Source organism: Xenopus laevis, chromosome 6L, assembly GCF_017654675.1.
Source record: "Xenopus laevis strain J_2021 chromosome 6L, Xenopus_laevis_v10.1, whole genome shotgun sequence".
NCBI classification, from domain to species: Eukaryota; Metazoa; Chordata; class Amphibia; order Anura; family Pipidae; genus Xenopus; species Xenopus laevis.
The window spans coordinates 23,893,325-24,037,503 of record NC_054381.1 but is presented as its reverse complement, the minus strand read 5'-3'; the positions used below and the strand labels follow the sequence as shown (position 1 = coordinate 24,037,503).

Sequence of the window (144,179 nt, the reverse complement as noted above, 5' to 3'; positions counted from 1 at the left end):
AATTGGGCATTGGATACAGCATGATGTTCCCAGTCAAGCTACGGATAATGGATGGCGGCAAAGTGCAATTATTTGAGCACCCCACAACCGTGTCCCACTGGCTAGACGCGCGTCCGCAGCAATATAACCGGAGCCCTCCACGCAGACGGGCCTCCCCGGACCGCTCCAATTAACTTTCCTACATTGTGACCCTAAACCGTGAGTAACATGCCCGTTTGTGAGCCATGGGTCAGAGTCACTGATCTGGGTTTGGATCATTCCGGGACAGAACACGCTGTTGCGTTTGTTGCACTGGACATGTGGGGGGATGGCTCACTCTAGTCCATGGGTCAGTTACCTAACCGGGGTAGTGCCTTGCACCTGAGGGGAAATTTAGCAAGCCAAAGCCGGGCTGGCTATACTATAATGATTGCCTTTCCTTTCCTCCCCCCCCCCCCCTTTTTTTTTTTTCCTCTGATTGGGGCATACTACTGGTCCACGGAGCTCGCAGCTACAACAAAACCTAACAGCTGTGAGATAGACTGTATGCTAAAAACTTTTGGACTCAGCATATCAGACTGATACCGAGTTATAGTTTAAGTTCTATAGATTGGTTAATGGGTTGAGGCTCCACCTCCAGGAAAACCCTGTTTTGGGATTAATGTATCTCCAAATGTATGTGGGGGGATACCGGGTGGGGGGACTGTTGGGGAAATGTATATATCTCTGTCCTTTTCTTCTCCTTTCTCTTCTATTCTCTTTCTCTTTCCTTACTACCAGGTGCTATACCTCTGCATGGGCACGCATGAACTGTTGTATAATGTTCCTAAACTGTGTACTGATTTCTTGGTGGGGATGCACTGAGGGCACTAGACCACCCAATATGGAGATGCAATGGGTACTGACACAATTAGAGTAGTCTCCTGGAATGTCAGGGGAATTAATGATAAGGTGAAACGCTCCTTAGTATTAGATCATTTTCGGAAGCTCAAAGCGGATATACTTCTACTCCAGGAGACCCATCTAGTTGGGCAAAGAACGAAAGCTCTTAAGAGGCGCTGGTTAGGGCCCACTTACCATGCAGAATACTCTACGTATTCCAGAGGGGTAGCTATTCTTTTTCAGAAGTCCACTAAAGCCCAAATAGAAACTATTGTATCAGACAGAGGAGGTAGATACTTAATCCTTAAAGTGTTACTAGCTTCTCACACTTTCGTCCTAGTTAATGTGTATTCCCCGCCCCCTGGTGATGTTGAATTATTGAAGGTAATCCTGGGAAAGATTGCAGGGATTGGAGACTATCCCACTATTTGGATGGGGGATTTTAATGCCACTCCTAACCCCGGGATAGATAGGCTCAAACAGGCCGGTAGAGACTCTTCTGCCCTGGGAGACTGGCTTAAGGCCTCAAATCTGACTGATGTGTGGAGGTGGTCACACCCCTCCACGCACCAGTACTCATGCTATTCCTCTGCCACTTCGGCCCTCTCTAGAATAGACCTTGCCCTTGCCTCCCCTCTGGCTCTACCATACATGGGTTCAATAGAATACACAACCCGAATATGTTCTGACCATGCCCCCCTTCAACTAGATCTGAAATTAGGAATGCAAACGGGGATCCGTCAATGGAGACTTCCTCCAAAGTGGATCCATCATGCCCAGGTAAAGGATGCTTTCACTGCCCAATATAAACTGTACTGGGAGACTAACGCCGGCACGGCCCAGGAGCAGATAGTCTGGGATGCTAGCAAAGCATACGCTAGGGGTGCCTATATCTCTCTAATTAAAGCAGCAAGGATTACCTTGGATCATAACTTGGCCAACTCCCGTCATGTGCTGGAGAGAGCCGAATTGGAATATGTGGAACTCCCACAGGAGCGGCAGGCAGAGACCTTGGCGACAGCTCAGAGAGAGCTTAATCTTGCTTATGTAGAAAAATACACCCAATGGGAGTTGCACAGGGTCTCTTCCTGGTATGACAAGGGGGACAAATGTGGCAGGCTTTTGGCAATATTGGCTAGGGAACCATCCCAACTAACTCACATACCCTTAATTCTTGCGAGGGACGGCCACGAAGTCAGGGAACCACACTGCATAGTATCAGAATTTGTTGAGTTTTACACTGACCTATACAGGTCAAAGCTCACGGCTTCGGCGGATGTGATAGCCCGCTATTTGGATGGAGTCCCTATACCTAGGCTCCCCCCTGAAGCAGCTGAGAAGCTTAATGTGCAAATTACCCCAGAGGAAGTCACTGCGGCTATAAACTCGTTTCCCAACAGTAAGGCGCCTGGACCTGATGGTCTTCCAGTTGATTGGTATAAAGCCCACATAAGCACGGTAGGGCCTAAGCTTTGCTCCCTCTTTAATTCTGTCTTGCAGGGAACTCAGTTGCCTGACAGTTGTGGTCTGGCCACCATTACTTTAATACCCAAGGAGGGGAAAGCCCCTGAAAGATGCGAGTCGTATAGACCCATCTCTCTCCTTAATACCGACATTAAAGTGCTGGCTAAAGTGTTGGCGAACAGATTAAAGCTGGTAATAGACAACGTCATCCATCCAGATCAGACTGGTTTTATGCCCCATAGAGCCACTGATATTAATGTCAGGTGCCTATTTACGAACATTGGGGCCGCGCACCAAAATGGGGGAGAGAGGGTTGTGGTGTCCCTTGACACAGAAAAGGCCTTCGATACAGTGGAGTGGCCTTATCTGTGGGCAACACTAGAGAGATTTGGGCTGGGCGATAACTTCATTAGATGGGTTAAAGCAATGTACTCTGCTCCTAGAGCCAGGCTTCTGGTGAATAAAATGTTGTCGGGGGAATTCCCGCTACAGAGGGGAACCAGGCAGGGGTGCCCACTATCCCCCTACCTCTTTGCCCTGGCCATTGAACCAGTAGCCATCCGAGTGCGAGCCAATGTGACCATTGTGGGCCTTAAGATGCAGAAGTTGGAGGAAAAGGTCTCAATGTACGCGGATGATATGTTGGTTTATTTAGCAGACCCAAAAGAGTCCATTTCAGCTCTTTTAGAGGAGGTCTCCACCTTTGGGAATCTGTCGGGCCTCAAAGTAAACTGGGGGAAGTCCCTGGTCTTTCCCATTGATCCTGATGCACATAGAGACCCCCAGCATGGCCCTCAGCTACAGTGGGTTACTACTTTCAAATACCTGGGAATAGTGATACATAGGGATGCCCCCAGATATCTGGACTTGAATTTGACACCTGTCATACGTAACATGAAAACCAAGTTCCAACATTGGTCCGGTCTCCCACTGTCCTTGCCAGGCAGGATTAACCTCCTCAAAATGGTGCTGCTCCCAAAGCTGCTCTATGTGTTTCATAATTCACCTATTTTACCCACTAAGGCATGGTTTCGTGAGCTAGACGCCTTGGTGAGGGGCTTTGTTTGGGCTGGAGAGAGGCCGAGGATTAAAACCCAGATGTTGCAAGCCCCACTGAGAAAAGGGGGACTAGCCCTCCCTAACTTTCTTCTATATTTCTATGCCAGTCAGCTGGTGTACGCCTGGTGGTGGCTTAACCCGGACCCTAATAACCAGGCCACGGTCGTTGAGGCAGCGGTGGTCGCTTCATTTGAGGCTTTGGCCAACCAGTTGCACAGAGGGCTCCCCTCTGCCTCTAGATTGACGCATCCCATGAGAACAGTGACTCAGGTATTCCACAGAACTGTAATACTTCCCTACAAGGCCTTGGCCAGTTGGTCCAAATGGACCCCAATTTGGGGTAATCCCAAACTCCCACAATTTAGCACTCTACCAGATGCTGGGGTATGGGCTGGAGCGGGGGTGAAACTACTGGGGAACGTGGTGCAGGGGGATGTCCTGAAACAATTTGCCCAGCTCAAAGATGATTTTGCTCTTCAGAATCATATGTTGTTCCGATTTTTACAATTTAGACATGCCTTCCAGCCCAATTTCCCACTGGCACTTTGACACTTGCAGCATCCACCCTGGAGAAATATCTCCATAGGGCAGAACTCACCAAAGCGTTAAGTTGGTTCTATGCCATTTTACTTCAGGACAGTTTTGATCCCGTAAAAGTCGTTGCCTTGAAATGGTCCCTAGACCTTCCCCAAATAGAGGAGGATGCTTGGAAAGACATATTGGATCAAATACCAGACACTTCCATTTTAGTACGGGACAGGTATATTTGCACCAAATTTTTCAACAGGGTCTATCTGACTCCGCATAGGCTGTCACAGATTTACCCCGGGTGCCCGGATATTTGTGTAAAATGTAATCAAGATGTGGGCACTTACATGCATGTTTTTTGGGATTGCCCCAAAATACAGTGCTTTTGGTCCGAGGTGTTAGGGGTTGTGGGTTCTGCTGCAGGACTGCCGACAATACGGTCTCCTGCCTTTTGCCTTTTGGGACACGCTGAGGGACTAATGTTAAAGTCAAATGAAAGGCTGTGCTTGCTACAGCTCTTGCACTATGCAAGGAAAGCCATATTAATGACCTGGAAAGCTGTGGAAGCCCCTACGCAAGTATTTTGGAAGGCATTGGTAAATGGGAGTCTCCCTGGACAAAAACTCACCTATATTGCACGGGGAAGAATCTGATAAAAAAAAAAATGGGGTGGGTGTGTAGTAACGGTCCCTGCCAGAAGCACAGTAGGAGGAGGATAGCCAATCTGATCCCACAGTGCAGTATACTGAGTGCCTCCCTCTCACCTGCACAGCCTGGGAAAGGAGGCAGCAGGAAGTGCAACAGATGGGCAGGAATAGTAGGAGCAGAAATTTTCAATAAAATAACCAGAAACACTACTCTTTAAGCACTTTACTTCTATATTTAGAAGAGTGTTTTTAACACAATAAAAATAAGTGTTTGTGCCTACCTACGCCATGCTACAAAGGGGGCCACAATGCTGGTTGCACCTGCTGAGGGTAAAACCTCTTAACATTATCTGGTTGGTATAGGAGACATGTCATTTTGCAAAACTATGATAGATACGCTAAATGTATATATTGCATTCGTCTGAACACTAATAACAATAATCTGTTTTTAAGATGCTCAGCATTGCGTCTCACTCTAGGTCACCAATAACCTTCCCATTAATTGGTCTTCCTATTTCCCTTACTATGAGTGCTCTTGTCGCCTAATATAATCCTTTTACTTGTTACATGGAATGTGTTTCTAAAATGTGCTCAGTTACATATGATTAATATATATTAAAATGGTGGGTTCACCTTTAAGTTAACTTTTAGTATGTTATAGTTGGTTTATTCTAAGCAACTCTTCAGTTGGCCTTCATTTATTCTTTTTTTATATGCCTTCTTCTTTTGACTCTTTTCAGCTTCATCCATGCTCTATAAGTCTACACATTTATTGTTATTGCTACTTTTTATTACTCCTCTTTATATTCATACCTCTCCTATTCATATTCCAGTCTCTAATTTAATTCAGTGCATGGTTGCTAGATTAATTTGGACCCTAGCAACCAGACTGCTGAAACTGTAAACTGAAGAGCTGCTGAATAAAAAGCTAAACAATAAAAAATGAAAACCAATTGCAAATTGTCTCAGAATATCACTCGGTACATCATAATAAAGTTAATTTAAAGATGAACAGCCCATTCAATAGCCTGAGTAAGAAATGAAAGCTAAAGGGTGGAGGTTTCTCCAGCCATAGGATCACCAGTAGATGCTCTTCTGCAGAATGGCTGCTTTATTAATTACATTTACATCACATTAAAAAGCAGAGCAAAGGAGGCATCTAGAAACCCTAGATTTATCGTTACATTTCTAAGGTGCAGGGTTTTTTATGAACATACATTGGAGTCAGACAAGGAGGTGTGCTAACAATGTTCCAAGCAGCTAAAATTAAACATTTTCCAGACATTGCTCCAAAGAAATGTAGGACTGATAATGCAGTGATTTTACCTTCCTTTGCCAAAGAGTTTAGGAGGCATTGTAACCCAAAACCAAAATGGAAACTTCAATGCGTCACAGCATTTTAGGGATACAAAGAGCGGGCTCGGAATTAGCAGAAATAGTAGCAGGCGAAAGGTTTTTTTATTGCTTAAATCTGTTGGTTGTTCAAATTAAAACATTAATATGGCACAGTTGGGAGGCAATTTATTGTACTCAGTGTTATAATCATGTGAGCCTGATATATGGGGAACAGATTTGTTCAAGCTATTAATTTCCAAATAGACTTTTGGCGACTTCATATAAATGGTTCTTAGCAGCGAGGACTCATTACCCTCCTGTTCACAGAATGGTTTTCGCAGCACTGAAAATATCTTCTGAGAAAAATGATTGTAAATCCTGGGAAAGCATATCTTGAAATCCAATTATAACTAAAGGCAAAGTGCATCCTCCCTGAGTATGACTGCACCCCTGCATATTAACAAATGAGTTTAGCTGCTGGTTTCGTATTCAATACACATAAGGTTTACATTCATTTGTTGGAATGTGGATACCAGTGAGCCATCCCCAAAGTTTCACCCAGTCATTAATATATGTCCCTAGTTTAGCTGCTAACCATATTGGTATACAGTGTAGAAAAGTGTTGTGCTTTATTGAGAGTCAAGATGGTCATCAAAGATGGTCAGTTCTTCAACCCACGTGAATCTTTGCTTGGACTTCAACTATTCAATGAATATATTCTTCTATACAGATGCTGACAATGGTGACAGTGATCTATCTATTATCTATCGATCTATCAATATCTATCTGTCTATCATCTATCTATCTATCTATCATCTATCTATCTATCTATCTATCTATCTATCTATCTGTCTATCTATCTATTATCAATCAATTATCTATCTATCTATCTATCTATCTATCTATCTATCTATCTATCTAATAAACTATTGCTACAAAAATAGGGGTTTTTAGTTACAAAGTTATGATCATACAGTAAAATTGACAAGCCAAGTAAGTCAAGGTAAACGCCATATGGTGGTCCATAACTGGTAATTTTTTATAGGCTGGAGGTAAACAGGTAGGGACCACCATATGGGGTTTACCTTGATTTACTCTGGAGGCTTTCATGATCATAACCTTGTAACTAAACCCCCCCCCCCCCTGTTTTTGTAAATACATGAACTTGCATAGATACTAAATGATTAGTGAAACATTGGACCAGGGGAATTGGCAATGATTTAACTTGACCAGATCAGTCACACGTCCATTGTCCATGTAATTAGCTTTGAGTGCTCCCACAACCCCACTTTTTGTCTGTTCTGTTTATATTGGAGCAATTTAATAAGCGTTGGGCAGGGTGCAAGGTGCAGAAGACATGCCATACAGTGCCCAGTTTATACACTTTGCACCATATTCTGCCCCAAGGTCCATGATTTGCAGAGGATCTTAGCCTGTGGCCTCCTTTTTTTATTCTTTGAGCACCTTGATGACTATTATGTGTAACATACCATAGGGCTGCATTTTCCCATACATTACATATACCACGTTGAATAGTTTGCAGTCCATCTGGAACCTCTCTCCTTAATCTCCCGCCATTCTATGATTGAAGCAGATTTTACCTGTACATTTAGCTTCTAATTCCCTAAGAAGAGAAGAAGCCGTGCAGCCTCTGGAGGCTCTTTAAGCTGCTTTGTCAGGTCTGTCTGCTATGGAACATGTTGCACGAAACCTACATTACATTTTCACTTAACACTTCTCAACACCATTATGGCACCGTCTGCCTTATTTCACTGCTGTTTGCATCTTGAGGCTAAAGTAAATCAAGCATTAACCCCGTGACCTCGAAGCATATTATTATTGCTAAACTACTTATAGAAGTTGCCTGATTAAACAAACAGCACACATGTCATTCATCATTCATTTCTGGCAGATGTTGACTGAATTGCTGCTTTGGCTCCATTTATTTCTTCATGTCCGAACTTACATCATGCTTCTGTTCCGTGCTCACCTCCGTCGTGCCGAGTGCAATAAAGGAGAAAAATCAAGCGATTTCCATATGTGTAAACACTGGATAAGGTAAAATAAACATTGTTTCTGTAACATTCCCGTTCATAACTATAACACACGGCAATTATTTCAGTATGGCTTTGACAAAAGGCTTTTAAAATTAACTGGCTGTGCTAGCTTCAAGTAGTCAGCAAAAAAAAAAATGTCTTCCATGAATGACTTCGATGTGTTTCTTGGAGAGGCAGATATAAACTGGGGGAAGCTAGCCAGAAAATTGGTCAGCTCCAACAAATAACCCCAAGGTCTACTAGAAGTAATTACTGATATTCAGCAGTCTGCTCCATACAAGTGCTAATTAGTTTGGGGTATGATGTAAGAGCAAATTCTGTAACAGCTGGAGCATGACAAGGCCACCAACGTTTGGGCTAAATAATACAGTTCTACAGCAACGCTGTCCATGAACTAATAAAAAATCGTTGAGTACCAAGCACATTAAATAGGAGGCTCACCTTTACATTAAAGGAAAACTATACCCCCCGAACAATGTAGGTCTCTATTAAAAGATACTGAGTAAAACAGCTCATATGTAAAACCCTGCTTCATGTAAATGAACCATTAAAATAATAATATACTTTTTTAGTAGTATGTGCCATTGGGTAATCATAAATAGAAAATTGCCATTTTAAAAAATAAGGGCCGCCCCCTGAGATCGTAAGATTCACTGTACACACATACAAACCACATGTAAGGTCACATGAGCCAATTAACAGACAGAGTTCTGCCTTTTGCTTCCTCACTTCTTCCTGTTACAGTTAGTGTTGTAGTATTTCTGGTCAGGTGATCTCTGAGGCAGCACAGATAGAGTCACGAAATGGTGGTTCAAGGCAAGAGATGTAAAATGGCAATATTTATGTAAATATATATTCCAGTTTGGTACGATTCTTTAATATGTCATTCAATTTGATACAAACTATCTGTTGCTTAAGTATTCATTTTGGGGGTATAGTTTTCCTTTAACTTTTTAACTGAGTTCAACTGGATTTGATTTTTTACCCTTCATATTCTGCCTCTTTTCCAGCCTACAACTGAAATTGCTTTCTGTGGGATGGGGTCACCGAAACCATCACCCATAATCAACTGGACTCATCAGTTTATTTTTTGTTATGTTAATAATAATAACATTGTTATATCGCTTTTTTCCCATGGAACTCAAAGTGCTCAATACTATAAGGATTGAGAGGATGTTTCTTATTGTATTCAAAAAGTCTTGAGTCTGCTTTTAAAAACGTCAATAGAATTTGCCTCATGGACTGTTATTAGCAAAGGGTTCCATGCTGTGTGTCAGAAAACTCGAGATCCAAAAGATTTTAGTGTTACTCTAAGCACTGAGTACTCTTGAGTCTAAAGAACAAATGGGGAGGGCAGGTACATGAGGAATCAGAAGCTCTTCCAGATAAAAAGAGCCTTGGTTATTTAAAGACTTAGGGCAGAGACAGACGAGAAGATTCAAGGAGATTTAGTTGCATGGTGACAAATCGTCTCTTCTTCAGGCGACCAATCTCCCCTCGAGAATCTAAATTCTCGAAGCGCTTCTTTTTCCGAAGTCACCCTCGGGCGACTTCGGAAATGAATTGCTCCAAGTGCCATCCCACCAGCAATTTAGATTCTAGCCTGCGGGGAGGAAGTTCAGGGCGATTTGTTGCCGGGCGATTAATCTCCCTGAATCTTCTCATCTGTCTCTGCCCTTAAAGGCAAGAAGACAACTTTTGAAAACAATTCTCTGTTTAATTGGAAACCACTATAGGGGCTTAGAACTGGTTTTATGTAACTGTATAAGGTGCAGTTCTTTTTCTGGAAGACCATAACACAAGGCACAGTAATCCAGTGTTCAGTATACAAAAGCATGGGTTAATTTAAGCATGTCTTCTGTTTATCTTTCTCTTTGGGCTCTTTGTTATTCACTCTCCATTGTGAATTTAAATAGGGCTTTAGAGTATTGACTTTAGAGCAAGCTTGTTGGTTTCAGGGAATATGAGATTAATATTAAAATCACACTGGTTGCATTCATATGGTGTTATCTGAAGCATGTTAGTCTGAACTCTAATGAGTGGCACATAAGATAATGTCAACCATAATGTTTGTTTCTGATTCTGGGGAAGTGTAGCTTCTCAGATGCAACTGCCAGTTGCCTCTAATCATCAACCTGCTTAGACAGCCTGCTTGCCAGATAAAGCACACAGGTGATTGGCCAGCAGCCCACAGAAAAGAGATATCACATAGAGCATACTGGGACATCTCTACTGATTTTTCTTCTGGTCTCCCCCTTTCATTCCTCCAGTGATAAATCCCAATTTAACCAAGGTAACCAACAGTTATATTAAGGCTACATTGGGTCATAAGGGAAACTCAAGGCATGGTCCTCTTTGCCTCCTGGACACATTAAGCATTCTGCCCCATTAAAGTCCACCCTACGTTGAAAGAGGCCAAACTTTCTCAATGTTGGAAACAAAGCAGGGTTGGGTCTGGTTAGTACCTGGATGGGAGACTGCCTGGGAATACCAGGTGTCATAGGCTATGAGGGTCATTTGGAGTGGTTGACCTTTTGTCTTTTTTCAACCTAAATTACCTATAAAATGTGTCAGGATGTTCATCCAGTGGTGCAAAATATATTGGCGCTCTATAAATACATAATATATTGAATAAAGTACCCCCTCTTGTAAAATATAAGGATATTATAAGTTACCGAGGAGTTTCATGACCATAAAAAAACACGAAGCTGAAGGACGTTTTTTTTTTATACCGGTCATGGAACTCCGAGGTAACTTCTAATATCCTCATATTTTGCAATTGGGGGTACTTTATTTATTATAATACACAAGTTTCAGTGAGTCATGTGACAGAAATGACATCAGAACTCACCGTTTATAACTGATGACATCAGAACTCACCGTTTATAAGGATATAATTTACAGGATATTCATGGCTTTTGTGTATTAAAATAATAATAATCTTTGAAACTGTAGAGTTCACTACTCTCCTTATTTAAAAAAACAACTTAAATGTGAAAAAACAGCTTCTGCGAGTTCAAGTCCCCCAACCAGCGGAAAAAAAAACTTGAATCATTTAACTTTTCAGGCAAAACCCTCTGAAAAAACTTGAACATCAAACAGGCTGTTAACCTCTTCAAATGGTTCAAGGAATCTCTGTCATTGACTTCTACATGACCTCTACATGACTGGTGTATTTTCAGATTCTAGCTATTTCCAGGGTCGGGGTATGACAAAATCTCGAATATTCTAGTTTTTTTTAACAAAAAAAAACTCAAACAATACACGTTTTGTTTTTTAAATAAAATTTGAGTTTTACCTAAAAAATACAACTCGAGAACTCGTATTTTAGTGGAAAAAACAGCTCAAACCTTAATAAATCTGCCCCTAAATGTGTAGCCTTACAAAGCATTTGTTTTTAGATGGGGCTAGTAACCCCCATCTGAAAGCTGGAAAGAATCCAAAGAAAAAGGGAAATAATTTTAAAAAAAAACTATAAAAGAAATAAATAATAAAAACTGAACAAAAAGTTTAATTAAATGTGAACCACCCCTTGAAGGCCATTTATCAAACCCTAAATGACCAGGTACATGGCCGTAGATGATATAGTCCTTTTGGAGATCAAGACCATAGAATGCCAACCTTTATAATGACATTATTATCTCTCATTGAGTAAATCGCACCTGTTGCTCCCCAGTAAAGAGAGGGGGGTTGTATCAATTCACCAAATAAAATTGATGATTGTGACATCCCACCTGATTTTTGTGCTCCCAGACCTAAAAGATTCTTAATGCCAAAACCCCCAAATATAGATAATTTCTTTATATTTCACGTTCTATGATCCAGTAGACTTGGTTATTAGATAAGTGATTGTACATTGCTCCTATAAAACCGATTCCTGACAGTTTAAATACAATGCTCCTTTCCATACTTCTACTCATCTTGATTATTCATCTGTTTGTTATTTCGTCGGTATTCCCATTTCCCGACTTTTGTTGTTATGTAACCAAAAGTTCACTGCTGGGTATTGCCTTACAGACGATCCTATTTCCACATGTTTGCATTTATTTTCCAGTTGTTAAACTATATACAGCTAAAGCCCCGTATCTCAGACTAGCGCACGCTCCAAGGAAATAGATACCAGAAATATTTCATTTCACAAATTGTGCGGAATTCCCACTCCAGTTGCAAAAAAGGAAAATGTGGAGAGACAGTGATCACATCAGTTATTTATATTTTAATCGTTCTGACGTTGTCATTTCTTTTGTCTGTAAGTTGATGAAACCATTTCTAGAGAAATACACGAACGATGGAAAGGACATTTTTGGTGAGGTATAATACAATATAATCAAAAACATCCTTGTAATGTATTCTTATACTCTGAGAATTAGTACTGGGCACATGACAAATTCTGTTTTCTATTCATTTCAGTTATTCTTGTAAACAGTAGAATATGACCCCATTTAAGGTAGGGTGGAGGGTTTCCCAGGCCCCCCAACATCACAGGTATCTCTTATAGTGAAAAAAAGCAAAATACATATATTATAATTCTTTTTATATTATTTCAGTAGAGGTATGGGATCCAGAAACCTGTTATCCAGAAAGCTCCAAGTTACAGAAAGGCCTTCTGATCTGGATTATCCAAATAATCAAGATTTTTAAAAATAATTTCCTTTTTTTCTGTAATAATAAAACAATCCTTTGTACTTGAACCCAACTAAGATATAATTAAAGGGGGTAGTTCACATTTAAGTTAACTTTTAGTATGTTATAAAATGGCCAATTCTAGGCAACTTTTCAAATGTGTCTTCATTGTTTATTTTTTATAGTTTTTAAATTATTTGCCTTTTTCTTCTGACTCAAATTGGGGTCACTGACCCCATCTAAAAACAAATGCTCTGTAAGGCTACAATTGCATTTTTATTGCTACTCTTTATTCTATTCTATTCAGGCCTCTCCTATTCATATTCCAATTTCTTATTCAAATCAATGCATAGTTGCTAGGATAATTTGGACCCTAGCAACCAGATGGCTGAAATTGCAAACTGGAGAGCTGCTGAATAAAAAGATAAATAACTAAAAAAAACTCAAATAATAAAAAATGAAAACCAATTGCAAATTGTCTCAGAATGTCACTCTCTACATCATACTAACAGTTAATTTAAAGATGAACAACACCTATTGGGTTTATTTAATGTTTACATGATTTTCGATTAGACTTGAGATTTGAAGATCCAAATTAAGGAAAGATAAGTTATCCTGAAAACTCTGGGTCCCAAGCATTCTGGATAACAGGTCTCATACCCGTATATACTTTGAAACCTTGTTACATCCTCTGACTTTAAATGTCCACCTCATTTTACACAGTTTATTTGTGCTCCCACCAATATATAATGCATGATGCCTTTTCCTGATGTTACATTTTTCTGGATTTTTTCTGGTTCCTTGAAAAACTTAAAATAGGGGTTCTACCGTACATCCTTGATACAGGTGCTGAGATTTCCTAGTTACACAACAGATGGCTTATACAAAGCACCTAATATTGGATGGAGTGGTGGAAAGGTCAATGCCAATGGATTTTGGAGCAGTAGAGATATGCCCTTTGCCAGAAAATCCTGGGGTTGGCAGGTGCCAGGAGAACACAAGCTCTCTGGAGGTATAATTTCAACCTTAAAGTTTGATGGAGGAGAAATAATGGTGTCAGGGTCAGACTGGACTGGCAGGATACCGGGAAAAAGCCTGGTGAACCCTGGCTCTCGTGGGCACTGTCGACCCTGACCTGTTCCGCATGGCCATATTAAATTAGTGCCCTCCCTGCCCTTCTTATTGTGAAGATCAGAGAAAAGTGGTATGTGCTGGAGTGGGTAGGGGGGCCCAGGGGTTATGTGGGACCTGATGGTGCAGGCCCGGGGGACCCCCCAGTCTGACACTGAATGGGGCTGTTTTGCATGGTTTGTGCTAGGGCTTTGGTTCCAATGGAAGCAAAAAGGCTACAGGGTAGAATGACATTCTTCACAATTCTATACTTTCTACACGGTGGGAACAGTTTGGAGAAGGCTTGTTTTTTTTTGTAGCACCTTAAAGCCCCCACATATGGAGACTAAACAGTGTATAGTGCAGAAGATCTCCTATGCTATCAGCCTGGAATGCAGATCCAGATTTACTCAATATTTCTTGAAGTCTATATAATGAGCCAAGGATTCTTGAGTTTATTGAATACTTTTCTGTGTATCAGAACTTACCCATTTCCAGCAAGATTGGTATCTCCCAGGAGACAGTACCTACAAAACCTATAGTCTGATTTCAGTCCACACTGATACCTTATTGCCCTCCTTTTAAAGGAAAATTATACCCCCAAAATGAATACTTAAGCAAATGAGTTTATATCATATTAAGTGGCATATTAAAGAATCTTTCCAAACTGGAATATATATTTAAGTAAATATTGCCCTTTTACATCTCTTGCCTTGAGCCACCATTACATGATGGTCTGTGTGTTGCCTCAGAGATCACCTGACCAGAAATACTTCAACTCTAAGGGGCAGATTCATTAAGGGTCGAATTTCGAAGTTAAAAATACTTTGAAATTCGACCCTCGAATTGAAATCCTTCAACTTCGAATATCGAAGTCGAAGGATTTAGCGCTAAACGTTCGTTCGTTCGATCGAAGGATTAAATCCTTCGAATCGAATGATTCGAAGGATTTTAATCCAACGATCGAAGGAAAATCCTTCGATCAAAAAAAGGTTAGCAAACCTATGGGGACCTTCCCCATAGGCTAACATTGACTTCGGTAGATTTTATTTGCCGAAGTAGGGGGTCGAAGTTTTTTTTAAAGGGAAAGTACTTCGACTATCGAATGGTCGAATAGTCGAACGATTTTTCGTTCGAAACGTTCGAATCGAAGTCGAAGGTCGTAGTCGAAGGTCGAAGTAGCCCATTCGATGGTCGAAGTACCCAAAAAATACTTCGAAATTCGAAGTATTTTTCATTCGAATCCTTCACTCGAGCTTAGTGAATGGGCCCCCAACTGTAACAGGAAGAAGTGTGGATGCAAAAGACACAACTCTGTCTGTTAATTGGCTCATGTGACCTAACAAGTATGGTTTGTTTGGTTTGTTTGTGTGCACCGTGAATCGTATGATCCCAGGAGGCGGCCCTTATTTTTTAAAATGGCAATTTTCTTCTTATGATTACCCAATGGCACATACTACTAGAAAAGTATTTTATTATGAAAATGGTGTATTTACATGAAGCTGGGTTTTACATATGAGCTGTTTTATGCAATATCTTTTTATAGAGACCTACATTGTTTGGGGGGTATAGTTTTCCTTTAAGCCTCTTTTTATAGTTGGCCTTTGTCCATTTCAAACGGCCAAAACAGTTATTGCTATTTACATAAGCGAGTGTATTACAGCTCAAAGCACAACACGACTAGCACAGTTGCTTAGTGGTTTCTGGCGTTATGTGTAATCGCTTGCCTTGATTTCTGCTCGGAGCTGACATTTTACATCGTTAAAACACATGGTTTTATGTTTCACCATATGTACAAGTGCGGAGTAATATGATAAAGATTTATGCATGGCATGTCCTTTAGGATATAAATCTACTAAGGGCTTGAATCATAACACTGTTTATTCTATAGCTAAACAATGAAACAGATACTGTCCTTTGCTTAAATATGTTTATTTGGGCTGAGAACAATAGAAAAATATTATAGACTTGGTTCTGTAAAATATATAAACATTTTGTCCCCCCCCCTCTCCTGTGTTGACATGGGATTTTAATAATACCCCGTGTATTGCCTTTTACTCACGTTGCTCCTTCTGCTCCCTTCCCGGAGAAATCAGCAGTCCTGGATTTCTGTGCAGCTGGGATTCTAGTCGTATACGAAAAGACTAGAGAAATTAGTTATCACTTGTAAATGTAGCTGTAGGTGCCAAAGTTATGGCAAGTGCCATTGCATCCATCCTGGTTCTTCTGCTCAATCACAAGCAAGTGAATTTACTGATGATGGGGAACCATAGGGCTAGTGCCACCCAGAAAGTAGCGGTAATTCCAGGCTTCCAGGAGATTGGATGAGTGGGTTGAGTCAATAGGTGCAGCAAACTTGGAGTAAAAGAATCATATACAAGTACCAGAAGGGACTTGCATGAAACATCTTCCATATAGTCCATTCTAAGCGAATAATTACATTTAAAATATATATATACATTTTTTTTTTTTGCTGTAATAATTTTTAAAAGTTATTTCCTTTTTCTCTGTTATAATAAAACAGTATCTTGTACCTGATCCAAACTAAGGTATAATTAATCCTAATTGGAGGCAAAACAATCCTATTGGGCTTATTTCATGTTTAAATTATCATTTTTTCAGGTATGATGATCCAAGTATGGAAAGACCCCTTATCCGGAAAACACAATGTCCCAAGTATCCCAGGTATGGGATCCATTACCTGAAAACCCATTATCCAGAAAGTTCCAAATTGCGGGAAGGCTTTATTCCATAGACTCCATTTTAATCAAATAATTCAATATCTTTACTCTGTAATAGTAAAACAGTAGCTTGTACTTGATCCAAACTAAGATATAATTAATCCTTATTGGGGGCACAACATTTCTATTGGGTTTAATTGATGTTTAAATAATTTTTTAGTAGGCTTAAGATGTAGAGATCCAAATTATGGGAAGATCCGTTATCAGGAAAACCTCAGGTCCCAAGCATTCTGGATATAATAGATCTTGTACCTGTATAACATAGGGACAAATATATGCTTTGCTGCAAGAAACACACAGCAGGCTGTATATAGAATATTTGCTATATAAAAAAATAACATTTTAGGGCTATGTGGATAAGGGATTGCAGTAGTGTTGTGCCATCAATATTACATGTATTCTTATACAAAAAAAAGTAACAGTCGCCAGTGGTTTTTGAACTTTGATGCGTTTTCGGCACACTGGATATGATGTAAGTGAGATTGAGGAAGATCTAGCTGCTTTTTAGAACTTCTTCTGGTCTGAGGTGGCGAAGGCAATTATGGTGAAAGAGGTAACGTTAAGTAAAATCCGCATTTTAGTGAATTTGCGGAATATAGTCCTTTCGCCAGAGCGAAAAGTCGCCTGGCGATAGAGTGCGAATGACCGTTAGCGATGGTCCTGTTCGCTAGCAAATTGGCTCCTGCGCCTGTTAGTAAATTGGCCCTGCGGGTGGCAAAACTGGGGAAAAAATAGCATTAGCCACTTTGCTCTTTAGTAAATCTACCCCCAAGACTGCCTTGTCCAGCAGTTAATGCCTGACCCACAATCAAATGTAGTTTTCCTGGTTTTCTGTCAAAATGGGCGGTTTTGGCTTTACAAGATGGCAGCCCCATGGCGTTACCTCCAGCATGCGACAGATTCATTTCAGCTCACTTTATAGCACATAATAGTCTTCAGAATGACAAATAATAGTAAGGATGTCATATTAACTATGTATGACTACTAAAAAACTGTGGCGCTGCTATGTTGGTAATTGAATTTACGTGCTGTAAGCGTGCCATTAGTAAACCCAGCCCCGAATTCCATCACAGCAAAACAATATTTCAGCAAGAATGTAACCTAATGAGCATAATAGGAAACAATGGCATCTGTATGGAGGGAATATAAGCAGTGACACACCATAAAACAGATTTATTCTGCCTCTCAGACAATGTGGCTGTGCAAAAACCAGAGAAAATGTGAGACGAGGGTAAGGGGGATGGCTGAGCACATCCAGTGAATGATCTGATAATAGTGAGATATTGGCCGGCTTTCTCTTTTGTGGCTACAGCGTAAACAAACAAGATCCAGAATGTAAATCTCCTTCAGCGAGCCATGTTGTGATTTATTTCTACGCCTCCAACATCCCATGTAATGGAAACCCTGTGATGGAGGGACGTCTAACCTGGGTTCCTACTGTTGTTGCTGATAGCACAAAGGCTCTCAAGGGATGTAAAACATTTTAGCTGCTGGGAGCTGTAGTTACACAACAAGTACAGGGCTGCAGTTTGGACCAGTGACATAGTTCCATTGGTTTAAAAGGGACTATGCAGCATATTTATTAGTAGTATTTACATTCACTTTAGTTTTCAGTAGATGCTCATAACATATAAGTATAACTAATTCTGACCTCAAAACCTGATTTATCGTTATATTTCTGTTTGTCATTTGATAAGTCGGATATGAATGCAATTTCTAACAATATTTTTTCTGTCTAGTGTAAATTAAAAGAGATTAAGGTATTTGCCTCTTGATACCGATTAAAGTATATTAATAAGGTTTTGCTAGTCCACTTTCCAGTTTCCGCCATGCATAAGGTGCCATTGTATGTCAGGCAGACTGTACAAGTGCTTATCTTATCATCTCCCTCAGCTCTCCCTCAGCATTGCCTAGCTGTTGAGTGGACATGCCATGATTGTATTGTGTGTGGATGTATTTGCAACAATTCAGTAAAAACAAAAGATAGAAGAAGGTGCTCCTCATTTATAATGGGTTATTTTCATTATTCAAATTTGCTTTACCATGTAATGCTGGGTGACTGTGCCATTTAATGCTGGAAGTAGATGTGCCATTTAATGCTAAGAGTGACTGTGCCATTTAATGCTGGGAGTGACTGTGTCATTGAATGCTGGTGGTGACTACTGTATACCTTTTAATACTCGGAGTGACTGTGCCATTTAATGCTGGGAGTGACTGTAGCTTTTAATACTGGGAGTAATTGTGCCATTTAATATTGGGAGTGACTGTACCTTTTAATAATGCCAGTCACTGTGACATTTAGGGGCACATTTACTTAGCTCGATTAGAATGAAAAATACTTCGAATTTCGAAGTATTTTTTTGGCTACTTCAACTAAAAATCATTCAACTATTCGACCATTCGATAGTCGAAATACTGTCTCTTTAAAAAAAACTTCGACTAGCTACTTCGCTAAAACCTACCGAGCACCAAAGTTAGCCTATAGGGACCTTCCCCATAGGCTTTCTAAGTAATTTCTGATCGAAGGATCGATCGATGGATTAAAATCCTTCGAATTGTTTGATTCGAAGGATTTAATCGTTCGATCGAAGATTTTTCCTTCGATCGAACGAAATGCGGTAAATCCTTCGACATTCGAAGTCGTAGGATTTTACTTTGATGGTCGAATATCAAGGGTTAATTAACCCTCGATATTCGACCAATAGTAAATGTGCCCCTTAATGATGGGACTTGCTTCCATTTAATGCAATGTCTTACTGTGGCATATAATGTCGTGGCTTATGGTATAATAAATACCCTCAAGACATAAGACAGTCTGGGGCTCATTTATAAACACAGGACAAGTTTACTCCTGGACAGAAACCCATAGCAACTATTTATAACTATTTATATAACTATTTAGTAACTATTTATATATAATGTACTCCCCTAGCCCTGCTGACATTCGTTGCCCCGTCCCCTCCCCTTCATTCACGCACATGTGCAAATTTTCATCATTGGGTCCTGAGCTGTGGGTCCTGTGTTGGTGCACAGAAAATCTTATCTCCAGTGCATCCCTAGTGTTTCTGAACCAAGTGCATGTGGTTGGGCAGCATGCTGCCCCCTAAAATCCTGCCGCCTTAGGCCCAGGCCTTTGTGGCCTTTCCACAAATCTGGGCCTGACAGTAGAAGTGGAGACATTACTTTGAGCAAGCAGTATGCTCTATTTAATATATAGTTTATCAAAACCAAAATTAATAACTTTTTTTGTGAATCATTAGCACAGGCTAAACGTGATAGGCTAAAATATGTATATTTCTTCAAACTCATCACACCGAAAAAAAAGGGTGCTGTCTAACAGCTGCATTGCTTGGGAAAACATATGCACAATGGGACAAATAGCGCCTTCAATTGCAGCCAAATAAGCCACATTTCTATTCCCGGCATTCTTACATACACTGAACACTTTTAATACCTATAATCCTTACATTATTCTTAGTTTGCAGAAAACTGTGTGTATTTATTCAAAACAGATGCAACAAAGTGATGATCTGTGATATTCCCAAGTCGGCCTTTTATGAGAACCACACACACAGCTGCGACTGATTCAAGAGTTGATAAATATGTACAGAATTTCTCTGATTCAAAGGAAAAGCTGTTTCTTCTGCCTAATTATATATGAATCAGCAACATTAGGAACTGAAAGCACGAGCCGCCATTTCTACCGGGAGCATAAATCTGTCAGGTGCTCGCTAAACAATACAAATGTCTGCCATGTGCCCATTTCTACCATTGCTTTGAATCTTGAGATAAAAGGGACATTATCCTAAAAATAAAATCTCTATTCATTTCATGAATTTTTTTTTCCATAAGTGATTACCACTGGCAAAAAAAGATGAGCCCCCCTTTGCAGATTCACAAATTATTTCTGGCATTATTCTGGAATATTGCGTTAAAAATGCATACAATGCTTTCTTTTGGCGACTTTATGAATTGGGGTGCTGATGGAATTCTGCACCTGCTTTCTGATATAGGAAACAATTCTGCTGCTTTAACCTGATGATAAAGTCAGTGGGAATCATTTAACTTAAAGATTGCTCTGTGCACTTTGCACAGGGTTCTTTTCTCTTTGCAAATTCCCTAATTCATATAAATAGGTGCCGACCCTTCCTGATGGCAGGCACTTAGGACAGGGCTAGTCTGCACCCCTTGAAGGGGTTGTTCATCTTTGAGTTAACTGTTAGTATGATGTAGAGAGTGATATTCTGAGACAATTTGCAATTGGTTTTCATTTTATTATGATTTGTGGTTATTTAGCTTTTTATTTAGCAGCTCTCCAGTTTGCAATTTCAGCAATCTGGTTACTAGGATTAAAGTTACCCTAGCAACCATGCATTGGTATGAATAAGAGACTGGCATTTGAATAGGAGAGGCTTGTATTGAAAGACGAGTAATAAAAAGTAGCAACAACAATACATTTGTAGCCTTACAGAGCATTTGTTTTTAGACGGGGTCAGTGACCCCCATTTAAACCCTGGAAAGAGTTTGAAGAAGACAAATAATTAAAAAACTATAAAAAAGATGAGTAGAATTGGTCATTCTATAACATACTAAACGTTAACTTAAAGGTGAAACAACCCTTTAACTCTGCACCCCTTAATGAGTGCAGCATTCCCAGGGGTGCAAGTGTTTGTTAAGTGAGCATAAAGGGGTGGACTCTAAGGGGTAAATTTATCAAAGAGTGAAGTTCCGCCACTAGAGTGAAATTCTATGGGATTTTGAAAGGCGTATTTATCAATGGGTGAAAGTGAAAGTTCACCCTTTGATAAATACGCCTATAAAAATCCAATAGAAATGAATGGAGAGTGGCGGAATTTCACTCTAGTGGCGGAACTTCACTATTAACTTCACTCTTTGATAAATATACCCCAAAATGGTAAATGACCACTAGTGTTAGAAGATAGCATAGGAAATGTTATGCAGAGTTAGAAAATCATTACAATTATGATAAAAAGTACAAGCCATTTGCTATAGAAGGGCTCTACTAAATTACTAAAAGTAAAGGTGGAAGAGGTTTGAATTTTTTTTATTGTCATGTAGTTGTTCTACCTCCATCTCTAGTCCTATGACAGCAATGCGCTCCAGGTTGTACATTTCTCATTCACCGGTTTTCCTGTGTATTATTTCCCTTGGTCAAACTTAAAATATTTTTAGGAAAGTTAATCCAAGCAAGAAATTGTAGTGATGGTATTGGGAATTGTGAAAGGTTTCTCAGCACAGAGTACAATGCTACCTATGACATCAGGGAAGCAGCCATTGCAGGCTGCAGAAGACTCAACAAGCAGCAAATGTGCAATGACATCACAGAAGGCTGAATGATGTCATTCTCACTCCAATCACCACGAGCCCAGGTGCCATGTGCAGCCTTCGAATCCCTCCCCACCACATGTGTACTGTATATGAGTATGGATATCTTAACGACTAAAGTATAAGCTTTAGGCAATTTTAGGGCTGATGAAATTGTGACATCACATGGCATGAAATTAACATATTTAGTGAAAATCTTGTATTAAGCAACCCATTTGATGTTGTTGATGAATTGCGCTGCTTTGTCAAATATAAATGAATGCCATATGCCATAGGAATTCATTGGCAGAAGAACTTCAAAGGGTCTTATACTCATTGTCTGTAAACAGCTGTTTCAAGCAAAATATAATCCTGTAATCCAGGGATGGCAGACTAGTATCTCTGCATCTGATTTTGAGCGGAGCCTCCTCCCAGTCTCAGACAGCATTAGTCGGTGCATGATCCAGTTAGGTGGAATACTATACTAAGAGAATTCAAGTTTGGGACAATTGCCACTGACATGCCCATGACTCTCATACTCTGCAATGCTTTTGACTTAGCCTATATAATTCTTTTATATATATATATATATAATTGCCCCATGGGGAGTTTTATTGTGTCCAATCCATAGGACAGCAGCGTGTTAACATACACAGCACTGCCTTGTAACATACTGTACACGAATTATTACACACATAAATGACCAACAGAAGTGCTGAGGTTATGGGATTCTTTTTACAGGCACCATTATTAGGGTTGTGTCTAAAGAGCTAGAAGAAGGAATGTGCACAAAAAAACAGAAAATATATTGTACTGGGATATATAAAAGTCTTCAATCATTGGCCAACTGTGCGTCATCAACATATTAATATCTAAATCAAATCTATTTTAATTAGAATTGATCCTAAGTGAACATGTGTGCGTGTTTATCAAACAGGGAGCCTCTATGACAACTAAAGGTTCCTGAACAGTACTTAAAGTGGTCATTCACTTACTGACCAGGTTTTAAAAATCCCATTGGGGGATGCACTGTATCAGGTCATTGACACAGACCCCTTTCAAGAGCACTGCATTGGCCCCTATTCGGCATCTGGGGTTTCCAGTTTCCATAATTTGAATCTTCATACCTTAAGTCTACTAGAAAATCATGTAAACATTAAATAAACCCAATAGACTGGTTTTGCTTCCAATAAGGATTAATTATATCTTAGTTTGGATCAAGTACAAGCTACTGTTTTATTATTACAGAGAAAAAGGAAATAACTTTTAAAAATTAGGATTATTTGGATAAAACCGAGTCTATGGGAGTCGGCCTTCCCGTGATTCAGAGCTTCCTGGTAATGGATTGGTGGATAATGGATTGGTCCCTATTACAAGTATGGGACCTGTTATACAGAATGCTCGGGATCTGGGTTTTTCCAGTTTCTATAATTTGGATCTTCATACCTTAAGTCTACTAGAAAATCATTTAAACATGAAATAAACCCAACAAGTTGGTTTTGCCTCCAATAAGGGTTAATTATATTTTAGTTGGGATCAAGTATTACAGAGAAAGAGTAAATCATTTTTAAATTTTTTTAACTATTTGATTAAAATGCAGTCTGTGGGAGATGGCCTTCCCATGATTCATAGCTTCCTGGTAATGGATTGGTGGATAATAGATCCTATACCTGTATGATTCATTTACTGATCCGGTTGAGGTTTCTTAAACAGTTCCCTCTGGTGTAGGCCTGTAAGTGAAATACACAATCCCCTTATCTAAATCTGCTGGAGACTTACTTGCATTTACAAGGCCATTACATTTAGCATTTAATACGGCCATTTTGTTCCTTAATCGAGCAAAAGTTGAGTAACATTTGAAAGATTTAGCAGCCCTTTGCACATTTGCTGCCAAAGAACACTTAATTCATTTGACGTTACCGTTAATTTAATGGCCGAACATTTTTATTTCTTTAAGAGAAATTGTAGAAAAACATGGCCACATAAATCTCGCTAATTACATCATTCATTTTCTGAAATCCCGCTCAGTAGAGGCTCAAAAAACACACACGCATACCAAATAAGTATATTTATTGCTCACCGGTTGGAAATCAAATAGAAGTAAAACAACTGCCATCAGAGCAGGTTTAAGTTCATTCCTACAAATGCATTTACCAGATTAACATGTATTAGATGCAGCCACAATGCTCTCTGCCAGCTCATCCAGATGAATTGAGGATATCATTTCACCGCTAGCGGTTAACGAAAATTGTGTAAATCTATCTCCATAGGCAGCGAAATGTTAGCACAATATAAAGTGTATTCAACAGGTCGTAAACTTAGGTGGTTTCTAGATGGTCGGTTGAAGTGCCTTTGAGGACTGACATGAGCGTAAACCAAATCCCAATACAGTTACCCTCAACATGTTGATATTTATGCTAAACCCATAGATCCTAGCGTATTCCAAGTTATTTGAAGAAAATTTTTATTCTGGCAAATTTACAGATTTCATGTTCTTCTTCTGTTAAACTTTCATTTCACTCTATCTGTTAAAAGAAAATGAAAACGGAATGACATTTGTGGGAGGAGAGAAAAGACAGAACCACGCTTCCTGGTTTATGCGCTGGCGTGATGAAGTCATCGCGCAATGGCGAGAAATTCAAACTATTTAAAGGGACTTTGTAATTAAACACATTGCCCGTTGTTAGGTTCAATTACTGGCCTGCCTGTTTATTCTGACCTCTCCAAGCTGATCTGACTATTCTACACCCTCCAATCCTGATTCCAGCCTGTCTGACTCTTCTAACTCTGCTTGTGCTGGCCCCAGCCTGCCTGTTCCACACTGTGTTGTCTGGTCTGCCTTCCAAGTTGTGTTTTAGTCCATCCAGTATCCTTAGTGAGACGATAGTGCCCCTTTGCTAGTCCAGAACCTGTAGCTTTGCTCCTCTCTTAGTAAGACCGGGTTGCATCCAATTAGCCGAGGGCTCCTCCTGAGGTGAAAGGCCGAGACCAGAGAGCACTGGTTCTGGATATAAGGTGCCGAATGTGACACTATCCTTTAAACTTTGGAGCCTCCAATGAACTCAAGACTTGTACCTTTACACTTTGGAACAACCACGTGTTCCATCTTCCATGCTTACATGGAGGGACACATGCTTGTTCCAAAATGTTGTTTAATAAAGGTCTTAAGTTTCTTCAAGCCTCTGAAGTTTGGAGATTACAACTAATACTGGGATGGTGGTGTCACCCATGACAGGTGCAGCGTCGAGTCTGTACCTCTCCCCTCTGAATAAAACCCCATAAGTCATGCCCAATGAACACATACACCACTAGTTTGGAAAGAGATGGCTGCAGTTGTTTATTTAACAAATAATACCATAATTAACGTGTATAACATATTTAACTTAACAAGCAGTTTGTATAACAAACCATTTTACCCAACCTTTATATTATTCCCCCTTTTGGGAAAAGGGGAGGGGGTGCTGAGCCTCACTGGTAAGATTGGTTCCTCCTCCATTTTTCCGTGCCCTAAACCAGGCTACATGCCATGAGGACCCAGGCCTATCAGGCTACATCCATTCACTGTGAAATACCCCCATTTTAACTCCCCCTGGGGGTCCTTGTAAAGGTTCCCTCCGCCAACTGCGAATGCAAACACACCCTGCTACAGGGAGCGGGGGCGGATTCTGCGTCCTGCTGCTTCCACGTCCCGGCGCTGACTGGCAAGTATCCTGTGGCTCTGCCTCTTCTGCCGAACACGGGGGGAACCGATCAGCCAATCCCTGCGCACTATACAGAAAGGGGGCGGGGAGTGGCCCTCTCCTAAGCCCCGTCATGCCCTGCTTCCCTATTTGGATCATTGGGCCCCATTCTAGTGAGCACCAGTTGTTGAGAAGCAAAAGTTCAGGTAATACTGTGGACAATTTAGGATCCATTCATGAGCAATACTGCGAGATTGTATTGTGGGAAGGGTTTAAAAGATCGATTGGTGAGTAGGAAAGAAAAATTGCTTTTCAAAATGAATTATTGAATAACTAAATGGGAAGCAAAAAAACATTAATAGCATTTAGAGAGTTTCCTGATTTGAATCTGCTTTTTGTTCCTTTGATTTTTATTTTGTTTGGTAACACAATACAAAGGGGCCGATTCACTAACTTCGAGTGAAGGATTCGAAGGTAAAAAACTTCGAATTTTGGGCTACTTCGACCATCGAATGGGCTACTTCGACCTTTGACTACGACTACGACTTCGAATCGAAGGATTCGAACTAAAAATCGTTTGACTATTCGACCATTCGATAGTCGAAGTACTGTCTCTTTAAAAAAAACTTTGACCCCCTAGTTCGCCATCTAAAAGCTACCGAAGTCAATGTTAGCCTATGGGGAAGGCCCCCATAGGCTTGGCTAACTTTTTTTGATCGAAGGATATTCCTTCGATCGTTGAATTAAAATCCTTCGAATCGTTCGATTCGAAGGATTTTATCGTTTGATCAAAGGAATTATCTGCGCTAAATCCTTCGACTTCGATATTCAAAGTCAAAGGATTTTAATTCCTAGTCGAATATCGAGGGTTAATTAACCCTCGATATTCGACCCTTAGTGAATCGGCCCCTTACTGTCAATAATACTAAACAGATGACTTGCCGCAGCCGTGGATCTATGAATGCAGAATTTACTAGGTGCTCAATGTCAGCCCCTCCACAGGAGAACTGCTGCTATAAAGAAAGTGTCAGAGCCCCTATATATAGGTATGGGACCTGTTATTAGGACCTTTGGTTTCCTTGACAAGGGGTTTTTCTGTAATTTTGATCTCCATACATAAAGGGGCCGATTCATCAAGCTCGATTGAAGGATTCGAAGTAAAAAAACTTTGAATTTCGAAGTATTTTTTGGGCTACTTCGACCATCGAATGGGCTACTTCGACCTTCGACTACGACTTCGAATGATTCGAACTAAAAATCATTCGACCATTCGATAGTCGAAGTACTGTCTCTTTAAAAAAAACTTCGACCCCCTAGTTCGGCAGCTAAAAGCTACCGAAGTCAATGTTAGCCTATGGGGAAGGTCCCCATAGGCTTGGCTACGTTTTTTTGATCGAAGGATATTCCTTCGATCGTTGGATTAAAATCCTTCGAATCGTTCGATTCGAAGGATTTAATCGTTCGATCGAAGGAATAATCCTTCGATCGTACGATCGAATTTTCTGCGCTAAATCCTTCGACTTCGATATTCGAAGTCGAAGGATTTCAATTCCTAGTCGAATATCGAGGGTTAATCAACCCTCGATATTCGACCCTTGATGAATCGGCCACTAAATCTACTAGAAAATCATGTAAATATTAAATAAACCCAATAGGCTGGTTTTGCTTCCAATGAGGATTACTTATATCTGAATATAGAAATAAAAATAGATGGAAAATAGTTTTAGTCCTTTAGTCCAGTTTACTCCTGCCGATCCTGCTTCAGTCTCTCAACTGTAGAATGCTTCACATATATATAAAAAATGGATCAGAGCCTCTGGCAGCAGAGATAAACAAACACCAGAAACAAAAAGAAAAAAATATATAGTGTAGTATTTTCAAAAAAGAAGAAAAAAGTCATTTAAACACCACGTGTTGGCATGGGGAATTGGTGATGTGCTGTATTGCTTCTCCTTTAAATTCGTTCTTTTACATATATCAGAAAATCATATGTGGTTCCCCTCTAAAGTGACCATTAAATTCTTTCAGCATGCATGTGTGATTCATGCAGGTACTTCCACCGAAAACTAGCTAAAATGGCTACTTACAAGACGGTAGTTTTTAACTTGCGTGTAATATTATCTGCGCTGCTCTCCTTCTCCGTCACTCCATGTGGTCCCACATATAAAACAAAGGCTTATATCGTGTAATTTGCTTTAATAAAACTTTTTAAAAATACTTAAATCTTTCACTCACATTTTTGTCATTCATTACAAAGTTTCATGATTTGCAGGTTGCCCAGTTGGATCCGGGATAGGAGTAATGCCGGCTTCCCCTTCTCCCTTGTGGCTTCTTCCCTGCACATTGCCGTTCTGTCCCCACTGCCTGATGCGTTTCACTGGTCCAATCAGCTTCCTCAGAGGCATGGGGGTGTGCGTCACATATTTTCCTTAAAAGCCGGTTTTGGCTGGTTGCTATGGTTACCATTCCGTTCTACGTCACCGTGCGTTCCATCTTGTGGTCCAGCCCTCTATTTCAGCGATCTTCCATGTTTCATTGCTATTGCCGGATTCTTGGGCAACTGAGCACCTTTTTTATTTGAGATACAAAGCCTCTGTTCACAAAATATCCTCCTCTATTTCAAAAATGAGTCCAGAGGGGATGTATTTTCTTTACACAGTTCTGAACATTTTACATAATTTTACATTTCCTTCTTATTTAGAATCGAGCTCTGGAGGAGTTTTTCTTTTATGCAAATAGATCCCATAATTTACCTATACACCAGAACTCTATATATCCTATTTCTCTCATATGTTCTGTTACATATGTCTATGATTTATATATATATTAATTTGATGCAATATATTGTAAATATTTTAAATATTTTAAAGTGCACTGTGCTACTTCAATAAATGAATTCTTTCTGTAGTGACTTTTTTATTTTATTTTTTGTGTTCTTTATGTTGTTTGTGGTAACTTAATTTTAATTCATAGTGGATGATTCTTTCTTTTTTGCCTTCTTTATTTTCTTTCACTTATCCTTTACTTATTGCATTACTATATACATTGATTCTGTGATATTACATATAAAATATTTTTTATATCATAACAATATTTATATTCCTTCCCTCTACTCCCTTTGTTCTATAAAGTGCTCAGTGCAATGAATTCAAGTGCTCAGTGCAATAAATTAATTCATTTAATTAGGTTAAAAATTGGAATTAAGAATTAATAGGATACAGTGTCGGACTGGGCTGGCGGTACACCGGGAAAAAACCCGGGGGGGCCCCAGGCTCATGTGGGCCCCGCCGGCCCAGGTCCATACCCATAACTAACTCATAATGCCGCGACCCCCTTTATCGGAGGTTGCGGCAAAAAAATTCTGTGCGCACTCATGACCAAGGCGCCGGTCGCATGCGTAGAAATGCGGTGCAGCGTGCATGCGCAGAAGCACAGCGCACACTCCAGCGCAGAGCTGTGCGTACATGCCGGCGCGTGAGGGGGGGCCCTGGGGCATTAGCTCCGGTGGGCCCCGGGCCCTCCAGTCCGACCTTGATAGGATAAAAAGAATTATAGAAATGATTATCTTATAAGAATGCCTGTAAATTCATATCAATATTTAATCCTTTGGGTGTTAGGGTTTGCATATCATAAATCCATTTACTCTCTTCTTGTAACATTCTTTTAACTCTGTCCCCCCCTCTCCAGTTTGCTGTAACTTCTGTTATGCCCCAAAATTTGAATCCCTTTGCATTCTTATTGTGGTGCACTTTGAAATGATTTGATACACTGTGATTCTCTACTTTACTTATATCTTATTTGGGATCAAGTACAAGTTACTGTTTTATTATTACAGAGAAAAAGGAAATCAGTGTTAAAAATTAGAATTATTTGAATAAATGGAGTCTATGGGAAATGGCCTTAGCATAATTCAGAGCTTTCTGGATATATGATCTCATACCAGTATATATATAAATATATAATTATTTTAAGCAGCCTTTGCATAAAACCATGTAAAAAAATTGCAGAATTACAAATGACATCAATACATGTAACACCATATTTCGTCAATGTATTTTTAAAGTTTTGTACTAATATTTGTGATGGTGTAGCTGCAAGCTGAAACTTAGGGGAAATTACCATACAAACCCCAAAGATGCAAAAGATTCCCTTTCATTTCAATGGACTTCGCAAACACCAAAGTGAAGCCAAATCATGGCATGAAAATCACACATTGTTCTAGAATTATTTTTTTTAAAGAGAGCGTTAACATTGGATATGAGAATTTATGAGACATTTATGAGATATGAGACTTTTTGCCAAATGGACTACCACCAATAAGTGAACCAGGGGGATCACACAATATTTAGCTTGTGGCCTTGTGGATGTTATAACCGGAACCTTTGATAAAAAAAAATACTATGTCATAATAATGGGGATTTTTATTAAGCACTTCTTATTATGGTTAATAAACAATGCAAGCAGCACTTATTATTATGACATCAAAACATGTGGAAGTGTTATAAGGTGGGAGATATTGTGAGGACAGAGGTAGAGTGGTCAAAAGATGTGAGTTAAAGGGGTGGTTCACCTTTCAGTTAACTTTTTATAGAATGGCTAATCGCAAGCGACTTTTCAATTGGCCTTCATTTTGTCTTTTTTATAGTTGTCTTAACGTTTTGCCTTCTTCTTCTGACTCGTTCCAGGTTTTTAAATGGGGGGGGGGGTCACTGACCCCATCTAAAAAACAAATGCTCTTAAAGGCTACAAATTTATTGTTATTGCTACTTTTTATTCCTCATCTTCCTATTCATATTTCAGTCTCTTCAGTGCATGTTGCTAGGTTCATTTGGACTCTAAGCTAAATAACCCAGAACCCACAAATAATGAAAAATGAAATCCAATTGCAAATTCGAATTCGGTATTCGGTTCGGCCGGGCAGAAGGATTTGTCCGAATCCTACTGAAAAAGGCCGAATCCTGAACCGAATCCTGGATTTGGTGCATGCCTAAAACCTAGCAATGGCGGCTGGCAGAATTTAGAAGCACTTTATGGTCCAGCTCCTGCTGTGACAAAGCTAACTTTGATTAATCAAACCCACAATATTTTCATTTGCATTCCATTCCTGCCGTGCACGGGACACACACCAATTCCAAGGTTTTTCTAGGCCAAAGCTCCCAGAACAGTGTGTTACACAACAGGAATCTATACAAGCTGAGAAGAAATGAGAATATCAGCTTGCATTCACACTTACTAATACAAGCTAGAATTTGTGAATTTTCCCCAACCAACAAAATCTGTATGTTATGCCTGTGTTAGATGGGAACACAATGAAAACAAATTCACTGCATCCATGGGATTTCTTAATCTAACCAGTTGTATCCCAATGCAGGATAACACAATTAGGACCCCAGAACATCTAAGAGCAATTGGTTTAATCAGTGGATTACCTATTATAATTTCAAATGTAAAATAGACGTAGGATGCATTACCTATGAAAAACTCTGAAATAAAGGAAATAATAAAGGTATAATGAAAACATAAAGGATACAAAAATGCCCTTTCTTCATTCTTTACTGTGCTGTGCTGTGCTTTTCCCCTCCCTCCTCCAATTCCTATGCAATGGGATTTGAGGAACTCATTCCCTTCATTCCCTTCGGGTATTTGAATGGTGGGTATATGTTGTTGTTGTTGTTGTGCTTGAGATGGATGCAATGTCCCTGGCTTGCAGAAGGGTTCCAAAGAGAATTATATGTCTGAGAATATTTAGATTTTGAAACAGTCCCACGGTGTTGTGTCTGGACTGCATTTTGCATCTGGAGTTAATATTGGCCTGATTTATTCAGGGAATCAATAATTCTAGATAATTACATTTTGGATGGTTTTAGCAGGGACTTGTCTCTGTCTCTTTGTTTCCGATACATTTGTTTAGTTGTTTGCAATAACTGGCTCGAGGGAGAAGATTCAGAACCGAAATGATTAAATGCTCAACGTTAAATGGCAAATACTAAATTTCCGTTGGTCATTGGGTTTCTATCACTTGTCCAGCTTGCTTCTCCTCCCACTTGTATTGGCTCTTTGTTAATAATCGGGATCATAGAGAATATACTACAGTTTACCAAACTAGGTGGCTTATGAATTGCAGTGGACTGTGATAGAGTCCTGCGCGGGTCCTTTTTTTGAAACCCGTACCCGGCGCGTACCCACAACCAGGTCCGGACTGAGAATGAAAATAGGCCCTGGCATTTCAGGTACACAGAGGCCCACTCAGCCCACACAGAGGCCCAAACAGCCCCCACCAGCCCACTAAATACTGACTTTCTATGGGACCTTATAGCAGCCCCTCTGGCATTTGCCAGAACCCACAGATTGCCAGTCCGGGCCTGCCCACAACCTGCAATCTGCAACCCGGACCCGCAACCCGCATTCTTACCTGCTTGGACCCGCTACCCGACCCAACCCGCAAGTACCTTCTCTGCAACCCGGACCCGCGACCCGCTGACCATCATGGATCAGGAAATGCTGTCATTGTAAACCGGAAGTGACATCATCAGAAGTAGACATGATCAGATAAAAGGAGTAAAAATCTCTATTGAGAAGACCCGTGGCCCGACCCGCAACCCGCAGAACCACTGACCCACATCTATACCCGCAAACCGCAAGGTACCACAGGTTTTTGCGGGCAACCTGAACATTCTGGATGATGGGTCCCATACCTGGCCTGCTGAGCATTTGCCCACATTAAATCCAGAATCATGTTCTAATCATTATTATTATTTTTAAGGTTAGACACCATTCTTGCTGCGAAACCTTAATATATATAAATGAAGTAACTGTTATCCTCTGCAGCCATTTGATAAAACCTGCCAGCAGCTAAAACTGTTACAGAAAGCCTGTTGGAAAATAAAGAGGAGAGCAGCTTTTCTTTTTAGACAAATGAAATGTGCTCAAAACTGGATTTATTTCTCTCCATCAGGACCAATCTTCCCTCTAAGGTGTGAGCTTTTGCGGTGCACAAAAATTTTGAGGAAAGGGCATACAACAAATTGTGATGCGCACAAATTTTTTTGTGTAAAAACACATTTTGTATTAATTCTGACTTGAGCATACAGTTTTTAAAAACTGCGCCCAAAAGTTTAAAATGTGCGCACAAAAGAATTTTTTTTGGGCACATAGTTGTAAAGGAATTATAGGGAAAGTTGAACAGGACAATAAGAGATAATACATCTGTGATGTTAGGGTCTCTAAAGAGTATAAAGGTTACTCACCACACAGGGGAGGTGGCCCAGATGCACCGCCCTGAGCCCTCAGCACGGGGGGCGGACAAAACCGACAAAACCAATATGGAGCAGGCACTCAATAAGGCAAACTTCCACCAGGCAGATAGTTCAGAGTGAGGAAAGTTTATTGTGTCCACAGCCTGATGCGTTTCATGTTACAAACACTTAATCATAGGCTAAGAGATGCTGGGACAGTTGGAAACACGACACCCTAAATTTACTTTGCAAGAGCACATTGCATAAAGGGCATGTAAAGTCTAAAATAGAATAAGGCTAGAAATGCTGTATTTTGTATACTAAATATAAACATGAACTTACTGCACCACAAGCCTAATCAAACAAATAATTTATGCTTTCAAAGTTGGCTACAGGGGGTCACCATCTTGTAACTTTGTTAAACATCTTTGCAAGACTAAGACTGTGCACATGCTCAGTGTGGTCTGGGCTGCTTAGGGATTGTCATAAACAAAGCTGCTTGAGTTCTGCATGGCTGGGAAGTAAGGCGGGGGCTCCCCCTGCTGTTCATAAGTATGATTGTTTCCCTGCTCAGCAGTTAGGGACCATCTGACAATTCCTATCCACAGCAGTAAATGAAGGGAGAATTTCACTGCATACAGTCAGGTTTCTTATAAAAACGGTACACATTTTTTAAATGTATTGATAGGTTTCTTTTTCATTTGCCTTTACATGCACTTTAAAGACTGTGTAATTGTTCAAATGTATTCTTTATACTTCAACATAAGGAGAAATAAATCACTGTATAGCAAAAAAACAAAACAAAAACAAAGCACAGACTTGTGAAGGTGAAGTGTAATCGGATTATCAAATCTATTACTCTTGGATTGTATTCTCTTTTAATAAATGACATTTACTGTTGCTAGCTAGAAGGCGAGACAAGGACAAACCCTGTGTTTTGTGTCTGGCGCTCGTCTCTGCTGCTCTCTTCATTGTACTGGCTACTTGCCTTTAGCGAATAGGAGTATATAAAACCAATTTACCTTGATTTTTTCTTTTTACAGATCCAGGAATGACCCGATTTATAAAAAAGATGGTAATGTATAATTATATTGATTGTCCGTTCAAGGATGATAGATTTATATAGTTTGCTTGTGCCTACAGTTATAAAGTCGACTATAAATCAAGAGTGGGGAATGCTAACTAGATTGGACAGTAAGGAGCGAGTCTAAACACAGTTTTGAAATGTGCTACAGCTTTGCATACCTACTTGGAACGCTTGCCGCCTCTGGGATTTACCAGGAATAGTTTCCACAACCACAGTATAAAACCTTTTGTGATATCATACCCGTATCCATTCCAGCTTTCTGCATTAAAATATAAATGGCTCCAAATCAATCCTTATAATTTCAGAGCACAGAAACCATTCCGCTGGACTCGTTGGTATGCTTTCAAAACATAATTTATTTTCACAAAATATTTTATGCTACAATAACTTATCATAGTACAAACAATGGTGAAGTATTCTCGTTTAGATTCAGACTCACATTTTGGTGACAAAAGCCATAGTGTTATTATTTTTTTAAAGTGCCGGGAAGTGTCGACCCAGTTGCTGTCTCAAGGGACCAGAGGAGGGACTTGGAACCTTAACCCCAGTCCTCAAAATCCTTCCTAGCAAGAACAGTAAACGCTCAAGATGTGTCAATCAAATGGCAATATCATCAGATTCCACATTATGTTCATGAGAGGCTTAGTAAATAAATGCTCTCTTAGAAGCTGAAGGACTTAAAGTTCTAGAGACATGGGATGAGCACATTTTTCCGCCGTGTTTCGACACGGAAATGACGGCCATAGACTTCAATGGGAGAGAAAAAAAAAAATGTTGCCTGTATACATTAATTTTCACTGGCAGCAAAATTTTTGGAGATGCAAAACGGATTAAATTCACCCATCCCGACTAGAGACTAGACCATGGGGGTTATTTACTAAACTCCGAATGCAAAATTCCCCAAAAATTTTAGATTTTTTTTTATAAAATCTGACTTAAAAAATCACGTATTTTTCCGGAATTTATTAAACCCCGAGGATGGAAAAGTCTGAATCAGAAAATCTGGCATCTCAGACCTGTCGAGGTTGCATATAAGTCAATGGGAGAAGTCCCAATGATTTTTTTTGCAATACCCCGAAGTTTTCAGAGTTTTCAGGCAGAAAAGCAAAAGAAATCTGAGTTTTTTGGGTAAAAAATCCGAAAAAATCACGAAAATTAGATTTTTTTCCCGCAAAGCTAATTTTCGGTAAAATGTAATAATAAATAAGCGTAAAAAACTTGAGCGGGTTTGATCTGAGTTTGTAGCAGAAAGTGTTGAGATAAAATCGGACTTTGTTAAATAACCCCCCAAGAGTCCAGTGTCAGAATTATAGCCGTAGAGCAATCGTGATCACCACCTCTATGGATAACACTTAGGGGCAGATTTATCAAGGGTCGAATTTCGAGGGTCAAAAAACCCTCTAATTCGACTCTCAAAGTAAAATCCTTCGAATTCGAATATCGAATTCGAAGGGCTTTAGCCGATCGATTTTAAGCGATCAATCGAACGATTTTTATTCGACCAAAAAAAAAACTTAGAAAAGTGCTGGGGAAGGTCCCCATAGGCTAACATTGCACCTCGGTAGGTTTAAAGTGGCGAAGTATGAAGTCAAACTATTTTTTAAAGAGACAGTACTTAGATTAGCAAATGGTCGAATAGTCGAACGATTTTTACTTCGAATCGTTCGAATCTGACCATTCGAATTATTCACTCGAGCTTAGTAAATCTGCCCCTTATTGTAGCTCATGATAACTGGGACCACACGTTTCTAGACATTTTCTTGGAATGTACAGATGGATACGGACAGGAATCAATAATATCGGATACTTCATCAGTTTATACAGTCAACCCCCTTCCTTGTAAAGTCACTGAAATAGGAATGTAGGAAGAAAGAAAATATGAAAAAAAATATATATATGTACAGTATATATATTTATATATACACAGTTTAGAATATTTCCATATGAATTTATTTAACCGTTTTTTGTAACAGAATTGTGACCATGAAAGAAAAGCCCACCAGTCATGGAGATCCCAAACACAAATGTAAAAAATAAAATGCGTGCGGTCATTAAGGCACTGGAGATAATGCACTGCCGGCAGATAAACAAGGCAATCACTACTGATGTGCTGGTATTAGGGCAGAGACACACTTCTTCTTCGGGCGACTAATCTCCTCGAAAAGCCGCCCTGCTGGCTAGAATCTAAGTCGCTGGTGGGATGGCACTTGGAGCGATTCGTTTTCTAATTCCCACGAAGTTTCCTCATCAGTCAACTTCAGGCGACTTCAGAAAACGAAGTGCTCTGAGTGCCATTCTGCCGGCGATTTATATTCTCCCCGACTCTTCCCATGTGTCTCTGCCCTTAGGGTATTAGGGTGATTGGACAATATATCAGTTTCAGACTTGTTTTTATTAGGTTTTAATTCTACAAGAAGCTTTGATCAAGATGCTAAAGGTGGCAATACATTTGCACTGGGTTCATTTTTTTTTTATCTTTTAAGAACATATTAGAATGGGGCAGTTGTCAGACATAGCTTCTGAACTAAACCCTAAGAATGAATAGGGCTAAAATGCCATATTTTATATACTGAACTTATTGCACCAGCCTAAAGTTTCCGCTTGTCAATAGCAGTAATGATCCAGGACTTCAAACTTGTCACAGGGGGTCACCATCTTGGAAAGTGTCTGTGACACTCACATGCTCAGTGGGCTCTGAGCAGCTGTTGAGAAGCTAAGCTTAGGGCTCGTCACTAATTATCCAGCAGAAAATGAGGTTGGTCTGTAATATAAGCTGATGCTACAGGGCTGATTATTAAATTCTGATGCTAATTGCACTGGTTTCTGTGCTGCCATGTAGTAATTATCTGTATTAATTACTAATCAGCCTTATATTGTGACATTTCTATTCTATGTGTACTGTATATTGTGAGTGGGTCCCTAAGCTCAGTAAGTGACAGTAGCACAGAGCATGTGCAGTGAATCAGCAGAAAAGAAGATGGGGAGCTACTGGGGCATCTTTGGAGACACAGATCTTTACAGCTAAAGGGCTGTGGTTGTCTTGGGCTGGTACAGAAGCCCAAAATATAATGTACAAAATTTCTCGCTAACTTCTTTAGTTAAGCTTTAGTTCTCTTTTTAGGTTTTAATGGATTGTACAGATATGGGATCTGTTATCCAGAAACCCGTTACCCAGAAAATGCCAAATTAAGAAAAGGCTGTCACCGATATACCACATTTCATACAAATAATCAAAATTTTGATTATTTCTCTGTAATTTCTTTTTATCTGTAAGCATATTCCGTACAAATATTTTTCATTAAGATATTGTCTCCATACTGACAGTTATTAAGCTCTTTTAATATTAACATTGAACCTTTTCAAACTCTTCTCTTGTGCTAATTATGATTTCAGCCTATGGCATTACATGTATAAATGGCAAAATAAAATATATAAATGTCATGTGGAGGCATTATTGCACTTGCCAAGCCTTTATTGTGGCCTTAACTAAAGCACAGAATTGCCATTAAAGGATGTTTAAGGCTAATGCAAAATATGACTTTGTCTTTCAATAGACCTTTATTAATTCACTCTACTCAACTTGATCTTCACTTTTATTTAATTCACTTCCTTTTCATTCTAAAACTAAACTTTTCACTCAAACTAAAGCTGTCTTTGAACTTTTAGAAGTATGGGCTTAAAACAGAGCCCAAAGGGGAGATATTTCTATGCGTGTGCACTTAACATTAGGTACTAGAAGACATCCTGCTTTGCTTTAGTTATATATATATATATATATATATATATATATATATATATATATATATATATATATACTAGGGATGCAACAAATCCACTATTTTGGATTTGGCCGAACCCCCGAATCCTTCGCGAAAGATTCGTCTGAATACCAAAATCCTAATTTGCATATGCAAATTTAGGGGTGGGAAGGGAGAAACATTTTTTACTTCCTTTTTACTTCCTTGTTTTGTGACAAAAAGTCACGCGATTTCCCTCCCCACCTTAATTTGCATATGAAAATTAGGATTCCGATTTGTTCACCCGGGCAGAAGGATTCGGCCGAATCCGATTCCTGCTGATAAAGGCCAAATCCTGAACCTAATAATAGAGCCATTCATTTCCTGTAAAATATCCTTATAAATAGTGCTTAGTGGTATATAAGTACCCCCTGTTTTAAAATCTGAGCATATTAGAAGACTCCTCAGAATTCCATGATCTTTTATATAGTCATGGAACTCCTCTGTGACCTATAATATCCTTATATTTTACATATATTTTATATATAGTGAATAAAGTAGCCCCTCTTGTAAACGATAAGGATATTATAAGTTACCGAGGAGTTTCATGACCATATGAAAGGAGTGTTTTTATACAGGTCATGGAACTCCGATGTGACTTCTAATATCCTCGTATTTTGCAACAGGGGGTACTTTATTTATTATAATACACAAGTTTCAGTGAGTCTTGTGACATAAATGACATCACTACTCACCGTTTATAACTGATGACATCACTACTCACTGTTTATAAGGATATAATCTACAAGATATATATATATATATATATATATAAGGACCTCCCATTAATTCCATTCCAAGAGATTTCTGCCAATTATAGAATGTACTGTACAACCAGCACAAAGCTGCATCAGAAACTCTATACAACCAGCCACCTCTTTTTATTGCTTCGGAATGCTGAAACATTTTTCAACTAGCTTGACCCTTATTTAACAGGAGTCATTCCACTTACCTTACATACTATTTCCACGGCAATTATATTCGCCACATCAGCATCTGACTATGAGTCTTAGAATGATCCGTTACCATTATTGCCCGTGGCGTTCCATTAGTTCTGTGCTGTCAAATGGAAAGCGTTCCCACTAATTGTCCATTGTACAGTGAACGCCATGATGGACCTTTTTCAGTCAGCTTTTGACTTGTTATACTTCAGTGCTGTCTCATATTAAAACATTTATGGGCCTATGTATCAAAATTCGAGTTTCTGCATTGTTTTGTCTACTTTTCTCTTAAAAAAAATTAAACGCTTGCTTATGCATTAAAGAATCATAATATAAATAAATCGATGAAAAAAAAAATCAAATTGCTAGAATTTTTCAATGGGTCAAAAAATTTGATAAAACTGGAGTTGTAAAATGCCTTAAAATTGCCATAGATGGCCCCCATTGAGTTCGACATGAACTCGGCAGCTTTTAGATACAGAAGTGCTTAAGTAGAGCTTCATGAATCGCCCCCTTAAAGGAGTGGTCCATCTTTAAGTTAATTTTCAGTATGTAATAGAATGGCTTATTTTAAGCAATTTTCAATCGGCTTCATTTTTTTCATTTTTATAGTTTTTGAATTAATTGCACTTTTTCTTCTGACCCTTTCCAGCTTTCAAATGGGGGTCAGTGACCCCATCTAAAAACAAATGATGTGTAAGCTTTTTGTCACTATGTATAACTCATTCATCTATTCAGGCCTCTCCTATTCATATCCCAGTCTGAATAGGATAGAGTTGATAGGGTAATTTGGATCCTAGCAACCAGATTGCTGAAATTGCAAATTGGAAAGCTGCTGAATAAAAGGCTAAATAACTCAAAAACCACAAATAATCAAAAACGAAAACCAATTGCAAATTGTCTCAGAATATCACTCTCTGCTAGTGATGGGCGAATTTATTCGCCAGGTGCGAATTGGCGGCAGAAAAATGGACGCCGGCGTCAAAAAGGAGACCCCATCGCCATTTCGTGAATTTTTCGCCGTTTTGCGAATTTCACTGGAAATTCGCAAATTTTCCCGCGAAGCGAAACGCCCCAAATTCGCCCATCACTACTCTCTGCATCTTACTAAAAGTTAACTCAAAGGTGAATAACCCCCCTTAAATGAGTTTAAGAATTGTCATCAGGATTTGCCATTTTCATATCTGCGCATGAGCGTTGCATTATGTGCAAAGGTGCAAAGTGCAAGCACCATGTTCACAAGAAGTTCACATGTTCAATTCCCTGAAATGAATACCTGCCTTAAAAAGACCTTACTTCCAGGGTTCCTCTGTTAATCCGTATTGCGTCTCTATACACCACCGAGTTACAACTAAAATCATCTGGTATTTTTGGCGACACACCTGTTGACAAAAACAGGCCATTTCTGCCAGTTTAGACAATATGGATTTTCTGCTTTGAACATTAGGATTTACAATATGTGCTAGAAACCCCAAACCTGCGATATTTGTCAGGGTATATCAATAATACTATCCATAAGACTTCAAAAATGGTTGAAAAAAAAAAAAAAACTGAATACTTCCAAAATATGGTACAATATTACTTCCTGGTTGGAACGACAACGTGATATTTCATGCACTTTCCAATATCCACTTGTTTGCGGTACAGGTAGTTTTAACCCCAGATTAAATATAAAAAGCATTATGGCGTTCATAAATTAAGGCATAACTAGTGTATCTCATGCCCACGTTATAGCTTATTTCTTTTCGGCAAGGCACGTATGGCAAAAGCGATTCTTACTTATCAGCTGACGGATAAAATAAGTTATTTATTCCTTTAAAAAAAAAGAAACGAGTAAGGCGTTAAAATGTACATGTCCGGCAGCGCCCCGGCATCTGAGTCCAAGACTTTAGAGATCTTTATGCTCAGCAACCAGAATGTTTATTATTCCAAACAAGCTTTTGAGAACTGGGGCAAACTCCAGAGGGTTCCGTCGCTGGTTCATAGGCAAGTCTGAGAAACGTCAGTATTTCTGAAGCAGCGCCACTTTAACAGTCTTCACTTCTGATATATGCGAGGATTTCTGAATGATGCAGCTTGTTGTGCCCTGCAGTTTATCTTTCCCTTGGGCAAGGTTCGTTAAGGCCATGGCTGCATTAATCTCCCTCCAGTACGTCTCATCTTTGCTGGCTCCTTCTTTATTAACTGCACTAGATTAAATGAAAAGGACACATATCCATTAGATTACTCATCATTTGATGCCACTTTATTTCAAGCCAGAGGGATATGTTGGAGAGCAGTGTAGCCAATTAATTTAGCAATTAAGAGGAAAAAAAAGTGTTCTCATTAAGATCTGTAATTAGATCTCGTCAGTTTCAGATGCATTACATTTGCATTTTTTATTGTCATAACAATAAGATAGAGACGATTCAATGAATGTTTATTTTTCTAAAAGCATCTAAATATCATTGCAAGAGAGGATACAGGTATAGGATTCTGTTATCCGGAAAACCGTTATCCAGAAAGGTCCAAATTACGGCAAGGCTGTCTCCCACAGACTCCATTTTATCTAAATAATTCCCATTTTTTCTCTGTAACTTTAAAACAGAACCTTGAACTGAGATATAATAATCCTTATTGGAAGCAAAACTAGCCTATTGGGTTTATTTAATGTTTAAATGATTTTGTAGCTGAGCATTCTGGATAACAGGTCCCAAACATTTACTGATAATTTTATCATTCTTCTGGTTGGTATTTTTTCGTGGCCTGTGCCTAAAAAGATGGGAAGAATTATTAAAACAAAGGTCAATATGCAATGGACCATGGCTGACAATAAAGAAATAATAAGTAACAGATGGATAATATTGGGAATAAACAGTTTCCTGAGGGTGGTGGATAGCTATTTTGCAAAGGGCTCATTTAGTCCTTAGACACATATGCGTTTTTTTGTTGCGTTCCACATTTTTTAAAGAGCTGACCACCTCGTAAATACATTACATTAGCGTATTGTGCCATTGCCTAAGCTTAAAAGCGCTAAATGTATTTATACAGTGTTCAGTTTTCTTTAAAAACCACCGCGAGGACCGCGCCGAAAACGAGCCTAAAATCCACATGTGTGTCTATGACCTTAACAATAGAGGGGCAGAAAAAATAGACACAAGCAGCCATTTTTTTTATTTTGCACTCTTCTCAACTGTCTATGGGTATAAGTCTGGAGCTCCAGAATGGAGGTGAATACATAGCCGACATTCAGCAGCACTGGATTCATGCATTTGTGTTATGCAAATCTATTTCATGCAACTGCAGAACCTATTCATTCAACTGTATCCGGCCATGCTAAATTGTATGGCAGTGTTTGATAGATTCCACTATTTACACCATTTCACCCCTTTCAGCGCACCATTATTTACAGGTACAATCAGCCATGTTTTTTTTGTTGCATTTGCACCCTGCTCTGCACCCTGTTGCAGGTCTGATCCTCCAAATTGGACTGCAGAAACCTGCATCCTCTCCTACTGAATACAACCCTGCCTTCAGTGCTGTACTCATGAGGGGCAAGCAGTAGATAGCACTGGTGCTACATGCGCCTACATGTGCCTGTGTGAGTACAGCCCCATTGAAAAAAACTGAATGCGTCTACTCCTGCTCTCCCCTGCGGCTGAACGCATAAAAACGGAACGCCGGGGAGGAGCGCAGCTTCAAACGCTCGTCTGTAAGAGCCCTTAAGCCGTACTGAGCAGAAGGAAGGAGCTTACTCACCTTTGGCATTTATTTGCTGCAGACTCCAACGTATCTGAAATGTAAAAAAAACAGGGACATCACTACATGGTTTGCATTCATAATCAGTTAATTATTGTGGCAACATTTGCGCCTGTGGAATGGAAAAAGAAAATATATATGAAAAAAAAATATATACTGTGTGTAGCCAAAGGGGTGAAAATATACAGTTTCAGCTCTTTGCAAGCCTTCATCAGGAACTTGTAGAACTATAATACTATAATAAGAGAATACTCCAACATATTTAGGTTTAAGGCCAGCTCTGTCTGGGATTCCTAAAGTGCTACTAACACGCTCCTATAATAGACAGGAATATTAAATAAAGGAGAATAGCATGATTCTTTTTTGAATATCCCCCTAAAGCTATATTCAGACTATGTAGGGCACAGATAGCACACACAGAGGTCAGTGATAGTCATACAGCTTATTAAGCATAAATCTCCAATTGTGGACGTTGTTGGGTGGCACAGTATAGAGCAGGGATCCCCAACCTTTTGAACCCGTGAGCAACATTCAGAAGAAAAAGGAGTTGGGGAGCAACACTAGAATGAAAAATGTTACTTGAGTGCCAAATAAGTGCTGTGATTGGCCCTTTGGTAGCCCCTATGTGGATTATCAACCTACATTGAGACTCTGTTTGTCAGTACACCTGGTTTTTATGAAACCAAAATGTGCCTCCAAGCCTGGAATTCAAAAATAATCATCTGCTTTGAGGCCACTGGGAGCAACATTCAAGGGGTTGGAGAGCAACATGTTGCTCACGAGCTACTGGTTGGGGATCACTGGTATAGAGAATACGAGTGTTAGTGATTTCTCCTGTCTCAATAGTACAGGCAGCTGTTTATTTTACAGAGTCAAACTGGCTGTAACTGTATGTATGTTAAGGCGCCTGCAGCACTGTACAGTACATAAAAGTACAATATATATATAAGTATACACGGGGAAGACAAATCACATAATGAATATACACAGAAATCAGGACAAAGAGCTTAAGTGCTATGTGATTAGAGACATAGTGGGAAGGAGGTCCCTGTCCTGTAGAGCTTACAGTCTAAGTGGATGGGAGGTTAACCTACAGGCACAAATTGGAGATGAAAAAGTGCACAAGGTAAGGCATAGTCAGTAGGGACAAGACTAGGCTAATATTCTAGTGCAAACACATTTGTTTAGTTACAGAACAGAACCTAATGAGACCAATGTACCTATGGCCTTGCACGGAACACTTGTGCCTATGGAACTGATGGTGCTGGTCACATTATGTGTCTTCTCCTGGACTGGGAATGTGGTGCAATGTGAGGGCAAAGGAATCCTGTAATGTCATAGGCAAGCAGCAAATACAGGGCTGTGCTGAATGCATGCAAACTAGGGGTTGTTCATCTTTATATTCATTTTTAGTATGATGTAGAGAGTGATATTCTGAGACAATTTGCAATTAGATGGGGCCAGTGACCCTTATTTGAAAGCTCAGAAGAAGAAGAAGAAGGCAAATAATTCAAAAACTTTAAAAAAGAAAAACTGAAGTTAAAATGTCGGTTAGAATGAGCCATTCTATAATATACTACAAGTTAACTTAAAGGTAAATTACCCTTTTAATGCCAGCCCCATATTAAGGTCCAGTGCAGTGGAGCAACTAGATTTCACTGGGCCCCACAGCAGATTATTTTCCAGGCCCCCAAGTTGACCAGTTTTACCAATGTTTATTTAAATTGTATATGAATTAGGACTTCATGAGGCCCTTATAACTCCTGGGCCTCTCTGCAGCCACAGGGCCTGCTTCCTCTATAGTTACGCCCCTGGTCCTGTGCATAAACAGTAAAGCAAGCCTGTCAGCTCTTGTACTGATTGCTGGCCCAAGGGTAGGGCTGAGGTCTGTTGACTAGAGTGCAGCTGACATTATGCATCGTGGACTTTGTTACATGTTCTGTGACCCTCCTTCCCTTACAGTTTTCTCTATGGTACATGTTTCTTGTCACTAAATAATATGAAAGTAAGATAAATGGGAGCTTCATTGGTCTTATTGGCAGGGCCAGAACTAGGGATAGGCAGATGAGGCACCTGCCTAGGGCGCAATGGAAAGCGGCAATGGGCAGGTACCTGATTTCTGCCTACCCCTAGTCTATATTCGCTGCTCTCCCCTCCAGTGCTCTCCCGTCTGCCTTCCTCCCCTCCAGTGCTCTCCCGTCTGCCTCCCTCCCCTCTGACGCTCTCCCCTCCAGTGCTCTCCCGCCTGCCTCCCTCCCCTCTGACGCTCTCCCTTCCAGTGCTCTCCCGTCTGCTCTCCCCTCCCTTCTGGCGTTTGCATGCTCTCACAGAGATCGGGGGGCTGCGCTAGCACGGCGTGGAAGTGCGGTGGCTGTGCCTGGTCGGTTGGCCCAGCGCTACTTATTGGACCTTTTTTTTAGCCATTTTTTTTCACTAGTAATTGTCAGAAAATCTTGAATTTTTTCAAAAAATAATTTTTTTGAGGTTTTTGAAATTTATATCTAAAAATATATGTATTACATGGCATCTGTGCTGTTAGAGAAAATGGGTTTATTTGTGGTTTTAAATGTTGGGGCCTCTAAAAGTCAGGTTTGTGTATTTCAGAGCAGTGTATGGAATGAATGTACTGAGATGTGAGTGTATAACAGTGTGAGTGGGATCATTCTCTGCCTGGGACCCGTTAATCCCCCCTCCACCCCCAGCTGCTCCGGCAAGTAGGGAGCCACCAAGCTGAGCAGGAGATACAAGCTATCAGTATGACGGCTCATTGTACAGAAATCCTCACGGGAGGAATTAAACATGGCTGTAAACATCAGTGCCAAATTTTTCCACGGTTTCATAAATCCACCTCTATGTACGTGTCGGAAACACCGATGACTGAGTGCTGCTGTTCAGGTTATGATTTATAGGAATTACATGGTGTTATGTGCTGAACAGCCTTATTAATTTTTCTGGCACCTGGAAGACATGCATACCTCGAGGTGTACGTGAAAATCAGCTCCATTGCTGCAATGCCCTCCCCCCTGCGAGGAAGTGACAGGGCCCAGCAAACCATGAAAGCTGTTCATTGAACTTTAATGGGTACAGGTATGGGACCTATTACCCAGAATGCTCGGGACCTGAGGTTTTCCGGATAAAAAATCTTTCCGTAATTTGGATCTTTATATCTTAAGGGGGGTAGTTCACCTTTGAGTTTTCTTTTAGAACAGGTATGGGACCTGTTACCCAAAATACTTGGGACCTGGGGTTTTCTGGATAATTAAGGTAATTAAGGGGTTTTCTAGATAAAAGATCTTTCCATAATTTGGATCTTCATACTGTAAGTCTATAAAAAAAATCATGTAAACATTAAATAAACCCAATAGGATGGTTTTGTCTCCAATAAGGATTAATTATATCTTAGTTCGGATCAAGTACAATGTTATTATTACAGAGGAAAAAGGAAATACTTTTTAAAAATGTTGATTATTTGGATAAAATGGAGCCTATGGGAGACAGCCTTTCAGTAATTTGGATCTTTCTGGATACTAGGTTTCCGAATACCATACTTGTACTATATTGTAAAATATAAGGATATTATAAGTTACCAATATATAAAAGCACAGGGCTGAAGACAGAGTGCCTTTGTACAGGTCATGGAACTCAGAGGTTTCTTCTAATATCCTCATATTTTCCAACAAGGGGTACTTTATTTATTATAATACACAAGTTTGGATGAGTCATGTGACAAAAATGACATCACTACTCACCGTTTATAACTGATGACATCACTACGCACCGTTTATAAGGATATAATTTACAAGATATTCATGTTTTTTTTTTGTATAAATAAATAAATAAATAAATAAATATATATATATATATATATATATATATATATATATATATATATACTAACATAGTACTACAGATTCAGATTTTGTATGCCATTCCTTTGTCTTCATTACAAAATGTTATTTTATCACTGAATACAATTTATTGCTCTTTATTAATGGTTTTAGTATACATAAACAATTGCTGTAATAATACCATATGGAGGTGGGGGGGGGGGATATAGAAATGGGAGGAGATGCCAAAGGACAGAAACATAAGAAAAAAAGGGAAATTCTAGAACATATCTATGGAATTCAAGGTAATTTATAACCAAGATAAACATCTGCTTTAGTCTGATTCTTTATTCTGCTGGATTAGGAGAGGTAGCCTGATTATTAGCACTAATAAATATTGTATTTGTTTCTGTTTCCCGTCACATGGAAATGTTTGAGCTGAAGGAACATATCAATCCATCAGATGTATTTGCATAGTGTAAGTCATGCGCCTGGATCAGCAGCACACTAGGAATCCTGTGCTAAGGGCTAATAAAGAACACATGGAGCAGCGTCTAATCAAAACAAGGAGCCAGAAATGGACTCGGCCACAAAATGATGGCGACAAAATGTGCCCGAGGGTCAATTACTGACACTGCCCAGCGAAGGCACGAGACCGCAATACTGGCATCTCATTGGAATGCTGCGCTCAGTCTGCCATGTCGGCAGTTCTTCAGATCACCATTTCTGGGCAGAAGATGGCACGGGGTACAACTAATTCTGCAATAATATTTGCTCAGTCCAGAAGGCAAATACAGCAGCTGTTGATAGGGTATTTATGATAGGAGAAACGTTCTTGGAAAGTATCGGTTTTAAACAGGAGCAACGGTTACCACAGCAAAAATAAACACATCATAAGTTAATGAAATTAACAAGTATGTATCTGGCATCAAACGCCGCCAAAAGAATCAAAACATAAGTTAATAAAAATGATGAAAATTGTTATTTTGCAGCAGTATTTTTCCAGTGAGGTTAAAGGAGAACTCTGCCCGACGGCTGTTTTTGCCTATGAACTTTCCAATGCTCAGTTATTAAAGCATTTAAATAATTATTTGTAAATGTAATTGCTATTGAAAGCAGCGGCGGCGGCATGGATGTCTGGATTCTCTGCACTCCTGGCTATGACTCCTAAAACAATGTAGCAGAAGCCAGCCGATTAACAGAGCCGGAGAAACAGAAACACATTCTGTATTCGTTTGCACTGACATTTGCAAATAAGCTTTAAGAGCCATTAATAAATGCTAATAATGTCAATTGGAAAGCTGCTTTCGTGCATTGTTTTCTGTGGAGTTTTATTCAAATAATACTATTAATTTCAAATCACCTCTTAAAAGAAAAAGCAGATGTGTACTGTACTGTAATTTTGCTGTTTTCCTCCAAAAAAGATTCTTGGTACAAATATAGTAAAAACACAATTTAACGTCCCCTGAAGTTGTCCCTTATTTTGCACTGTTCTTTTATGGCCCCTCCAATATATTAGGCACGATGGACCTCCTTGATTTTACACCATTTTTTCTGGTCCCCTGAAAATTGTAAAATGGGAGTTCTACTGTATACTGTATACAGTATATGTATACAGTACATATATGTACTAATTATATATGTTGCTAATTATGGGGTGCCGTTTGTCCCAAATACATTCTGTATACAAAACTATCCCTAATACACACAATGAATGTCTCTCATGTTATATAAGAATTTGTGACCATACACAGAGAAAAAAAATATACAAAAGACCTATTTCTATTAAAGAATGAAAACAAAATCTGGTTAGTGCACAAAAGGATGTCATTATATCACAAACACCATTCTGTACAGTTTAACAAGCAATCTGTCTCACAAATGTATAACCTCCATGTAACGGACACACTTATGTGCAAAGTTACTTACAGAATGAATTATGTAAAAGCAAAGTTGGACATAATATATAATAGTGTAACTAACTAGTGCTTGTCAAGCTAGATTTGAATGACAAAATAGAAATCTGTGACAGAAAGCAAGATTTTATAGCACAGGATTCATTCTTTCCACAAAATGACAGTTTTGTTCACAAAACAGATAAAATAACCATTCTGTGAAGCAACACTGTCAGTCACATTCCTGAACCAATAAGAACAAAGCTTATTGCCATATACAAACAAGATGAGAAGTGGCCAGCTCTGCTCCACATGGCTAAGGCAAAGTATCTGACCTGCTATAGAGTGTGCGCTCTAATGTCCCCTCTGCTGCATAGTAATAAACATGAACAAACCTTTCCTAAAAGAGCTGCTGTTAAACACTACAGGTTCATAAATGGAAGTTTTTACAAACGGCTGAGAAATATAATGCTGTACTTATAATGATTGTAGAAAATAAAAGTATGCAAAACATAAATATGATCATTTTAGGTGATATGGCTATTCTTATTGTAGTAACCTGCTTGTGTGGCCATTTTGGTTAAGGGCATTCCTGCTGTTTTGCCATTATCTTATGACTCACTCCTGTTCCTCTTCCTGTCTAAACTGAGAGCAATAATGGGACAGGCCACACCCACCTGCCATCTTCTATTAAATGTACCAGAAGTTACTGTGCTTGTCTGGCTGCTTTGCCTGACTCTCAGAGTCAGTTATAAGTTTTGTATATGATAGTTAGACTCCAATGTCTCCTCTTAGCTGTAATCTTGCACCAATTAGCTTGTAGTAGTCTCTTAATAATGTGCTTACCTATAGTTTAACTACTACATAATAGCTTTAGCCAGAGACTTGGGACTGATCATGTGCACACATACCTCCCAACTGTCCCTTTTTCAGAGGGACAGTACCTCTTTTGACAGCTCAACCTGAGGTCCCTCATTTGTACTGGAAAGTCCCTCTTTTCTCTGCACTGAACAGCCAGAAAAAGAAACAAAATTTCTAACTTACAAGAAGTCATCTGTATTGTATTTCAATGTGGTAAACAAATTACTCACCACGTAAGGGAAGTGGCCCAGGTGCACTGCCCTGAGCCCTCAGCATAGGGGGCGGACAAACCGAAATGTAAAAAGGAGCAGGCACTCAATGTATGCAGACTTCCAGCAGGCACCAATTCAAATTGTAAAGATCTTTATTGTGTCCAAAATTTCTAACTTAATTGGCTTTTGGCAGAGAGGCCAGTAGAGCTAACAGGTGCAACTAAGATACTTTGTAACAATTTTGAGATAAAAAATAAGTAATTTTAACAGTTTAGATAAGGAGAAATATTTTCAAACTTTTATAACCTGCCAAACTTTGTAAAATGAACATGGTAATTATGGGGTGTGGCCACAAAAATGGGTGTGGTCAAAAAAAATTGCCGCGCTACATGACAAAAATTTTTTTGTCCCTCTTTTTACTTATTACCAAAATGTTGGGAGGTATGACCACGCATTCTGTATAGTATGATGTGTAGGTTATATGAGCAGCCACTCCCGAGTACTGTGTGTAAACAAAAGGGGGTCATTTAGGCAGGGGCAATTTTAGGGGATCATAATCTATTTATATAGAAGCAAGAAGCTATACAATGCTTTATATTTATTTATAACAAAAGACTCTAATGATGCCGTCCCCTTACCTGCCCAGTGCTTAACCCTTTCACATCAGAGTGGGTCAAGGGGGGCACAACACTAGAGCAGAGAGCACAACTGCGCCCATGTCACATGCATGTCCAGGGCCGCCAGCAGGGGGGGACAAGTGTTCCAGGCCTGAAGGGGGGCCCATAAGTGCTGCATTTTTCAAAGAGCCGGGTCCCCTTTAAGAGCGCCCAAGCCGTGCGGCCATTGCACATATTACCGAATGCGGAAGTGCCGAAAAGACGAAGCTGAAGTCCCGAAGCGGTGAAAAGACCCGAATTCACGAAAGGAGGTGAAGTTGAAGTCCTGAAGCCTTTTGTTTACACACAATACTCAGGAGTGGATGTTCATATAACCTACACATCATACTATACACAATGTGCGATGCACATGATCAGTCCCAAGTTGCTGGCTAAATCTATTATGTAGTAGTTGAACTATAGCTAAGCACATTATTAAGAGACTACTACAAGCTAATTGGTGCAAGATTACAGCTAGGAGGAGACATTGGAGTCTAACTATCATATACAAAACTTATAACTGACTCTAAGAGGCAGGCAAAGCAGCCAGACAAGCACAGTAACTTCTGGTACATTTAATAGAAGATGGCAGGTGGGTGTGGCCTGTCCCATCATTGCTCTCAGCTTAGACAGGAAGAGGAACAGGAGTGAGTCATAAAATAATGGCAAAACAGCAGGAATGCCCTTAACCAAAATGGCCACACAAACAGGTTACTACAATAAGAATAGCCATATCACTTAAAATGATCATATTTATGTTTTGCATACTTTTCTTTCTCTACAATCATTATAAGTGCAGCATTATATTTCTCAGCCATTTGTAAAAACTTCCATTTATGAACCTGTAGTGTTTAACAGCAGCTCTTTTAGGAAAGGTTTGTTCATGTTTATTACTATGCAGCACAGGGGACATTAGAGGGCGCCCTCTATAGCAGGTCAGATACTTTGCCTTAGCCATGTGGAGCAGAGCTGGCCACTTCTTATCTTGTTTGTATATGGCAATAAGCTTTGTTCTTATTGGTTCAGGAATGTGACTGACAGTGTTGCTTCACAGAATGGTTATTTTATCTGTTTTGTGAAACAAAACTGTCATTTTGTGGAAAGAATGAATCCTGTGCTATAAAATCTTGCTCCTGTCACAGATATCTATTTTTTCATTCAAATCTAGCTTGACAAGCACTAGTTAGTTACACTATTATATATTATGTCCAACTTTGTTTTTACATAATTCATTCTGTAAGTAACTTTGCACATAAGTGTGTCCGTTACATGGAGGTTATACATTTGTGAGACAGATTGCTTGTTAAACTGTACAGAATGGAGTTTGTGATATAATGACATCCTTTTGTGCACTAACCAGATTTTGTTTTCATTCTTTAATAGAAATAAGTCTTTTGTATATTATATTTATCTGTGTATGGTCATAAATACTTATATACCACGAGAGACATTCATTCTGTGTATTAGAGATAGTTTTGTATACAGAATGTATTTGGGACAAACGGCACCCCATAGCTAATTAGAATTCATGTTTTTTTTGACTCTGGAAATTTAATGGACTTTACTTGAATTAATTGAATTACAGACATTTCAATTACATTTCTAGAATGCATTATAACTGCTGGTGACTACAATAATGGTACAGGTATGGGATCCATTATATGGAAACCCGTTATCCAAAAACTTCCACATTACAGACAGGCCATCTCCCATAGACTCCATTTCATTCATATTATCCAAATGTTTTAAAATAATTTCCTATTTCTCTGTAATAATAAAACAGTACCTTGTACTTAATCCAACTAAGATATAATTCAACCTTATTGGAAGCAAAACCTATTGGGTTTATTTAAAATTTAGATGATTTTCTAGTAGTCTTGAGGTAAGAAGATCCAAGTTACAGAAAGATCCATTATCCGGAAAACCCCAGCTCCCAAGCATTCTGGATAACAGGTCCCATACCTGTACCTGCAGATACTTCAATCTGGGGAATAATCACCTCCTGTACCTTGATCACTATTTTTTTTACGCATAGAAGAGCTTAGTATAGGAAGATCTTGCTAATATATATAAAATATATTTTTCGAAATTGGAATTATTGTGGCTTAATATAAACACCAATAAAAATGATTGAAAAAGAAAGAAGAAGTTAATGATAGGAAACCTGAATGGATGTCTGGGATAGGTCAGATGGAACGACATATTATTGCTATGTAGCCTGCCCTGGTGTGTTGGGTTATAGTTCCAATGCCTAATGGTTAAAAACCTAAGACATGCTCTTTTCTCATTGGTTGCAGTCATATTTGTCACAGCTGTATGAATAAAAAGCATCCCAAGCTTTATACATAATTAATACTGAGTTAACCATAAATAATGAGATATAACAACGTTCTGGTACAGATATGGGACTTATTATCCAGAATATTGGGGACCTGGGATTTTCCGTAATATGGATCTTCATACCTTAAGTCTACGAGAAAATCATGCAAACATTAAATAAACCCAATAGGCTGGTTTTGCTTCTAATAAGAATTCATTTTATATAAATAAATATATATATATAGTTTTTTTGCTAGAATATAAGAAATATTTAAGTACATGTTTAGGATCTTGTATCCAGAATGCTTGGGACCTGGGATTTTCTGGATAAGGGGTGTTTCCTTAATTTGAATCACCATACCTTAAATCTGCTAAATCTAATATGGACAAGCTACTGTTTCATTATTACAGAGAAAAGGGGAAATCATTTTTAAAAATTTGGATAAAATGGAGTCTATGGGAGACAGCCTTCCTGTAATTTGGATCTTTCTGGATAACAGATTTCATACCTGTACTTTGTTAGCCCCCTTTGGCCTTAATAACTGCAATCAATCAGCGACAAGAAGTTTTGGGTGTTTGGAAAACTCATCCACCCCAATCCCGTTCTCCAGCTTATTGACCTGTGTATGAGAACACAACAACCACCTCCCCAAATAATATCAAGTCAATTGTATGTTGTTATACGATTGTTGGTCTGAACATCTAATATGAAAATCAGCCTGCTGGTTTGGCTACCTAATAAAGTTGTCTCTTAACATATCATTACAGGGGCATTCATTTATTGGCAGCTGACACTGAGAGCATGGGGCCAAGGCATTTTCCTATGGTTTTGGTGGCCCTGACATGATTTTGCTATGATGTGACAAATTGTTTAAGCAACTAAAGTGCATGCTAGTCCATGTTGGACCACAAACATGCTGAAACTAAGGATTTTTCCACTGTTATGCTAAAAATTCTATAAAATTCAAATGTTCTGTGAAATCTGTACATTTGCAAATAATGAGACCATATATTTTTAGTTTGTTTAAGCAGTTTGTGGTTATAATTGTAGTGTTCTACTAAATAGACTTTTTCTTGCTCAATAGTAACTGCAAGGAAATATGCAAATTAAAATGAAATATCTGTGCTCAGATCATTATCCGCCGGTGCCTCGCAGCCCCAAATTGTCTTACTGGTGCATATTTGTTCCTTGTACCTCTATTGTTGCTGAGATGGAGAAACAAATCACTTCAAGAACATACAATTAAGACAATGTGTCCCTTACATGCTCGCAGCATCACAAAGCCAGCGAAACACATTCGTCAGCAACACTAGTTAAACAATAAACTTTCCCTTTCATTGGAAGCAGATTGTAATGTGCGAAGCCATCTCCAAGGTCAGCGGCTATTGGCAGGGCTCTAACACCCAGCGCTTTAGCTTGTGTTCAGTCTTATGTTTGTTTAGATAGAACTTGACAAAATCTGCCTCTAATTACATTCTGCCGTCATGTGTGAACATATGAATATGTATTACATTAGCCAACAACACAAACGGCTCTAACGAGGCTGGGTTCTTTAACTGATGATACTCAAATGTCTATAGGCAAGTTTATCCACTGTGGCTCTCTAATAGAATTCCTGGCAATGCAGGAAGCTAGTGTCTTCATTTGAAGGCAAAAAAAAATTAAAGGATAAGCAAACCCTAATGTAATTTTAAAGGACATGTAAAGCCCACATTTTCCTACCATGTATATAGGTTGGGCATATTTTCCGCACCCAAGTCACATCATTTGTACTGCTTATACCCCCTCCATTTGCCAGCACCATCACAAATAGCAGCTTTCACCCGTCGGCCATTTTCCCTCTGAAACATCATCAGTAACATTGACATCTGCAAACAGGACATGTACAGTATGCTGTAAAGTTCAGGCAATGCAGAATGCAGGTTTACACAGGCACAACATACTTTGATAAAAAGTTCTGCTGGGGTTGAGCACTGTAATTGTAATTGTTGAGCTGAGCTCAGGAGAGGTGGTTAGGAAAATAGGATCAAACAGCTAGAGTTTCGATGGGAACCAGCAATGTTTTCCCTTCATTGAGTGGAGGGTGTGTTTAGTATTCTGAGCTAAAAAGAACTGAGCGTGCTCATGAGCTTACAACCAATGTAAATTCCTAAGGGAGGAGGCAGAGTGGGTTAGAGGAGGAAAAGGAATTATAAGTGATTATGGGGTTTGCTGCAGCCTTACTGTTAACTTTTTGACAACCAGAATGGCAGGTATCTAACGATTTCAAAGAGGCTGCTCTCTGATTACATTTTTGTGTGTGTGTGTAGGGGGGGTATTTACATGTTCTTTAATTGCCATTATATTTCAATAAGTATGCACCAAATCAACTATGTGGGAATTCGGCGAATCCCAAATCTTTTGTGAAAGATACGGCCGAATACTGAATAGATTCCAAGTCCTAATTTACATATGTAAATTATAGATTGGAAGGGTGAAAGAGAATTATACATGGAGCGCATAGTTAAAAACATTTTTACTTCCTTGTTTGTGTAATGAAAATTCACGTGATTTTAAGGATTCAGATCTGGTTCAGGCAGGCACTTGGATCAACCAAATCTGAACCTTGCTGAAAAAGGGCGAACCCTGGCCCAAAAACACGGACCTAATGCTAGATTCGGTGCATCCCTATATTTCACCCAGCCCACTCCAGAACCACATTATTTTTGCTTTAAAAAAGTTACCAACTCCTTTATTATAGGCAGAAAATGCAGAGATCAGCAGCTCCATCTTGGATTTATTGTTTCAGTAATTGAAGTAACAAGTTAATAACGCTACAGATCTCTGTTTCTTTTACAAGAGTCAAGTCACTATAGTGCTAATTTAAGTCCAAACTTTTCTTGCCATTCAAACAACATTTTCTCTTATTGTTAAGGCATCCTAACAAGTAACATAACCTCACGTAGGAAATTCTGACAATAATCAGGGTAAATTCAGTCCAGGAACAAGAGACTTCAAAGCCAATGCCTGAGCCAAAGATCTTCAGCAAGCTTCTGATAAATCTTCTTCTGCCAAGTAGATAAGATAAATGCTGGAAAATGATCTCCCCCAGCATGATCCACTATGATACTGGGACTGTCATCCAAAGAAAACAGAGTGTTCCGATGTTACAAAGAACAAAGCAACCCCACCATGACCCTGAACAAAAGAATCAGACTCTAAACCAGTGATCCCCAACCAGTAGCTCGTGAGCAACATGTTGCTCTCCAAGCCCTTGGATGTTGCTCCCAGTGGCCTCAAAGCAGGTGCTTATTTTTGAATTCCAGACTTGGAGGCACGTTTTGATTGCATAAAATCCATATGTAGTGCCAAACAGAGTCTCAATGTAGGTTGACAGTCCACATTGGTGCTACCAAAGGCCAATCAAAGCCCTTATTTGGCACCCCAGGAACATTTTTCATGCTTCTGTTGCTCCCCAACTCTTTTTACATCTGAATGTTGCTCACGGGTGAAAAAGGTTGGGGACCCCTGCTCTAAACTGTTATTATAAGAAATGCCCATTCACCAAATAACCTTAGGGCAGAGACATGCAGTCAGATTCGAGGAGATTAGTCGCCCGGTGACACATCTCCTCTTCTTCAGGCGTCTAATCTCCCTGAATTGCCTCCCCTGCTTTTCAATAGCAGCAATGATCCAGGACTTCAAACTTGTCACAGGGAGTCACCATCTTGGAAAGTGTCTGTGACACTCACATGCTCAGTGGGCTCTGAGCAGCTGTTGAGAAGCTTAGGGGTCGTCACTAATTATCCAGCAGAAAATGAGGTTGGTCTGTAATATAAGCTGATGCTACAGGGCTGATTATTAAATTCTGATGCTAATTGCACTGGTTTCTGAGCTGCCATGTAGTAATTATCTGTATTAATTACTAATCAGCCTTCTATTGTGACATTTCTATTCTATGTGTACTGTATATTGTGAGTGGGTCCCTAAGTTCAGTAAGTGACAGCAGATATTTACTGCTAAAAGGCTGTGGTTGCCTTGGGCTGGTACAAAAGCCCAAAATATAATTTACATAATTTCTAGCTACTTCTTTAGCTAGGCTTTAGCTCTCCTTTAAGCAAAGAATTCTAATTTTTCAAAATGATTTACATTTGTCTCTGTAATAATAAAACAGTAGCTTGTACTTGATGGTAACTGAGTTGCATGAATTCATATTGGATTTATCAGATTTAAGGTATGGTGATTCAAATTATGGAGAGACCACCAGAAACCCCAGGTCCCAATCATTCTGGATAAAAGATTCTATACCCATGGGAAAAGCTGTTCAAGCTGTTCTGCAAACCCTATCATGCACACTATGTATTTAATATTTTCCCCCAGAATTCCAGTGTTATAACATACCTTCATAAATACCATATCTATTTTAAAAAAATTGGCAGGTTATGGAAAGTTTGAACACACTTCTGGGGGGGGGTTAGGGTCATGTTTTATATGTTATTACAGGTTTCTTTAATCAAAAAGAAATCTATCTCCAATATACTTTAATTAAAAAATGTGTACCGTTTTTACAAGAAACCTGACTGTATGCAGTAAAATTCTCCCTTCATTTACTGCTGTGGATAGGAATTGTCAGACGGTCCCTAACTGCTGAGCAGGGAAACAATCATACTTATGAACAGCAGGGGGAGCCCCCCGTCTTACTTCCCAGCCATGCAGAACTCAAGCAGCTTTGTTTATGACGATCCCTAAGCAGCCCAGACCACACTGAGCATGTGCACAGTCTTAGTCTTGCAAAGATGTTTAACAAAGTTATAAGATGGTGACCCCCTGTAGCCAACTTTGAAAGCATAAATTATTTGTTTGATTAGGCTTGTGGTGCAGTAAGTTCATGTTTATATTTAGTATACAAAATACAGCATTTCTAGCCTTATGCTATTTTAGAGTTTACATGCCATTAATTAAGTTATAGAAACTTTGTATTTTTTTTCAGGCATCAGTGCAGGAGATCAAAGAGAAACTCCTGACATTTCATTAAAAAAACGGGACTGGGTGCTGAGCTGTCAATATCGGGACTGTCCCGTGAAAAACGGGACAGTTGGGAGGTATGTAAAAGTAGGCACCCACTGAGTATTGTGCTCAGTTTAGCACTAAATAGCATTCATTTGGGTAAATAGCACACAAGTTGAGTTAGCATTTCGAGTCAACACATGTGTGAAATGCATTGATAACTGCTATGATGGCTATTGCTACCACCAAGTAGCTTGAAGCAAAAACATTCATGAAGGTCATGCAAATAAAAGTGCATAGTAAAGAATTTCTACTGGGCAAAGAGTTTCTTCTACTGAAATGCTGGAAAAAATACTGGTGAATTTATACTGAAATGCTGAAGAAAATGTACTCATTTGGGTAAAGAGACAGCCAAATATAAACTCCAAGCTCCAAAATTCTTCTTTCCAGGCTGCAGCATGTGCCGGCGTAAGCAGCGTTCTTGTTTGTGAACAGCAGTTTCTGGTCCCAGGTTATGTTTATCTCATTTTGTTCATCATACACCATAGTTAATAACAGCAGAGATGTTCTACAGTTTCAAATAATCATTCCTTAATTTGTTGCAGTTGGACAAAGAGCTTCAATTTGGACATTTTTGGGAAATATCTATGCCAATCTTAAAGTCTTTTTTTTTTCATCCATGCCAATCCTAAAAGTCGAAATTGCTACAAACCATCCCTCCTACACTTACACATCTTTTCTACATCTGGCCTGCTGGCATTTTATTTTGGCACAAAGGATCCAATCAGCAAAACTGAAAATAGTCCTTTGTGCGCTAGAGACATTCCATTTTATTTTATTCAGCATTGCTGTTCTGGGTATATAGAAACCAGCCGTTACTGCACAGTACACTCGTTTAAAAGAGTTATCCGTTATTAACTGCGTCTCATTAGCAACGTTTGACCTGGCAGAATTTTCGGCCAATCCTTGGAACAGGCAGGGTCCTTTTTTATAGTTTCCTTACTTAGCCTGTGCTTCAAATTTCTGAAAGCATCTCGTTAATGGAGCTTGAACATCATTTGTAATTATGGTTGATCCTTCCATTTATTTTCCCTTACAGTGGAATTATAACGGTGCTCAATTACATTGAAGGCTATTGGCACCTACCCTCCAGTTCTAGAACAAAATACACATTTTGCCAGTTCAGAAATTTTGCTTTGCATGAGTAAAATTTGAGGCCCTGACATTCCTCTATAAAGTTCCTTAACATGCACCAATTCCCCAACTGATCCAAACAGAGTGAAGGTGTCCACAGCCTAGAACTCAGCTTGATGAGGACGATACAGGGTTTCAGCTATCATTCATGGACATTCATTGTCTGGATATTTGCCTTTTACTGTATATAGTAAAGGGGTTGGACACCGTTGAGTTCACTTTTAGAGAGTGATATTCTGAGACAACTGCAATTGGTGTTCATTTTTTATTATGTGTGTTTTTTGAGTTATTTAGCTTTTTATTCAGCAGCTCTCCAGTTTGCAAATTGGTTGCTAGGTTACAAATTATCCTAGCAACCATGCATTGCTATGAATAAGAGACTGGAATATAAATAGGAAAGGCCGAAATATTAAAAGTAGCGATAACTATACATTTGTAGCTTTACAGAGCATTTGTTTTTTAGAAGGGGTCAGTAAATCCTGGAAACAGTCAGGAGAGGAAGGCAAATAAATGTTAAAAAAATGAATAATGAAGACCAACTGAAAAGTTGCTTAGAATTGACCATTCTATAACATACTAAAAGTTAACTTAAAGGTGAACCACCCCTTTAACAGGAGCTGCAACACTGCACAGGCATCAAGTACTGAGTGGGTACTGGCACCTATAGCTCACCCTTCATTATAGTGGGGGACTAGCCGTGGCTGTGAGTGCCAGATGCACTGATAATGGCTCCATCTGTAGATGCTGTTGTTGCTGATGTTTATAGAGATCTCCTCTGCATTTAAAGGGCAGAAAAGGCTAAATACATTGGGGGTCCCAATTTGTTAGGCAACCCCACATGACATACCCAGGACCTGGGACTAGTGCTCCTCCTCTCTAGAAATGCCTTGCTAGGCCAGCAGACAAACAGTACAGAAACATAACAATTCTCCTAACAAATTGGAAACACCCTATGAATTTTCATTTCATGGTCCTTTAAATTATCTTCCTGCTTAAATAAATGGGAGGCAAGCCATACTTACGAACGTCTCATATTTTCCTTTAAATGAGGATCAGCCAACCCATATCTGTTCTCTACTGGCCGAACAGCCCTGCAATTCTCAGGACATCCCTTGATGAATAGAAACATTGATGCAATAAGCAAATCCAAGTTTGAATTCATCGGTAAAACAAAAAACAAAACAAAAAACAGCCTATCCAGATTCCCAATAAAAACATCCACTGGCACTTCTTTGTGGTAACTGGCAATGTCTTCTTATTTAGCACTGCAATTGCTTTGTTCCAGAACTAGTCATTTGCCTCTTTAGAATAATAAAAGGAGGCAATAAATCACTATCCTCAATTTTCCAGTAGAAGGTCTGTCACTGTCTCGCGGAATTGGCGAGCCGGTCCTCTCACCCAGCCGTGTGTAATTCAAGGCATCTAAATATAGAAGTGGAAGTGAGGATACTCTCCCTACACAGAACCCAAAGTGCTTTATTCTGGAATACTTTAGGGAGATGAAAGGAAGAAATGTAAGCGACATCACGATTATATCCCTTTTCAAGAATGGTGTAAAGCTCACCAAATAATCCCCCGTCCATTAGGCTTCATATTATAATGAATTTTCTTTAATGAACCTGTCATATATATTGTAGCACGGTCTTAATTTCTTTTCCACTGCATATAAACCCAGCGGCAGGTGTATTCTGCGAGTCTGAATAATTAGAACAAGAAAGGCTGTGCCATTATGAAAATCCCCTGGCACCTAAATAAATTCCTCTATTTAACCACTTTAAAATGTGTGCTGGGATCATGCAACTATGAAACTATTATAAACCTTTCTTTGCCATACACAAACTTATATACAGTATATAGCTCGGTATTCCATACTAAATGTGGACAGTAAACAATGAACAAAGTAAAACGGCTGCATGTTGCTGCTTTCTAAGGAAAAAAAGGTCTAATATTTTATTTGTAGAAATTTAGCGACACAATTGTGCGATGAACTAGGAAAATCAAAAGACAGATTCCTAGTAATTCAAGAAAACAACTTATTTCTTGAGCTATCTTCTGACTAGAATATATTTCTAATTAGGGCTTACTCCTGAGTAGAGCCTTCTTTGGACAAGGGCATATTCCTGATGGCAACCATCTCCTTGATATAACCTTCTTCTGAGTAAAGCATACTCCTGACTAGAGTGTTCTCTTGACAACAGCATACTCCTAACTAGAACCTTCATCTGGCTGGAGTCTTCTGATGACTACAGCATACACCTAGAGCCTCCTGAAGGCTAGAGTATATTGCTGTCTAGAACCTCTCCTAAATAGATCCTTCTCCTGACTACAGCATATACCTAGAGCCTCCTGAAGGCTAGAATATATTGCTGTATAGAACCTCTCCTAAATAGATCATTCTCCTGACTACAGCATACTCCTAGATCAGTGATCTCCAACCAGTGGCTAGTGAGCAACATGGTGCTCACCAACAGGCCCGGACTGGCAATCTGTGGGTTCTGGCAAATACCAGAGGGGCTGCTGTATGGTTCCATAGAAAGGTACCATATAGTCGGCTGGTAGGGGGCTATTTGGGCTGGTTGGGGGATGTTTGGGCCTCTGTGTACTTGGAATGGCAGGGCCTATTTTGACTGGCAAACAGAGCCTCCTATAAGCTGCCAGTCCACATGAAGACTACCGACAGTTGATTGATGTCTAAAACCTCTTCTAAATAGATCCTTCTCAAGACTATAGCATACTACTAGAGCCTCGTGAAGGCTAGAGTGTACTCCTGTCTAGTGTCTCTCCTAAGGAGATCCTTCTCCTGACTAAAGCCATCTCCTGATCAAAACCCTCGGGTACAGCCTTCTCCTTACTAGAGCAAAGTGATAAGAAGAGCCTTCTCCTGACTATATTCTTCTTCCAATTAGATGCGTCTCCTGAATAAAGCCTTATCATAACTAGAGTCTTATCAACACTAGAACCTTTTCCTAACTAGAGCAAAGTGATAAGAGTAGCCTTCTCCTGACTATATCCTTCTTCCAATTAGGGACTTCTCCTAAATAAAGTCTTAACATGACTAAAGTCTTAGCAACACTTAACTTAAACCATCTCCTGACTAAGAGCCTCCCTAGGAAAAGGACCTGTGCTGACCTGCTGCTCAATGATCAGTACAGGTATGGGACCTGTTATCCAGAATGCTCAGGACCTGGGGTTTTATGGATCATGGATCTTTCCGTAATTTGGGTCTTCATGCCTTTAGTCTACTAGAAATTAATTTAAACATTAAATAAACCCAATAGGCTGTTTTGCTTCCAATAAGGATTAATTATATCTTAGTTGGGATCAAGTACAAGCTACTGTTTTATTATAACAGAGAAAAAGGAAATCATTTTTAAAAATTTGGATTATTTGGATAAAATGGAGACTATGGGAGACAGCCATTCCGTAATCCAGAGCTTTCTGGATATCAGGTGTCCGGATAAGGGATCCTATACCTGTACTGACTTTGGGAGGAGGGACAACAGTCCCCTGTCTGGTCTGATGTATACAGGAGCCCTGACTGCTGCAAAATGGACAAGCTTCTTTTAAAGGAACTGGGTTTGAATAAACCGAGACAGTATTTGAGAATATAGGGGCTTAAACATTCAGGCATATGGGGCCCCAAAAATTTATTTATGATGTTAAATACAATCAGACACAGCAGGCTTTGCATAAGGCTAGTTTTGTTTGGACTGTAAAAAAACACCGCTAGATTGAGACAAGTGATGCTGCCAAGCCCAGTTAAACCAGCAGATGATGTGTAGGTAGGTATATGTGTGTGTCAGTAAATAGAAAATCTGAATCCAATGAATGTAAGGAGGCTGAATTTATGTTGAACTGTTAATTCATGTGTTGCTTACTAAGTGTGAAACTGTCGCACAAATCTGGACTGATGAAAGGGGTGCTGTGCGGCCTAGATAACACAGCAAATATAGTGTTCACTGGGCCACGGAGGAAGAAAATTGGATATATTGCAAAAGAATGAACTTTTTGTGAAAGTGAAAACATATTTGAGCTAAACAGACCAGTGTGTTGTCTCTGACACTCTAGACCCATCTGATATCAGTTACATAGCAAACACATTACCTTCTCTCATGTGTGTCTGAGGGGCAGGGATGCCTTTAATGGTTGGACAATGTTCTAACCAGGAATGTAGGGGCCGAGGTATTTCTATAGCTAACCGCTACTTCCTACAAGCCTTGTTACAGTAGGTTGGAATAAGTTAGAAATAACTGCACATACAAACCAATGCATGTGCTCACATATATAGAAAAACATTCAGGTGTCTCAATATTTATTTTCTTCTGATTATTTCCAGCTTTCACTGACCCCCATCTAAAAAAACAAATCTCTGTAAAGCTACAAATTAATTGTTATTAATACTTTTTATAACTCATTTTTCTTTTCAGGCCTCTTCTATTCATATGCCAGCTTTCAAATCAGTGCATGTTTGCTAGGGTAATTCAGAAACTGGAGAGCTGCTGAAAAAAAGCTAAATAATTCAAAAAACACAAATAATAAAAAATTGTAAATTGTCTCAGAATATTACCATCTACATCATACTAAAAGTTTGTTTTATGGTAAACAATCCCTTTAATGTTGATGCAAACCATCTAGATCAGGCCTGACTGAGCACATGATTTGTTAGGTACCATAATTCTGAGCATATTGATGCATTCCACTTTAAGAACCCTGGAGCTACTGTCAGTTTGATGGTGGTAGCTCCAGGGCCCCCCCTATAATAATACTCACACTTGCTTAGGATCCGGAACAGGAAGCAGGACGGATGCACTGGTGCCAACGTACAACTATACAGAGGGGAAGAAGTGGCTTAGGAACCAAGTACAGGTATGGGATCCGTTATCTGGAAACTAAGATATAATTAATCCTGGAGGAAAACCAATATTACTTGGTTTAATTAATGTTTAAATAATTTTTAAGTAGACTTAAGGTATGGAGATCCAAACTATGGAAAGACCCCTTATCCAGAAAACTCCAGGTCCTGAGCATTCTGGATAACAGATGCCATACCTGTGCCTTTATTGAATGGTGTAAAATCTTGCAATAACAGGGTTCATTTGTGTGTGGTGCCAATTGTGGTTGTGGTCATCTATATATCCTCTTGTGGCTGTCACTATAAGACATTGATTGAGGTTTCTGTGACTGTAGATGTAGGGAACAGAGAGGAGAAGAGACCTTCCACTTACTGCCTCTTAAAGTCCATTACTGGGTTTAACATGGGTATACGTATTAAAGGGCAAAAGAAAGAAACTGCCTCTTTGCATTCCAGTGTCTGCAGTAACAAGCTCCCCATGTCTTCTGACTGATAACCTGGAGACTATTAAAGTAATTCTGAAGCATACATCTTATCAAGGAGACACTTCAATATAAACCAGAAACTGGCCTTCAGGGTATTGTGGATTGTATTGTACAAATCAAGAACACAAGGAAACTCGTGCGCTCATCCTCATGTTATGCCAAAAGAGTTATCATTCACAACTGGATCGGCCATCCCAGTCACAGCAGATTAACTTCATCTATTTAAACCTTCTGCCTTCTATATGTCTGGACTCCGGTGACCAAAGGCTGCCCACAAATATGTTACCAAAGGGGAGAGTGTGGCTGGTGCCAGGGGGGAGGGATTGGGCAAGGAGGTTTAAGCTGAAGGCAGGAGTCTGATACAGAAGCCCATGTGTACACAATAGAAGGAAAGAAATGCTGTGTTTATTTTGAAAGATGACTCTTGTATATGTAGGTGGACCTTTCTGATAAGGCTTACTTAGTTTTAACCTTTTCTTCTCCTTTAAACCTCTTTGTTCCCATAAAGAAATAGGGAATGAACATGAAATAGGCCAAATGTTTAGAAGCAAGAGGCCCACTGACACCTGGGCCCACTGGGAGTTTCCTGGTATCCCGGTGGGCCAGTCCAACACTGGTCATTAATAAGGCTTGGCATGGGGCTCATTACCATAATATAAAAATATAAAGCTTCTCTCTATGTCTAAATAATATTACCCTACCTGACACATCCTAAACTGACAATAATCAGATAAAAGTTCAGCCAAAAAGTAACTTTCTATAAATGATAAATTTAATCTAAGGACCAGTTTGAGTTGTTTCTCCATTTTTTGTAATTGGTTGGCTATTTTTTTTTTTTTAAGTTTTTAAACATTTCTGGCCTAAAATTTATTTTGTACATTTTCTACTTATTTTTATTTAAAACTGAATACTCAAGTGTAGATTCTTATTTTTATTATTCTTTTCAGACCCTGTCCTAGTCCACTCCCGCTCTGTCCTTTAAGCCACAAACTGTGTGCTGGGCTGATCATAGTAGCTTTGTTTAATAAAATGAAAAATTAAATATATTCAGATTTTAGTAAATAACCCCCTTAATGTATGGAAATCCAAATTATGGAAAACCCCAGGTCCCAAGCTTTCTGGAAATTGGTCCCATACCTGTATATAAGAAATGGAAGATCAACAATATATTCAATCTGATTTATTTATGCCTGTGAGAGCAGGAATTATTTTTTTTGTGCACTTTAAAAAAAATCAAAACATTTTATATAGATTTCTCAGTAAGTGCCATATTTTTTTTTGTGTGCGGTGTTCTCAAAATGTGTGAGTTGATGCACAGTCTATTGGGGGTATTGGGTACAAGGTATATGTAAGAGGGTATAGGTGCCATGCAATATTCACACATATAAATGGAAGTGTAATGAGAACAGCAGATTCCTATAATTCAATCAAATACATTATGTACATCCGGCATTACATCATACAAATAACATGGAAAACATATGCGTGTAGGATCTATTATCTAGAATGTTTGGGACACAGGGTTTTCCAGATAAAGGATCATTCTGTAATTTGGATCAACATCTAGGGGGTTATTTATCAAGGTCCGTATTAATCTCAATATTTCTAATATCAAACTCAGAGCAACTCCGAATTCCCAATGAACCTTATTTATGAAGAAAGAAGCCCAAAAAAAACTGGGTCGGGCAAAATTTCGGAGCTTTCCCCTGAAAACTCAGATTGTTCGGAGTTTTCCACAAAAACTACGTTTTCTTCTGAGTTTTCAGAGTTTTTTGCGAAACCCCGAAATCTTCGTATATCGGTATGGACATCAGCGCAGACACTGGGACCTTCCCCATTGACTTAAAAAGGACCTCGAGAGCTTTTAGATGGCGGGGTTTTGGATTCAGAGATTTTAGACCATCAGACTTTAATAAATCTTGAAAAATTCTTCATTTTATTTTTGCTCCTAAAACTACGAAGTATTCGAGGTTCGGATATTCAGAGCTTGATAAATAACCCCCCCAAGCCTGCAAAAAATCAATTAAACGTGAAATAAACTCAATAGGATTGTTTTGCAACCGGTTCATTATAAATTATTGTTAATTAATTATGGTTAATGTTTAGTTTCCATTAAGTACAAGCTACTGTTTTATCACAGGGAAAAAGGAAACATTTGGTAAATTACTTAAACAGTGCCTCAGTAAGTATCAGTAAACAGACTAGTCCATACCTCAGGAACAGAAGGACCATTTTAGCCCCCCTTGTTCAGCCTAAAATGAATGAATGGGCCCCTAGTACCTCGGCTGTGCTCTGTATTCTAGAATATGCAGTGCATCTCCTGTACTCAGATGGGACATTGGTGGAGTCCATCTTTATGATACAGTGTAACCTATCTTTACTACATTTCAGAGCTAGTGTTTTGCTATATTTACCACTATATTATAACGGTAAATATCTCACTTCTTGGAATAATGAGACATGGCTTTTCATTTTAGTCTTCTCAAGCAGATATTAGATTTTCATATACAAAAAGGTTTTAGTCCTTCACCCTATGATGTAAACAAACCTATAATCTGATGCGCTTTCCACCATCACTCTTACTAGATGGGCAGATACCCTGGCACCTAAAACGCTATGGCTCTAAGCCTCGTACCTTTCTAAATTGTGTTGCCCCAAGTTCCTTTATGATTTGTTGGGTCAGATACCTTGGTACTGCAATATAATGTTTCCAATGCAATCTGGGTAATACTGGGAGCAATCCTAGTCCCTTTGACACTTGAGGCGGGGCGGCTACTGCCAACCCCCTTCTCCTCTGCGCTCATTATTTTGTACACACATTTTAAAACGTGTATGTTCATTTTTAATAATTCTGTGCACAGGAGAGAATAAATGCAAAATGTAATGTTTTCACACACAATTTGTTGTGTGCATTGGCCTCAAAATTGTGTTAGCAGGCACGAGCGCACAGCTTAGCCTTAGAGGAACCATTGGGTGGGACAACAAAAAACAGTGTAAAATAAGGAAAAACTTAAAATCAGGGGATGTAAAATTGAGGATTCACAGTGGTACACAGCCAACAAATCACAGGCTACTCCACAGTATCTACTGGGACTGGGAAGTGCCCTACACTAAGGGGTATATTTATCAAAGAGTGAAGTAAGAGATCACCACAGTCTGCTAGCCTGACATACCACCTCTATTCATTAATTTCTATGGGATTTTTAAAGGCATATTTATCAAATCGTGAACTTTTACTTTCACCCATTGATAAATACGCGTATAAAAATCCCATAGAAATTAATGGAGAGAGGCGGTATTTCACTGTAGTGGACTGGGGTGATCTTTAACTTCACCCTTTGATAAATATACCCCTAAAGGTGGCCATAGACGCAAAGATCCACTCGTTTGGCGACATCGCCAAACGAGCCTATCTTTCCCCGATATGCCCAGGCCCGGATTTGTGGGAAGGCCACCTAGGCCCGGGCCTAGGGTGACAGGATTTTATGGGGGCGGCATGCTGCTCAACCACACCCACATTGATTCAAAAACAGTGGGAATGTACTGGAGATACAATTGTTTTGTTAAATTTCCAGTGCGCCAATCCCTATTGCTCCGGTCCAGATGATAAAAGGGGAGGGGACAGGGGCGACAAAGGGCAGTGGGCCTAGGGGCGCCCACTATGTAAATCCGGCCCTGGATATGCCACTGTCGGGCATGGTTATATCGGGGGTAATCTGAATGTAATGGGCTCCGGCAGGACGGTCGCGACAAAGTCAAATCTGACCAAACGACCGATCTCCGCCAGACGAAAAATATCGGGACTCTCCACACATGGTCCGAAAATCGTACGATTCGTATGATAGGATCTTTGCGTCTATGGCCACCTTAGACCCTTCTTGGTGTAACAGGTACTGTTACTCCCCCCCCCCCAGCACAATAGTCCTTGTATAGTTTATTTGTTCATACTTATTTAAGCCAGATTTCCCTTTCCCAGGGATCTTAACGGAAGTCTAGCCTGCCTTGGGCTCAGATATACATTCATTCTCCTCTCTAGAAGATCCAAGAAATAACTTCCCCCTTCCTTACCATCTTTATACAGAATATGGAGTCACCAATCCCACCTAACGCAGATCTCCCTCTGACAGAATTAATGCACTAGAAAATCTACCACTAGGGAAATAACTCTTTTTGTACACTGCTCTGCCCAACTCAGGGTGGATATGTTCAGTTAAAGGCCTGTGATGTGCATGTGGCCATTCACACAACCTCCTAGGATGCCTATAGCAACTAAGATTTATTTTCATGAAACAGGTATGGGACCTACTATCCAGAGTGCTCTGGGCTTCGGGTTTTCCGGACGAGGGGGTCTTTCCATAATCTGCTTCTTCATATACTAAATCTACAAAAAAATAATTGAATCATTAAATAAACCCAATAGGCTGTTTTTTCTTCCAATAAGGATTAATTATATCTTAGTTTGGATCAAGTACAAGCTACTGTTTTATGATTACAGAGAAAAAGGTCAAGTATTTGATTAAAATTAAGTCTATGGCCTGTTATTTAGAGATTTCTAGATAATGAGTTTCCAGATAACAGATCCCATACCTGTATAATTATTTTAATACAATCTTCCCCAGGAACAAAGAGAATAATGCAATGGGCAGGCCTAATGTATCCTGTTATTGGAAGTGACTTCGGAGCAGCCAGTGGTGCAATGTTGAACCCCATGCAGTACAGCTGCTTTTCATTGCTCGCTCTTGCCTTCCATAACCTCAGCCTTTAAATAGAGGGTAAAAATCATTACCTCTTACTCGTTTGTTAGTAAATCTTCCTTTTACTGATAATTAAGTTTGTGAATAAGCAAAGAATATGAAACAAGAGCATTTTGGCTCATTTAATGGAATTATCTTCTTGCTCGCACTTAAACAAAATCCCAAACGGACTCAGTTAAACGAAAAACGCTAGTTTTCCACTGGAAAGAGAGAGAGAGAAGGGTGTTGCTTGGCGTGCCGAATACTTAAACACACAGTAAAACATCCTATACTTTCCAGTCACGTGTTCCCAGACGAACATTTATTAGCTATTCTTCTGCCAAGTTCCACTATGGCCATAGCTATAGAACATTTTTCTTAAAGCAAATCATATTTCGCTTTTTTAGGCTGAAAACTGCAGCTTTTAAATGTTAAAAAAAATTATTCAGTGGAGCGTCGTAATAAGTTAAATATCCATGGCAGGCCCATTTATCACCAAGTAGTGCTCTTTACACTTTCTGCATAACTTAGCATTCTGCTCATTGGTCACATGTAGGATCTTAATGTGTGAAAGTGCCACGCAAGAAGGTGGGATGAAGGCAATTTGGGGATCACAAATGTCTGAGCTTGCTAACTGAAATGGAATCTTGTTCATTTTATGGATTGATTTCAAAGTGTTTTTTGGGCTACTTTGACCATCGAATGGGCTACTACGACCTTCGACTACGACTACGAATTCGAATCGAACTATTCGACCATTCGATAGTCGAAGTACTGTCTCTTTAAGAAAAAACTTCGACCCCCTAGTTCGCCATCTAAAAGCTACCGAACTCAATGTTAGCCTATGGGGAAGGTCACCATAGGCTTTCCTAAGTTTTTTTATTAGTATTCCTTCGATCGTTGGATTAAAATCCTTATAATCGTTCGATTCGAAGGATTTTATTGTTTGATCGAAGGAATAATCCTTCGATCGTTCGATCGCACTATTTGCGCTAAAATCCTTCGACTTCGATATTCGAAGTTGAAGGATTTTAATTCCCAGTCGAATATCGAGGGTTAATTAACCCTCAATATTCGACCCTTTGTGAATCGGCCCCTTAGTGTTCCCTGCCCTTGTAACAGCACTATTACACTGGTACATTAAGGGGGTTATTTATCAAAATCTGAATTTTTCTGCTTATTTCATTAAAAAAAAGTGAGGCCAAACTAGAATCCACAATTTGACCTTTTTAATGATTTGCCGCCTCTCCTAGCCACTGTAGTTATTACACTATTCGCTATTCTTGCCGTTTTAGCATTATTTATTGTGCTTAGACACAGGGGCAAACGGGGTCCATCAGTATCCAGGAATTGGATGCTCTATACCAGGGAACCCAAACCTCTTGAAGCCGTGAGCAACATTCAGAAGTAAAATGAGTTGGGGAGCAACACTAGCATGAAAAATGTTCTTGGGGTGCCAAATAAGTGCTGTGATTGGCCATTTGATGGCCCCTATGTGGATTGTCAACCTACATTGAGGTTCTGTTTGGCAGTGCACCTGTTTTTTATACAACCAAAACTTGCCTCCAAGCCAGGAATTCAAAAATAAGCTCCTGCTTTGAGGCCACTGGGAGCAACATCCAAGGGGTTAGTAAGAAACATGTTGCTCACGAGCTACTGGTTGGGATCACTGCTCTATACTGTACATATAAAAGAAACACCAACAGATGGAGCACTGAATAGCATGTATTTGTTTTGTTGAAGTAAGAGAACCTTCATTGTGCCCAATTACCAGCTCTTTAAAATGGTGGTTAGAAGATATACCAAAAGGAACTGATATTCTTGACTAGTGGAAATGGCAGTAAAAAAATCAATGTAGTTAAATCTCTCCACCATCAGTATTAATCCTGCGCAACCCAAACTTATAAGGGCTCATTTATGCCTGCAACTGCAATTGCCATTGTGCAGATATGGATGCAGTTCTCGTTCTTATTGACCCCATTCATTTAAAGGGGTTGTTCACTTTTAGTATGATTTTGAGAATGATATTCTGAGACAATTTGCAGTGTTTGGTTATTTGTAGTTTTTGAGTTATTTAACTTTTCATTCAGCAACTCTCTAGGTTGTTATTTGAGCAATCTGGTTGCTAGGGTCCAAATTACCCTAACAACCATGTATTGATTAAAATAAGACACTGGAATAGGAATAGGAGAGGCTCTGCATAGAAAGATGAGTTAGTGACTCCCATTGGAAAGATGGAAAGAGACAGAAGAAAAAGGCAAATAATTAAAAAAATAAAAAATATTGAAGACCTACTAAAACATTTCTTCTATAACATACTAAAAGTTAACTAAAAGTTTAACCACCCCTTACTTATATCCAAAGACGAGCTGCCAGTGGCTCCAGGTTTCCCATCGAGGCCTGTATCAATAGGTGACAATAGCAGACTAGCGCCTAAAGAATCTTGCTTTCATGCCATTTTGACACAGGGGTGAAAATGATGAAATCATCAAAGCCAGGGTCGGACTGGGCCAGTGGGACACAGGGAACAAACCCGGTGGGCCCCTGGCTCCCTTGGACCCCTTGGGCCCAGTTCGGCACACACATCCGCGCAATACCAAGGCTTCTTAATGCAGCGACCTCCCTTTGTCGACCGGCACATGTGCACACACGTGGTACACCGGCTGATGCGCACACTCACGACACTCCGGCGTACGCACGCGCTGCGCCGGCTTAACTGGGGGGCTGGAGGGGACCCTGGGCCAGCAGACCTGGTGGGCTCCGGGCGCCCCAGTCCGACCCTGATGAAAGCAATCCATGAAAACGAATACGTGCAACTGACACATTGGTAGGTATTGTGCCACACACAGTTCCCCCTCGCTTCTGCAATTACATTGGAATTGTAAGGAGAAAACAATGCATTCTGGGTAAAGTATCCAAAATTGCACACTGCACTCACATTCGTAAAGAGATCTATTAATTTTACAGCATACATTCCATTTAGATTTTTGCCATTAGGGTAATAACCATTGTGAACCCACTTAATATGATATCTGTACAGGCTATGAGCAAATATAGGGGATTATTCCTCACACTGCCCTATGGTCTCAAGGCCATACCTATTTACTGGTTTCTTGTAAAGTATGTTTTTAGAATTAAATAAGAAAGTGAACAACAGCGTTTTCCGCACTAATTAAGTGTGCTGCTGGACTAGAATCTCTATAATGAACAAGAAACAGGATTATGGAACATTTGTGAGCTTATCAAAAATGGAATTTGTGAGGTTTTGGAGATTCTTCTTACATTGAATAAACTCACAATATAAAAATACAGGAACATTTGCTTATTTATTAAAAAATATCCGAATATAAAAATCTTGATCTAATACAATTGTGGGAGAAAAAAACTAAAATAGCTTGAATTTGTGAGTTTACAAGCTCAAAAAAGACTAAAATTTGTGAGTTTACAAGCTCAAAAAAACTTGAAAATCTGGAATTTAAAAAAAATGGCTTAAATTTTGCCTAAGACAATACCGACTGACTTCTACATGAACTCGCAAATTAAAAAATTCGGATGTTTGCTTATTTATAAAAAAAATCTGAATGTAAAAAAACTTGGTTAAATACAATCATAGAATAGCTCGTGAATTTGTGAATTTACAAGCTCCAAAAAAACTAAAATTTGTACGTTTACAAGCTCTTGAATTTAAAAAAAAGGCTTAACTTTTGCCTCCCATTGACTTCTACATGAACTTGCAAACTTATAGAAATAACAGACATTTGTGTTTTTGAAAATATAATTTTTGTTTTTGTGCAATCAAATTCAAAACGTGGCAAAAATTTCAATTTGAATGCTGATAAATCACAGCCTAGGTATACAACGAGTATTTGTTCTGTTATATTACATATAAACAAATGTTTAATATTCCTTTAAATCTGGTACATTTCCCCCACTCTACCCTGTTCCTTAAATTACACACCCCATGTGTAGGCATTAAGGCTCGATAAAGTGCGTCATATTTAGCATCCACCAAGGGACAACAAAGATGCAATTTCATTCTGTAATTCCCTGTGATTGAGTGTATTTAACAATGTAGTCCAGACAGGGCGTTCAGCTAGGATTTCACAATTTAAATGAAGAAATGAAAATAAACACACACATTTTTTGGAGGAAAGGGCAAACAAGGGATACGAGACAGTAAACAGAAACACTTAACCACAATCCTGTCAAATCAGAATTCTAGCTTTCCTTTTTTATTTTACAGCTGTACCAGGTTTCGGAAATTCTACGAATGTAATATCCAAATATAGTTGCAGCTGCTGGATAAGAGCAATTATCAAGCACTTCCAAGGGCCTTCGGTTGTAAAAATGAATTGGTTTCAGCAGTCAATAAAGATCTTTAACATGACTCAAGCTCTACATAGAACAACTGCGTAACGGATAATATAAATCATATTTTTTAAAAAGGTAAGGTTCCTGTCCCTCAGGGTCTAAAGATAGATTTGGTATGTGGGGATGTACGCAGAAATATCTGGTAAGCCCTTAATAGCTTTATTAAGGAGACATTTGTATACTAGTGGGCTTGTCTGTGTCTGCCATGTGTCAGAATATGTAAAGCATTGAAAAGAATAAACAATGGCTTAGCACCCTGCTGTCTCTGAGGGTTTTATAAGCCTATTTGGCAGTAAAACAATTAAGGTGGTCGACCTACATAACTTTCCCACGTCAGTGAAGCCTGGGCACCCGTGGCATAGGGGAATCAACCACCTACCCAGGCCCGGATTTGTGGGGAGTCCACAAAAGCCCGGGCCTGGGGCAGCAGAATTGTAGGGGCGGCATGCCTCCCAGCTGCTCAATGAGGAGCACTGGGGATGCGTAACTCCGCGTGTGCAATTGCAGGGAGAGGTGTGCGGGCAGCGGGTGCTAGCTCCACGGTCAAGCGATAGGAACGTGCGACCTAGGGGCACCTGTGCTGAAAATCCGGCCCTGCACCTACCCAACAAATGAAAGGGACGAGGGATCTGAAACTGAACCCTTCTGAGCTTCCGGCTAGGAACTGTAGCAAAACATCTACTGAGCTTAGGGCTTCAAAATCCTGTAGAGGTGTGTTAAGACCTGCCTGAACTGTTCCCATAATGCTCCTTTTAGACATCAGAGTTAAACAGTAATTAGACATTGATTAAAGTAGAATTCAACCATAACATAAAATGCGCAGTTGTTCAGGACCAGAATATTACTCCAACTGCGCATGCGCCAAAAACGGCGGTCTGCTTCCGAAGTTTAACGAAGAAAAGAAGATGGCGGCGTGAACTCCAGAGGACAGAATCTGCACAGAGGGGTAAGTAAAAAGTTAGGGGCTTTTGCCCCGGGTACCAGGTAGGCTGGGGGGGAGGAGGGGGGTCTACATAGGGTAGGGGGGTAGGGTTTTTTATGTTACGGGTTGAATTCTCCTTTAAAGAGAGAGAGAACTTTGATGAAAAAAGGAGCTAATAGAGAGGGACACCATGGACAGTGAAGTGGAGGTGACCAATTGAAAGATATGATACACAATAGGGCTTAGTAATGAATACAACCTTTCCCCTGGAATTCCAGCATAATTGCCAGGCCCTACTAATAAGCATCTGTATTGCTAAAGAGTGCAAGTTGTGGGGCCATTTTTTTCCCTTCTATGTAGGATTAATGCAGTACTCCAATGCATGGATGTTGCTACAGGGCGCAAAGTAATACCTCCTCAGAGCAGGTTTTCACTGCAAAATTGTATACAATTAATTTCTCTATCAGCCAAAAAATGGAAATGACAAATCAGTAGATAGTATAATGATAAAAATAATACCTCTGCCACACATTTCATTTCACCCCCTTCCAGAGCTTTTTCAAGCAGATTAATTAGGGAGGGATAAAACTTCCTTAAAAGGGTTGTACTCTACTAGTATGATGTAGAGAGTGATGTTTGCAATTGGCTTTCCTTTTTTTTTTTTTATTATTTGAGTTTTTTAGCTTTTTATTCAGCAGCTCTCCAGTTTACAATTTCAGCAATCTGGCTGCTAGGCTGCAAATGTCCCTAGCAACCATGCATTGATTTGAATAAGAGATTGGAATATGTAATGGAGAGGCCTGAATAGAATGATGAGTAATAAAAACTAGCAATAACTATAATTTTGTAACCTTACAGAGCATTTGCTTTTAGATGGGGTCACTTTTATGGCATTCATAGTTTTAGAGAAATAGATTTTAATTGTGGTTTCAAAAAAAAAATAAAACTCTAATGCCACTAAAATCCAACCTTTGATAAATGGGCCTTCACTTGTGGAATCTCTGTGCATCCAACTTTGAGCTGTGCTTTTTCCATTTTTCAAAAGAGCATCTATTAATGTTATGAACTGCTGAAAGATCCCTGTCCCAGTCTCTGTTACCAGTTCTATTAGATTTCTAGACTAAATCACTGCTTCAGCTGTTTGTTGACTCACATAAGGGACAAATTTGTCTATTCTTTAAGGTGGCCATAGACGCAAATATCCGCTCATTTGGCGACATCGCCACTAACGGGCATGGCTATATCGGGGGTAATCTGAACGTTCGGTCCTACGGCCGAACGATCGGATTACGATGAGAGCGCAATGGGCTCCATCCAGTGGGACGGTCAGGACAAAATAAAACCTGTCCGATCGACCAAACTACCGATCTCCGCCGGACAAAAATGTCGGGACTCTCCACACGTGGTCCTAAAATCGAACGAATCCTCGACTCGTACAATAGGATCTTTGCGTCTATGGCCACCTTAAGTCGATGTATGTCAAGTTGAATGGGATACAAGGTTGATCATATATCAGGTTAATAATCAGTGCAACCCCATGTTTTACAAATTAGAAGAATTAGTCTGTATAAGCAGTAATAAATAATATTAAAAGTCATGAAATAAACACAGGGCTAAAAATAAATACAAACATCTCAATATCACAAGAGCAATCAGGGCAGAATTATTATCCTTTCAAGTTAAAATATATGATGGAAATGCAAGAAAAAAAGTATGTTGAAAGGTAATTCCCAGGGGTCCTCTGTTCATTTACACAGACGGAAGATACCTGATATATTGGATGTCGCTGGATAGCACCAAATAGTAATGACATAGAGGAGGATTTACACATTTTCTTGAGACAGTTGTGGGCTTTTAAAAGATCAAGTTTGCCATATATATGTGATGTAGGTGTACTGGGCCAGTCTAACCATTGAATTAGGTCTGTTTCTTCTGACAAGTTATCAAGTTCTGTTTGGCCAACAAGAAGAATTCCCTTGAGCTCCTGTGAAGGTAGTGCAGGTAGTGCATGGTTATTCTGAACGGCATTAGCAGCGGACATAGTTGTTATTATTAAAGGACAACAAACTATCTATTGTAGCTGGAATATTTTGCAATATATGGCCAAACAAAATGTCTCAATGTCCTTAACATATTGATAATGAGTTGCATGCAGAGAAACAGCCCCAATGCACCCCTCCTAATGGTTTAAAATGTAATGGTGAGCACAAATTTTGGCTAAAGAACAAGAAAACCCTGGAAAATATTAGTGTTATGGCATGAGGCTGCTGAACCAATTCCAACACCCATAAGGTCCACCACTGTAAAGAGACAGCCTCCAATACTAGCAGAACAGTATCTTATTAAGTCCCGGCATATAGGCATTTCTCCCCCAGTAGGAATTAAGTGCCCAATATCTTTCATCCCAGAGCAATGCAGTGTACATGTGCTACAGCCTGGAACAATAGCTGGGTGTTGGAGACACTCATTTATGACTGGTCTGTGGGACAACATGGGGAAGCCTCACAAGTATATCACAGAAGTCAAACATTGCTTTCTCTCAATTGATGGATACTTGGGCTTTCTGAGTCTGATGCAAAAATGAGCAGTGGACAAACTACTGGAATTCTGGAAACAATTTTCCATTGTGGGTAAAAAACATGGAGATTTGTGCCATTTTACAGCACTTGGTAGCAACTGAACTCTATAGTGTATACTTGTAAAATAGAGATTTGCTGAGAGTAAAGGTGGCCATACACAGGCAGATTTAAGCTGCCGATATCGGTCCTTTAGACCGATTCAGGAGGTTATCTGCCAGTGAATTGGTTGTTCCAACAGGCCTGCCCGATCAGATATCAATCAGGCAGGTTTGATTTTTCCTTGCAATCGAGGACCGACTTGGCTAGTTGATGCAGTCCTCATTCAGTCTGCACCTATTGCCATTGTTATAATGCGATTGTTTGACCCTAGGGCCGATGATTGGATTAGTCCAATATCGCCCTGCCTTTCGTGGGCATATTGGGGAAATATCCGCTCTTTTGGAAACCAAGTTGCGGACCTTTGCCCAATCTTGTAACAAGCAGATCTTTTAGTGTATGGCCACCTTAAGAGATTTTAGGGTGCAGAGGACCACAAAACTTGATGCCAAAAATGCAACAACAAAAGACATAAAGATCCGAAGCAAACCGACACCCGCAATGAGAACAGTACATGCCGCAGCTTTAAGGAGGTTTTTCGTGGAAAATTTATAATGAATGTTAGATTCCCTCTAATGATTCCTGAAGGCCTCTCTGTACACAAAGTCAAAGCTTGCTTTCATTTGCTACTCACATTCCTGAAGATGATTTTATTAGGAAAACAAAGTAAGAGGTCTGAATAGCTTTAAAAGTGTGCCAGTCTTGGCATTTCTAAAAACAATAGAGCAGAGTTGGCTTCTGGGAGTGCTAAGGACTGAATAGCTTGAAAAGCCTCCTATTAGCTTGCTCTTATTAACTCACAGAGATTTTTTTTGGCACGATCTGCCAGCTGGGTAGACTACGGGTGGATTCAACAAGCTAATAATTCCCTTCATCATTCTATATATTCAGAGGCTCTAAAAGCTAAACAGACCTTTTTAATCTGCTATCAAATCCCATGGAAGATGAAAACGCATTAAAACAGATGTCAGACGTTGTCAGATAGAAAGCAATGTGTGCCATGAAGATCCAAGAAAAAAAAACCCTGGGACCTGGGGTTTTCTGAATAATGGATCTTTCTGTAATTTAGATCTTTATAACTATAAAATCCTGTAAATATTAAACCCCAATAGGCTGGTTTTGCTTCCAATAAGGATTAATTATATCTTAGTTGGGATCAATTGCAAGCTACTGTTTTATTATTACAGAGAAAAAGGAAATCATTATAAAAAAATGTGGATTATTTGGATAAAATGGAGTCTATGGGAGACGGCCTTCCCATAATTCAGAACTTACTGGATAATGGGTTTCCGGATAACAGATCCAATACCTGTACTAGAAAATACTTTATAAGTGGTGCCCAGCTGTGATCTAGCAGTAGATCCTGAGCTGGTAGGTAGAGGTTGACCCTCATGCTACAATTTAACCTTATTAAAAATAGTGAAAGAATTAGCAAAAATCAGTGCACCTTTATGACTGCTTTTTGTGCTTGCATGAGGCAGTGTATTCCATGGTACTCCTGTGACTTAACTTCTTAAGTCATGTCTGGGGAAACCACATTGCAGGGCATATTGCACTTTTCAGTTAAGATATTAGCAATTTTGTAAAAAGCTAATACACTGTAGAATTAACACGATACAACAGTGCTACCTGCTGCTGGTTGCAACCAGCTGAAAATGAATTTCCTGAGAAAATGAACTTTTTGTGATGTTGTCCAGCTTAGAACAGAAGAGCTGTCTAAGGCCTCTCTGGTTAGTTCTAAGGTTTATATTTCTTTTAAACCTGCAACCTTAATCAGCTGTTAAATGTTGACTCCTGTGCTGAAAGCTCCAGGTTGGGCATCCCTGATGTATAAATTAACTAGGGATGCACCAAATCCACTATTTTGGATTCGGCTAAATCCCCAAATCCTTTGTGAAAGATTGGGCCGAATATGGAACCGAATCCGAATCCTAATTTGCATATGCAAATTATGGGTGGGAACGGGAACATTTTTTACTTCCTAGTTTTGTTACAAAAAGTCACGTGATTTCCCTCCCCACCCCTAATATGCATAAGATTCCGATTCGGTTCGGCCGGGCAGAAGGATTCGGCCGCATCCGAATCTTGCTGAAAAAAAGCCGAATCCCGAACTGAAACCTGGATTCGGTGCATCCCTAAAATTAACATTTAATAAGCACTAAAACAACTGTTAAGCAATATAACTTGTCCTCTGTACTTTTACAAACATTGATTCTCGTCTACCCCAGTGATGCTGAGACCCAGAGCAAAAGCCCTCTCCATCCTACTATAAAAAGGGCTGCTCTGAGTATCATGGAAGGTCCAATGCGTGGCAGAAAGCCATACACATTGCTTTGAGAGATTCTTTGGAATGTATTTTTCTAAATTAAATATAGTTCTTGCACAGTGACTTCCATCCAAACAAATGTTCCAGCCGTAGTTTGATGCCTGAAGCTACAGTAGATATAGAGTGACTTTCCTAAGGTCCCAAGCACACACAAGTGAATGGAGCCAGGGTTCAGTGAGTGTACAAGAACAGGGAACACAGTTCAAATGCAGTTTACTTTCTATAAACCTTTCTGTTTCAGCTGATTTTATTCCAGGGTTTGTTCCGCCTCCACCCATTGTCGGATTTATCCCCCCCCCTTTTTTTAGTCTTTTTTAGTCACTCTCACAAATGCAAATACAGTACATCCACTGCTGCACCCATTTCCAAACCACACCATCCATTCCACCCAAAGAGCTGAGCCAAAGACAATTCCTGTCTGGAACAAAAAGCTTTCCCAGAAGCGCCTAAAATTTATGTTTTCATTTAAGCGTTCTATACTAATTTAATCAGTTTCTCCATCTGATGCTTTGTAGCAGGTGGGGAAGGCTTGTTTATGTGCTGCTGTCAAGAGAACAAATGCAACCAAGAAAAGTCAACACATAAACGTAGACATGTTTGTGTCCTTTGTAGCTGTTCCCACTGTTTTATGCTAAAAACTGAGTTTCTGAAACCCATTCCAAATACTATTTTTTAAGCATCCATATAAAAAGAGAGTGCTTTGTGTCCACTTCAATTGATGACCATGTCAAGCCAAAAAAACAGCTAGAACTTTGTGAGGTTTCCTAATCGGGTAACAAAAAAAGGCTTATAACTGGATAAAACAACATGGTACCTTTTGTTAAAGCCATAAAACAGTTTGAAAGCAGACTTTTTGCTATGTTCAGTCGTAACTGATTTGTTGATGCCCCAAACCATAACAGACATCTAAAATGTATTTTATATTTTACATTTGATACTTGAAATGATCTTGATTACAATCCAAAAGTCTCTGCTTAGGTAAGCAAAAAAGATAGAGTTTGGGGTGGACTGCTGTAGCTAGGTATAAATAAGATGAACTAGGATGTGCCTTAATATATCCCACATTAGGACAAGCTAAAACACAATTCTTTCCAGGGTTGGACTGTATCAGAGGATATCCTGGATGGCTCCAGCCAAGAAGAATTGCCTCAATTAAACTCAACACTGTCTCCAAATAATTGTTGTAAGATCTTAGGTTCTCTGTTAGGAGTCCCAGTCCAACACTTTTCCCCCCTGTGTTCTTCTGTGATCTACCAAGGGGCCTATTTACTATCAATCGGATTTCCTTTTCCTCACAAATCATATATTTTCTCAAAAAATGTATGTCTTTTTTAAAATTTTTCAAAAACTCTAAAACAAAACGTCTCCAAATAAAAGCAGTCAAGGTCCCCCCTAGAAGTCAATGGGAAATTCACTGATCCTATTGGACCTTTTTTTTTATCCATTAAGAATTTCAGAGGGTTACGGTTTGTTTTGTTCATAATTTTCCGAAAAAACTAGAATTTTTAGAGGTTTTAGAGATATTAGGGGTATATTTATCAAAGAGTGAAGTTAGAGATTACCATAGTCCGGTCAAGGTCTGAATTTATCTCCCTATTTTCTAAGTTAGATTGCCTGAATGGACCTTATTTATGAAGAAAAAAGCCAGAAAAAATAGGGTCAGGCAAACTTTGGAGCTTTCCCCAAAAAATCAGAAATTGCAGTTTTGCGCAAAAACCACAAATTTTTCGCTGTTTTGGGAGTTTTTAGCGCAGAAACCACAAACTCATCTGATATCGGCACGGACATCAGCGCAGACACTGGGACCTTCCCCATTGACTTATACAGGACCGTGAGAGCTTTTAGATGACAGGGTTTCGGATTCTGAGTTTTTAGACCATCTAACTGTAATAAATCTCGAAAAATTTGTTTTTGTTTTTTTTGCTCTGAAAACTACAAATTATTTGAGGTTCAGATATTCTGATCTTGATAAATAACCCCCTTAGTGTTTTTCTTTCCTGTTCATACTTCATATATTCAGATATTTGATAACTTTCATGGCATTCATAGTTTTAGAGAAACAGAGTTTAATTGTGGTTTCAAAAAAACTCTAATACCACCTTTAATGAATGGGCCTCCCAGTCTGTAAAGAGAACTGAGTTTTAAATCACAACTAACTGAGTAAGAAAGTAAGGCAAAGTTTGAGTAAGGCAAAGGTAGGGAGCCACTTCTTTAAAGGGAGCACGTTTGTTTAGGCAAAACAGAAAATATGTCCTGGGTTTATGTTCCCTTAAAGAGCATGTAAAGGCAAAAAATAAAATCCCATTTTTACTTTCTTTAATGAAAAAGAAACCTAACTCCAATATACTTAAATTAAAAAGTGTGTATCATTTTTATAAGAAACCTGACTGTATGCAGTGAAATTCTCCCTTCATTTACTGCTGTGGATAGGAATTGTCAGATGGTCCCTAACTGCTGTGCAGGGAAACAATCATACTTATGAACAGCAGGGGGAGCCCCCGTCTTACTTAACTCAAGCAGCTTTGTTTGTTTCCCTGTAGAGCAGTCGGCGACTGTGTAGAGATTTGTATTGGATTTTATTTTTGCATTTACATACCCTTTACTGTTTCCAACTCCAACTGCAGGGACAAAGATCATGGAGTCAGATTTAAACAGATAAACTGGGATTCTATTTGGAGGATTATTTTACTGTAGCCACTGGCTCTGCAGGGTTGGAGAAAGTTTGTATTAAACAATACAAAAACTATAAAATCCACATTAGATTACATGACAATACAGGACCCAGTGCAGTCTGCCTATTCTGATTATTATTCAGTCTTGCTGTATCGGCTTCTGGCAGATATTATTTGACTTGTGCTGTTTTGATAATTTATAAAGATCCCTAAGCAGCCCAGAACACACTGAGCACGTGCACAGTCTTGGTCTTGCAAAGATGTTTAACAAAGTTTCAAGATGGTGACCCCCTGTGGCCAACTTTGAAAGCATAAATCATTTATTTGATTAGACTTGTGGTGCAGTAAGTTCATGTTTATGTTTAGTATACAAAACACAGCATTTCTAGCATTATTCTATTTTAGACTTTACTTCCCCTTTAAACAGAAAGTTAAATTTGATGTTCAGCCAATGTATTCCTTGCATCCCTGTGACATGTACTGTCTGTTGACTTTATTTAAAACAACTAACATAACAGCTGAAAATATTCCCATGGTTTTTGTATGCTATAAGTGCTAGATATCAGGAATAATTCTTCATGACCTGAAAAACAAATCATTTCCACAAAAAAGAATCTTGAAACTGACTCAACACTCACTGCTTATTTATCAAGCTTGGTGGAACAGGAAACTCTCAGACTGAATGTCACTGGCTATCAGTCATTTTAATGCTTGCTGGAGTCATGGAACTGCGAGTAAATCGGACACCTGGGCCAGAATGTATCATCACATCCCATCACATCTTCTGTAGGACTTAACTCAGTCTTTACAAAGAGACAGGGGCTGCAGGTGTACCACTGGACTGCTATATTATCCACCTGCCAGAATGAGTTTATCTAGATTTATAAATACTCTTCCTTGCAGCGGGGTTTAAGTTTCTCTAAAAACTGTCTCTAATAATGGATAAGAGACACGGCCAAAGAGACTGAACTCCAGCTGACTCGGGGCACTAAAGATAAAAATTTATCAAATGACTGCAGAGTGGTTTAAAGGATATTTTAGTGCTTATGTGGGTAATTTGTCGATTACTCAAGCAACGATATTCTTTAAACCTACACTGATCTAGTCCAAAAGCTGAACCCGTTGCTGGCAGAAGACAATGGAAGAAATGTATTTCAACTATTCTTGAGAACCTCTCTTTGACTACTAATGAGCTAAATAGAATTTTAAAAAGCTATAAGCTAATACACATCACACGTCAAGTGCACAGGTCATCTCAGGTTGTTGTACTAACTACTATAATGGTGTAATTATTGTAAAGCCTAAATTAAGGTCTACACTAAGATTTGCATTATTTTATATTCTCCACATTCTATTTACCTGTTGCTCTAAATGAGGCTCATTAATAAATACTGGGCAAGATTGCACCTGAGCAGTAACTCACAGCAGCCAATTAATGACCGGCTATTTTCAGATAGATGCAGGATAAACAATTAAAGCAAATATTTGACTGTTGCCTTAGATTACTGCCCAGGTGCAAATTAGTTCAGAGATTATAAATTAGCCCCAATGTATCCATGGGAAATGTACCCCCTTTAATTAAATTGTATCTTCCATTCACATAAGATTATAACAGACAGTTGAAAATGAGGGCATATATACACAGAATATCAATTCTATTCCTTTCTTTATAGTCTATTGACAAATGGGTGCTGACAATACAGGTATGGGACCTGTTATTCAAAAGACTGTTAACCAAAAATCTCCAAATTACAGAAAGGTTGTCTCCCATAGACTCCATTTTAACCAAATAATCAACATTTTTAAAAATGATTTTTTCTTCCATTTTCTGTAATAATAAAACAGTAGCTTGTACTTGATCCCAACTAAGATATAATTAATCCTTATTGGAAACAAAACCAGACTATTGGGTTTATTTAAAGGGGAAAGTCCACAAAAACATAACTTAAGCTTTTTGAAAAGTAAACATAATTTCAAGCAACTTTGCAATATACATCAATTAAAAAATATGCAGACGTTTCATGATTTAATGGGAAAAAAATAATTAATGGTTTCTGACAGTTCCCTAAGCCTAGCCCCCTTCTCTCCTGCTGATCTGTCTGACTACTTTGATGAGCTGACTGACTACTGTTACTTTGTATCAACAGCCATCTGTCCTCAGCCTGCATCCGCCAAACCCCACAATTCCCTGCACACAAGATTTCAATAAGGAATTTCAATTACCATTGTGAGAACCTAGAGATATCTCTTCATAACACAGAAAAACAAAAACTGCTCATATAACCAATCAGATGGTTCTTCCTCAAGGTCAAGGTACTAATTACCAAGACTAGCTTGAGAACAGAATCCATCCAAGTCAGGGGGCTCCTGGCGGAATCTGCATAAACAGAATTGTATTCTCTCTCAATTACAACCCTATATCTAATATGAAAAATTACCAAATCCAGTTGTCTCTCTAATACCATGTTACAGACAAGACCAATGTGGAGAGACGAGCTAAACCCTTGCACACTCGATCACATGCAATATCATTAGAATAATTAATTTTAGTCCTAGAATTCCCCAAAGAGTTCTGTGGAGATTTCATGAGATAAACCAAAAGATAAGTTGTTTATGGGGCATGTTTACAAACATTGGAGATAAATATCTCTGGAGATGTTGCCCATGGCAATCAATCAGCAATTAGGTTTATACAGTCGCTAATTGGTTGCTATGGGCAACATCTCCGGAGATATTTATCTCCAATGTTAGTAAACGCACCCCTGCATTTGGCCTTCTATATTCAATAATTAAATTGCTTCCATGTTTGGGGCAGAAGGGCACACAAGTAAGGGGCTCCTATAATAATCTTTCTAATGCTTTATTTACCAGTAGGTCCTTCCAGCTGGCACAAGGTCCCCCGATTATGATTAGAAGAAAGGAGGTTCCATTTAAATAATTGGTAAAGGGTTCTTTTCAGTGATAGCTGTGAAGTTGTGGAATTCTGGGTCATGCTGGCTGCTACAATTAATAGATTTAAGAAATTGGAGAGGCTTAAGAAGAGTTTTTTTGCCTTCCTCTTGATCAACTAGACGTTAGGCAGGTTATATATAGACATTTAAGGTTGGACTTGATGGACATATGTCTTTTTTAAACCTAACTTACTATGTTACTATCTAAGTACAGGTGGATATTTTGGGTCCTGTCTGATGCACAATATACATTGCAAAACAAATAATTTGCTTTCAATTAAGTCACGGTACAGAACAAAACACTGTCTTTACCAGAAGGTAAAGCCTTCAAGTCAAGTCACATTACTGATATTACTGCTATTTTGTCAAATTACCTGTTTTGGCATTTTAAGAATGAAATTCTCCCAAGGAAAAAAAAAAGTTGTATTGTGCTTGTCTGGAATCTGACCACGGACGGCATTTACAAAATGCATCTATTTCAGACCCTGCTTGTAATAAGAACACACAAAGATATTATTCCAAGGGAAAGGCTAGAATGAGACAACGATCCAGAAAGAACTGCTATTTTATGACTTCTGCATGCCTTTGTGCACTGTGTGCCAGGGAATAACAAAAATGGAATCCTTCTCTGCCCACAGCATAACTAACATAATAAAATGGGTAACTGCAGCTGGGAAGTGAGGGAAAAGAAGGTCATAAAACTGCAATTGATATATAATCTAAAAGGAAACTTTACTTTGGAAGCATGGTTTCATTAATCTGTTTCTAAGTAAAAGATAAACAATCTGAAGTTACAGCAGAACTGAATGATGTCACAAATAATCGCCGACGACAGCCCTTCTGTTGCTACCAAGGACTTTCTGGGCAAAGGAAAATAAATATCGCAATCCCAAACCTCTTGTTTTTGTTTTCATTCCTTTGAATTGTTGGAGGATCTTGTTTCAAGCGTTTCCTTTTTGGACCTAATGAGTTGTTCGTTTTCAAGTGCCCTTTGTGTTTCCGTGCGTCTGTGGCAACAGTCCTATGTTCATATCTAAGATTAGGGTAAAAAGTGCAGACTGTGCGGAAATATTCCACCTCCCTAACATTTATCCTGCATCTATCCCATCCACTTTGTATTCTGTCTTTGTATTTTTCTAATGGAAATATTAAGATGTGAATTGTGAATTATTCTTCACTTGTTTCCACTTACTTCTATGAAGGCATTACTGCATACAGGGCTCTTTTAAATAGTGGCAAGCTGCAGAAAACAGGTGCACACTTCCACCTTGGAGTTGCAACTCTTTGTACTCAAAAATTGAAGCTTAATTTGGTTATTTATTATCTGTTTGTGGCTCTTTCTGTTATTGGGGGTGGGACATAGGCAGCAAGCAAGGAGCACCTGTGGATGCAAGGTTGTATAGGGTGATTATGGCACCAAGACCCTTAAAGGATTAGTTTGCCATTTCAGCCATACAAAAAACTCCATTGTTTGACAAATATATGGCTACAGCCTTGCTGTAGTGCCAATAAGCCAGCAAGGCACAAGGCAGTGTTTGAATATTTGGTGCAAGCCAGTGAAACCACCCTATGGGAAATAAGAGACTTGCTTTGGGGGGGGGGGATACTCTAATACTCGGTTAGAGACAGATTTGAGAAGAATGCTTATTTGCTCTTTTGGATATTCCTGGAAACCCACCTTGGAGGTCAGATCAATTTTTGAATGAAGACATTTTATGGCCTAGAAATGATTGAACTATGACTAAAAAGCTAATACAGCAATGTTTTCATCTGTTTGTAATTTTGCTATGAACTAAGGGGGGCCCTGTCAAAACTGTGGGCCTTATAGCAGGACTTGAACCAAGTAAGTATGAGGCATACCAGCCGGAGCTAACCTTAACTTTACTCATAGCTGAAATATAGAGAAATACAATTAAACTAAGGCAGGTGTACTAGGAAACAGGTAGAGATGCTAGGAACATATTCAGTTAGATTATTGTGGCCATTTAACACTACAATACATCTATTTTAAGCAAAGTTGTTGACACATGGGCCGATATTAACTACTCAGACTGAATCAGTAGCTTATTTGCCCATCTATGGTGGTAAAACTATGGCTTGTCCAATTGATATCTCACAGGTATTGGAGAGATATCAGTTGGGCAGTTATAAAAATTCCATCAGGTAAAGGCCATCAATGTGTTCCTCTACCGATGGGTCTGCACAGGTGCCTGTTATGATTTGTTTTCTGGCCTGTGAGACAAAACAACCTGATCCGGCCCACCACATGGCCAAGTGACCACTGAATGGCTGGGCATTTTGCAGAGGCTGGGCACATTATGAATAATGTTCGTATTTTTTTTCTTTTCCCTGAATTGTACTTTAAGCGATAAAAATGGTGTTCTCAACAAATTACTCCAAACCACAAAAATTTGATTTGATTTAAATAAGTGTTAAAACCACGAGAAAATCCAATTGTAATGATTATAGCTTCAGATAGAGATCTGTACCCCCATGTTGCCCTTGAGCTCTGCAAATCTCTTTGTACCACATCATATTTTTGTTAAAAAAAACATCTGGTCCAGTAATGAGATCTATAACGAATATGTGGCCCACAACTTCGAAGGGACCCTGTATTGGGAGGAAGGCCTAATGCCACACTTAATTTCCCATCTAATCTCTTTGGACAGCCTTTCTCCTTAAGTTTGTAGCTGTTGTGGTATAAGCCCCATTGTCTAAACTTCTGTTGGGTGAACTGAAGATCTTGCACCACCACCACTCATGTAGAATCTAGAAGTATACAACTGAGTTTAAATGAGGACAAGTGAATTTTGTGTTCAAAGGGGGAGAAATTAAAATGGGGACCCTGATCGCTCCATTAATGGCTTGTTTGGAATGGCCCCTCAACAAAGAAGAAGTTCCTCCACCCCACCAGCATGACTTGGAGCTTAAGCTTAATGTTATGATTAGTAACGCAAAGGCTCTGTGAAAGTCTCTGCTTGTTCTCATCTCCACCGGTGATAATGATCTCAGAAAAAGCAATTGTATGGATGCTGTGCACTCCGAAACGTATCAATATTTTCACACATGTTTTTGTGAGCTCACTGTCCAGACTTAGGTAATGAGTCCCAGATGGTTTTGTTTGCAATATAATTTAACATTGGACTCACTTAATGTGTTAAAAATTGTCACCACACCTAAAGAGTATTATGTGTAAACTCAGAATGAGCAGCAATAAAGCTTTAATGATTTCACTGCTGAGAAGCCCTGCGCCATATTTCTGCCACAGCTTATCTGGGCAAAAATACAGCTCATTTATTGCAAATAATAATGTTCTGCAATGAAGCAGAAATATTGAACTCAGACGTTAGCAACAGGACTCCCCGTTAGCCTAAGCTCACTGTGTATTCTGTAGGTATCGGGTCACTGAAAAACCATAAAGATAATTTTCTCATCGTTACTCAAATGTATAAAGAAGTAGTGATGGGCGAATTTATTCGGCAGGCGCAAATTCGCGGCGAAATCGTGCGATTCGCCGCGGGCAAAAAATTTGCGAAACGACAGAATAAATTTCGGAAAAAAACGGATGCCGGTGTCGAAAACAGACGCCAGCATCGAAAAAACGTCCGCCGGCATCAAAAACGAGACGCCGACGCCATTTCGCAAATTTTTCGCCGATTCACGAATTTCCCAGGAATTCGCCCATCACTGTAAAGAAGTACCGTGACCAGGAGAAGATGGAGAACTTATATTAAACAAGTGCTATGGTTAATACACTAACACAAGTTCCCAGAGCTAGAGCAATTATAGTATTCTATACACTGAGTGAAATCACCTGACCTCTACTAATGTCCTGTTCCTGGTTCTTAAAAAGTAGTTGGATTGCAAGTTAACTGCCCTGCACAATTATACAACAAAGAACTTTAATAAGGTTTCCGATCCCTGAAAAGCTAGGTATCTTCCCCCAAAAAAATGTGTGCACAATATTTGAAACTGTCCTATGCCCTATAATCTCATCTCTGATTGATGCAAGTCCATAAAATAAAGGTTTCTAGACTTTAATGTATTGCTATATCCAGCCCCCTTGCCCGACACCTGTCTTGGATACCAATGTTCTTAAATCCAATGTGTATTGGCTTTGCTAAGTCTTGTAGTATTAAAGTAATTAAGTCTATATCTTCCTGTCACTATAAAACAACCTTAAAAGTTACCTTTACTTAAAAGGATTGTCTTACCTGTTCGGTAGACGAAGTTGCCTTCAGTTTCTGAAGATGATGGGGATACGAGCTCTTCTTCAAACTCATTGGAGCTAAATGACCCTGAGTGGTTCCTCTGTCTCGTTTTTTCTCTCATTGCTGCATTACTGGCCATGACATGTCGCAAAGAGTCATTGAGATAGCGATGCAGCAAACTGCTCTTGTATTTAGGAGGGGAAACATAATCTTCACTGACACTCGACTCCGCTCTTACACCCGATTTGATGACCGAGCTTTCTTTGGTAATCACAGTATGGTGAATAGGCTTGTCGTATGCTTCTTCATTATTGTGGCTCCTTGGGGCATTTTCCCCATCTAAAAGAGATAAAAGGAAGATCAGTGGAGATAAGCCAGCCAACAGTTGGGGCTGCCCTAGAGAGTTCCATATGGATTCAAAATTCCTTAGACCTTATTGTAGAGAGTTCAAATTCACAGCCCTTCACCTATTAAATACAGCTTCCATCATCCATTTCTAAAGGTTGCGAGTCTACTGTATGTAGCTTATGGTCTTGATGTTGCTGGCATCAACCATGCCAACAGAGACAAAGACAATATATTCTGTTTGATCTGAAGGCTGTAAATGTGATATACAGTTCTTATTATAAACGATATATATATTATTATACATATAATAATGGTTGTTTCTGCGCAACAAGGCTACAGACCCAAATACAATGTGATTAGATATGTGATGGTTCCTAGTTAGTTTTGCATTTGAGTTGAGTAACTGGTGGATGAATTTCCTAGCACTGGACAAATCTATCCCAATGAACTACAACATATAAACCAAACAGTCTTTTGTGATAGTCATTCTTCCTGAAGTAGACAGACTACAGCTAAATCCTAATTAGATGCTGTGGGTTCCTGTATAAGTAAACATTTATATACTTGAAATCAGTGTCATAGCTAGATATTACTGGGCCCCACAGCAAATTATTTTTCAGGCCCACAAAATGTCCAGAGGTTGCCCTGTTTTACCAATATTTATTGAAATTGTATATGAATTTGGGCCTCATGGGGCCCCTGTAGCTTCTGGCCCCCCTGCAGCCGCTGGGTCTACTTCCCTCTGCTTGAAATCGTCAGGCTCTAGCTCTGCTTAAAAGTACAATTGAGTGAATTATACTGCTACTGTTTCTCTGTCCTTCAGCTAACAAGAAGCTTTGCTTGAAGATGAAAGGCCTCCATTAAAGATATCTGCCTTCTGTGTGCAACTGCTCTTTGTATATCTATATATAATTCATTCTTTCATTATTCTGTAGTCAACCTGTGCAGCTTCCAAGAAAAACAAAAGCACATTATAAATAAGTATAGGCTGCCTGTGTGTGACCCACAATGAAGCGGAACTCTTCCAAGAACTAAGCATCTATTTTTATTTTATTTTTTTCAAGAAATGTAATTCCTTTGAACACGTACGTGAACATGGCGGAGGCTAGATAGACAGCATGCGGAGTTATTCAGTGTGCTTACAATAATTCTACTTCTCTGCCAAAATAAAGATCTAATGCAACTCCACTTCAATCAAGAGTACGAGCAGATCAGACAAAGGACTTCTCTGGGCTCTGAACTATTAGTTGCATCTCCTGAACATACAAACCAAAATCACTGATTGGGGAAAATAAAACAAAGACAAATAAAGGCTCAAGATATCTCCGGAATTGTTCAGAAACAAAAGAACCTTGATACTAAAATTCTTTTTTTTCATCTTTTATTTTTATTTAACCATTTTTCTCATAGTTGTTACGTATCGTTATTTCCGAAAGAAAAAGAGTAAGAAGAGAAAAAGGAAGACATAAAATAATAAAGGAAGGAAATCAAAATGAACCAAAAACAGAACAAAATAAATCGTTCTACTGTGCACTTGAATTGCAATGTTTACATACTACTTGTACCATTTCACTATATGTTAGTGTCTTAGTAGTTAGTTAGTAGTTCGTTTCTTTTTAACTTGTACAACAGCATATCAACAACAGTTTGCTCACCCTTAGGGTAGATAAACATTAATATTGAAGGGGTTGTTCACCTTTAAATAAACTTTTAGGGGGTTATTTACTAAACCTCAATTTTTTTCTGGGCAAGGTTTTTTTGAGCGACAAATTAGAATTTTTAGACAAAAAGAAAACTCGATTTTTTGGAGATTTATTACACCTGAAGATGGTAAAAGTCCAAATCCGAAAATCAGCCATCTCAATCCTGCAGAGGTCATGGGTAAATCAATTGCAGATGTTCCTTCTAAAATTTGAAGATATCGTGATTGTTCGATCGTTTCGTTGATAATCTGAAAATTCAGGGCTTTCGGGTAACCTGAAAAAATAGAGCAATTCGGACGGCAAATCCGAAAACTTTGTATGATTCGAGTTTTCGCTCGATTTTATCAAGTCTTTTCCCACACTAAATGTTTTTAGTTATGTTTTTAATAAGCTAAAATCAAGGATGGGGGTTTGGTTGACCTTGGTTTACTAAAAGATGAGATCAATTTGAGTTTTAGTAAATAACCCCCTTAATATGATATAGCGAGTGAAATTCAGAGACAATTTGCAATTGTTTTACATTTTTTATTATTTGTGGTTTTTGAGCTTTTTATTCAGCAGCTCTCCAGTTTGCATTTCAGCATTCTGGTTGTTAGGGGCCAAATTACCCTAGCAACCATGCAGTGATTTATATAAAAGACTGGCATATGAATAGGAGAGGACCTGAATAGAAAGATGAGTAATGAAAAGTAGCAATAAAAATGAATTCGTTTTTGTATGGGGTCAGTGACCCCCATTTGAAAGCTGGAAAGAATCAGAAGAAGAAACTTGCTAGAATTGGCCATTCTATAACATACTAAAAGTTAACTTAAAGCTGAACCACCCCTTTAAAGGGTCTCTGTCACTATTTCAAGTCAGTTTAATACTTTAAAGAGGAACTGAACACCAGAGTGCTCTTTTTCTCTGCTAATATAACGATTGAAACAGCAGTGCCCCCTGATGTTCTGTTAAGCTGGCTAGAAAGTCATTAAAAGAATTAAGTTACTGAGCAGAGAAGCATCTAATGATGTTTCTCTGCTCAGTTTTAGCACTTAGCTGACAACGTACAATAGAACTGAGCAGAGAAGCATCAGGATTCTCTGCTCAGTAACATAATTGACAAATACAACAGCAGAGGGCTTTGTTTCATATTTATAGACAAAGTATAAAAGTGCTAATATGATAGGCAGTTGATTGGTAGTTGGTAGGCAATGATGAAAGTAGGCATTTTATAGCAGAAGTACAACTGTCACCACTCTGCGTGAGTATGATGGCCACTTTCTACTCACTATTATTACAAGTGATGGAGAGTGGAGTAATTGGTCCTAAATTAGATTTGGTCCTTAAGAAGACTATAGCAGTCTTCTTGTAGTTTATCTAGGCAAGGCTGCTGGTAGGGTTGGCTTCATTGGATTTCAGCAGAGACTTTTTTTTTTGTCTCCAGCGTATGCTCAATATAGTAGCAAACTCTATTAGCTAATTGTATTTACAGTACAAGCTACAGATTGGGTGAAAGTGCATGAACGATCAGGAAGAATCTTTAAATGTTATTTAGCAAGAGTCAGTTGGGGAAAATTAATAGGCCCCTTATGGATGTGAGATTTATGAACTGAATAAAACTGCTGTTCCAACCATTCTGCTCATATTCCTTTGCACTGTTGCACCATGGTCACGTTTCATGCAATTCCCTACGGCAGACTGGCTTAAATTATTTAATCACTTCAGACATAACTCAGGGTTTTATTAAATTCCACCCATAGGCTTGAACTCTCTTGTTACACCTTTCCCGATGAAAGACATAAAATCAACATAAAATCAACATAATGTATGTTATGGTAGCAGCAGGGTTAGGCTGGCCTGTCTGGCAATACTTCCATCATACAGAAGGGACAATATAACAGGTCACTTGTCTGGTTGGTTGTGAGGTTAGGAATCGGAGAATAGGAACAGAGATCTCACTTCTTTTAAAGGGGATCAGAATGTTTGTAAAGCTCAATTCCTTTAAAGAAATGAGAAATATTAAGAATTTCTACGGGCAGATTTATCAAGGGTCGAATTTCGAGGGTTAAAAAACCCTCAAATTCGACCCTCAAAGTAAAATCCTTCGAATTCGATATTCGAATTCGAAGGATTTAAGCACAAAAAGGATTGAATAAAAATCGTTCGATCGAACGTTTCAATCGAATGATTATAAGAGATGATTTTTATTCGATCATAAAAAGTGCCCAAAATCTACAATGTCCCCATAGGCCAACATTCAATTCAGTAGCTTTTATTTGGCGAAGTATTGGGTCGAAGGATTTTTTAAAGAGACAGTACTTCGATTATCGAATTGTCGAACGATTTTTACTTCGAATCGTTTAAATCATTCGATTCAATCGAATTTGACCAATTCGATGGTTGAAGTATCCAAAAAATTACTTCGAAATTCGAATATTTTTGGATTCGAAATATTCATTTGAGCTTAGTAAATCTGCCCCCTTATGTCTGATGCTCTGTGTGCAACTGAATTACACCATAGCAAGAGATCAGACACCATGGTGAGCTGTTTGTACTTCTACCAGAAATTATATATATATATATATATATATATATATATATATATATATATATATATATATATATATATATATATAATTCACTATAAACTGTTATTTTACTAGTCATCATTTAAAAGGATGAGGCAAACTAAATAACCACATGAGACCTTGGTGAACACAAACAGAATCTCCTTGCTTGTAGAGCAGAGATCACAAATCTTTTTTTTTTTACCCATGACCCACATTCAAATGTAAAGTTGGGTAACAACACAAGCATGAAAAAAGTTCCTGGGGATGCCAAATAAGGGATGTGATTGGCTATTTAGTATCCACTACGTGGACTGGCAGCCTACATGAGGCTCTTTTGGCAGTACATCTGGTTTTTATGCAACCAAAACTTGCCTCCAAGACTGGAATTCAAAAATAATCACCTGCTTTCAGGCCACTGGGAGCAACAGCCAAGGAGTTTGGGAGAAACATGTTACTCACAAGTCACTGGTTGGGGGATTACTGGTGTAGAGCATTCTACAGTAGATCAGAATATTATTGCACTTCACTATGCATTGTACAGAACACCACCAGTAAAAGTACACAGTTAGATGAAAGCTGGCCATGCACAGACACATTTTGCCTGCCACCTGGTCCACTCCAGACCAAGTCAGCAAGTTACTGACCCAATGGAGTCAAATAAAGGCCTTCCCAATCTACATTTAATAAGGGTTCACTCATATATCAAACAGGAAAGCTTTGAATTTCAGTAGGGTCTAGACCTTATTGGACTGTGTATGTCACCAACATGCCTGCATGGATCCTTCCATGAGATCCAATCAGGGAGGGACAATGTGGTCCACCACTTCAGCGGCCTTGGGAAAATATTTGCCTACTTGGATATCTCCCAAATTATTATTATTTCTTTCTGTATATTGTCAACTTTATGTTAAATATACCTATATATGGAAGCCAAAGGATCTAATCAAAATAATGAACATTTGAATAATCCAGTTTGCTTTCAATATTTTGCCCTATTACAGCAGACATGGCTGTGCAATGGACATGTTTATACCTCTATACTGCCCCGCAATCTTCCATCCTTCCCTGAGACACTGGATAACCAATGGGAGCAACTAACTAATACCATTAATGATATCAAATGCTGGGTAACAAACCTTCAGAACAGGAGTCTTCACTGCTCACACTTAACCGTTCAGCATTCCCTTGGACATATTTATTATACAATTTTATCCGTAAAGCCCAGCTTAGGTCTGGTTGTCTCACAGTATTTTTAAGGCGACGTCTTGCATTTGCAAACCAGTTTGAAACCTACGAAATAAAAAAAGAAAAAAATCCATTACATATATATATTTGCATATATATATATTTATATAAATTATTTTAACGACAGAAAGATACAGTGGGTCAGCTAGGTAACAAATAATTCACATTGTCAAAATGTTAAATTTTAATTTGTGGGAGTAGTTTTTTTTATTAATTTTGCTTTACAATACCCAGGTCCCACCATTAGGCTTTCCCCTGGTCAGTTCTAAGTTGAGCAAATCACTAGGGGGATTATTTACTAGACTCCAGTTGGGTTTTTGGGGGCAAAACTCAAATTTTTTGGGTTCTTTTTCAAGTTTCATTAAAGCCAGTTGCAGCAAAAAGCCTGAATCTGAAAATCCGCCATCTCAGACCTGCCAAGGTTGTGTATAAGTCCCTATCCTATTTTGGCGTTTCTGTGGTCTGCACTGGAATAAGCCGGAAAATCCAACCATATACGGGGATATAAAAAAAAAATCAAGCAATTTGGGAAGAACTCAGAAAAATTTAGTTTTTACCCAAACCAATTAAATCAAGCTTTTTTAATAATAATTAAGATAAAATCTGGTATGGTCATGTTTTGTTTTTTTTTAATTTAAAGAATGAGATAAATTTGGATTTTAGTAAATAACCCTCTAGATGTTCCTTCTTTCACTACATTAAAATCCTGTAGCCAAGCAGTTGAAATGAGCATCAGCTGGCACCGGTGTTTAAAATCCATCATTTAAGAAGCTGAAAAATTATTAATATTGGAGAAATTTTACATCAATTTGTTTTGAGGATTTACATTCCTTTTTAAGCAGAGCCCGCAATGGAAAACTACACAAATTAAGCTGGTATGAAACATTTCATAAAACTGGTGGTTCACAAAACGGCGCTGTAAAGTAAGGGAAGTGTTATGAGAGTACACATTTAAGAGACGGGCTTAGGGGAATTTAGGTAAAAATCATATTTCACTTAAGAGAACGGTTAACTGCAGAAAGGCATGTATTATTCAACGGTCGCCTTCACCTGAATTTCCACACTCTCCGTCTTCTGAACGTTACAACTGATGACATTTGCCACAGACTACTATTTGTTCAACAAATATTAAATAATGCCCAGCTGTCTCCAGACCTACAAGGTTAACTGCACAGCAATTAGCAGTACAAAGCTTAAAGGGGTAGTTTACATCCTTGTTCAACATGATGGCAATAAATATGAGCTGAGCATACTCTCTGCTTATTGTTTAAATTAACTAAACAGGGAAATTGAAGCTACTCTATGTTTGGTCTTTGTTAGGTTGAAAATGTTATTTCCAATTCCCAGTGCAGAAATAATCCCCCTGCATAATGGACTTCTGCTAACAACACAGGGTAAAGGGCATTGGCTGTATACTGGTAACATCGCAAGGACCAAACATGGATTAGCTACATTCTCTTTGTTTGCTATGCTTTCATAAAGAGTGGAAGTGTGACCTCTTATTTCCTAGTCAGGAACTTAAGTCTACTATACAAGTGATAAGTAAAAATGGTTTTCCTCAGCCTAGTGTGGGGGGTCCATGGATCACCCACAATGCAAATTTTTGCATGTTGCGGGTGACCAACGATTTTTCTGGAGGTGGGGTCCAGAAAAAAATTGTGGGGGGTCCGGGCCCCTATAGTTTAGCCAAGACTTTAGCCTGATAAAACTCAAGACATGATGATGATGCTGATGAATTCAGGGAGCAAGAGTTACTAACAACCACTTCTGCAAGGGGAGGGTTTAAACCTGCTGCCAATGTAGAATCTATTATTCAGACTTCCCATCCATGGGAACAGCTTGATTTTAACTGAAATGGTAGGTCAAATTAATGTTCAACTTAAAAATGCTCTCAGCATGTTAGAGAAGTCATTAGCTAAACAAGCAGAACAAAGAGTGTTTCTTCCTGTTTTTTCACTAAATTCTAATTTGTTTAATGTTCTCCCCTTATATATCCCCTTCCCTTTTCTCTTCTATGTTTTCCTTCTTTCCCATCCCTTTTTATGTTGCCCTGTGCTCTCTCACCTATTAACCATCATTCTTTCTACTACTCTCCACTGTCTCCACCCTTACATATTTTTCGGTTACTGTATCTTCTGCCATTCTCTTCTGTATTGCTCTTCCCTCCCCCTTTCACTTTCTAGTATAACTCCCTTCCTTGTCACTGTCTATTTCACTTTATTCTCTTTGGATATGCCCCAATAATAGGGTTGCCACCTTTTCTTGAAAAAAATTCCAGCCTTCCTATATTTTTATGGATTTCCATTAATATTGAGATCAAGCTTAATTTGTACCAGCCAGGCTGGTAAAATACCGGGCAGGTGGCAACCCTACCCAATAAGCTTACTGAAAACTGCAAGAAGGATCCTCATGCCCAGACCATGCCCTGACCACTAAGCTTTACTATCAGACATTTCCAACTTATTTCCTTTGGTTCTACCACCTTGTGTTTGTTGGAAAGCAGTTTGTTAGAGCCATTTCCAACCTATCTAGCATTCAACCTGGCTATCCAGCCTGTTTATTCCTGTGGTTCTTATCCTAGTGGTAACTCTTCTGGAGAGGATGCAAAGGATTCCTAGGCCTTGAGCATTTCCCAGGTAATTTGCCCTCTCTGCAAATTGATATTCAGACTTTCTTTTCCCTTTGCTACTTCTCTTTGTGGTATTTTGTTGGACATTGTTTGGTCTTGTATAGATAAAGAGGGGAGGACACATAGGAGAGGGGAGGGGCTAACTATAGGACAAAATGCTGAGCTCAAATTGATTATTTTAGTATTTAGATGTTTCCCTTTGGAAAGGTGGTTGTTGGCAACCCTACTGGGAGTCCTTCTGACTGAGCACATTGGAGTCATAGTTTGGCAACATTTAGCTTGTCACATTTTGACTTTATCTGGCCTAAAATTACTCTAGCAGCAAGAATAAACTTCAGGTTACATAAGCACTTAATACAAATTATGTTCTTTACATCGGTATTATTGTTAAGCTTTGTAGTAAAAGAGCAACTTGTTTTACGCATACAGACATACAAAATCAAATCATAAAAAGCCGTACTTGTCCCTGGATGTCCTATGGGCACAACTAGCTAGTGATTAATAGAATACAGAGCACATTCAAGGTGCCACCTCATTAGCACATTCATATTTATTCAGGGAGAGTAATATGAGTTTGTAGTTCATTCCGTGAACAAGTCTCTATGCTGTCACCAAGCCAGAATACTATTTTTACATTACAGAGTCAGCATCCCGGCTAACAAAAGTGCACTTTAATGCATGCCAGTCGCTTGGCTGGAATGTCTGCAAGAAGCTACTTTATCAAGTTCCTTAATATTCAGAGCATTATAACTAGCTAAATACACGCACATACCTTTACATGAATGGAAAATGTGGACAGGGAGCCAGGAATTTACACAGCAATTTTACTGTTATCAAACAACTCTAGGTTTTCCTGAGACTCGCTGTCTATGAAGAGAAGCAAGCTGGAAACATGGAGAGGAATGTTCACTGTACAACACAAATGAATGGGAATGTCAGGTGGTTATAGGTTAGACATGGGATAGTGCTGAGGGTGCAACTTATATTAAAAAAAAAATATTAAAGAAACTTTTATGTATATGCTCAGAAACTCAGTTTCCAGGGTTGTCCATCATCTTACTGAACTACAGTTCTGATTGACAGCTAAAGAATAAACATGCAGCGTTGGTGAGACAGTAGTGAACACAGTTGTCTCTCAGTTGGGGTAATAAATTAAAATTAGGGATGCACTATTTTGGATTCGGCTGAACCCCAAAATCCTTTGCGAACGATTCGACCGAATACAGAACCGAATCCTAATTTGCAAGGGGAAAACATTTTTTACTTCCTTATATTGTGACAAAAAGTCACTTGTTTTCCCTCTCCGCCCCTAATTTGCATATGTAAATTAAGATTTGGTTTGGCCGGGCAGAAGGATTTGGCCAAATCCGAATCCTGCTGAAAAAGGCCGAATCCCAAACGAATCCCGGACCGAATCCTGGATTTGCTGCATCCCTAATTAAAATCAACAAGCAAGTAGCATTTACTGGTCAGCTGTTTGAAAACAAACATCTCATTGGTTGCTCTGGGTTACTAGACCTCAGCAAACTTTGTACAGTGTGGCAAAACCCTTCCCGTATCTTTTTTTATTGTGAAGTGATGGATTCTGGGACTTGACGTCTCTCTGCTTTCCAGAGAATCTGTGCACCACCCACTATGGAAAACAGAAGTAAAAAGAAAGTTGAGCCCTTTTATATCCCAAGTGTCACACAGTTTGACCTCTTTATCATCACATTATCAAATCTAATTAGCTTGGAACCCTTGAGAATGAATGACTCATTTCTATATCTAGTATAGGTAAATCTAAAACAACTGGACTTGCTGAGTAACCAGTGAAGAAGTTTCACTACTCATTCAGTTGAACTGAAGAAGCTGTTCGGATGAGTAGTGAAATGTCTTCAAAGATTACTCAGCAAATCCAGTTGTTTTCGATTTACCTATACTAGATATACCATGACCTGGATGAATGAAAATCTTCATAGTTATATGACTCATTTCTATAAATCTCTCACTGACCCATTTCTGAATGAAGTCCCAGAGACAAGACACTAGGGGGCAGATTTATCATGGGTCAAATTGAAAATTCTAATTAGAATTTTCCAGTTTTTGTATGGTCAAAACTATTAAATTCGACTAGGAATAGTTCAAATTCGATTAGAGTTTTTGGTTTTTTTTTTGAGAAAAAACTCTAGTTAAATTCGATTAGAGCTTTCAGGTCGATCCAAGGAAATTAGATTTTTTAAATACATTTTGATTGGTTGTATCTCGAGTTCATGGGAGTTTTCAAAAACTTCAAAACATCGCCCCACTATCCCTGATTCAAGTCGAGGTCTGACTGCAGTCAGTATTCAAAAATTTCACAATATCCAAAGGAATCGAAAAAGAACCCCCACTTGAACAGTCTAAACTAAGGCAGTCACAAAGTATTTTGGACCCTTATTAATAGTCGGTTAAATAGTAAACACTTAAATAAGCACCACTAATCAGTGCATGAGATTGATTGTAACACTTATTAAAACTTTATAAAGTGCTGTGCAATAAATTATAAAGTGCAGTGCAAAGAGTTAATTAAAAAAACAATTAACTCTTTGCACTGCACTTTATAATTTATTGCACAGCACTTTATAAAGTTTTAATAAGTGTTACAATCAATCTCATGCACTGATTAGTGGTGCTTATTTAAGTGTTTACTATTTAACCGACTATTAATAAGGGTCCAAAATACTTTGTGACTGCCTTAGTTTAGACTGTTCAAGTGGGGGTTCTTTTTCGATTCCTTTGGATATTGTGAAAGTTTTCAAAAACTCACATGAATTCGACATCCGACCTTTGATAAATGTGCCTCTAAATGAGTATAAGTTTGAAGTTAGGTACCACCAGAATGGACTTATGTTTTCATGGGATGGGATTTTTGGGGAACATCTTGGATCTCATGGATATGGTTGGAGGGATCGTATTATTTAGACATTTCAGTTAGAGGTTCCTTATTACTGCTATTTCCTATATTTAGGTAAAGTAATGTAACAAATGAATATAAGACAATACAAAAATTGTTGGGAGGATCAGAAGTGGGATAAAAATGTTAAATTTAATCAGAGGCAATTGCAGATTTTGTAAAACAAAAAATACAGCACTGTACAGTAAATGTAAAGATCTGATATAAGGTATAGCAAAAGTAAATCTTCTGGTATTCAATGAAAGCCTGGTGTGACAACCCCACAATAATATGCTAAAAATGCACAGGTGGGGGCAACATTATACAGAAAACAAACTACGAGCTGCACACACAAATTGTGTAAGGGCAGAGACACACGCGGCAATTCGGGGAGATTAGTCGCCAGGCAACAAATATCCTCTTCTTCGGGGCGACTAGAATGAAAATCGCCGCCGGGATGGCACTCGGAGCGCTTTGTTTTCCGAAGTTGCCTCACGAAACTTCGGGCTACTTTGGAAAACGAAGAGCAGAGTCACACGCTGGAGATTAGTCGTGCAGCAACAAATCGCTTCTTCTTCAGAAACTTCGGGCAACTTTGGAAAACAAAGCGTTCCAAGTGCAATTTACATTCTAGCTGGAGGGAAGGCAGTTCGGGGAGATTAGTCACCCGAAGAAGAACCGATTTGTCGCCGGGCGACTAATCTCCCAAACTAGCAGTGTGCGTGCTAACCCAAAGATTTAGTACAGAATTTAAAAAACAGAGATAATGTTTTGGGTGGACAAGCCTCCCTTCTTCAGGTGAGCTTTGTAACACAACTTGTGTGTGCGGCTCCTATTTCTACTTTGGATTGTGATATCATGGCAGGTATCTAGGGGCATCAGCATTACCACCAACACACTGCAATTTTGTGTGCAGAAATAACGACCACTTCAGATATTCTACATTTTGCCAACCTTCAGCACTCAAGGCAAGATGGAAGTCACAGTTTTACAAAGCAGAACAGAACATGGTTCAATTTATCAAGTGTTTGAATTGAAGGGAATATTACAGCTCCAATAAACCAAACAAATGGAATTTACCTTTCCCTCAGTATAAAAAATAAGGAATGCTCTATGGACAATTAGCTTCTCTAGTCCTGTTCAATGTGTATTGAAGAAAAATTGTGTTGCTTTAATTTGTTTGGCTCCCCATAAAACAAGTCAGATGTAACTACGTTCAGCAGCTCAAAACTATTTCCAGTCACATTGGACTTGTCACTTGTAGAAAATGTTGCTTTATACAAAGTTGGCTTTGCTGGAAAAGTACAGAAGGCTCTGTGTCAACATTTTAGTGTCAAAGTCATTGGTTTACGGCCCCTGTGTTTTGGTACTGTACAACCGTGCCTCTTTCATTCTGCCTTCCAAGCGCTCCATCCTATTAATCATTATGACATGCCCTTTAGCAGAGAAGACCAGATGAACTGCTTTGGAAAAGGTCCATCTTCTAATGCACCAAGGTGCCTAAAATGTCACCGCGCACTTTAGCTAATATATGGGACACTTCAATTCATGAGATTTGTGATGACACAACAATAACACAGAATAATCTAAGGGCAAAGCAGACAACCCACTAGTGACTGCATAGGCTCAAATGTAGCAGAGAGAGAAAATGTTGGAGGAGATGAATTATGTTGGACTTGGTGGGTTTGTATTTCCACTGCTTTGAAATAAGCATGAATGACTTGAAATTGGCCCTGGCTGCCCTCCACTTAACAAACAATCCTACGCTCCAGAAGCTGCTCTTCCCCACGTATAGAATCTCACCCAAGGTGAGAAATATTTGTCTCATGTTATTTATGGACGAGGGAGCTGCATTATAACAGCTCTGACCAGCTGATGGCCCACAGGCCGCCTGTTGCCCTCTAAATCAAATAAAAAATGTTTAGTCTGTCCTCTGGCCCAGGGCTACAGCCACAATGTTTTAAATATAACCTGCCCATATCTTGGAAAAAAAGTTGGACATTCTGCTTTACAAAAACAGTATTGGACTTTTTCGTAAAATAACTTTTTGAACCAGTTCTGTCGTTCTTTAGCCCCATCTTATCCTATGTGTAAATATACTATTCTTAAAGTATACTGAAAAACATCTACTATGCGCTCCCTAGAATCTGATATCCTAGGCTTTGCATTGATATCCTAGGCTTTGCATTTTTTTAAAGGAGAAGGAAAGTCATCTTGCACTTGTGGGTGCCAAATCTTACGCACCTCAAGTGATTGTATTGATTTACCTGAAACCCCGGGCCAGTGCTCCTATCAGCAGACTACTGCACCGGCCTGGGGTTATTCCAGTGAGCACCACGTATCGATCCTTTTCCGGCTTCCACTTTCTTTGCGTGGCTGCGCATGCGCAGTAGAACGAAAAGCCGAACTTTAACTGAAAAGTTGGATATTTTGTTCAACTGCACATGCATCTGCCACAGGAAATTTGAAGAAAGAAGAAGCCGGAAGAGAATCGATCCGTGGTGCTCACTGGTATAACCCCCGGGCCGGTGCAGTTTTCTGCTGATAGGAGCACCTGCCCAGGGTTTCAGGTAAGTAAATACAATCACTTGGGGGTACCTAACATTTGGTACCCCCATGTGCAAGATGACTTTTCCTTTAAAATCAGCTAATTTTCACTGCCACAGTATACAAAGAATAATTGACAACATTTTTGGAAGATGGGCTGTACAATCCCATGGAGGAAAGCGGGTAGAAACCTGACTTTCAGTGGTTCATGGTGACTCAGTCCTAAATATTCAAGGACTTTAGCCCCAAAAATGGGACACTGTTAAAGAAAAAAATTAGGGATGCACCGAATCCAGAATTCTGTTCGGAATTCGGCCAGGATTCAGCCTTTTTCAGCAGGATTCGGCCGAATCCTTCTGCCTGGCCGTACCGAATCCTAATTTGCATATGGAAATTAGGAGCGGGGAGGGAAATTGTGTGACTTTTTGTCACGAAACAAGGAAGTAAAAAATGTTTTCCCCTTCCAACCCCTAATTTGCATATGCAAATTAGGTTCGGATTCGGTTCAGTATTCGGCCGAATCTTTCGCGAAGGATTCGGGGGATCAGCCGAATCCAAAATAGTTCCAAAAAATTAATTTGCAGAATATCAGGTCATAGAGATCGAATCACAGACATTTTTCAAAATAATGTCAGTATCCTTTTAGAAAGTTGACAGCCAATATTTAACTTCAAAAGGCTCATTTACAAAGTTTGATAAAGTAAGAAAGACTGGTGTGAAAAGCCATGTTTTTCCATGTAAGGTATAGGACACGGACATCTACTTACATACCCCTTACTTGCTGGCTTTTTGGAATAGTGAATGTTTATGGGCACATGGTGCTAAGGAAGCCCTGCAATGAAGCCATAGCGACCAGATAGCAATTGGAATTTCTATGCCTGAATCTTGTTACAGATCAAACATAAATATTATTGACAAACATACATTAGTAAATGAGCTCCTCTATATTCTTGTGTTTGCGAGGGGAGTGGTAGCATCCCCTGTAGCAATTCAAATCTGGCTACTTTGGAACTTCCACATCATCATGAATTTATAAAGTATAAATATAAAGTATAAATTATGAGTGTATTACAGGTATGGGACCTCTTATCACATAACGTATATTTCCATAATTTGGATCTTCATACCTTAAGTCTACTAGAAAATCATGTAAACATAAAATAAACCCAATAGGCTGGTTTTGCTTCCAATCAGGATTAATTATATCTTAGTTGGGATCAAGTACAAGCTACTGTTTTATTATTACACAGAAAAAGAAAATCATTTTGAAAAATTTGGATTATTTGGATAAAATGGAGTCTAAGGGAGACAGGCTTTTTCTGGAAAAATGGGTTTTCGGATTACGGAGCCCATACCTGTATAAATGAATGGGGAGAATTATTTCATTTGCTTCTGATTGAGGAATACTGTTCTAAAGTGTAAATAAACCAATGAGTACTAGTGAGGTACTGAACCTCTCTCTCTCCCCCTCTCTCTTACAGAACTGGAGAAACCACATTTGCAATCAATAAAAGGTCAGCACTTGTGAGAAATTGGTTCCTAGGTACATACTTATCCCTCTCATATATGGCTGCAGTTGGCTCACTATTCTGTTTACTCAGCAGCAGAGGAGGAAGAGACTGGAACATGATGGAAGGGCCGAGACTATAAAGCATTGGTTGAATGAATCAACATGTTCCAGTTGCTTTTTTGGACACCAAATGAGACATTTTTATCCCTCAGTACAAATATTATAAAGTAACTGTCTGCCATGTAGGCATGAGTGGAAGTGTCATATGGCCAACAAGGTCTGTGCGTGGGGAGGCAGATATTTAGGAGTCTGTTAGTGAATCAAGAAAATAACATTGAGTTTGTAAAATTTCTCTTACATGGGTAAGAAATCTTGAGCTCTGTCCTCCAAATCTATTGTAATACATTTGAGCATAAATAGAACACTGCATTGTTGCACAAGAGCAGGGAAGGAATAAATATTAGTTTATTTTGCATTGAGGAATGATGTTGTGGTTGGAGAGCATTCTGGCCCATGGGGTTCTGGTCAAGAGATGGTCAATAATAACGTCTAGCTCATTGGAAAGCAGAATGGAACATGATAGTCACAGAATATTAGAATTAATTTTTATTAGGTTGAAGGACAAGCTACTTTTTTCTCACATTTGACTTCTCACTCAGGTCACACACAGCAGATACAGATGTGTGTCCATGTCACATGAGTAGATGCTTCAAAATTCCTCCACTTCTCTTATTAGGAGTACTATTAGCTGGAGCAACCTATCACTGTGAGCCTTCCATGACTTTACTTATGACATCCTATGAGTTAGCCAATCAAAGACCTTCTTGTGTTGGGCCTCCTTATACATTAGGCATAACAATACAATGCAGAGTGTGGTAGCATGGGACCAACTTTGTTCCTTGGTTGGAAGTCATCCAGTTTGACATTATTTCTAAAATCAAAACTTTAATTTTTGATTTTGAAAGAGCTCTGTGAAAACTGCATTGCTTAAACCATCCTCCCAAAAAAAAATTGAGCTGGCAGGGATGGTAGGTGTTTGGTGACCTTATTTCACCCTAATTGACAAGAATGACTTGGATCATCTGCTCCTTTGTGGGTAGAACTGCCATCAGGGGGCACAGGGGTTACTGAAGTCAGGGGTTTGGGTGGAGCATGGAAGCAGTTATGAGTCAGTTGTGTGGCTGTGTGCAGCCCGTTATTTTTTTTTCATTAGGGTCCCATTCTGCTCGTTGCCAAGGCTTTCCTTTTCAAGGAACTCATGTGACCAATGGGGTAATAAATGGAACCTCCTAGGAGGAAAACTTTCTTAACTCATTTTTATGAGGCCCCATAATTCCTGATGGTGGTCCTGTTTGAGAGAGGCAGAGAGCTTATTGTCCGCATTGGCCACCATGACAAAATCATCCACTTCAATTCCTCATTAAACATACAGTATATACCTGTAGGGACCCTGAGATTTGGGTGTATTTTACTCAGGCAGTATTTGGACACCTAGGTATACCCAGGCAGCTATGTCTCCCTTCTTGGGTCCACTGGGATTACTCTTGGCAGGGTTTGCCCACTAGGTGGCATTGCTTAACAGTATAAATGTGTTAAACCCCATGTGTTCAAGTTCTTTCCTGGGACCTTACCTCACTGTCAGGTGATACAGGTCCAGGTCTTCCAGTGAAACAAGTAGTTAGAGTTATTTAGTGATAGTAAGTTCTGGTTATAGTTGCTCTAGGAGCAATAGCGAGGCTCAGGGTATATAGCGAGCAGTTTCCGCTCCAACGAGGAGAAGTAGTGGTGTTAGGACCATGTGGTGAGTACACCACCAGCTCAGGGATTCAGTGGGTGAGGTGAAGATCAGAGAGGGTCCCAAGACCCCAAGCTGATTATTCCTGGGCAGGAAGCTTTAATCTCTGGTAGTATTTTTTGTAAATAAACAAGTTATTTTGCTGCAAGAATCATCTCTGTGATTGGATCCTTTGCTGCACTGAACTATATCAGGTAGCGGGAGTTGCACAGGTACACTGGGGTCCCAGGCACAGATACAAGCAGTTTAGCCTGGTCACACACTGCATCAAATACACAGTGAAAGCACACTCAAGGGTGGGCTACATGCTGTATCATTAAAGATTTCTCTATCATATGAGCAACACAAATGAAATGTGCCTAGTAGGTGGGGACAAATAACAGGCGGTTAATGGACAAACCAGCAGAACGTGTCCAGGGCCCAGCAGGTTATGGTGTCTAGCACCAGATTAACACATCATAGGATGGAAGGTTGAGTGAAGGTTGCTCTCCTGTCTGTCCCTGCATGTTTAACTGCTGCTACATTCTGTTTCATTTTCATTCAATATGCTGCAAAGCCATTTACTGGAAAGGTCACGTATTAAGGATTACTTACGTGACAGCACTGGGATTTAATATGTCTACATGTGGTGAAAAAATAACATGTTTTGCCAGTGACTTATAAGTGTGTTGCAATGAAACACTGCTAAGTAACACAATACACATAATCCATAAAACTGCATTTCCAAGTTTTCTACTGCAAAAATGATTTGACATAGCAATCCATATACGGAGAGGCGTAAAAAAATATACATCATAGTGGAGACCTCCTGTTTGGAACTGTAACTAATATGCTGCTTAGAATGTCACATTGTAATTGGACTTCTAATTGGGCCCTGGGGCTGGTTGACCTGAGTCACCAGGCAGGCGGATTTATATCATTTGAACAAATGTAGCATATTGGTTCTACTAGCACTTCTACTAATACGGGGGGCCTTATTTATCAAAATACGAATTTTTCTAACTATTTGAATAAAAAAAGTCCGACCAAACTAGAATCCACGATTGACCCTTATTTATAATTAACAAAGCATAATTTAGGGAAGAATTCCACAGACGATTTTGGCGCAATGCGCTGCGCACAAACGCAGTCATCAAATCGGATGCAACAAAGATAAGGCGAGCAACAGGAACGTTGGATGGCGTTCGTTCGATGCGACACGACTGTCGGATGCAGACGCTGCGGATTGCGCTGAAATCGCTGGGGAGTTCCTCCCTTAATGAGATTTGGTATAAACATGAAAAAATCAAGTGAGAATCCGAATCATGGGATTTTTGTGGGGTTTTTTTCCAGAATCGCTCGATTTTTTATGGGAGTTTTTCCAGAAAAGTCCAAAATAGTCGGATTCTCAGGCTAACTCCAGAGCAGAGCACAGAAACTTCCAAATGGTATAGGGACCTCTCCTATTGACTTATATACAACCTCGGCAGGTCTGAAATGCCAGACTTTTTCCATCCTTGGGGTATAATAAATATAGAAAAATTTGAGTTTTTGTCCACTAAAAATTCAGATTTCATAATAAAAAAAACAAAACTCGAATTTTTCAAGTTTTTGGCTTTTGGACTTAAATTAATAACATTAACAAATAAAAACATTTTGGACATATTCTGGCCCCTCGATCTAACCAGCAGTGCCCATTTGTCCCCAGACATCTGCCTGGAGCCCTGCCCACTTTCCACTAAGCTCCTCTGCTTTTGGGGTCAACTATTCGGTACTGTCCCACCCTGATCAGGAAAACCCATGGGAAGGTCTTTTACATACATTGACAGGTAAGGGTGTCCTTTTATTAAAGGGGTGGTTCACCTTTAAATTAAGTTTTAGCATGTTATAGAATGGATACTTCTAAGCAACTTTTCAGTTGGTCTTCCTTTTTCTTTTTAATAGTTTTTGAATAATTTGTTTTCTTCTTCTGACTTGTTTCAGCTTTCAAATGGGGGCCACTACTCCATCTAAAAAACAAATGCTCTGTAAGGCTACAACTTTATTGTTATTGCTACTTACTTTATTACTTTCTATTCAGGCCTCTCCTATTCATATTCCAGTCTCTTATTCAAATGAATGCGTGGTTGCTAGGGTTATTTGGACCCTAGCAACCAGCTGAAATTGCAAACTGGAGAGCTGCTGAATAAAAAGCTAAATAACTCAAAAACCACAAATAAAAAAAAAGAATATCACTCTCTACATCATACTAAAAGTTAAGGTGAACAACCCCTTTAAGATTAAGATTAATGATATCAGGAAACAGAGTGAATTTGGATTTCTCTTGACTCTTCTTTTTCCTACTTTTTCCTTGTGAAATATATTGTGTAATATTTATGTATATTGAGTAATACAGAATCACTTTGGCATGCAATTTCTCTACTGACATGTCATGATTTTGTTTTTCTTTGTAAATGTTTTCAATTTAAATAAAGATTACTATCTAGCCCTGGAGCTGTGCATATGTTCATGTTGTCTGGCCAATGTCTTGTGTAGGTCAGTGACAATATATAATAATTATTATTCTTTTACAATGCAAGTTCTACCACATTACTTGCTTTGTGTTGCATAAGGAGGGTGCTGTAAACTAAGGACAAGTATAGAATCTCTTATCTGGAATGCTTGGCACTAGTGATGGGCGAATTTATTCGCCAGGCGGGAATTCACGGTGAATTCCCGCAATTCGCAGCCGGCAAATAAATTTGCTAAACCGTCGCAAAAATTCACCAGCTGGCGTCTGTTTTTTTTGGACGTCGGCGCATTTTCACTGGCGTCCAAAAAACAGACGTTGGCACAGTTTCGCTAAATTTTAGCCGTTTCGTGAATTTTGCAAGAAATTCACAAATTTTTCGTCTAAGTGAAACGCCCCAAATTCGCCCATCACTACTTGGGACATGAGGTTTTCCAGATTAGGGAAACTGGAGACTGGAATATGAATAGGAGGGGTCCTATGAGTAACAAAAAGTAGCAATAACAATAAGGGGCAGATTTATAAAGGGTTGAAGTGAAAATTTGAATTTTTGAATTCAAATTTAGAATTTTTTTTGTGAAATTCGACTGGGGAATAGTTAAAATTCGATTCGAGTTTTTAAAAAAATTCTAATTTCAAAATGTATCATGTCCCTTTAAGAATTTGAATTTGACTATTCACCACCTTAAACCTGACGAATTGCCATTTTAGCCTATGGGGGAACGTCCTGGGATCAATTTGGAGTTGTTTGCAGCCTTCCTGAAAATCAAGTTTTTTTTGGAGAAAAAAACTTGAATCACATTCGATTCAAATTAGATTTGAGTTTGCAGGTTGATTTTTTTTAAAAAATTTCGGTCGTTTTCAACTCGAATTTCGAGTTCATGGGAGTTTTTATACATTTCCACGAACTTTAAATTCGACCCTTGATAAATCTGCATTTGTTTTTTAGATGGGGTAAGTGAGCCCATTTGAAAATAGATTCAGAAGAAAAAGGCAAATAATTAAATAACTATAAAAATAAATAATGAAGATCAATTGAAAAGTTGCTTAGAATAAGTCATTCTATAACTTATTTACTAAAGTAAACGTAAAGATGAACCACCCCTGTAAGAGAGATATATTATACTGTATTTAAATAAATAGTGATGGGTGAATAAATTCGGCAGGCGTAAATTTGCAGCGAATTTCCACGTTTTGCCGCCAGCGAATAAATTCACCCGCGAATGGACGCGTATCGGGAAAAGTCGCTCGCGTCAAAACCATTGCGCTACAACATTATTCTGACGCCAATTAAATTTAACGCCGGCGTCAAAATTGACACGTGCATCAGAGTTGACGCTGCGCCAAAACTGAGGTGGGCATTTAAAATTCGCATTTCGAGAATTTTCCACTGTTTCGCTAATTTCGCTGACAATTCGCAAATTTTCGGGCGAATCGACAAATGGGACAAATTCACCCAGAATAAGTTCTACAATGTAAGTAGCCTCTCCATGCATATATTTCATCTACATCCCCTGCTGAGATGCCTTATGGGTCAGTAGAAATGTATTTGGCTTATGTCTCTATAGGCCACAGAGAAAACACACATAGGAATATACAGACACATATCTACATATCTAGGCAGATGCCTTCAAATTAATTGTATATACATAGTAAAAGACCAACGGCTGATTTATAAATGATCTTAGGAGCTTCCTTTAAAGAGCTGATAGATTGTGACACATATCATAGCACACTAATACTTTTTGTTATTGGTTTGTCTGCCTCCTGAAGAACAGAATCTACAGTAATGTATATTTTCGGTAGGATATGGAACCTGTCTGTCCATCCGTGAACACAAGGCGCTTGCACACAGCCCCAGATCGTATTCTGACAAGCGTCGACACTTTCATATATAAAGCATACAGCATGAAAGTGAGATGCTAAGGGGTTGGGAGGGCAATGGTAAAATACGCTTTAGCGAGGAAAACGAGATTTATCCGTTCGAATGTTTAATAAAGAGAATCAGACATTATTAAGCCATAAGCGGATCCAGGTGTGCCCTTCTTATGTAATACAGTTTTACACACACACACACTCTGGAGAGAGGGAGAGAAAAATAACAAATGTTTTTTTTATAGGAATTTTTCAGAAGCTAACCATTTCACCTCATCAGGTCCATCAGCGGCCGTAAGCCAAGAACAGACTGAAGATGAATGATACCAGACGCGCGGGATTACACAATACAGGGTGTACCCCGCCTCACGTCCTCCGATGTTACACTGCACACCTTATATTATCGGGGATTGTCAAGTGCAAATAAATTTTGCTCTTGGCAGAAAACAACATATGGGAGTATTTTAGAGAGAAGGGCGGTGGGGAATAGCGTTGGGGCTGCGTTATGTTGCGCTGTCGCAAGGCTGATGCAGGACATTATTTATCTTACAATAATAAATTACTGCTAAGCAGGTATGGAAAATATTGTTTCTGGCACATCATCCTATGAAACTTTTTTAACCCAGATCTGAGGTTCCCCGGAGGATTTTTGCAAGAGATTTTCAACTTTGACTATCAAATTGGTTCCATGCTACCTTTTGTCCATGGTATGGGGCTATGACATTAAAGGAAAACTATACCCCTAAAATGAATACTTAAGCAACAGATAGTTTATATCATATTAAGTGGCACATTAAAGAATCTAACCAAACTGGAAAATATATTTAAGTAAATATATTTAAGTAATATATATTTAGTGCCTTGATCCACTATTTCGTGATGGTCTGTGTGTGGCCTTAGAGATCACCTGACCAGAAATACTGCAGCTCTAACTGTAACAGGAAGAAGTCTTGAAGCAAAAGACACAACTCTGTCTGTTAATTGGCTCATGTGACCTAATATGTATGGTTTGTTTGTGTGCACCGTGAATCCTACGATCCCAGGGGGCGGCCCTTATTTTTTTTAAAATGCCAGTTTTCTATTTATGATTACCCAGTGGCACATACTACTAGAAAAGTATATTATTATGAAAATGGTTTACTTACATGAAGCAGGTTTTACATATGAGCTGTTTTCTGCAATATCTTTTTATAGAGACCTACATTGTTTGGGGGGGTATAGTTTTCCTTTAAGGGGGTTATTTATGTCAGCTTTTTTATATCTTAAATGAACTCACAACTCTAATGGTTTCGAATTTAATAAAAAACTGGAATGTAAAAAAACTTGAATCAGTGAATTTGGGGTTAACAACCCAATAATTCTAATTAGTCGAGTTTTCAGCAAAAACAAAACAAAACGTAATTCACTTGAATTGTCAGGCCCAGGCATGGGCTGCAAATTATTAGGGGCGGAGTTTACTCAACAACATAAGCATTGGCATTAATGTTAGATTCAGCACTTGACAACACTTTGGGGAATAAAGTGCCTAAACTGCCCCAAATTTAATATCATGAATGCTCGGTAGAAACCTAGGGGTATATTTATCAAAAAGTGAAGTTAGAGATCTCCACAGACCTCTAGAGTGAAATTCCACCACTCTCCATTCATTTCTATGGGATTTTTAAAAGAGTATTGATCAATGGGTGAAAGTGAAAGTTCATCCTTTGATAAATACGCCTTTCAAAATCCCATAGAAATGAATGCAGAGTGGCGGAATTTCACTCTAGAGGACTGTGGTGTAACTTCACCTTTTGATAAATATAAAAAGGGGTAGTTACTAAAACTCAACTTTTTCTCACTCTAATAAGAAAAAAAAATGAACCAAACCCAAATCCCCTTCATTTACCAATAATTCTCCTTGGAAAAGTTCATGCGGAAAAAAGTCGCAACAAAATCGTGTGTCAATATGAATCGTACAACTTTTTTTAATTGAAGCTCCAAAAATTTGACCGCATTATTGAACAAAGACCAGCACTGATCACAATAACAAGAAACATCTTTAGGGACATCTACCATTACTTCTACATAACCTCGACAGGTTTTAGCTGGAGTATTCAGAATCTGATTTTTGGCACTTTTAGGGTATAATAAATCTCTAAGAATTTGAGTTTTTTGGGTTTTCCCCTTTAAAAACTCAACCAGAAAAAAAAAATTGATTTTTAATAAATAGGCCCCCTAATGTTCCTTAATTGATTGTCATTCCCAAACAATCAGTAATTTGGTTATAAGAAGTCATTGAACAAAGACCAGCACTGATCACAATAACAAGAAACATCTTTAGGGACATCTACCATTACTTCTACATAACCTCGACAGGTTTTAGCTGGAGTATTCAGAATCAGATTTTTGGCACTTTTAGGGTATAATAAATCTCTAAGAATTTGAGTTTTTTGGGTTTTCCCCTTTAAAAACTCAACCAGAAAAAAAAAATTGATTTTTAATAAATAGGCCCCCTAATGTTCCTTAATTGATTGTCATTCCCAAACAATCAGTAATTTGGTTATAAGAAGTCATTATATCCTGAGAAATACCATATAACCCCTAAATTTCTATATTTCCTGATACAGTAGGACCATAAATTTGTGTTGCTGAGCTCACACTTTGTGCTACAGGTCCATGTGCCAGAAGAAGACTACAAAGACCCTCATAAAACAGCTTTTTTTTTTTGTAAAAATAAAGAGCTAATCCTAAACCCACCAACAGACAGACTACAAGAATGGGTGCCCCGTGGCTACAGAACCTTCTCATCAAGCAGAGAAAACCATAATACATTTACCTGTACCAGAGTCATCTGAGACCCAAGGGCCAGCAGAATTTTCTCGGTCTTGGTTGGGTAGGGGTTATCTCTGTGTTTGTAGAGCCATTGCTTGAGCGGCCGTGCCATATCTTGCAAGGCCTGGCGCTTGTGCCGAACTTTACCGCTTGCACCCCTGGAGCTTCTGCAAAAGAAAAAATCAGGTTAAAACATTGAGGACATGAACTTAAGTTTCACTTTCTCTTTGCATTTATTTATGAACCAAGTTTATAGCATCATCTCTTAACTGTATCTTCACTGTATTCCTTGGCCAATCATATCTCGAAACTTCCTTAATTAGAATCTTAATGGTACCAAAGACGTTTTAATCCACCCCCAGGAAATTTACGGCACAGAAAAGCTAGTCATGGAGTCTCTTCACAGTTTTTGGTTTTAAAAGCTTCATTAAGGCATCAGATTCTTAACCAAGTTCATAGCAAATGAAGACGCAGATTAAAAATTTCCCTGGCCCCTAGGTAGGGACCACAGTTTTTGTAAACAAAATGAAAAGGCTTCACAAAAGGACGGTTTATTAGCGAGGAAATAAATATGTGGCCTCATTGTACAACTGCAATTGTTTCCAACCCACGGGTAACGGTTTAAATTTTACAGCTTTTGCCTGGGAAAGTCGTGTTTTGTACAACAAGAGGGAAACATTCCGGCTATAGTATAAACAGCCCTGTGCCGAATTAAATATATTCATTTCTCTCTTACTGCGTTTGGAATTGATGAACAATGGTATTTTTCACTTTTCCAGATGTGACAAATTCCAATTTCAGCTGGCCAGATTTAATACAATAAGGGCTTGGCTGGCGGCTAATAATTTATGTCCATATGACAGGCCCGTCACACACCTCATTGAGTTCTAATTTGGCCAGGCGGAGGCTGCCATTTGCACATTCAACCACACAATGCGGAAAAGGGAACATGGGATTTTAGGGCTATTTCAAATCAGCAGGAACAGTGTGTTGGGGGGGCGTATTGTGTAATACACTATTTAATTATTACACTCGGGAAATCATTTTAAAGGAGAAGTTGATGGGCCAGTGCTAATTCCCACCCAGATTGTTGTCCTTAGTTTCTCGTCCTGTCCCCAAACTGTATAGGGGAGGGTTGTATGCCCAGGAGGGATTATAATACAAATTCCAGCCCCCAGGATTGACTGTATAGGTGTACACTGAAGTCAATGTGGTGCGGGGGGTTGATTATGGGGCTGATGGGGATCTGGAAAAACAGGTAGAAAACATTTCTAAAACATATAAAGGTTATTCTTCACTTAAAAAAAAATAAAAATAAATCCTTCTGGCAAATTTCTAGTCCACCCACATCAAGTAATCTGATCGGATCCATAAATATCATTATAACTATACAGGTATGGGATCCAATATCCAGAAAGCTATAAATTAGGAGAAGGCTATCTCCCATAGACTCAATTTTATCCAAATTTTTAATAACGGTTTTCTCTGTAATAATAAAACAGTAGCTTGTACTTGATCCAAACCAACGTCTTGGGCCTACACACCCTTTATTAAGCCTGTTGAACATAAATGTATGGTGATCTCCTAATGGGATTCTAGTGGAAGGTATTTGGGCTGATGATTCATTATAGGGGAGTATTTGTTCTGCTAATCCATTGGTTATCTGGTCCATTACATGGCACTGCAGAGGGAGAGGCCTTGTACTACAAGAGGTTGCTGGAGGAAGTCACTTTTGTTTATCCATTAAGTGCCACTGGCAGATGTGAGACTACTATACTATTACTATACATTACTATAAATTTATAATTGGGTGGTGGTTCAGTTCTGCGTGTGGGATGCTGATCTATTCCTTTATACTTCTAGGGGAGACAATTACACTACAGAAGCAAGTCTGGGGTTAATCCAATGTGGAGATTCAGTTTCCTACGATATATTGCGGGAATGTCTCGAGTGCAATATCCAGATCTTAGACTCACACTGGGCAATGGGGCATTGGCAGTGAAATAGCTTAATGTTTAGAAGCCTGCAAAATATATTTGACTTTTCCTTCATGCGCTTTCAGGTTGAATTAATTTCGTACCATTTTATTGTCTGAGGTCAAAGTTTCTTTTTAAAGTTTCAGTAAAAGTGGAACAATGTAGAGTGTGTGGGCGCTTTAGGTCCTTTAATTTTAAGGACCCCCTCAACAAGCCGACCAATAACATAAAAGGGGTTGTTCACCTTTGATTTAACTTTTACTATGATGTAAACTAGAGAGTGATATTCTGAGACAATCTGCAATTGGTTTTCATTCTCTATTATTCTGGTGTTTGGGTTATTTAGCTTTTTATTCAGCAGCTCTCTAGTTAACCAATCTGGTTTCTAGGGTCCAAATTACCCTAGCAACCATGCACTCATTCGAACAACAGACCGAATATGAATAGGAGAGGCCTGAACAGAAAGATGAGTAATAAAAAGTAGCACTTATACATTTTAAACTGGAAAGAGTCAGAAGAAGGTGGCGAATAATTTAAAAACTAATAAAAATGATAACCAATTGAAAAGTTACTTTGAATTGGTCATTCTATAAGATACTAAAAGTTAACTTAAAGGTGAATCACCTCTTTAAATTTCAAATCCAGAGAGTCCCCCAAAAATAGAAAAATACATATTAGGCAATGGTGGCGTGTCCAGCTGTTCTTAGCATCCCCTGGCAGTAGAAGGGTTAAGAGCTGCTTTCTTGCCCTCCCCTCCTCCCTCCATAGAATATATGTATTTGCCACAGTGAAAGCCCAATTCGGTGCATTATAGAGCTGCATGGCACTTGCACTGGGTGCATGATATTATGAAGCATGTATACATATTAACTAGTCTTTGTGTACTTTTATTTATGGCTTATTTCTACTATCTCTGACAATATCTCTGCTGAATAAGACAGTAGCACCCAGTTCACTGAAACAAGTACACACATCACTCCAGTAGGTGTCACTGTAGGTCAGCCTGAGCCCATCGCAATTCACCTCGGAGACACCGTTCTTCTTTTTGGGTTGCGCACCAGTGTGATTCTGGCTAAAACACCAGATAATGATGTTCTGCTGGATAATAATGACTGTTTAATAAGTCTACTAACAAATGCTTGATTATCACAAGTGGTGTCGGCTGAATGATGATGAAAACATATATACCAGATGGGTTCAAGGAAAACATTTCTAGCGGCTGTTGCCTACAGAGGGGATTTATAGACGATGCTCGGAGACTGACAAATGACTTCCCCTTCACAGCACTGTCCTGGGTACCCCATGCAAGAGATCTCTGAGCAGCTGATCTGTCTCTGCACATCTGTACAAACATATCCAGACTACAAGATAATAAAGCAGCCTGAAAATCAGTTTTCCTAATCCAGCACACTTGTACCTGTCTCACAGCCCATGCCTTATAGAAACAGTGGGGTGTATTTTCCATAGAGAAGACAATTATTGTCATAGGTCACTATTTTTCTTTTCCGCAAATAATGGGAAACAGACTGATGGAGTCCTCATCAACACGGCCTTGAGCTCTACTGTTTCCTTTATAATCAGAAACAGTCGGCGTACGCAGGGCCTTATGGAACCCATATATTAATAGCTGCCCATCAAAAATAAATAAGGATGACTTTCCCTTTACAGATTACCCCAGGAGTCTAACCGGCCCTGCCTTACAAGTCATTAAATCATCATCACACATCATCAAGTCATTCATTTTAAACTTGACCCTTAATTATTGAACATTAACTTAACAAGGCTTTGATGATTATCCCCCCAAATGTAATAAAAGGAACTAAGTTTGCCTGGGAGCAATAACCCATAGCAACCAATAAGATGTTTACTTTTAAACAGATGACCAGTAAATGCTACCAGCTGATTGGTTGCTATGGGTTACTGCTCCTGGCCAAATTTAGTGCCTTTTATTATATGCGGGCCAATTACTCAGGTCACAAAGAGGCTCAGGCCTTGGGCATTAGGGGTAGACGTGGAGCATTAAATAGTTTTGCCCAGTTGCAAAATACCCAATGCTCCCCGTCTGCTCAGCTAAAGGGATAAAAGTCTATGAATGATCCATTAACCAGAAACCAGTTATCCAGAAAGCTCAGAATTACTGGATAGCCATCTCCCATAGACTCAATTTTGAACAAATAATACACATTTTAAAAAAACATTTCCCTTTTCTCTGAAATCATAAAACAGTAGCTTGTACTTGATCCCAACTGAGATATAATTAATCCTTATTGGAGGCAAACCCAGCCTATTGGGTTTATTTAAATGATTTTTTAGTAGAATTAAGGTATGGACATACAAATTACTGAAAAACCCCTTATCCAGAAAATTCCTGTTGTCCCTAGCTATCCAGTGTACAGCACAGCTTCCAGCATATCCAATTTATTATTCAATAAATCTTAATATTAACAGGGTTCCTGTGCCCATTAACAGTCATAGATTGAAGCTGGTACAGCAGCACTAGGCAGGGTTTGTCCCAGTACACTCACACACCTGCATTATGGATCCCAGTGTAGTTCATAACTGCCCAAGTGTTTTACAGTATAATAAACCTTTTCAACATAAGCCCCATATACATGACTTACACTGAGTAAATCCTCTGCTTATTGGTGTAATTCAGGGCTGAACAACTGGAGGCCCACCAGGCCACACGTGACCCTCTAAGAGATATTAGCCCTGCCTTTGTTGAATGTCAATAAAAAGCGATGGTCTGGTGAACTCCGTACCGAAAAGGTTAATAAATCAGAAGCAATATTTAACATCAGAAATATCTTATTTTATTCTTCATAGGAAGCAATATCTGAAAAGTTCCATGAACTATTATTGACACTAATGGAATGGAGTTCAGGGTCAGACTGTTGCACCCCCAGCTGATATCCAAGAGGACCTAAGGATAAGCCAGTATGTATTGTTTTGTAGGAGCATTCCATGTACTGATGGGCCTGTGCTCCAGTAAAGGTGTCGCTATATATCCACAACCACCACTCACATGGGCTTAAAGGGGATGTTTAAAAAAACACTGGAAGTGATGGAACTAACCAGAAATTGGCTTTATTATCTTATCTGGAAAAATATTACAGAAAAACATGTGCAGACATTTATCACCGAAGATGCTGCCAAAATATCATGTCTAGACTACTGTAACTCTCTTTTAATTGGCCTTCCCCTCCAGAGACTGTCAGCTCTCCAGTCCATAATGAACACTGCTGCGAGGCTCATACACTTCAGCAACCGCTCCTCCTCTGCCTCGCCATTCTGTCAATCCCTGCACTGGCTTCCACTACCTCTCAGAATTAAATTCAAATTAATGACCCTGACATTCAAAGAACTTCATAACTCTGCCCCAGCCTACATCTCTGAACTCATCTCTATATACTCACCCAACTGCTTACTACGCTCCTCTACTGACCTGCAACTCAACTCTTCTCTCATTACCTCCTCACATGCTCGCATTCAAGACTTTGCAAGGGCTGCACCCCTCCTCTGGAACTCTCTCCCACGGTCTGTCTGACTTTCTCCCAACCTTTCTGCTTTCAAGAAATCTCTGAAAACGCACTTCTTTCGAGAAGCCTACCCTCACTCTGCTTAACTACCAAATGCAACACCACATACAGTACCACATTTCTCACCCACTTAATTCGATCTTGCCCACTCCCACACCTTGTGTATCACTCCTTTCCCTTTAGAGTGTAAGCTCTTTCTGCATAGGGCCTTCCTCTCCTTTTGTAACGGTATTGATTGTAATGTATGGAACTCCATATGTTCTATGTATATAATTCATGTGATCAGAGACGTTACTAGAGGGGGGCGGGCCCTGGTGCGGGACGTGCAGCCCATCCCCCTCCGTACGCCAGAAACGGCCACATTAGAACAGAGTGGCGCGAGCTGCCGGGGGGCCCTGAGGGGGTGCGGGCCCTGGCCCAATCGCACCCCCTGCTCCCCTGGTAGTTACGCCACTGCATGTAATTTAGTAGTAATCACATTTACTTTACAGTGCTACGCAATATGTTGGCGCTATATAAATACATGTTAATAATAATAAGATAAGAGTTACACCTTCCCTTCTTCTCCTACTTTCTTTGATTGGTTAAAGATGGATAAAAGACAGTCTAAACTCTAAAGTGACCCAAACATACACATTCTGCCTAGAATATAACACGTCCCACCTTTGGAACTGTAGCCAACCAAATCAGAGAGATTAGGACATTTGTGCAGTTGTAGCTGAATCGAATGTATCTGTCAGTAATAGCAAAGAAGAACTTCACCAATCTGCAACGCTGCAACAAAACTTTGTTTAATCCCTAGGTAACATCTCAGGCCAGCTCAACTGTACCTCCATGTCTCACTTATTTCTGTAAAATCCAAACTGGAATATATAAAGCTCTGTTTAAGCAACTCCATAACAGCCATTCAGCAGCTCTGCTACCCGAAAAGACAACATACTACACTGTATGAAAAGTGTTTGAGGGAAATTAAAAATTAGGGGTTAAGTAGTGACACAAAATGTAACTCAATATTTGGGATATAAAAGATGGATATTATAAAACAATAGTTACAGGTACAATGTATTTTCAATCTATGGGGTTGTAACCTCTTCAGTTAATGTCTGAGTGTATTCTGATTAAGTGATGTGACAGATCAGCCTGTATATATAGCTTATAGTAGATATATAGCTTAAATAGCAGACTCCTTTTCTGTTCCGAATTATACAAAGTTCCCCTGCTGATGCAGGCAAACACTCTGGGGCTATACTGATTGTATTGGGTTCCTTCTGCAGGCTGTGACAATAATTGAAGAAGATGTTCACCCAGTGCAAACGTCATCAGCGTCCGACTGGGGCATTGGGGGCCCACCGGGACTGCAACACCAAGGACCGTCTTCATAGCCATCAGGGCCCATCCTTCCAGAAATCTAAACTTCCCACTTTGGGTACCACCAATCTTCTTACTTTTGCATAAAAGCAGACGGCCAATCGAGGAAGAAGGCCTGGGCTGGCTGACCTATCGGGTTTTTTCCCGCTGTCTCGCCAGTCCAGTCCGACCGTGAACTTCATATTAATGCAGAATGCAGAGCACCCAAAATTATGCACTTCCCACTATAGATACAGATGCATCCGAATGGTCAAATCACACACCCACATTTGCATTAGTTCTGGCGCATCTCTGGAGTCAAACCATGGCAAACATGACAAACTGCATCTATAATTTTCACTGCACACTTGCAGTAGTAAATAAGCCCCATAACGTCTTAGCAACAGACATCAAAGACCTCAATTTTTGTATAAAACACAGTATAGGATACAATACCCCAGTAATACAATATAAAATATACATATATAATATGCAAGTGGGGTCCCACAGGTCAGACTTGACCCTCCAAGAGATCCTTACAGCCCCTAGAATATTAAAGTCCTCTATGGATAATATTAAAAACATATAATATAGTGATTAGCTGATCCACAATACAGAAACAGTTGGACAAAACTGATATCCAGTATAACTGAACCCGATACAGCACAGAACATGAAATTACTTTATATGTTGATAGAAACACTTTCTATGGACATAAGCGCTGCAATACTGATGCACTGTAATTCCATCCAAGCAGTTACTTACCCAGGGCGCCGGTGTCTAGCGTTGTCCTTTACTCCATCCTGTAACCCCGCGTCAGGATTTGGACTCTCCATTACTCCCAGGTAGGGTAGGACTCCCCTCTCCCGATCGTTAGCTGATTCCTCAAAGAGGACTTGGCCACTCAGCTTGTTGAACACGATTGCGTTCATGGCTGGAGTTCGTAGAAGCCTTTCCAAACCAAGTGAGCTGAACGCAGGTACAGCCCTGTGCCCCTGCAGGGAAGAAGAGTGTAGTTACTAGCATTAATACATGTTAAATCACTAAAAACATCAGATTTCTAAAAATATAAGTCTTATTTGGCACATATAATTCATGCAATAAGTAAAAATGGAAATAAATAGAAAAAACAAAGAGAGGAGAAATGAAAATAAAAATATCTGTGTTGATCGATTGCGGTCTCCTGACACACAGCTTTGTGAAATAGAAGAAAGATCAGATATGTATCTAATGCATGCAGGCTTTCCGGATAATGGATATTTCTGTAATATGGATCTTCAGGCCTTAAATCTACTAGAAAATCATGAAAACATGAAATAACCCCAATGGGCTGGTTCTGCTTTCAATAAGGATTCGTTATATCTTAGTTGGGATCAAGTACAAGTTACTGTTTCATTATGACAGCGAAAAAGGAAATCATTTTTAAAAATTTGGATTATTTGGAAAAAATGAAGGCTATGGGAGACAGCCTTTCAGTAATTTGGAACTTTCTGGATAATGGGTTTCCAAATAATGGATCCCATACCTGTACTGCGATACCCAGCATCTGAATGGAGAGCATATTGTATTTGTATTAAAAGTAACACACTTCATCGACAGGTTCCCTTTACTTTACATCCACAAGAACAATATTTTTTTTATTACTCAAAAACATGAATAAGCCATATAACTATAGTCTAAATATACGATATAATTAAAATACCTGTTTTTAGAATTTGGTCTTTTGAAATACCATAAAATACCATAGCAATAGCAATAAAATACCATAGCATGCCATACCAAACCTTAGGATTTGGGGGATCATTTCAGGAATATTTGAAAAATTTGTGCTGATCTTGTGGAGTCTGATGTGTAGTATCCCGGGGGACACTGTAAAAGCTTGTTAGGAAATGTGCTGAGTATGTTCTAATGAGAAATAAAAGAGTCGTCTGCTAAGTATAAACTTGGGTTGAGACTGATAAGGGAGCAGTTAAGGGGCGCTGTGTGCTTTAGTTTTTATTAATATGCCATAATATTTCCTCTACGTTCCGTCTGTACCATTAATAAATCCTTGTTACAGAATAAAATAACCTGTATAAATCAAAACAAATGCACAGCAAGCTCTGTCTGCCACCGAGTCACAGCGAGACAGCCAAGTCCAACTTAAATATGTTTCACAGGTCCATTATCTTGTGTAACGGGCCCACAAATGGTTAATTTATATTGAGAAGGGGAAAGACTAATGAAATGGGTAAAAAAAGACCATTTTCACATTGTTAAAGGGACATCATTAACATAACATGATGCAGGGTATTTATATTTTATTATTTATATCATTATTTATAAATTAATTGTTCATTCTTCATCCCCCCTGGATTTATGATTTAATTTTAATTTCAGTGATTTATGTCCTAAGGGGGGGGCTTCTGTTTTCTGATGTCTCGGGGGTTAATTGCGAGGGGGGGAGGGGTTGTTTAGGAACTGAGAAGTGTTCGTGATGACCAAGACTAAATCTACTCTGCACTTGTAAATAAACACTTTCTACCCTCCCTTTACTTTTCAGGGTCTACAAGAAATGTCATGTTGGAAAGCAAAAAACACTCAGAGTTTATGGTTGCAAACAGTTATCCTTGATGTTAATAAAAAGATCTTTCTTAGTATATTAATATACTCTCCTGTGCTATATAGATCAACATACTCTTATACTCTCCTGTGCTTTATTTACCTGGGGTTTTACATTATATGGGGCTTTATTATACTCTCCTGTGCTATATGGCTGGGGAATTACTATTTTCTCCTGTGTTATAAACTACACTGGACATTATTATATTCTCTAATGCAAATTTCTGCCTGCAGTGTTGGACTGGCCCACTGGGATACCAGAAAAACTCCCGGTGGGCCCTCCTGCTTCTAAACATTTTACCGATTTTATTGTCATTCCTTAAAAGGGTTTTACACCTCTGAGTTAACGTTTAGTATGATGTAGAGCAGGGGTCCCCAACCTTTTTCACCCGTGAGCCACATTCAGTTGTAAAAAAGAGTTGGGGAGCAACACAAGCATGAAACAAGTTCCTGGTGGTGACAGCCAGGAATTCAAAAATAAGCTCCTGCTTGGAGGCCACTACCTTTGTGCGCATGCGCAGATCTTCTATTCTACCACGACCCCCGATAAAGTGGGGTCGCGCCGCCCAACTAAGTAGCGGATTTCAAGAGTCCGGGTTTTTTCCTGGTGTCCCACCAGCCCAGTCCGACACTGTAGAGAGTGATATACTGAGACAATTTGCAATTGGTTTTCATTTTTTATTATTTCTACTATTTTTCTATTACTTGATTTATTTAGCTCCCCCGTTAGCAAATTCAGCAATCTGGTTGCTAGGGTCCAAGTTAGCTTAGCAACCATGCATTGCTATGAATGGCAGAGGGACTGAACAGAAAGATGAGTAATAAAATGTTGCAACAACAAGAAATTTGTAGCTTTAGAGAGAATTCGACCCCCATTTGAAAGCTGGAAAGAGTCAGAAGAAGAAGGAAAATAATTTAAAAACTATAAAAATATAATTAATGAAGACCTATTGAAAAGTTGCTTAGAATTGGCCATTCTATAACATACAAAAAGTTAATTGAAAAGTGCAACGCCCCATTAATTCTATATTAATTCCATTAATTCTATATTGAAATACATACACATTATTATACTCACTATTGCTATACTCTAACTGGGACCTTGCTGAACCGTATTATATTCTCTGATGGTAAACACTGGCTGGTCCATTTACTCAGTAACACTTCATCGTCTTTATTCTGAATGTACAGTGCAGGACACCATACAATTGTTCTTCTCTATTACCAATGTGAGGGTGCTTTGTGTCGGGGAAGCTTTATGAAATTCTGCACAATGTGTTACAGGTCTGTTTGTGCCATAAAGCTTGTTTTACATTCCCTATAAAGCTGTATATACATAGGGTTGGGAAAAAGGAACATTCTGCTGTTGAATGATACTTAACATATAACCTTGTTTTACAAAATAATGATTAAATTATGAATTCACTACACTCTGATTAAGACATATTTCAGTAAATTTGAGTAAATCATCAGATTAATAAATATAGGAATAAATAGATATATTTGCATGGGTAGTACAGCAACATTTCCTATTTGATATTGGTAAACAGACGTCAAGTTCACCTTTTCCGCAGTATAAGCTAATGCAGGTATGGGATCTGTTATGTGGAAACCCATTATCCAGAAAACAAATTACAGGAAGGTCTTCTTCAATAGACTCCGTTTTAATCAAATAATTCAATATTTTTTAAATGATGTCATTTTTCTCTCTGATAATAAAACAGTAACCTGTACTTGATCCCAACTAAGATATAATTAATCCTTATTAGAGGCAAAACCAGCCTATTGGGTTTATTTAATGTTAAAAGGGGTTGTTCACCTTTGAGTTAACTTTTAGTATGATGTAGAGAGTGATATTGTGAGATAATTTGCATTTTATTTTTATTATTTGTGGTTTTCAAGTTATTTAGCTTTTTATTCAGCAGCTCTCCAGTTTGCAGTTTCAGCAATCTCGTTTCTAGGGTCCAGATTACCCTAGCAACCATGCACTGATTTAAATAAGAGACTGGAATATGTATTGGAGAAGGACTGAACAGAAAGAGGTGAAATGCAAAGTAGCAATAACAATACATTTGCAGCCTTACAGAGTATTTGTTTTTAGATGGGGTCAGTGACCCCCATTTGAAAGCTGAAGAAGAAGGCAAATAACTCAAAAACTATAAAAAATAATAAATTATGAAGATCAATTAAAAAGTTGCTTAGAATTGTCCATTCCATAACATACTAAAATTTAACCAAAAGGTGAACCACCAACTGATTTTTATCAGACATATCAAGGAGATCCGATAAACCCTAAAGTCCTGAGCATTCTGGATAACAGGTCCCATACCTGTATATACAATCTCTGTAAAGTGCTACAGAACATGTTGGTGCTATACAATTATATTGTGAAAGAAAAGTTATTATTTATTTATAGATCAGCAGTAAATGTTACAGCTCTTTCCAGCATTTGATTCACTACAAGTTCCTGCACCAATAGGGCTTACAATCAAATTCTCTATTAAAGTCAGTTATATACACACATTATACATGCGTGTTTGACTGGAGAAATGCCAAACAAGAGATAGTTAGAAATTCACTCCTTGTTTTGTTCATATATAAAAACAACATATTCTGACCAGCACAGGGTTTCTGGATACGGCATCTTTCCATAATGTGGCTCACCATGTCCGTTTCATAGCTCAAGATATAACAAAAAAAACTTTCATGGTTAATACAATAGGACCTGTTATCAAGAATGCTCATGACCTAGGGTTTTCCGGATAACGGATCTTTCAGTAATTTGGATCTTCATACCTTAAGTCTACTAGAAAACTCAACATTTTCTTCTACAAACTCCGAGTTTTTTTAGGCTTATTTAGTATCACATTTTCCCGAAAATTTGCTTTGCAGGAAAAAAACATGATTTTTTCAGATTTTTCACCCCAAAACTCAGATTTCGTATCCCTTTTTGCCTGAAAACTTCGGGGGTATTGCACAAAACCCAGCACACATCAAAAAATCATTGGGACTTCTTCCATTGACTTATATGCAACCTCTATAGGTCTGACATGCCGGATGTTCCGATTTTGACTTTTCCATCCTCTGGGTTTAATAAAGTCTGAAAAATTCATAATTTTTTAAAATTCTGATTTTATTTAAAAAACTTGCATTCGGAATTTAGTAAATAACCCCCTAAATAAACCCAATAGGCTGGTTTTGCTTCCAATAAGGATTAATTATATCTTAGTTGGGATCAAGTACAAGCTACTGTTTTAATATTACAAATTTTTTTTTTTTTTTTTAAATTTGGATTATTTGGATAAATGGAATCTATGAGAGAAGGCCTTTCCGTTATTCTGAGCTTTCATGATAATGGGTTTCTGGTTAACAGATCCCATACCTGTATTTAGTCGACTAAAAAATAAGGATTGTTTTGTCCCCGATGTGGATATATACAGCTTAGTTACCATCAATTACAAGGTCCTGTCTTATTATTACAGTGAAAATAAGTTTAAATAGGACATGCTTTAATAAAGTCAGCTGTAACCAGAGTGTGTTTTATCACTAGCAGTTCTATCTATTGAAGAAAATGTCAGCAGCATGCCGAATGTCTGAAAAAATGTGAGGTTTATTGAACTTAAAACATACAGCAGAAAGGCAACATTTCGGCCACCCGAATCTTTATTAAGCCTCTTCATTGGATTGTGGATCCTTCAGCATAGCACCTGATACCGCAAAAGGTATACATTTAGGGGTATAAGCTCTCTGCTTCTGTTACTGTAGCAGTTCTATCCATGCCGGTGTAGCAGCTTCTGTTGTGGAACATGATAAATCGAGTGTTTAAACCGCACAGAGGAAATTGGACAGACACAGCCATGGATTTAGCATGTGTCTGTATAAAAACTCTAAACTGCCTGTTGTGTTGGTTCTGGTACCTACAAAGGGTTACCCAATGGAAGCACAAGCACTATTGCCAGCCATCCGTAGCAGAGGAAAAACAAGCTGTGATGTTCTGGAAGACTGGGGCTGATTCTGTATGATGCAAACCTTTCCCAGAAGTGCCACAAATCTGACTCCGTCCTAGATAAAATATTTCAATATGCTGCTGCAAGTCAGTACAAGGATGGTGAAAACCAGACCACAGGGAGTTGCAGCCATGACTCCTTCCCAATGTTCTGAGTGTAACACAGAGTGAGGCAGTGGCATAACTACATGTTACCGGGCCCCACAGCAAATTAATTTTAGGGGCCCCAACATATCCAGAGGTTGACCTGCTTTATCAATATTTATTGAAATTGTATATGAACTAGAGCCTCATGGGGCCCCTATATCTCCTGGGCCCCCCTGCAGCCGCAGGGTCTGCTTGCTCTATAGTTACGCCCCTGGAGTGAGGCACGGGAATGATGCTTGAAGGACTAAGCACAGTGCACTATATATTTGCTGTACATTTACAAATTAACCAATATTCTGCGCTATAGGAAATTCTTTAACCCCACCCTGTTGACTTCCAAAGATCTAGAAATGGTCATCAGTGGCTTCATTTTCCTATTGTAGAAGGTCTATTCAATGTTTCTTGCACAGAAGGGGGATTCAAAGCACCTGCACCCCTCCTGCACATGCTTGTCTTTGGAACAACCACCCTCTATCATTGTCTGCCTAGCATTCCCTATGGATTGAGCAGCAAATACAATGATTTGGCTGATTTAAAAATGTATAATAAAATCATATTTTTTCATTTTTTTTTAACCTGCAGATGTTCCCCAATCCCCCCCCCCCACTAGATCCTGGAATAATTTACAGGACAGCAACCCATAATAAATAAATTGGTAGCCTTAAAAGTATTTGTTTTTATATGGGGGTCAGCGATCCCTATTTGAAAGCTGGAAAGAGTCAGAAGGCCACTAATTCTATAAAAACTATAAAAGAAAATACTGAAGACCAATTGAATAGTTGCTTAGAACTGACCATTATATAATATACTAAAAGTTAGCTTATAAGCTACCCCTTTAATATGTTTTTATATATATATATCTCAAGTGACAATATATTCTGGAGAGCTGTACAATAGATGGGTAGAAACACTGAACTAAAGAGGGCCCTGCTCAAAAGAGCTTACAGTCTAAACACAGAATGGGCTGTGAGACAAAGGGCGTGGGGATATATTTTTAAGCAAGAGCATGAAATGGGAATAAAGTAGGTTTCCGGACGTCGCTGTTTAAGGAGATTTAATGGACTACATGAGAACTTAAATGAGATGTAAGCCCTAAAAAGAAAAAATAATTCTAACTCTACAGGATACATTTATACTCACTATAAATGTTCAATGGTTATGGAATTATAAGCAGAATTTGACTTTTTGCATGCCAGGTCCTGACTTTTCACACCACGAAGAAGGAGTTAGCCCCTCTGCTACATTGTTTCTAAAGACAGAGACAGAGCTGATTTCATCTTTAAATATATTTAACGAGTGACTTTTATTAAAGGATTGGAAATGTGTAATGAATGTATAATTGGAAATTGCTTAGAATGTCCATTCATTAGGCAAATGTTTATTTTTGAGTTGATAGATTTAACCGAGGGGCACAAATAAATGAAATGATATACTTTTTATAATAGATGAATGTTAAATAAAGATCACAGCTTGGGAATGCACGGCAGCACCTATGCACACATTACCAAAGAAAGTGGACTATTACATTCTCCCTGTGCTCTCCTCCAGGAGAGACTTCAATGCTGTACTTGTCTGCCCCGTGTATCAAAACCAGATTTTACATATTGTAAGCAAGCGGGACATCTTCTGTGTGTACTCAGTAACCTAAAACCAGTGTGGAATCTACTCTGCCCTATTCCCCAGCCCTGGCCGCTGCTGCTCTGCGTATACAGTAGCAATCTGTGACTATCGCAAGCGCAGGGAATGATTCACATCCAGAGATTTCACTATTAATTCATCCCTCGTGTCTTCTCTCTGCAGTTCCACAAGAGAGCGACTTGCTGCGCTCCAGAGGACACCGGGAGCCTGCGATTTCTTTGATCCCCGCGCTGACGAGGAAGAACATTACAATATTGCCAGTGTAACAGGGACTGATACATTACAGTGATCCTCCTTCATCCACTGCCGTCAACAACCTGCTGCTACAACGTCAGCCCCGGATCCCAGTGTGGTTTTACTATGTTTAGACTGAAGCGGAGCAGCATTTAAGGGCGGCCACCATAAATATTTGCAGGGATGTAATTCAGACTGTATTTGTCTGTTCTGCATAAAATATGAACAGCTGTGTGAATTCCCCAGGCTCTCCTACCTTAAACTACAATAACATGACCTGTCTTACTTTCCAGCTATCCATTTAACTGCCTGGTCTCTCTTTCTCTCTCTCTCTCTCTCTCTCTCTCTCTCTCTCTCTCTCTCTCTCTCTCTCTCTGTGTATGTATATTTATATAGTTTCCAATACACTACTTAGAATTAATTGCAAAGCAGATCAAAAATCACATACAACACACAACTATGTACAAGTAGCTTTCCTTTCCTGCAGATATTACACTCACAGAAACATTGGAGACTCTGCAGCTACCTTAGAGTTTCATTTAGGGGGCAGCTACTCTGGCATCCCAGCACATACAGCAGCACTTGTAGTAGCACTGGAGATAATAGTCTCTGGGAAGGGAGTGTGACTGTGGGATAGCAGGTATAGTAGTGAGAGATGGTGTCTATAGTAACAGTGGATAATAGTCTCTGGGAATGGAGTGTAACTGTGGGATAGCAGGTATAGTAGGGAGAGATGGTGCCTATAGTAACAGTGGATAATAGTCTCTGGGAAGGGAGTGTGACTGTGGGATAGCAGGTATAGTAGGGAGAGATGGTGCCTATAGTAACAGTGGATAATAGTCTCTGGGAATGGAGTGTGACTGTGGGATAGCAGGTATAGTAGGGAGAGATGGTGTCTATAGTAACAGTGGGATAATAGTCTCTGGGAAGGGAGTGTGACTGTGGGATAGCAGGTATAGTAGGGAGAGATGGTGCCTATAGTAACAGTGGGATAATAGTCTCTGGGAAGGGAGTGTGACTGTGGGATAGCAGGTATAGTAGGGAGAGATGGTGCCTATAGTAACAGTGGGATAATAGTTTCTGGGAAGGGAGTGTGACTGGATAGCAGGTATAGTAGGGAGAGATGGTGTCTATAGTAGAAGTGCGAATAATAGTCTCTGGGAAGGGAGTGTGACTGTGGGATAGCAGGTATAGTAGGGAGAGATGGTGCCTATAGTAACAGTAGATAATAGTCTCTGGGAAGGGAGTGTGACTGTGGGATAGCAGGTATAGTAGGGAGAGATGGTGCCTATAGTAACAGTGGGATAATAGTCTCTGGGAAGGGAGTGTGACTGTGGGATAGCAGGTATAGTAGGGAGAGATGGTGCCTATAGTAACAGTGGGATAATAGTCTCTGGGAAGGGAGTGTGACTGGGATAGGAAAGCTACTTGTACATAGTTGTGTGTTGTATGTGATTTTTGATCTGCTTTGCAATTAATTCTAAGTAGTGTATTGGAACACTAGTCTCTGGGAAAGGACAGTGGAATTGTATGACTAGTAAGATAATGTTTCAAAAACTGATGAAATACAACTCCGAGCACCCTTCAACAGTCTTTAGTTACTCTGAGTATTGGCAAAAAAAAAAAAATTGCTGAAAGGTCAAACATTAGATAGTCATTTTTCATAATAAATACCAGGCCCTGACATGCTTCGCCTTGGCCCTGTAATCAATAATGATAGCCTTGCTCTATCTCATTTCTCTCACTGCTTTAACTTTATTCCGCCTTGTTATTTTTTTTTTTAAAAAAAAAAATTAAATACAAATTTTTCGTCAGACATAAATTCCAGGACTCCGCCAGCTCAGTCTTTTCAATGATTGATTGCATGTTGAGTAACAAGCCGACTCTACATATAACACGTGTGTGTTATAATATTTGCATGGCATTGCATTTGGATGGCATTAAGATACACAAAGTGTCAGTTTAGAGGGTTCGGTAATGAATGGCTTAACTGTCGGCCCATTTGCTTGTACCTTATGACATATATTAATAGCAATGTTCCAAATCTGCTGGAGAACACAGCAAATTCCAGGCATGTTTCATTTGCTACACAGCGGATCCATTCAGCCCTCACTATTTAATATGTATAAAGTGGGCTATTTTATCTCCACTATGTATATATATTCCCGCCTGTAAATAAATCCGATTTAACTCCTGCCTTTATATCTTGTCCAAGTTGGATTCCAAGGCATCACTCAGTACCCTACTTACTTGAGCTAACGCCATACATAATGTATATATATATATATATATATATATATATATATATATATATATATATATATATAGATATATCTATGCAGAACACAAAAATGTGGCAGTTGTGGTTAAAAAAAGTCAAGACTATCAAGTTCTTTTGCTCCAAATAAGATGAAAATATATTTTAATCCTCTTTAGAAGTTTGCCTAACTACAGAAAAGGCACTTTCCAACACACACACACACTTAATGGTTTAATTCAAACAGTCGTCCCTGCTGCACTGCTGGTTCTTACTGTTGAAACAATGTAGCAGAAGAAGTCAGCTCTTCCCCCACGTCTATTACTAGATTGTTTCAAAAGTGGGAGCCAGCAGGGCAAAGAGCAGCAAGAGACAAGCCACTGCTCGCAATGGAAGTTACATTTACAGGCACAGGGTATGTGGTTTGGAAAGTGACAATGGAATGTTTGGTTTGACTTGCCCTTTAATGATGAGAGTCATGAGAAATCGCACCTGGTGATGTTGGTCTGGTCCTTGGGATTCCCGATGTGACGGTGAAATGAAGAAGAACAGATTCTCAGTCCAGAGAAATGATCCGGCTGAGCCCGCGGGCCACTAAGGTTCCCTGTGAGTGAGTTCCAATCAGAAGGGGGTCAGATAATCCAGTCCGCCCGTCTATTCCATCCCCACTGCCTCCCGCACATGTTTCCTCTGCTCTCTGTCCTCCAGCTCTAACCACACGAACCGCGGCAGCCTCTCCTCTGTTCTATTTAGGGATCCCGGGCAGCGGGGCCCCGCACTGCGCATACACCATGCGGCTCATGTTTCCCAGCTGCGCGGAACAGACTGTGAACATCTTGTGCTGACACAATGCAGGTTCCGGGGCGGCCGGCAGAGGGGGCTGCAGAGGCACAGTTATGTTCGCTCGCTCCTCTCGCCTCTGAGTCGCGCTCAGTTTGGGCTCAGACACAGGTAACGAGCCTCACATATATATATTTACTGTATATACTCACACTTATACACACACACACATATATATACTGTATATATACTCACACTTATACACACACATATATATACTGTATATACTCACACTTATACACACACATATATATACTGTATATACTCACACTTATACACACATATATATACTGTATATACTCACACTTATACACACATATATATACTGTATATACTCACACTTATACACACACATATATATATACTGTATATACTCACACTTATACACACACATATATATACTGTATATACTCACACTTATACACACACATATATATACTGTATATACTCACACTTATACACACACATATATATACTGTATATACTCACACATACACACACATATATATACTGTATATACTCACACTTATACACACACACACCAGTCTCTAGTATCACTTGTGTCTCTCACGTTCTCTCCCAGATCTGCCGGCGCCGGACACTAGGAATATCGTGAGTGTAGTTATAGGGACAGGTTGCCCGACTCTAGTCACGGGGCAATAATACTCCCGTAATCACAAGATATAAAACAATAATGGTCCTTGTTGTGGCCAGTGATAGCCCCTCACATAGTGACAATATAGGCAGTGGCGTAACTAGTTGTTACTATAGTTACTAGGGCGTAACTATAGAGGAAGCAGACCCTGCGGTTGCAGGGGGGCCCAGGAGTGTAGAGGGCCCAGTGAGACCCTAATTAATTAGCAATTTTAATATATCTTGGTAAAATAGGCCAATTTATAAATATTTTGGGGCCCTAAAATGAATTTGCTATGGGGCCCAGTAACAACTAGTTACGCTACTGTGTCTGTCTGTCTGTCTATCATCTATCTATTATCTATCTATCAATCTACCTATCTATCTATCTATCTATCTGTCTGTCTGTCTGTCTGTCTGTCTATTATCTATCTTTCTATCTATCTATCTATCTATCTATCTATCTATCTATCTATCTATCTATCTATCTATTATCTATCTGTCTGTCTGTCTGTCTGTCTATTATCTATCTATCTATCTATCTATCTATCTATCTATCTATCTATCTATCTATCTATCTATCTATCTCTCTATTATCTATCTGTCTGTCTGTCTGTCTGTCTGTCTATCATCATCTTTCTGTCTGTCTGTCTGTCTGTCAATTATCCTCTCAATTTAGCAATTTAATTATCAGTTATTTTCAATGTCTATGTATATTTCTTTGTCTATTAGCTGTCATTTCTCTACCTATCATATGTCTGTTTGCCCATCACTCTCTCTATCTCATTTCTCTGTATAGCTATGCAACTAATCTATATCTTTCTACACCAAGAAAAACCACACATCCCAGGATGCTCAGCCAGTTATGTGGCAGAGAGCCAGGAGCCGATGTGCTTCCTACATAGAATTGCACATTACTCATAGTAGCAAGATATTAACTGCCTGGCATTCCTGATACTTATTCCACACCATAACCACTGACACATGACTCTGTGCCAGTTTAGGGGCTCCGTGTTTCAAAATAACAAGAGAATGAAAAAGTACTGAATGTTTTAACTCTTAAACTGCTGTGAGCCACAAACAAAACAATTACAATTCATTAAAATACAGTATATTCATTGAAATAAATAGTTTTTCCAGAAACATCTCTGAGGCAAGGAAACAATTTCACTTTGAATAGAATTGAATTTGGGGGACAAGGGAATTTTGAGCACTTTGTCCCCATCCAACAGAATTACAATATACTCAAAATCTCCCTGTGCTCCATATTGTAGTTTAGTTAAGTACTAATGAGCAGTGTCAGAGTTGGGGGGGGGGGGGAGTCCAGGCCCTGTGGGATAGCAGGTATAGTAGGGAGAGATGGTGCCTATAGTAACAGTGGGATAATAGTCTCTGGGAAGGGAGTGTGACTGTGGGATAACAGGTATAGTAGGGAGAGATGGTGCCTATAGTAACAGTGGATAATAGTCTCTGGGAAGGGAGTGTGACTGTGGGATAGCAGGTATAGTAGGGAGAGATGGTGTCTATAGTAGCATATGGGATAATAGCCTCTGGGAAGGGACTGTGACTGTGGGATAGCAGGTATAGTAGGGAGAGATGGTGTCTATAGTAACAGTGGATAATAGTCTCTGGGAAGGGAGTGTGACTGTGGGATAGCAGGTATAGTAGGGAGAGATGGTGCCTATAGTAACAGTGGGATAATAGTCTCTGGGAAGGGAGTGTGACTGTGGGATAGCAGGTACAGTAGGGAGAGATGGTGCCTATAGTAACAGTGGATAATCGTCTCTGGGAAGGTAGTGTGACTGTGGGATAGCAGGTATAGTAGGGAGAGATGGTGTCTATAGTAACAGTGGGATAATAGTCTCTGGGAAGGGAGTGTGACTGTGGGATAGCAGGTATAGTAGGGAGAGATGGTGCCCATAGTAACAGTGGATAATCGCCTCTGGGAAGGGAGTGTGACTGTGGGATAGCAGGTATAGTAGGGAGAGATGGTGCCTATAGTAACAGTGGGGATAATAGTCTCTGGGAAGGGACTGTGACTGTGGGATAGCAGGTATAGTAAGGAGAGATGGTGCCTATAGTAACAGTGGGATAATAGTCTCTGGGAAGGGAGTGTGACTGTGGGATAGCAGGTATAGTAGGGAGAGATGGTGCCTATAGTAACAGTGGGATTATAGTCCCTGGGAAGGGAGTGTGGCTGTGGGATAGCAGGTATAGTAGGGAGAGATGATGCCTATAGTAACAGTGGGATAATAGTCTCTGGGAAGGGAGTGTGACTGTGGGATAGCAGGTATAGTAGGGAGAGATGGTGCCTATAGTAACAGTGGGATTATAGTCCCTGGGAAGGTGGTGTGGCTGTGGGATAGCAGGTATAGTAGGGAGAGATGATGCCTATAGTAACAGTGGGGATAATAGTCTCTGGGAAGGGAGTGTGACTGTGGGATAGCAGGTATAGTAGGGAGAGATGGTGCCTATAGTAACAGTGGATAATAGTCTCTGGGAAGGGACTGTGGCTGTGGGATAGCAGGTATAGTAGGGAGAGATGATGCCTATAGTAACAGTGGGATAATAGTCTCTGGGAAGGGAGTGTGACTGTGGGATAGCAGGTATAGTAGGGAGAGATGGTGCCTATAGTAACAGTGGGATTATAGTCCCTGGGAAGGGAGTGTGGCTGTGGGATAGCAGGTATAGTAGGGAGAGATGATGCCTATAGTAACAGTGGGGATAATAGTCTCTGGGAAGGGAGTGTGACTGTGGGATAGCAGGTATAGTAGGGAGAGATGGTGCCTATAGTAACAGTGGGATAATAGTCTCTGGGAAGGGAGTGTGACTGTGGGATAGCAGGTATAGTAGGGAGAGATGGTGCCTATAGTAACAGTGGATAATAGTCTCTGGGAAGGGAGTGTGACTGTGGGATAGCAGGTATAGTAGGGAGAGATGGTGCCTATAGTAACAGTGGATAATAGTCTCTGGGAAGGGAGTGTGACTGTGGGATAGCATGTATAGTAGGGAGAGATGGTGCCTATAGTAACAGTGGGATAATAGTCTCTGGGAAGGGAGTGTGACTGTGGGATAGCAGGTATAGTAGGGAGAGATGGTGCCTATAGTAACAGTGGGATAATAGTCTCTGGGAAGGGAGTGTGACTGTGGGATAGCAGGTATAGTAGGGAGAGATGGTGCCTATAGTAACAGTGGATAATAGTCTCTGGGAAGGGAGTGTGACTGTGGGATAGCAGGTATAGTAGGGAGAGATGGTGCTTATAGTAACAGTGGATAATAGTCTCTGGGAAGGGAGTGTGACTGTGGGATAACAGGTATAGTAGGGAGAGATGGTGCCTATAGTAACAGTGGGAAAATAGTCTCTGGAAAGGGAGTGTGACTGTGGGATAGCAGGTATAGTAGGGAGAGATGGTGCCTATAGTAACAGTGGGAAAATAGTCTCTGGAAAGGGAATGTGGCTATCGTATAGAATTACAATGTGCATAAAAGCGAAGTTGGAATGGTTTTATATGTAACTACTAATTCATATTGATATAAGACTTCTGTAGAAGCCAATGAAGTACTTTGGGTCTTGCATGGAGACGTAACTTCACCTCTGAATTTATACATATTGCCCTCTAACAGCATAGTCTTTTATGTGATATTGTAGCAAAAGAAAGCCCAGAGGCTGGAGGAATATTTAGGCAACGGTATTTATAGGATTTGTAGTTCTTTGTAGCGCACGGGTGAAGCTGCATGTAAACAAACAACACATATAAGATCAGATGGAATAAAGGATGGATGGTTCCAGCTGAACGGAAGAATGAAAGGCTCTATATATATATACAAATCAAGAGTACAGAATTGGGAATGTTTGTGTTCTTGTTCCCCATATTTTATTAAAGTAAGATACATCCGTTATCCAAACAAAACACTTTTAATCTAAAAAATTTTTTGGATGTTATCCAGGCATTCTGTATTCCTTGCTGAGGGCACAGAGGCACCCATGCCAAATTTTAATATGGGCACACTTTGTTTCCTTTTAATGTTGTAATGAATGGGAAACTCAATCGTCCCTTCAATTTTTCTGAATTTAGTGGCATTACATTGCGCCCCCAGCCCCCCTCCCAAACCAAATTATTGATCATTTCAACATTTTACTGGAAAAAGGAACAGAGGTAGACTGTAATGTTTGTGCCATCTTGGTCTTCATCTGCTCTGGCTGCCACCTTGTATAGCTGTGACTGGCGACCCAAGCCTGTGCCTAGTACTGTTATAAAGGAGCGACCCAATCTTTTGGCAGCTAAATCAAATGAGCATATCTTTATCTGTATCTTTAAAGACAGGAGGGTTATCCGTGCAGATGTTGGCAATAGCACAAAAAATTCCTGTAGTACAGGAATGGGATTTGTTATCCAGAAAGCTCCAAATTATGGAAAGGCTGTCTCCCACAGACTCTATTTTATCCAAGTAATTAAAAAAATTATTTCCTTTTTCTCTGTAATAATAAAACAGTAGCTTGTATTTGATCCCAACTAAGATATAATTAATCCTTATTGGAAGCAAAACCAGCCTATTGGGTTCATTTAATGTTTATATGATTTTCTAGAAGACTTAAAGGGGTGGTTTATCTTTAAGTTATCTTTAAGTTAACTTTTAGTATGTTATAGAATGGCCAATTCTAAGCAACTTCCATTGGTCTTCATTATTTATTTTGTATAGTTTTTGAATTATTTGACTCCTTCTTCTGACTCTTTCCAGCTTTCAAATGGGAGTCACTGACCCTGTCTAAAAACAAATGCTCTGTTAGGCTACAAATGTATTGTTACTGCTACGTTTTATTACTCATCTTTATATTCAGACCCTCCCCTATTAATATCCCATATTCTCATTCAAGTCAAAGCATGGTTAATAGGGTAATTTGAATCCTAGCAAACAGATTGCTGAAATTGCAAACAGGAGAGCTGCTGAATAAAAATCTAAATAACTCAAAAACCACAAATATTAAAAATGAAAAACAACTGCAAATTGTCTCAGTATATCACTCTCTACATCATACTAGGGGGCCGATTCACTAAATTCGAGTGAAGGATTCGAAGTAAAAAAACTTTGAATTTCGAAGTATTTTTTGGGCTACTTCGACCATCGAATGGGCTACTTCGACCTTCGACTACGACTTTGAATCGAAGGATTCGAACTAAAAATCATTCGACTATTCGACCATTCGATAGTCGAAGTACTGTCTCTTTAAAAAAACTTCGGCCCCCTACTTCGGCAGCTAAAAGCTACCGAACTCAATGTTAGCCTATGGGGAAGGTCCCCATAGGCTTTCCTAAGTTTTTTGATCAAAGGATATTCCTTCGATCGTTGGATTAAAATCCTTCGAATCGTTCGTTTCGAAGGATTTAATAGTTCGATCGAAGGAATAATCCTTCAATCGTACGATCGCAGTATTTGCGCTAAATCCTTCGACTTCGATATTCGAAGTCGAAGGATTTTAATTCCTAGTCGAATATCGAGGGTTAATTAACCCTGGATATTCTACCCTTAGTGAATCAGCCCCAAAAAGTTAATTTAAAGACGAACAACCCCTTTAAGGTATGAAGATCCAAATTATGGAAAGATCTATTATCTGGAAATCCCCAGGTCCCAAACATTCTGGATAACAGGTCCCATACCTGTAAGCAGGACTGACATTCCATATGGAAGGTACAGAAGGACAGCACTTGAAATCCCAGAGTAGTGGGCAGCAGTTCCAGGAGCAAGGAAGGAAGGGGCTTCAGAATGGTGGTGGAAGGAGATTTCAGGAAGCCATGAGGCAAGTGGTATGATAAATGGGGGAACAGCAGGGGGATAGCCTCTGGAAATGAAAAGAATTTGCTACTTAATAAAAAGCAGTGGTGTGAGCAGAAGAGAAAACTAAAAATTACCCAGTTATGAATGAATCAAAGGGACGTATATTTTAGTTTTTTGTTTTAAAGGGCATGTAAAGGCAAAAAAATAAAATCCCATTTTTACTTTCTTTAATGAAAAAGAAACCTATCTCCAATATACTTTAATTAAAAAATGTGTACCGTTTTTATAAGAAACCTGACTGTATGCAGTGAAATTCTCCCTTCATTTACTGCTGTGGATAGGAATTGTCAGATGGTCCCTAACTGCTGAGCAGAGAAACAATCATACTTATGAACAGCAGGGGGAGCCCCCGCCTTACTTCCCAGCCATGCAGAACTCAAGCAGCTTTGTTTATGACGATCCCTAAGCAGCCCAGACCACACTGAGCATGTGCACAGTCTTAGTCTTGCAAAGATGTTTAACAAAGTTACAATATGGTGATCCCCTGTAGCCAACTTTGAAAGCATAAATTATTTGTTTGATTAGGCTTGTGGTGCAGTAAGTTCATGTTTATATTTAGTATACAAAATACAGCATTTCTAGCCTTATTCTATGTTAGACTTTAAACACTGCAAATTTGAATTTTTAACAGGAGTATGCCCTGATGTTCTGCCTGGCTGGCTGGACAGAATGACAGAAGTTCAAGTTAATGATGTATCAGGCATCTCCTTCTGGTCCACAGAGCTTTATAACTCAACACAGAAGACTTAGAACAGGGGTCCCCCAACTATTTAACCGACATTTAGATCTAAAAGGAGTTGGGGAGCGACACATGCATGAAAAAAGTTCCTGGGGTGCCAAATAAGGGCTGGGATTGGCCATTTGGTGGTCCCTATGTGAGCTGGCAGCCTACGGGAGGCTCTGCTTGGCAGTACATGTGGTTTTTATACAACCAAATCTTGTCTCCAAGCCTGGAATTCAAAAATAAGCACCTGCTTTGAGGCCACTGGGAGCAACATCCAAGGGGTTGGTGAGTAACATGTTGCTCTTGAACCCTGGTTGGGGATCACTGCCTTATGAGATGCCTCCTGCATATGACTTCTGACCTTTTGTCCAGGAGGCCTGACAGAACAGTAGGGGGTGGTCCTGTTACAAATTCATGATATTAGCAATGTAAAACTGCTAATAGAATGAAAACGAAATGAAAAAAAAAATAATATAAATAAAAGTGTTAAAAAGAGAGCTTTAAGCAATTCTGCATGAAGTTATTTGGGTGGGTACATGTCCCCATTCATAGATATTTTTTCACGATATTGTTAAAGTGAAAATGTAACCTGTTTATACATATTGTGCCTATTTCGTTTTTCAACAGATAGTAAGGGTTTAGCTTATTGGGTGCAAACAACATTCTTTCCCTGCATACTTTCCTCATTTATGAACGGCAGCTGCAAAGGAAGATTATTCCCACTCAACCAGTAAGACACAGCACATGGATTTCAAATATCTTTCATTCTGCGAAGCAGAGGTGAGAATTTTTATATACGCAGTAGGAACGGTGGGCTGGGATGCTGGGGATTCCCACTCCTAATCACTATTACAGAGACGTCCGTGTTCTCTAAAACCCATATAGAGACTCTCGTATGGGTGTCCATGGGGTGGCACCAGGATGGGTGATATTTAATAGGTGGGTGATAAGGAGTGGGGTGTATTATGAAACTACAACTACCTGAATATGCTTTATGATTCTGAGAACTGCAGTCATGTTAATACATTGAAAACATATGTGACTGCTTGTAGGTCTGTTCACATCATCACCTAGCGGGTGATTTATCAACGTTCAAATTTGAATTTTTGCCACAATTTAAATTTTTATGGACATAAACTCACAAATTCCAATTATATTTTAAAAACTCGAATGCTTGGTATTTATTGAGCACGAAAAACTCAAATGTAAAATCTCAGCATCGAAAAGCTTGCGAGTTCACGTAGAAGCCAATGGGAGCTGGCCTAGGCAAAATTTTAGATTTTTAAGTTTTTTAGAGCTTGTAAACTCACAAATTCAAGGTTCAGGTATAGGATCTGTTATCCTGAAACCCATCATCCAGAAAGCTCCAAATTACAGAAAGGCAGTCTCCCATAGGGGTAAATTTATCAAAGAGTGAAGTTCCGCCACTAGAGTGCAATTCCGCAGCTCTCAATTCATTTCTATGGGATTTTTAAAAGAGTATTTATCAATGGGTGAAAGTTCACCCTTTGATAAATACGCCTATAAAAATCCCATAGAAATGAATGGAGAGTGGCGGAATTTCACTCTAGTTGTGGAACTTCACTATTAACTTCACTCTTTGATAAATATACCCCATAGACTCCTTATAATCAAATAGTACAAATTTTTAAACTGATTTTCTTTTTCTTCGTTGTACCATGTGATCCCATCCTTATTGGATGCAAAACAATCCTATTTGGGTTTAATTAATGTTAAAATTATTGTTAGAAGGCTTAAGGTAAGGAGATCTAAATTACAGAAAGAAAAACCTCAGGTCCTGAGCATTCTGCATAACAGATCCCATACCTGTATTCTGCTTTTTTTTAAATAAATAAGCAAATATTTGGGTTTTTTTGAACTCATGAATTTATTTGAAGTAGAAAAAAACTCTAAAACTTCACAAATTAGATTTTTGATAAATACGCACACTACTGCTTTTTAGCGAGTGAGGGAATACAGGATTATGGAGGATAGCTGATAGTACAAGTTGATCCAGGGACTGGTCCCATTGCATCTTGGAGTCAGGAAGGAATTTTTTTCCCCTCTGAGGCGAATTGGAGAGCCTTCAAATGGGGGTTTTCGCCTTCTTCTGGATCAACTGGCAGTTAGGCAGGTTATATATAAACTTAAAAGACTGAACTTGATGGACATGTGTCTTTTTTTCAGCCCAACTTACTATGTTACTGTACGTGAGGAGGTTACAGAAAATGTAAATTGCAATACTGCTTAGAACCTCCCTGAACAATTGGACACTCATTTCACTTGAGAGGTTACATTTCCATTGAGGGAGTTTTATTCCCAAAGTTGATATCCAGCATTGCACATATCATTGTCCCTGCACTCTTATCCCATACTGATATTATCATAGGCCTGTTGCTTCTGTAGGCTTCATCAAATAAAAGCTCCATGAACTATTGGGGTTCATTTATCAACACTGGGCAAATTTGCCCATGGGCAGTAACCCATGGCAACCAACCAGATTGCTGCATTCATTGTTCTTCTTGCAGCTGGTTTCAAAAAGCTAATCACTGATTGGTTGCTATAGGACTCTGCCCGTGGGCAAATTTGCCCAGTGTTGATAAATGAGCCCCAATGAATTGTTGGAGAACCTTGATCGTTTCCGGTTAAGCTGCCATCACAAGAAGACCTCTGGGACCTGGGCCGTGTCAACAGCTTGCCACCAGCAGCATTGTTTTATGTCATTCTGCACATAGGCCTCCATGGAAGTGGCCCGAGACATTGAAACATAGTATTGTCGTTACGTTCTACTCAACACAAATTCCGCATGGTAAAATGTAATAAGTCAAAGGTGTGCTTTGAAGGGAAAAGGTTTGTGGGACTGGAGGTCTGGCTGTGTAACTCTATTCTGTAATGTTAATTGCTTTATGATGTTTTCTTTTAAATAAAAATGATGTGTGCCGAGACTGGTCTGGTTCACAAAAAATATCATTCAATGCCCTGCTTGCTGTTTGCGCACTTTTAATGCCAACCTGCGGAATGTCTCACTGCAAGATGCATTTTTCTACTTTTCAGGAGACTTTGAAAGCGTAGCGCGCCGTGGGGGCCCTTGTGGCAGATTTGCGAGGGCTTCGTGTGGTTCAGTGACTGCTAAATGAAAAGTTTTCAAGGGATGGAAAACAATCTGGACCCAAGGTGCCTATAAACTTGCCAAGTCCAGAATGAAAACAGGGTTTCACAATGAATGAGTCAGCCACCGATATACCTACAGCAGCTCAAGACAGTTTGTGAATTCATAGCAATGTATATTTGGTAAATGCATTATTATTTCATAGTTTTACATGGATGCTTTCTATCCACATGAGCCTACATTCTTCCGCCTCTCCATTGAACCAATACAAATGCTACTGCCTCTGTACTGGTATAGACACAACAAATTGGGTTCTAGTGTTAGCGGCTAGATGATCATCACATACCTTGCACAAAAGAATGCTAGAGGAATCCACCTTACCATAAAGCTTTGCTGCTAAATGTAAGGGATATAGCTGTGTGCACTATTAAGTCTATACGCTTTGGTCCAATTTTCTGTTTATTATGGATTCCCCCGAATCCAGGATTTGGTTGTATCTGAGCAGAGTTCAGCCAAGCACCTGGCCAAACCAATTCTGAACCTTAGGAAAATTTGCTGCAACTATTTTGCATGAATGCGTACATTTTTGAAACTTTATGAATATTTAAATTAGGGTCTGGAATTGGTTTGTAATTTTGGATTGGGTAGAATCCCAAAAATATGGATTTCCCTACTGACTAGTAGGGCATCTATGAGGCAACCTGGACTTCCAACCAGTATGTATAAAACCTTTAAGTGTAGTCACTTTAAAATGGACTCAACCATTTTGTGTATTTACAGTATACCCAACCATGCTCCTTTTTCCTTAGTATAGCTATGCTACCCCCCTTGGTGTCCATCCAGTGTGCTCTGCAAATTTTAGCAAGTGGGCCTATTGACACTAAAGTAGCCACACACGTAGAGATTCCGTTAGTTTGGCGATCTCTCTAAACAAACGGATCTCTCCCCGATATGCCCACATTGAGGTGGGCGATATTAGGCTGATCCGATTGTGGGCCCCTATGATCGGATCATAATGTTGGTAAAACAGGCTGTCAGATCGCGGCACGGCATCAATGAACACATGCAGCCGCAAGCCAACGGGATTTTTAACCCTGCCAGATAGACATCTGCCCAACTTTTGGCCAGATATCGATTGGGAAGCCTGTCGGAGGGCCCCATGTACGGGCCGTTAAGCTGTCAGTCTGTCGGCAGCTTTTATTGCCCGTGTATGGCCACCTTAAGGGACCCTGGAGCTACTGCCACCCTGAATGTTCCAGGAATCTGAATGACTTGTACCAAGCCCTAAAGCCATTTATATGCTAAACCCCAGAAGTGACCCATTCTGAGAATGTTAGCCATAACCTTTAATCGATTGGCAAAAAAAAATAGGTATCCTCTGTGGGTTTCCTAAAACATACAGGCAGATTCATTGAGTATAGCGTGGGTGTGATAGAAACCTGAGACTAGGCTGCACTGGGTAAGGGGCTTGTGAATAATGGAAGCCCTGCTTCTATAGATACTACAGATATTATTTAATATGGCTGGCCACAGGGAGTCCCAAGTGTCTAAACTTTGCTTCATCTGTATGTATTTGCCTTGCACCCGTATCACTGCAAAAGCAAACTAAAGTCTATTCTCTGCACCCTTCTAATGTTGCCGTCACAATCATTGTGTAGCAATGCTAACATTTCTTCATGGGAAACAATTATTCTTATGATAATCCTGTTCTATACAATATATTGTCTGTTGGCTTGGCAGATTCCCAAAGAGTGTGGCTAAGGACCTGTAAATCAGATATTATTTCTTAATAAGGATGTTTATGAGCTATGACATACAAGGTGATTTCATTGATATTAAATGAACAGTAACAACAAAGAATAAAAGTGTTTAAAAGGAATGACAATATAATGTATTGTTGCCCTGCACTAGTAAAACGGGTGTATTTGCTTTAAAAACTCAACTATAGTTTATATAAATAAGCTTGTATGTAGCCATGGGGGCAGCCATTCAAATCCGAAAAAGGAGAAAAGGCACAGGTTACACATCACATAAGAGATAAGATCTATAGTATACAATGGGATTCTTCATATCTTATCTGTTATCTACTGAGTATCCTGTGCTTGAATTGGGGAAGTGGCATGAATAACCCCAACCTAAAATTCTAGCAAAAAACTTTAAATGTATGCCATGTCCTTTAACTTGGAATTGTGGGAAATATATAAATCAGTTTGATAAGAATATGGAGCCCAAAAACTAGATGACCTATAAGTAGTGTTCAGTTTGTGACCAGTAGATCTCAAGAGCAGAGTATTGTGTACAAACATCTTCATTAGATTATTCTTCTGGTTGTTTTATTCCAGTTTGTTTTATTCAAATTACTGGAGACCTGTGTGAGTTTTATTTAGTAATGTAAATGTTATCATATTTGAAGTCTCCATGGGACGTGAATATTGCTCTAGCATTGATGGAATAGCATTGCTCAAAGTTGACTTCACATTGATAAAGTCTGGGCACTCTTGG

At 39.2% G+C, this 144,179-nt stretch overlaps 1 protein-coding gene across 2 annotated transcripts; it reads right to left on the bottom strand.

The window, feature by feature from the left end:
• Window positions 1–39,569: 39,569 nt before the first annotated feature.
• Window positions 39,570–120,645, bottom strand: mkx.L (mohawk homeobox L homeolog). 2 transcript variants are annotated; one of them, XM_018267210.2, is made up of 6 exons: window positions 120,419–120,645; window positions 112,796–112,958; window positions 94,114–94,267; window positions 88,381–88,716; window positions 42,229–42,262; window positions 39,570–40,679 (listed from the first exon to the last, which is right to left on the bottom strand). In XM_018267210.2, exons 1-6 carry the CDS (start codon window positions 120,583–120,585, stop codon window positions 40,493–40,495), a joined length of 1,041 nt encoding a protein of 346 aa, XP_018122699.1. In that variant the 5' UTR covers window positions 120,586–120,645; the 3' UTR covers window positions 39,570–40,492. The 2 variants fall into 2 exon arrangements, with proteins under 2 accessions (XP_018122699.1, XP_018122700.1); XM_018267211.2 differs by having other exon boundaries at window positions 40,591–40,674.
• Between the last annotated feature and the right edge of the window lie 23,534 nt (window positions 120,646–144,179).

What these genes read in the sequence shown, in the direction of transcription:
- mkx.L (XM_018267210.2), bottom strand. Translation starts at nt 120,585, where the DNA reads ATGAACGCAATCGTGTTCAACAAGCTGAGTGGCCAAGTCCTCTTTGAG. An exon ending in CTCAGATGACTCTGGTACAG is followed by an intron (nt 94,268 to 112,795) that starts GTAAATGTATTA and finishes TTTATTTCGTAG; the next exon opens with GTTTCAAACTGGTTTGCAAA. An exon ending in CAACTTCGTCTACCGAACAG is followed by an intron (nt 42,263 to 88,380) that starts GTAAGACAATCC and finishes TTTACATTTCAG; the next exon opens with ATACGTTGGAGTCTGCAGCA.